Below are 144,179 nucleotides of genomic sequence, written 5' to 3'. Positions count from 1 at the left end.
CTGAAAAGATGGGAGGTCATGATGAAATTAAAGTGCAACTGTGAGTGGAGAAAGGGACATAGGAACTGGAAGCAAAGGAGCTATGGTCAGAGCCTGGGAAGTTGGTAGGCAGAAGCCCAAAAATGAAGTTCAAAAGTACTCAGTGAAAATGTGATGTAGGAGCAGACATGAGAGTGCGTTTCTGACTTGGAATGGAGAGAGTCGTAGAAATAAATAATTGTTGAGATTAGGCTTTCACTACTCCAAGATGAAGTCAAAGTCAGGAAACGGTAAAATGTCATTCTTTCTGTGACACTGCAGAGGTCTCCCTTCCTCTGGCTTCTGACATACCATTTTCTCTTTGGCAGCTTCTCTATTTTGGCTCAGCCTGTAAAGATTTCTGAAGGCAAAGTCTTGACCTTTTTTTTTTTTTCCACTAATCAAAGCTATTAACAAATTCCAGCTAAATGGAAGCTTGTGAGTGTGTTAATTGATGAAGAAGACCCCAAAGGTGTCACAGACTTGACTACCTGAAGAAAAGGATTATAGATGAAAGAGTCACCAAAAATCAAAGCCAACAACAACAAAATCACCAACAAAAGAGCAAGGATTAAACTATGGCAGACTTCTCATTAGTCACCGTTAAAATGTCAGAGAATACAGGTGAGGAAGACTTTTAAAGTTCGGGAGGAAAAGTCTACAACTATAGTCTCAGTCAAATTTTCAGTCAGTTTCATTTCTCCATATGCAATAACAGAAAACTTAACCTAGGCATACTTTATGACAAAGTTATTTAAGAGATTATTCCAGGAAAATAATGCTGAAAAATAAGAAACGAAAAGATAGAGAATACAAGAAGTGATAGGATTAATTCAGGCATGGAATAAAATAAATTCCAATATAACAGCTGTGTAGTAGACCTCTTTCTAAAAAGTTGGTGTAAATTAGGATGGTACAGTGGACTCTAAGAATAATGTCTTTAAGAATAATATGCATTTTTGAGAACTAGAAAGAACAAGTAGGAAGCTGTAGTCATTAGGGATATTATGAAGAGAATGTATGTTAATCCTCTCAAAAAGAAAGAAGCCTCAAAACTATATAAGAAAAGCAATTCAAATATGAGGTACATTAATATAAAGTATGATTTGAGCTGGAAGGATTTCCTTTTGATTTTGAGGCCAGGCACATACTTTTTTTGAGTGGCACAGGGGTACCATTAGAACAAAGGGGAAAAATTGTATCATCATTATATTTCTTGATAATGAACAATATCTTCATATTCATAATAATTTAAGCACCGCTGTATTGACTTCCAACTTTAATCAACCTACAGGTAATGTATGGCAACCTACAGGTAAGGTATGGAATGTACTTTGAATACTGAACAGAATGTGAATTTTATTAGCTTTGATAAGGTAGAAAATTAAACTTACAATAACAAGGTATGAGAGGGAGAGGCAGGGTACTAGTTCTACTACTACTGGGAAATGGTTTTGTAAGCAAAAACACTGCCCTGCCCTCCCGACCACAGCCTCCCGTGCCAACATAGGAGAAATAGAGAACACATTTATTAAGAAGTAAACATTAGACATTTATATGCATGTAAAGACTGTGGAAATATCTACAAAGTCTAGACAGAATTTCACACAAATTTATATGTAAAAGTAGAAGAAATAACAATTAAAACTTCTGTCTCCTTGAGAGACTAGAGAACTTGCTTTGTGTTGTTTTTCTGTATAATTAAGAAACTTCTCTTAAACTTGAAGGTATGTGTTTGTTTACAGTTCCAAATAGCAGAGGGCCCACACCTTGCCTTGTAACATTAAAAGATCTGACTCCTTATCAGACATGTTTTCAAGGAGACACCTGAAGGAGGAGAAGAATGGGAGACAGTCTCCTTCCTTCTAATTATTAAACAAAGCAAGCATGATCACCTTATCCTTACAATGTGAAAGCTTGACTATTTTGCCCTCATACAGCATCATGCTACAGAGTGAGGTGTCAAAGGATATAGCTCATAGTTGATGAAATAAGAAATTGAAATTGAATTATAGTATATATTATGAAGGCACAGGTACTAAAAATAATGTTATAACCAGAAAAATTGAGAAGAGGTGGTGAGAGTTGTGTGAAATAAATCTTCATCAATCATAGCAGGAACTAAAGTGGTAAATTAAGAAGCCACTGTATAAGCACTTATTTAGCAGTATTAGGTAACCTACAGAGGAACTTAACCCAGAAGTGCTAAAAGGTGATAGCTTTTAGAAGTATGATTGGGGTGGGGATAGATGGAGCTCTTTATTTTGATCACTCCTACTGATTTATAATATTTAATAAAGTAAATGTAAATAATTGGTCATTTTAAACAGAAACATTTGAAGATGTAGAAGCCAATGTTCCGTGGTGCCACAAGTAAACATAAATGTAATGTCACTTTGACATGATAGTCAAAGGGTACAGCTTTAGTTAGACAGGAGAAATAAGTTTTTTTTCTTTGAGATATATTGCACAGCATAGTAAAGATAATAAATAAAAATTGTACATTTCAAACTCACTGAATACATTTCAAATGTTCTCACCACAAAAAATATTTAAGGTGATGATTATGTTAATTAGCTGGATTTAATCATTTTACATTGTATTTATAAATCATAACATCCTCTCGAACCCATAAATATATACAACCATAATGTATCAATTTACAATTAAAAATAAAAACCGAAAAAAGTCAGAAAAATTCTCTCTCTCTCTCTTAAGGGAGATATTAGTGAGTCAAGTTCTATGTTATTTTGTTACGTACCTTAATAATTACTAAAGTACTCACTGATATTCTGAAATATGTTTCTCTTTGTGTTGCTATAAAAGTTTGGAAATTAAATTATTTGCTTTGTAGTATCTGTCAGGTGCATTATTTAGGAGAGAAGATCCAAATATATGTCTTCTAAATTCCTATATTCTGAATTGTGACAATGATAGTTTATATGGAGAAAGGATGAGATTTGACTTATCTCTATTCTTAAAAGTGAGGCAGATACTGAAAGAAAAAGAGGACAAATAAAGGAAAATTTTGTTGACATATTTTCTAGCCAATGAAAAATGAGAGGTTATTGCTTGTGCTTGAAGGAAATAAAAGTAAGTCATTCTGTCAGAGGTGACTATATAATCTCCATCTATCTTCTCTCTCTCTCTCTTTTCTCTCTCTCCTTCCATCTCTCTCACCATTCATTTACTATGGGTGCACAGGCCTTTATCTCCTTAGCTACCATAAAAAATATCTTCACACAATCGATGATGAGAAACATTTTTTATAAGCAATAGTAATGTATTCTGCTATTTCCTCCTCTTTTTAATGCAAAATTTCAAGCAGTTTATCAATGTCAGACAGACTTTCTCAGACACACTGTTTAACAAATGTATCACATAGAAAAGTTTTCTGGCTCAGTCTCCTAAGAAACCAAGGAGAAAAGAACTAATAGTTTTCTGGAAATTGTAGTTGGTTTCAGTAAGCAGCTGTATTTTTCTCTCCATCCCCAAATTCATCATATATGTATAGTCCTAGTGTTTTCTGTCATTTAATTGTCAGTAAGCTACATTTTTCAGAGGAGGTAACTTTGCACAAATTTAATTAATGCAACAGACATGAGAACCTACTACGGAATGACAGCACTTTTCTAATCACTGTGGTAAATAGAAGTATGTACATTTAATTTTCACTCTGAGTCATTTATATGACTCTAATGGAGTATAAGATGCCATGCATCTTACAAGAATAATGTACTATGGATGCAAAGAGGAGAAATAAGTGATTTAGAAAGAGAATCAGAAATCACATTTTATTGTAATGGCTCACAATTGCCGTAGTGACTAGTTGACTTTTGATTAAGTCTGTCGGTAATCTATTGCAAGAGTTTAGGATTCGCCTGAGATAGAGGTTTTAGGGAGGTTTCTTGAAAGGAGATTGCACTAGACATAACCTTTATGAGTACAGATGGGATTGACGAGGGACATTTCCCAGGTAAAAGAAATAGAGTGTGAATAAAGGTATAGAAATAGGGAAAAATGTGTTTGAGGAAGTGAGTACTCTAATTTGTCTAAAGTTTTAGGTGAAAACATGAGTTAATGAGAAGCAAGATTAGAACAGTAGGTAGAAGTGAACTTGTAGAGAGCCTTAACATCAAGCATTTGGACTTTATTAACCAGGCTCCTTCAGGGTTCTGAACAGGAAAGTTATATGAAAGAGAGAAGAATTTGGGAGGCCAAGGCGGGTGGATCACCTGAGATCGGAAGCTCGAGACCAGCCTGACCAACTTGGAGAAGCCTAGCTCTACTCAAACTACAAAATTAGCCAAGCATGGTGGCGCATGTCTGTAATCCCAACTACTTGGGAGGCTGAGGCAGGAGAATTGCTTAAACCCAGGAGGTAGAGACTGCAGTGAGCTGAGATCGTGCCATTGCACTTCAGCCTGAGCAATAAGAGCGAAACTCCATCCCAAAAAAAAAAAAAAAAAGAAAGAAAGAAAAAGGGAGAAGAACAGCAGTGGAGAAGAACTGGTGGAAGAATAGGCAGACTACATTAATAAATATTTCATACTTCCAATTTTCCTTTTTGCCCTTTTTCTCCTTGTGAATCCATACCGGGAAAACAGACCTAAAAGTTATGCCATGTTGGGTCCTAACCTGACCAGTGTAAATTTACTCTTTGAATCATTTAAATTGAGTTAATAGGAACCAGATAAAAGCATAACCAATTTTGCTCTCTGCACATGTCCTGTGCATTCTGATTTCCTGTTTTGAGCATCGTGCCTGGAGAGACCAGCCTGGCTAGTGCATAATGTTCCTCGTTGCCTATTTGCTCAGTTATTTCAGCAAACTCAAATCCTTTTTAGCTTTCTAGAATTTACAGCCCTATCATGTTCCTTGGTCAGGCCCTGAAAGAAAACATCATGAGTAAAACAACCTGATCCATAGTGAATGGAACAAATCATTGTTTCATTTATAGCTGGAAACACATGCAGCAAATTCAATTTCAGAAAAATACTGAAAGGGGGAATTGATAGGTTTTTATTTTCCTAATTCACATAGTATTCATTTAGGGGCAATTGGTATGATAATCCATTGTTTGCTATTTTTCTGCAGTAACAATGTTTCTTGCAAAGAAGATGAGAAAGAGAATCAGAAATTGCATTTTATTGTAACGACTCACAATTACTGTAGTGACTAGCTGACTTGATTAACAGTCTGTCAGTAATCTATTGTAAGGGTTTAGGATTGGCCTTTGATATAACACTAGATAACTGAAGAAATAAGGTTTTATATTGGTAATCCTTTTTGAAAAAAATCAGCTACTTTAAACTGATTATGTTGTTATAAATTTTCAAAGTGATGGCTCTAATAGGATTATTGAGCAGATAATTGAGTACTTTTTCATTTTTAAAAATGTGCCATTAAATGTTGTGGCTTTTCATGTGGCTTTTTATTTCCCTTTCATTTGAATTGATGCTTTCTGTGAAAATGCTTTGTGGTTTAGCATTTACTTAGTATATTATTAATAAGCTCTGAAATTTGGCATAAAAATAAAACTATATTTCCTTGAAAGATAGATTTGAATTTCTATTTTTTTAAGAAGAATGTTGAGATGGGGTAGGCATAGGATTAATCATAATGGCCTCATGGTACTAATGAAAATATCTCTGTTAAAGACAAATTGAGCACAGTAATTTAAAAGGCATTTCTGTCACATATTATCTTTTCTTGTCAATTTTAAAGGTGGTATTAGAGTTTACTTGGGCATATTTAATGTGTAATTTTGAGACATCTTACTCCAGTAAGATTTATTTACATTATTTTATTTAAAACACAGAAAGAAAGAAATCTTTTATGCTAATAAAATTTATGAAAGAATTTTTTACATGTTTATGTAAAAGTTAATATTTTTTCCTTTGCCCTGTTACTGAATGATAAACATGTTTTTGTCAGTTCAATTTTATTTTTAAATGGAAGGGCAAATATTGTTGTTATACTCCATAGATAAGGAGACTGAGACCAAAGAAAATTAGGTAATTTGTCAACATCATACAAAAAATAAAGGAGCCCACAAGTCAAATTGTTAGACCATAGTGAATACCGTTTTTATGAGAAATGATGCCTTTTGCCACTGAATCTAATTTACAGGGTATTTTGGCATAATGCTGTAGACACTGTTTTGGGAGGGAAAACAGAGTAACATTACAGCAAATTCTGAAATAAAACATGTTCTGATGACATAAACACTGAGAGATATTATAGCAACACTTCAGTGTATTGATGATAAGAACAAAGCATCTTGGTGAAATTAAATAGGCCAAATTATTGCAGTTCTGAGGTTTAATTGGAGCTATAATATGTGTGTGTGTATATATATATGTCTGTCTGTCTGTCTACCTACTTACCTACCTACCTACCTACCTACCTATCTGAAGTCATTTAATAACATATCATAGTTTTGTCAAATCTGTGTATCCAAGTGACATGGTCTGGATCTGTGTCCCCACCCAAATCTCATGTTCAATTGTAATCCACAGTGTTGGAGGTGGGGCCTGGTGGGAAGTAATTGGATCATGTGGGTGATTTCTCATGAATGGTTTAGCACCATCCCCCTTGGTTGTGATAGTAAGTGAGTTCTCATGAGATTTGGGCATTTAAAAGTATGTGATACCTTGTCTCTCTCTGCCTTCCTCCGATTCTGGGCATATGAGGTGCTGCCTTCCCCTTTGTCTTCTGCTGTGATTGTAAGTTTCTTGAGCCCTCTCAAGAGGCTGAGCAGATGCTGCCATGCTTCCTGTATAGCCTGCAGAATCATGAGCCAATTAATCCTCTTTTATTTATAAATTAACCAGTCTCTGGTACTTTTTTATAGCAATGTGAGAGTGAACTATACACCATGTTTCTATCTATCATTTAAGTATTTTTAATGTGTCTTGCCCTAGAAAAACAGCAAGCTTTTTGGTGGGGAAAGTGAATATTGAGTCTTCATGGCTTACCACTGGTGTTCGGTGCAGTGCGTCTATCAGTGACATTCAATAAATACTAGTTGAAATAACTGTATTCATATATCTTTATTAAAAGTGGAGAGAGCTTCTTAGTTTACTTTTCTCTCTTAAAACTTTTATGTACCTTCTTTCAGTATCTGCATATGATAATGTAACTGAGAGGGGACTTCTAGAGTGAATTATCTTATAAAGGCCTTTGAAATTATGTGCCTTAACATTTCCTAACAGGAAATCTAAAATTGGACAGGATTATTTTTTTCTACAGTCTAAGGCCTAAGCCAGATCTTCTCTGTCATTTCCCCGAATGCATGTTAAATAACCCAGAGATCCATTCTTACAATGGATTTAATATTTGACATTTTCCACCAGTTCATATGCATATTTTGAAAGAGTTCCAGTGCCACCCAGACATGCATATAAAACTGTTTTTATCCCATATGTTCATTCTTCACGGGGTGTGTATTCCATTACTTGCAATAAAAAAAGTAGAAAATGTGCAAATCCCTTATATAAGGTCCTTAGCCAGAAACAATTCTATCTCCATGGAATTTCATAAATCTTTTCCAATTTATAAGCAAGAACTATATGACACTCCAGTGCTATTTCCAAAGAAATCCCTCTCTTCTGAGATTTCTTTCTCAGTTCTTTTCAATATTTCCAGGAGGCTCAATGTTCTTCCCAATCAGTAGGCTTTAGAAAAATTATAATTGAATTTAAAAACATAATAAATGTCTATTATTTAAAGTATGAAAAGGTACTATTATTAACACAAAAGGAAAATAAAGGCACATGTAGCCTGATTTATCCCCCTTCAAGCTTGAAAAAGCTTTAAGCCTCTTTTGCAGGCAAGAGAAGAAATTCTGGTACAGGAGATACTGTAAATATCAAAGGATATCAAGAAGGGGTAAAGAAGACAATATGTATTTTGGCTTAGGGTCAGTCCTAACAAATATTCCCATAAAAGGTAAAGTTAGAAACACTAAACGGGATAGGTTATAGACCTGCAAAGGATCAAAAACATAATATTCAATAGACAAAAAGAAAGAAAAAGCAAATGAAAAGTACAAATGTGACATCTCACTTTGGCTCTCTCCTGTCTCATCTTTGCCACCTCCTCAAATATTGTCTCAATTTTATTGTAACTGATATTTTTTCAGGACAAATTAAATGTGTTTTTAAAAACCTCATTAGTCTTAAATGTTATTTAAGTTTCCATCATACATGTTTGACCTTTTAACTAAAGAAGCCTCTGTTTACTGTTGCTAGGTGCAACATCAGCTTTTAAGATAATTGTGAGTGCATGTCAAGTAACACCTCTAGAACAGTTAAATTCTAGAGCTTTCACTTATAAGGAAAATGTCTCTATTTTTAGAAAGAGTCACAATTCTTTTATGATCATAAAACAAATTATGGTGGCCATGATCTTAACATATGGATAGAAAAGTTAAATGGCATTTGCTTGCTTGTTTGTTTGGATTGCAAGTTAAAAGCAGGAACTAGATAGAAGGAAATAAATAAATGTCCTTTTTAAATATAATTTATTCTGTTAGCTGAGAGAGGGAGACATTCAATTCAGGGTTCTAATAAAATGTAAGTTGAAAAATAATGTTCATTGCAGTCATATTACCATTAACATGGAGTTAAGCTGTACCATTCAAGGGTCCTTTATCACTGAATAATTTGAATACCTTAAAGACAAATGTGCAATGCCAAACTTATGTAATATCTTTGAACTGGGAATAAACTCCAAAAGAGCTGTGACTGCAAAAATGATTTCAGCAAAAGTTATAAAAACATTAAATCAAGTCAGGGTTTAAAATTGATTGTTCTACTTTAAATATATTTAGAATAAAATATACTGTTTCAAACATATAATTATGTTTATAGTTATCAATCGATCATCTATCTATCTGTCTATTGTACTTGATTCTTATCAGTAATGGTGGTTATGTTCTATAAAGTCATTTGAATACTGAACCACTCCTCCTAAGGGAAATCTGAATTTCTGATCATATCATTTTTGTCCACTGATTAATACATAACCTTGTTTTATGTATGCTTCTGAATAAAGACACCTTATTTAATATATGTTGATGCACTAACATTGAACTTCTGTCCAAAAGCACTATAACTCATACCTCAACAATGCCTATCTAACACACACATATTTTCGTCAGAAGGCACATCACAGCCTTCTTACACGTGGGAACACTAGACAGAACTACAGTACTATGCTCTGGGGTCACTTGAAATAGCAAAATCACCCAATAAAAAACACACAGAAATCTGAAAAACATGGCACTAAGTTTATCCATCAAAAGGATATTCATTTATAGTATGAGAGCTGAAACGAAGGCAAAATGTTTTCTTGTTTGACTTCAGCTGGGAACATGAATGTCCCAGCTGAAGAGACTCTTAATTTTTCACCACCCTGTACATGAATGTGCCCAAGAATGACTATAAAAGTGCTGTAAGTCTTGATTTTGAGGGTACAAATAAATTTTGATTAGTAGGCAAGTTCATCAAAATAGAACTCATGAATAATGAAGATTGATTCTATGTATCTATAGCTGTGTGTGTGTGTGTGTGTGTGTGTGTGTGTGTGTGTATTTGCTAAAGAGGTTATTCACTCTCCAATGGTAAATGTTTCTGCAAAAAATCATTTTGTTAAAAAGAAAAAAACAGACTTTAAAATAGATTATTTTATGGTTTTGAAAAATTTTATACTGTCAGATGTTTACCACTACAGCTTTGTACAGAACAGTTTCACCATCCAAGAGTTTCCCTATGGTACACCTACATAGACAATCTCTCTTCCTGCCTCACAACCTCTAGCAACCACTGATCTGTTTTCTCTACTTGTAGTTTGGCTTTCCAGAATGTCATCTAAATGAAATCATATAGGATGTAGCCTTTTCAATCTGGCTTTTTTCACATAGTACAATGCATTTGAGATTCAGCCATATTTTATCATTTTTCTTCAATCATTTTTCCCTATATTATATGAATGTGCCACAATTAGTGTATGCATGCGTTTGTTAAAGAATATAATGAGTTCCTTTTAGTTTGGGGCCACTCTGAATAGAGCTGCTTTAAACAGTTATACACAGCTTTTTCTATAAACTAAAATGTATTTATATTATCTATGTCCCTAGGAGTGGGATTGTTGTTCCATTTTGCATTTCTCCCTAAGCAATGTAAGAGAATTCTCACTGGTGATTGGTATTGTCAGTTTCATTTTATTATTATTTTATCATTTTAGCCATTTAAATGGGTCTTTAGTGGTATCTCATGTCATTTTAATTTGCACTTTCCTAATAGTGTTGTTGAACATCTTTTCATAGAGTTACTTCCCATCGGTATGTGGCTTTGGTGAAATAATTGTTCAAAAATTTGCCCTTCAAAAAAATGTGGTGTTTGTCTCCTTATTGTTGAGTTTAAGAGTTCTTTACATTTCCTGGACATGATTCTTTTGTTAGACATGTGCCTTCTGTTTTATTCTCTTTCAAAGAAAGACAGTTTTTAAGTTCGAGGAAGTCCAGTTTGTCATTTTTTCTTTTATGGATTGTGCTTTTTGGTTTTATATCTCATAAAGTTTTGTCTAATTCAATATCACAAAAATATTCTCTCATATTTTCTTCCTGAAGTTTTATAGTTCTACATTTTACATTGAAGTGTATGATTTATTTTGAGTTAATTTTTGTATAAAGTCTGAGGTACAGGTCAAGTTTATTATTTATTTATTGCTATAAATGAAAGTCTGATTGTGCCAACACAACTTTTAAAAAGCCTAGTCTTTCTCTACTCAATTGCCTTTGTGTTTTTGTCAAAATTGAGTTATCCGTAAGTGTGTGTGGGTCTAATTCTGACCTTCTAGTCTGTGCCATTGAGATAATTACCTGTCTGACACTGATTCCATGCTGTCTTAATTACAATGGCTTTGTAAGTTACCTTGATGTGAGGTAGTATTCAGCACCCCCTCCTCAAGGGGAGGGATGGCACTTTTTCAAGTGAAGGGAATCAAATAATTTAATAATATACATTCATGCATCACTTAACAACAGGGATGTGTTCTGGCATATGCTTTCTTAGGCATTTTTGTCATTGTGTGAACATCATGGAGTGAACTTAACACAATACTACATGGTATAGCCTACTACATACATACCCAGGCTATATAGTATATTCTGTTCCTAGGCTAAAAACCCATGTAGTGGCAGGGCGCGGTGCCTCACACTTGTATTGCCAGCACTTTGGGAGGCTGAGGTGGGTGGATCACCTGAGCTCAGTAGTTCAAGACCAGCCTGACCAGCATGGTGAAAACCTGTCTCTACTAAAAATACAAAAATTAGTTGGGTGTGATGCCTGCGCCTGTAATCACAACTGAGGCTGAGGCAGGAGAATCGCTTGAACCTGGGAGGCAGAGGCTGCAGTGAGCCAAGATCACACCATTGCACTCCAGCCTGGGCAACAAAAGTGAAACTTCTCACAAACAAAAACAAAAACAAAAACAAAACAAAACCTATGTAGCATGTTGGTGTACTGCATACTGTAGGCAACTGCAATACAATGGTAAGAACTGTGTCTCTAAACATATCTAAATATAGAAAAGATACTGTAAAAATACAATAGAAAAGATACAAAGTGGTGTATCTGTATAGAGTACTTACCACGAATGGATCTTGCAGGACTGGAAGTTGCTCTGGGTGCGTCAGTGAATGAGAAACCAGTGAGTGTGATGGCCTAGGGCAATACTGTTCACTACTGTAGACTGTATGAACAATGTACACTGAGACTACACTAAATTTGTAAAAAATATTTTTCTTTCTTCAATAGTAACATAGCTTACTGTAATATTTTTGTACTTTATGAACTTCTTTAAAAAAACTTTTTTTTTTTCATAATACAGCTTAAAACCCAAATGTTGTATGGCTATACAAAAATATCTTCTTTATTATATCTTTATATTACAAGCCTTTTAATATTTTAAAAATTTTTCCTTTTTTTCCCCTTTTTAAACCTTTTGTTAACAATTAAGACACACACATTAGCTGAGGCCAACACAGTGTTAAGATCATTAATATCACTGTCCTTACCTGAACGAATATATCACTGGAAGGTCTTCAGGGGCAGTAACACACATGGACATGTCATCTCCCATGGTAACAATGCCTTTTCCTGTAATACTTCCTGAAGGACTTGCCTGAGGCTGCTTTACAGTTAACTTTTCTTCAAATAAGATAAGTAGGAGTACACACTAAAATAGCAATAACAAGTATAGTGTAGTCAATATGTAAACCAGTAACATAATTATGTATTATAATCATCTATTATCTATAGTATAGTAAATAATACTGTACTTCATAGCACATTAATCATCTATTATATATAGTATAGTAAATAATTACTACACAGTATATAACAGTGATGACTATACGTTCTATAAAGATATGTGCTACACTTTTATATGGCTAGCAGTGTAGTAGCAGGTTTATTTACATTAGCATTATTCCAAACACATGAATAATGCATGGTGCTATGACAATATGGCAGCATTATCAATACGGTGATAGGAATTTTTCAGCTCTATTATAATCTTATGGGACCACCATCATATATGGGGTCTGTTGTTGATAAAAGTGTTATGTGGTGCATGTCTGTTTTAAACTACCACAGACACTTCTCCCTTTTTCCCCCAGTATAAGCATTTTAATGCTGTAAACTTCCCCCAAGCACTGCTTTAACTTCACAAGAGTTTTGATATGTTATTTTTATTTCCATTAAGTTCAAAATATTTTCTAGTTCCCTTTGCGTCATCTTTTCTTTGCCATGAATTATTTAAATGTATATTGTTTAATTGCCAAATATTTGAAGATTTTCAAGTTATTTTTCTATTTGCTGACTTCTAATTTAACTCTGTTATGGTCTAAGAATATATTTCCTTTTACATTTCTATTGTTTTGTTTTGTGGCTAAGAATATTGTCTATGTTTGTGAATATTCCAGGTATACTTGAAAAGAATGTATATTCGACCATCATTGGGTCTATTCTATAAATTTTAATTTGGTCAATTTAGTTAATAGGGTTTTTATATTTTCAGTATTTCTGATTATTTTTCCTCTATTTGTTCTAGCAGAGATTGGAGGAGGAGAATTGAAGTCTTTGGATATGTGTCTATTTCTCTTTTCAGTTTTTATTAGATATTTTTATGTGTTTTAAAGCTTTATTACTAGGTGTGTACACATTTAGGATTTTTATTTCTTCATAATGAATTAAGCTGTAGTAAATATGTAATGACCTCTTTCTTCTCAGTAATTTTCTTTGTTGTCAGACATTTACTTTATCCAGACATTAATATAGCTACTCCGTCTTCCTTTGCTTTTAGTTTTAATGGATATTTAATAGTTATACATATTTTAGTGGTATATGTGATATTTTAATACAAACATATACTGTGCAATAATCAAATCAAGGTAAATAGAATATCCATCACCTCAAGTGTTTATCATTTATTTGTGTTAGAAACATTGCAATTCCATTCTTGTAGTTTTTTGAAATATATAATAAATCATTGTTAACTATAATTGCCCTATTGTGCTGTCAACACTAGATCCTATTCCTTCTATCTAACTGTTTTTGTACTAATTAACCAAACTTCCCTTTTCCTCCCTTTCCCACTACCCTTCCTAGTTTTTAGAACCATCATTCCACTCTGTCTCCATGAGTTCAACTGGTTTTTAGCTCTTGCATATGAGAGAGTTGTGAGAAAATAAATTTCTGTTCTTTATAAATTATCCAGTAGTGGATATTTCGTTATAGCAGCACAAATGGACTAAGATATCCTAACCGATAGTTATTTTACATTAATGATATTTGACATTTGCATACTAAAATTCCTAAATTTCTGATGTTTTATATGCCTTCGGTTCAGGCTCTTACAGAGAATATGACAAAAATTTAGGTTTAACCTAATGAGCTTTGGATGTTTGTCTCCAAATTTCATATTGAAATGTAGTCCCCAATATTGGAGGTGGGGCCTGATGGAAGGCGTTTGGATCATGGGTGAGATCACTCATGAATAGCTTGGTTCTGTCTTTGCAATAGTAAATGAGTTGTAGTGAGACCTGGCTATTTAAAAGTGTGGCACCTCCCCCTTCTCTCTTCTTCCTGCTCTCACCATGTGATATAAAAGCTCCCCCTTTGCCTTCTGCCACCATTGTAACCTTCGTGAGGCCCTCACCAGAGGCAGATGCCAGCACCAGGCTTCTTGTGCTCTCTGAAGAACTGTGAGCCAGTTAAAACTCTTTCTTAATAAATTTCTCATTCTTAGGTACTTCTTTATAGCAATGCAAAAATTGCTTAATAAACTATTCTTCTATATATCATGCAAAATATGTATTTTAATTATTTTCTGATAGACTACCATGTCAAGAAAATCAAGGTCACAAGCTCTGTCTGCTACTCTTGTACAATTCCCTATTTGGTAGATTGAACAGCAACTCCTGAAAGATGTTCTTCTCTCAGTCCCCAAAAACTGAACATGTTTCTTTAACTGACATTTACAGATGTGAGTAAGTTAAGGATCTTGAGATAGGGATATTATTCTTCATTCTCTAGGTGCGCCCAGTATAATAAAAAAGGACCTAGCCTGGGCACCGTGGTTCACACCTGTAATCCCAGCACTTTGGAAGGCCGAGGCCGGCGGATCACAAGGTCAAGAGATTGAGACCATCCTGGCTAACATGGTGAAACCCTGTCTCTACTAAAAAATACAAAAATTAGCTGGTGGTGGTGGTGGCGTGTGCCTGTAGTCCTAGCTACTTGGGAGGCTGAGGCAGGAGAATTGCTTGAACCCAGGAGGCAGAGATTGCAGTGAGCCGAGATCGCACCACTGCACTCCAGCCTGGCGCCTGGCGACAGAGCAAGACTCTATCTCTGTCTCAAAAAAAAAAAAAAAAAGTGGGGGGACCTAAAGAGGAAGACAAGTACATCAGAGTGAGAGACAAAGATGTGAACAGATGTTGGAGTGATAGAATTGCTGGAATGGAGCCATGAGCCAAGAAATGTGGGTAGCCTCTAGAAGCTGGAAAAGACAACAAACACACACACACACATATACACACAGAAACAAAATAAAATAAAAGAATTATTCCTGGAGCCTTCAGAAGGAATGCAGCATGGCCACCCCATTTTATATTATTTTCTGAGTCTTAGCAGAATATCCATATATTTAATTGATTGTATTAGTTTCCTTTAATGTTGTAACAAATTATCATAAACTTAATGCTGTAACCCACAAATGTATTATATTTTAGTTCTGGAGGTGAGAAGTCCAACATGGGTTGCAAATGCAACCACTAAGCCCTGGTTCAAAATATTTTAAGACAAGATTCAGTCTGTAAAACAGAAACTTGTGAGATAATCTAGCTAATCGGATTAATGGTTTACTGAACAACTGACATAAAGAAGGTCTTCAGGCAAATAGTTTGTGAAACAGGTTTACTGTGCACTTGTTACCAAGTGCACCTGTTATCTGAGTGGAATAAGAATGGGCATCCCCCCACCCCCAAACCACAAGGTATATGAAAAAGATTTGTTACTTACAAATGGGCAACAAGGAACAATAGAAGCCCTGGATTCAGGACAATCCAGTCCCCCAAGTCTCAGAAAGCTTTCCTGGTAGTCATAGTCTTAACTGTTTGTGTCCCACTTGTGCTGCAGATGAGAGACCTGGGAAAGCAGCTCATCCTGACTTTTGTATCCTAGGGCACGTGACTCATTGAGCTAAAGCATTAAAGGACATTCTGATTCTAGGAGGGACTGGAATAGAACCTAGGATGTTCTAGCCAGCTCATCTTTATCTCAGTACGTTTTAGAGTTACTTTGGGGAATTGTAAGTGAAAAAATGGTGAGAATTAGGTTATCTCAACCACCTGGGAAGTGTCCTGCATGATTACATAGCAGAACAAATTTTAATAAAAGTTAAAATTGCATGTTTTGAAAGCTATATCTTTTTAAAATTAAATTTGCTCTGATTTCATATATGTACACACACACATGATATATGTGTGTGTATGTGAGTGTATTATGTGTATACACCAATATTTCTACATATATACCTACCTACAGACACCACAAATATACATATAAACACATACACTTATTATCTGAGATCTCAAATTTGCCAGAGGTGTGCAAATTGTGATATTTTTCAGGAATATCATCTACAAAAATTGGCAGAGTTGCCTTAACTTTTGTATCAAGGTTTCTTTTCTATTTCTACCTCTTTAATGATTTATTCCTTTGTTTATTTACTCAACAAAAATTCATTGATCACCACTTTTGTACAAGTCGTGTATCAGATACCGTGAGCAGAAGAAACCAAGGCATGTAGCCCTCACTACAAAGTATTTTATAATTTAGTGGGAGAGACCCAGATTTAGCAAATAGCCTTAACAACAAAGCAGAATTGAATCAATATCACATACAAGTATGTGCAATGGACTTTGAGAGTATAAAGGGAGTAATTAATTATGCTTGGAAGGAGGAAGAAGGAGACACTTAAATTGGATCTTTAGAATGTAAAGCATTTAAACAAGTAGAGAATGGAGAAAGGAGAATTATTTAAATTTTACTACTTCTTATAGTCCTGGAGTTTATCCTATTTCTTTTATATCATTTTCCTATATTATTGCTATAATTCTCAAAAATGTAATATTTATAAAAAATTATCATAAACCATACTTTGCTATTTTGTGTATTGTTAGGGCCTAACTAGACATTTGTAATAGAATGGAAAAAATAATCAGGCAATAACTATATGTTTTTATACACACATGATGTACAAACCTTCACTTAGAGTTGGTCACCATCTGAGTCTGTTCATGCTCTTATATCGTCCACATACTGTGGACGATGTGGCTTAAGCAACTCAAATTTGTTTTCTGCCTCTATGGAGGCTGAAAATTCCAGGATGAGGGTTATAGCAGGGTTCTGTTTCTGGTGAGGGTTCTCCTCTTGGCTTGCAGATGTCTGCTTTGTCCTCACATGCTTTTCTTTGAGAGAGAGATGGGGGCAGGGGGTGGGGAGAGAGAGAGAGAAAGAGTAAGAGAATGAGAGACAGAAGGAGAGAGAGAGATCTCTTTCTCCTTGTATAAGACCACCAGCTCTACTGAGTTAGGATCTCACTCTTATGACCTCATTTAATCTTAATTACCTTCTAAAGATCCTACTCCAAATATAGTCACATTAAGCATTAGAGCTTCCGTATATGGATTTTGTGTGCACACAGTTTGGTTCATAGCAGTCACAAAAAGTCAAATGGAATGACAATATATATTTTAAAAGGCAGTGAGTACTTACCCTACTATGTGCCAAGCACCATTTTTTACACTGAAAATAACCGCAGGGACACCCCTAGTTATATGGATTATTATTTTGGCAACAAAGTTGCCAAAGATTAAATGATGACAACTAACTAAACACAATGTTTGTGGCTTCAAACAAATTCTATGAGGTAAATAAGGTGATAAGATAAACTAGGAAGAAAAAGTAATACTTATTTAAATAAGTTAAGATTTTATAGCTTCTCTGAAGCGGTAATGTTTGAACTAAGATGGAAAGAATGAAAGAGAACCAGTCAGATGAGGATAAGAGAAAATAATTTTCTAGTCAGAGGAAGTAAGTGTATAAACCTTGAAAAGGGTTCATGTTGTAGTTTGAAACAAAGAGTGGCCAGTCTGGCTGGACTATGATAAACCAGTAGAAGACAGTTGAGATGAGCTTGTTCAAATGGGCCAGGGTCAGGTTTTGTAAGGTCTGAGAAGCAAAGGGAATTAGGAATTTATTCAGGATGTGATTAGAATTCAACAAAAGATTTTAAGCAGAAGATTAACGAAACCCTCTATCAGTTTTAAAAAGAATACTTTGGGTTGCTGTGTGGAGCATGGATTACAAAGGGGACAAGAGAAGAAACAGAGATGCCACTAACCCATACCATGCTTTAGTGTAAATTAGAAAATGGTGTCCATTTCGTGAGGCACTTTACCTCCATCTGTCAGAAAACTGTACTATACAGATTTTACTGGAATAAGACACCCTACTTCCATGTTAGGAAAAGTGTCATAATAAAAAAAACCACGCCAATTATGGCAATGATGTCCTTTCGTGTGTGTATGAGCAATACACGTGGAGACACTGGTGGAAGCAAAGAGACCGACTGAGAGTCTGTTGCATTTATCCAGGGGAAGAGTGTGCATAAGATGCATTTCTATGTCCCAGTCTCTAGTGAAAATGGAAAGAAGCAGAGTGATTCAAAACACATTTGGAAATAAAATTGCAGGGCTAACAATGTTTGAAGTTAGATGAGGAAAGAGAGAATCCAAGATTACAATTAGGTATGGATTTGAGCTGTGACAGAAAAGAAATTAAGATTATTTTATTTGTATTGTTGCTGTTTGTGTTGGAGGAGGGGAAATCAGTAATTTTTCAAGTCCATGATTATTGGAGGTTTAGTATTTCAAGAGAGCCGTGTAATTTACCATATAAATCACTGCTATCAAATATTGACAGAAATACAATAATGTCACAGTAATCAAAACCGTCACATCAGCTAAGAGGAGGTGAGAATTGTTATGAATAATATAGCAAATTATTCATTACAAGCTGCAGGATATTTGCAAAAGGGAAATGTGAGCTAATCTTTGCATTCAAAGATTTAACAGTATGAATTTTACAATCTGTAAGCAGACAAACCATTTAAATTTGGTTGAAGAACAAGATGAAGAAGCACGTGCTATAGGGCTGTTACACAGATGCCCATCACACTGCCGAAGTGTATGTCTTGCTGGTGCTGAGAGTTCTGCTTTGTTCTTGTGCATCAAAACATGACCTAATGAAATTCTCATCATATTAATAATGGTGAAAAGTGTTATTACTTACATTTAACAGATAAGGAAATTGTATGTTATGATGTTAGTCACAAAATCAGGTCATAGAAGATCTTTGGGCAAATCTCTTGTTAATTACAAGGACCTACTAATCAAGGCCTTTTAGTGCCACCTGATAAATGAATAGAATTTGCACTTCTGAATCATTTGACAAGGCTCTGTCGCTGAAGTGGGGCTTTATGCAAAATTCTTGTTATCATGTATGGTTTGAGTACATTCTAGTTAAATAATACACTAGTCCAATGGGATTCCATCAGGGTCAGATTTCTTAAACAAAAAACACTGATGAAAACCCCAGATCTTTGCAAAATGTTTCCAGGTAATCTGAGGTCTGGTTTTGCTTAGGATACGAGAAACTTTAATACACAATTAAGAAATTTTTTTCACTGAAAGGAAGAGTTTAGATGATCAAACAAGAAGGGTATAAAATACAAATGTTTAGAAGTTTTCAAAACAAATTTTGTATTTACTAGGAATGAAGTCACTCTCACCTAGAATTTCCCTTAAGTGATTAGTGCAAACTTATATTAAGATACTATAGTTGCCTGCAAAACTGAAAAAAAATGAAAGACTTCTTTCGGAGGAAAAATAATTTGTTAAACTAAACATAAGATTTAAAAAGTTATCATCAGCATTAACTACCTTATAAAACTTTCTGGAAATATGTTTACAGCTTTACTGAAGGTTTTTAAAAAAGTACACACACAGAAAGTTCATACCATCTTTTTTCTCTTGCCATGAACTATGAAGACAGTCCCAAAGATATCAATAAAACAGTTTTTTATATGTTCTTATCAAAATGAGGATTTTAGTTTGGACTCTAATGTCTTTATGGGTATGGCTTTAAGGCATATGTCCATAAAAGAAAAAATTGTGCCCTTGTGAGGGTTATGTCAAGTCTTCAAGTCAAAACCTCTAATAAATTCTGAATATAAAAGTGGAAATGTAAATCCATTATGATTTTATAAGTAACTCCATAACCTCACTATCAAAAAAGAAGAAAAAAGAAAAGAAAATCCTTGACAATTAATATTTAGTTGCTGCTCAAAAAGTAACTTTAATTTTTTTCTGATCTTTTTTGCTTTATGACTTACTAAAATTGTGCTCCAAGTACTGCATAAGACCCAGTATTTGACTCAGCTAAATTATGAGGCTGCTGAAACCTAGAAATATAGAGCTTTATTATTATGTATATATTATATATATAATTTATTTTTTACGCATTCATCTGTTGATGGACACTTAGGTTGACTCAACCTAAGTTGGCTTGGGTCAGCTGTTGTGAATAATGCTGCATGTACATGGGCATATCGATATCTCTCTGATGTACTGATTTTATTTCCCTTGAGTTTATATCCCATTATGGGGTTGTGAATCATATGGTAGTACCATGTTTAATTTTTGAGAAAGCTTCATGATGATTTTCATAATAGCTGTACTAATTTACATTTCTACTAACTGTGTGTAAGGATTGCCTTTTCTGTACATCCTTGCCAACGCTTTATACCTTTAGTATTTTTGATAGTAGACATTTAAACAGGTGTGAGGTGATAGCTTATTGTGGTTTTAGTTTGCATTTCTTTGATGATTAGTGATGTTGAGCATGCTTTCAGAAACTTGTTGTTATTTTGTATGTCTTCATTTGAGAAGTATCTATTCAGGTCCTTTGTTCATTTTTTTTTTTTTTTTTCCAGATTATATGTTCTCTTGCTACTGAGTTTGTGTTGCTTACATAAAGAATAAACCCTTATCAGAAGTATAGTTTGCAAATATTTTCCCTCATTTCATAGGTTGTCTAATCACTCTGTTTATTGTCTCCTTGGCTGCTCTCTTTCCAATTTGGTTGCCTTTATTTCTTTTTCTTGTCTAATTTCTCTGACTAGGAATTTCAGTACCATGTTAAACAGAAGTGGCAAAAGTATAAATCTTTTTCTGTCTTATTTCTGATCTTAGAGAAAAAACTTTCAACTGTTTCCCATTAAGTATGATGTTAGCTGTGAGACTGTCGTATATGACCTTTGAGGTACATTCTTTCTATACCTAATTCATTAAACTTTTTATCGCGATAGTGTATTAAATTTTGTCAAATGCTTTCTCCATCTATTGAGACAATAATATAGTTTTATTTCCTTCATTTGGTGAATGTGGCATATCAGATTTATAGGTTTGTAAAAGTTGAGCCATCCTGACATCCCTAAGATAAATGTCAGTCGATCATGGTGAGTGATTATTTTACTAGTTTTTGAATTTGGTTTGCTGGTATTTTGTAGAAGATTTTTACGTCTATGTTCTTCAGAGATACTGGCCTGTAATTTTCTTTTCTTGTAGTGTCCTTGTCTGGCTTTGGTATCAGAGTAATAGTGTCCTTATTAAATGAGTTTGGAAGTGTTCCCTTTTATATTTTTTTTTGTAAGAATATGGGAAGAATTGGTATTAGTTCTTCTTTAAATGTTAGAGAGAATTCAGCAGTAAAGCCAGAAGGTCCTGGGCTTTTCTTTGATATGTAAGATTTATTACTAATCAAATTTCCTTACTCATTAGTGGTCTGTTCAGTTATTGTATTTCTTTATGATTCAGTCTTGGTAGGGTGTATGTTTCTAGAAATTTGTCTATTCTAGGTTGTCTAAGTTGTTGGTGTTTAACTGTTAATATTGTCTTATGATCTTTTGTTATTTTCATGGTTTGTATGTCTGTGATCTCCTCTTTCATTTACAATTTTATCTTTTGAGGTTACTCTCTTTTTTCTTACTCTAGGTAAAGGTTTGCCAATTTTGTTGTCTTTTCAAAACTCCAACTTTTACTTTTGTTTATCTTTTCTATTTCTTTTTTTTCAGTCTCAGTTTCATTTTCTACTACATTATTATTTCCTTCCTTCTACTATGGGCTTAATTTGATCTTCTGTTTCTAGCTCCTTGAGATGTAACATTAGGTCATTTATTCATTATTTGAGATCTTTATTCTTTTTTGATATACACATTTATTACTACAAATTTCCATTTTAGAACTGTCCTTGCTGCATCTGTATGTTTTCATATATTTTGCTTCCACTCTCCTTTGTCTCAGGTTTCAAAATACTTTTTAATTTATTCTGTTCCTTAGTTGTTCAGGAAACTTACAATCATGATGGAAGGGGAAGCAAATATGTTCTTCTTCACATAGTGGCAGGAATCAGAAGTATAATAGTCAAGCGAAGGGGGAAGACCCACATAAAACTATAAAATCTTGTCAGAACTTACTATCATGAGAATAGAATGGGGGAAACTTACCCTGTGATTCAATTACCTCCCACCAGGTCCCTTTCACCACACATAAGGATTATGAGAACTACAATTAGAGATGAGATTTTGGTGGGTTCATACCCAAAACATATCATTTTGCTTCTGGCTCCTTCCAAATCTCATGTCCTCAAATTTCAAAACAAAATAGTGCCTTTCCAACAGTCCCCCAAAGTCTTAGCTCATTTCAGCATTAACCGAAAAGTTCAAGTCCAAAGTCTCATGTGAAACAAGGTGAGTCCCTTCTGTCTCTGAGCCTTAAAATCAAAACAAAGTTAGTTACTTCCTAGATATAATGCGAGGACAGGCATTAGGTAAATACACCCATTCCAAATGAAAGAAATTGGCCAAAACTATAGGCCAATTTCTTGGGACCTATAGGTCCCATGCAAATCCAAAATCCAGTGGGGCAGTCAAACCTTAAAGTTCCAAAATAATCTTCTTTGACTCCATGTCTCACATCCAGGTCATGCTGATGATGCAAGATGTGGTTCCCATGGCCTCAGGCAGCTCTGCTCCTTTAGGTATTCAGTGTACAGCCCCCTTCCTGGCTACTTTCATGGGCTGGCATCGTGTGTCTGCAGCTCTTCCACGTTCACGGTGCAATTCCAGGATCTGGAGAATGATGGCCCTATTCTCACAGCTCCACTAGGCAGTACCCCAATGAGGACTCTATATGAGGGGCTCCAACCCCATGTTTCTCTCCCACATAGTCCCAGCAGAGGTTCCCCATGAGGGCCCCTCTCTGCAGCAAGCTTCTGCCTGGACATCCAGGTGTTTCCATATATTATCTGAAATCTAGGGAGAGGTTTCCAAACCTCAATTCTTGACTTCTATATACCTGCAGGATCAACATTACATAGAATCTTCCATGAATTGGGGCTTGCCACTACTGAAGCCACTGCCCAAACAGTACTGTGGCCCCTTTTAGCCATGGCTGGAGCTGTTGAGACACAGGGCACCAAGTCCCTACCCTGCACACATCAGGGAGGCCTTAGGTCTGACCCATGAAACCACTTTTTCCTCCTAGATCTCCAGTCCTGTGATGGAAGAGGCTGCCATGAAGTTCTTTGACATTCCCTGGAGACATTTTCCCCATTGTCTTGGTGATTAACATTTGGTTTCTTGTTAATTTTGCAAATTTCTGCAAGAGGCTTGAATTTCTCCTCAGAAAATGAGTTTTTCTTTTCTATTGCATTGTCAGGGGCAAAATGCTGCCAGTCTCTTTGCTAAAACAGCAAGAGTCACCTTTATTCTAGTTCTCAACAAGTTTCTCATCTCTATCTGAGACCATATCAGCCTGGAGTCTATTGTCCATATCACTATCAGCATTTTGGTCAAAGCCATTCAACAAGTCTCTAGAAAGTTGCACTCATTCCCACATCTTCCTGTCTTCTTCTGAGCCCTCTAAGCTGTTCCACCTTCTGCCTGTTACCCAGTTCCAAGTTTCTTGCACATTTTTGAGTATCCTTATACCATCACCCCACTCCCAATATCAATTTACCACATCAGTTTGTTCTTATGCTGCTATAAAGGACTGCCTGAGACTGAGTAATTTATGAAGGAAAGAAGTTTAATTGACTCACAGTTCTACATGTCTGGAGAGGCCTCAGGAAACTTACACTCATGGCAGAAGGTGAAACAAACATGTACTTCTTCACAAGGTGGCAGGAAGGAGAAGTATGAGAGCCGAGTGAAGGGAGAAGCCCTTATCAGCTCTCATGAGAGCTTACTATCAGGAGAATATCATGGAAAAACCACCCCCATGATTCTATTACCTCCCACCATGTCCCTTCTACTATATGTGGTGAACTCCAAGGTGAGATTTGGATGCAGACACAGCCTACTCATATTAAAGGTTATTTTTCAAAATGAACAAAATACTTAATAATCTCTGACATAAACGTCGATCTTTTATTTACTTCACATTTTTTTTGAAATGTTGGGTTATATTTGGCCAGATTCTTTTGCTTCCTATTTAAGGTGCCATACCCACCCAGTGCTTAGTAAGAGAGACTATTATAGCAGATGAATAAGATACTACTTTTACCATTGAGAAGAAGTGATAATGAGAGAAACAGGCAGATACATTCAGTGCTATATGGTAACTAGTAATAGGACTAGGAAAGGGGATCTAGCAAGGAAGCACTGATAGAAAAAGGCAAGCTATAAAATATTTAAAGATTATCTAGCCAAATATGAGTGACTATGGCTCAAGTCATAGTCTCAAGATAACTTAAGAACATGAGCCCAAAGTGATTGGGTTACAGCTTGGTTATATACATTTTAGAGAGACAGAAGTTACAGGCAACAACATAAATCAATACATGTAAGGTAATGTTGATTTGGTTTGGAAAGCTGAGATATCTTGAAGTGGGAGCTCACAGGTTATAGGTGGATTCAGAGATTTTCTGATAGGCAATTGACTGAAAATCTTAAGCTTTCCTAAAGAATTGAAATCAGCAGTAAGAAATTCTTTAGTTAAAAAAAAGGGAAGTTGTGGAAACCAATGTTCTTGTTATGTATATGAAGCCTCCAGGTAGCAAGCTTCAGAGAGAGTAGATGGTAAATATTACTTATTGAAGCCTCCAGGTAGCAAGCTTCAGAGAGTAGATGGTAAATATTACTTATTGAACTTTAAATCTCTCTTAGTTAAAATCTCTCAGCTAAATCTCTCCTAGATCAGAAAAAGACTTGGAAGGGGAAGGAGATTCTCTAAAGAATGCAAATTTCCCCAAGAGATGGCTTTTCAGGGCCATGTCAAAATACATCAAAGAAATATATTTTGGGGTATAATACTTGGATATCCTTCAGGATGTGATATCTGTCATGTGATGCTATATTGGGGTCAGGTTGGAGTTGGGTATATTATTGCTATAAAGAGTTTGTTTTGTCAGTCTTAAGATCTCTATTTTAATGTTAATGCTGGCCAGTGGAGCCTAATTTCCAAAGGGGAGAGGGTATAATGGGTATAATGGGGCATGCCTAACCTCCCTTCATGTCCTTGCCTGAACTATTTTTCAGTTTTTTTCTGGGATCCCCTTGGCCAAGAAGAAATTCCATTCAGTCTGTTAAGGGGCTTAGAATTTCAATTTTGGTTTACAGGAGCAAGCAATCATTAGTGAAATAATAAGGAAGGGAATGCCGTTTAATACAAATATTGAACAATGGCTAGGTTTTCTTCACAGAGAAGGTGAGGGGAAATGCAGCTCACTTACATAGTGTACCGTGAATAAAATTGTGGCTGCCTAGACAAACATTCTGAGCTCAGAATTAGAACAAAGTTTGTCTAAAGACCTAAGTAAAGTGTGGAGGAAGCAAATAGGCTTAGTACTGATGGAGGTTGCTAGCATGCCTTTTAAGAATTTGGATTTTTAAAATAGTTATTGGGAAGGCACTAGATGTTAATAGAAAGCAGTGACATAGATTTGCAGTTTAGAAAAGCAGGAGGATGTGGAGCAGGTGGAATGGAGAGAAGAATCTGTAGGTGGAGAGGTAAGTTAGATGAGAGGTAACAGCTTCTTCTCTAAGGCATTTGTAGCAGAAATGGAAAATAATGTGTTATTTTTATTTTTTATTGTTACTTTTTATAGAGATGAGGGTCTCACTATGTTGCCCAGTCTAGTCTCAAACTCCTTGGCTCAAGTAAGTCTCCTGCCTCAGTATCCCAAAGTGCAGGTATTAGAGGTATGAGCCACCATGCTTGGCCTGAAGACTGTGTTTTGATCTAAGCGGAATATATCATTTGCAGGCCTAGAGAGTAGATAGAATGTCTATATATGGAGATGGCATTTGTCTTAAATGAACTATTATTTTATGAATAGGGATTATGAAAGAGTGTTTTAGGAGATAGAGGAAAGGAAGAGAATAATATGATTGATTTAATGCAGGTAGAGTGTGAAGTACACTTAAGTCTTCCAGGGTTGTGGTTCAAGTAGGCAACTGGTGAAGTGGGTGTGGAGGATTCGCCTGGGGTGCTATTAGCATAGAGAGAGAAATTTGAAGTCATGTATGTGATTGGCATTGCCTGAGAGAAAGGGATTAGATCAATAAGAAACATGACCTATATATATATGATCTCAGGAAAATTCTTAGCATGTACGGGCCAGGCAGAGAAAGAAAAGTTATTAAAAGGCCAAGTAGAGTAGCAGAAAGAGTAACAGGGAAGAATGCAATTGTAAGAGCCAGATAGGCAACAACCATTGTATTGTTAACTTGTGTTTTTAAAAGGGCCATGCTTTTATGCAGTGAATATATCTAGAATAATGAATTCATTGACTCAGACAACCTGCATAACAAGTTCTCTTTAGAATTCAGTGATACGAATTTTGGGACATTTTAATTCTAGGCATGTTGATAAGATGACCATAATTTATCTTCTCAATTCCTTTCTCTTGCAGCAGTAGAATGTTTCATATCCTTTAATAATCATGCTTCATACTTTCATTCTTAACCCAAGTTACCAAGTAGCACATATTTTTTCTATTCAATTTTCATATTTGATAGAGTAACATAAGGGCTCTATAAATAATAAATATGTATATGTCTATATAATGTATCTACATCTAGTGTATGACATTACTATTGTCATTATGTTACCAGTAATTTATGCCTTCCTACAGATGAAAGAATTCTGGCACAGCATAGCTGAGCAACTTTCTATTGGTAGCAGGGGTGGGTGGTAGAGCCTTGTGGCTTCTTAATCCAACAGACCGTGCTGTCTCTATTGCTCTTTTCTTGGTCATTGGGTATGTAACACAGTCATTTCTAGTAGCTCGGTCTTTAAATATGCAATTAGAAGCACACTAATAGACACAAAAACCTTCATTACCCCAATGGGCTTAAATCATTTCCCTAATAGCTCCTCTGCAGTGCAGTAAGAAACGAGTCCTGGGCAATGACTAAACATCTTAAAGTTTCTGAAAATTTTCATTTAAAAAATTTGAACAATTTTATACCTCTCTAATGAATATGCTTTTCTGCAATGAATATGCTTTTCTGCATGTTCAGAATCACATTACCCTTTTTCTTCAGGCAAACTTTGTAAGCAAAGCCCTCACAGACAGACCTACTAAGAAACAAGCTCATAGCCTTTGGAGGTAAACAGCTCTTTTTCCATAGCCTGCTGGACTGTTAACTTGAGACATTCATTAAAGAAGATGCTTCGAGGCTACCAGTTTGGGTGGTTTTCAAGACAGTTGTAATTCTCTGTTATTTTATTTAAGAATAGTCTTGTTATTTCTCTCTCTGGTGGCAGTTGCTGATTAAATCAGCCTACACCAATATAGATAGTTGACCTGTTAAATCTCTTCCAGAACATTTCTGTGCTTTACGATTAGTTTTGATTTTCATGAAATTGTTCCAACTGTGGTCATAATAGTCCCATTTGGGCTAGTAACTTCTACTTAGTCATTTCAAAATGGTCCCATTTTCCCATCTTATGAAACTCCTGAAATTTAACACCCTGGGTTCTTAATATGAGAAGTGATTGGCTAGCTCTGGTTAAATCCAGGCATAGTAGAGAGAATGTCAGTGAGGGGCTTCTGTTGACCTCTTCCAGGCCATCTGTACTAGACAGCTGCTGCTCATGCCTGCCTAGAATTCATTCTCCCTTTCTCTGCTGTCAGCATCTAGATTTTTTTTCTTTCTTTTTGGGCAAACATCTCTCCTCATATCTTAGTGTATGTGATTTGTGTGAGACTAAATTTCCAGGGTGGACATGTGACCAGGCATTAGGCAGCATATAAGACATTGATTCCAGGATGGTAAACTTATAGATAAATCCAAATGTATGTAGCCCATACAAAAAAATCTAAGAAGAATGCCTAATTTGTCGGGTCAAAAAGTACTGGCAAAATAACAATGTAAGGAGAAAGTGTGAGAAATTATTTAGGTCAGATGTGGTGGCTCACGCCTGTAATCCCAGCACTTTGGGAGGCCGAGGTGGGTGAATCATTTTAAGTAAAGAGTTCGAGACCAGCCTGACCAACATATCAAAACCCCGTCTCTACTAAATATACAAAAATTAGCTGGGTGTGGTGGCATGTGCCTATAATCCCAGCTACTCAGGAGACTGAGGTAGGAGAATTGCTTGAACCTGGGAGGTGGATGTTGCAGTGAGCTGAGATTGTGCCACTGTACTCCAACCTGGGCCACAGAGCAAGACTCCATCTTGGAAAAAAAAAAAAAGAAAAGAAATTAAGGTATTTAAAATCCTCATTCAGAAGGGGAATAAACACATTCATTGACTGAATTCAAACTTTTTAAAAATTAAATGTACATATTAAATTTTTTGAGCAAACTTAAAAAATATAGAAACAGAGAGCAAAAGTTATAAATGAGTACAAAAAAATAAAATGAAGTGAAAAAAATACAAATTCCAAGGAAGTTCATAAGAAAGAAAAGAGCAAGAAAAATAGAACAAAAGTAAATGCTTGGTAGAATTAATATGTTTCAGTAATCACAATAAATTTAAATAGATTAAACTTGCTAGAGTTGCTATAATTCTAGAGGTATATTTGTTATATGCTGATAATTCTAATTAATCAGCATGATATAGGAATTTTCAATTTGATGTGCCTAGTAAAATATTTTATTGCCATATTTCCTTCGCTTTCTTTTTTGGGGAATTTATTCCTCTATTCTCACAGTTTGCAATATTAACTATTTAAATTTTGATCTTTGTAATTTCCTGTATTAGTCTATTTTAACACTGTTATAAAGATACTACCTGAAACTGGGTAATTTATAAAGGAAAGAGATTTAATTGACTCATAGTTCCATATGGCTGAAGCCTCAGGAAACTTACAGTCACGGTGGAAGGCAAAGGGGAAGTGAGTACCTTCTTCACAGGGTGGGCAGGAGAGAGAGAGAGAGAGAGAATGAAAAAGAAAAAAAGAAAAGAAGAAAGAAAAGAAGGAAGGAAGAAAGAAAGGAGAAGCACCAGACAATTATCAAACAACAAGATCTAATGAGAACTCACTGTCATGAGAACAGCATGGAGGAAACTGCCCCATGATCCAGTAACCTTCCAGCAGGGTGAGACCTGGTGGGAGGTTACTGGATCATAGGGCAATTGTATTGTAATCATGTGGGGATTACAATTCAAATTACAATTCACCGTGAGATTTGGGTGGGGACACAGCCAAGCCATATCATTTGTGAGCACTTAAGACTATAATTCTTTAAATCCCAGTTTAGCTGTGTATCATAAGTTTTGAGATGTAGCATTTTCATTATAATTTTTTCTACTTCTCGGCATAGTTTTACCTATAGAGAGGTAAAATCTTCCCAAAGGAGTGTAGGGCTTAGGATAAGAAAAGAGAGAACGAAAGAGGAATTGTAGTCATCTATAGTGTCTACATTTGACAGAATAAAGAAAAAAAACAGGAAAGTTCCTGAAAACACTAGCTAAAGACTGAGAAAACAACAAGAACAACAAAAACAAAAACTAACAAGAGAGTATTATAGAGGTCCCAGTCAGAGGAATTTGCCGTGTGTGTGGGGAGGTTGCTCAATGAGACTTCTGCTACTTATTCCAGGAGGCTCACTGGCTTGCCTCTATTGTCATTTCCATGCTCTTTTAATCTCCACTGCTATCTTAATGAGTATTGCACCTACTTTATGCAAGTACACATTTTCAAGGCCTTCCTATCTTTCATAAACTTTTTGTGGCTCTAACACCCTTCAAAATACTAATTTCATGAATCTTTTCATTCACTTTGAAGTCATTTATAATGGCAACTACACTTTCCTAAGGGAACATAGACTCAAATACTTGGGTAGCCAGGCATGTATGTGTGTATATATATATATATATATATATATATATATATATAAACTCTAACAAGTTTAATCCACTTAAATTTATTGTGATTACTAAAACATATTTTATATATATCTTTATAGATATAGATAAATTGAAAATAATTGTGAAATAAGAGAGATATGGTCACATAAACAAGTTACTATGTAGAATTATTTGAATGACACAAAAATATCCAAGCCAAGTACTTTTTTCAAATAAAGTCAGTTATGTTCAAACAAAGTCAATTATGTTCAAACAAAGTTAATTGTGTTCCAAACTTGAACTATTGCCTAGAGAGGAGGTTAGAAAGAGACACCATGGATGGGTAGTTAGTAGGGTAAATGGGGATTCTCAAAAGCTAAAGATAAGGAAAATCTTCCTACCTATATCTTTCTTTGCTTTCTTTGTAAGAGAAGCCAGTTGATGCAATATAAAGCATAATAAAAAAATAGAAAAATCAAATTTTTATCATTAATGAGCTAGCTATCTCAACCTAATTTACATATAGAAAGTGGATTAAAATAAATTAAATTTAGAAAAACAAAGCAAAGTGGTTGATACATTTCAATAGGTAGTCAGATTGCTTGAGTGGTCAGGAATGTATAAGAGCTAACATCTTCATCTGCATGAGAAAATCACAACATCACAACCAGATCAGCTTTATCTAAGATATTTAAATCCACATTTTAAAATCATTAATGTTTACCAAAGTTAGAAAACATTTCTCAAACTCCACGAACAGTTTTGTTCCTCAAGTACTAAATAAACACTTTCAGATAATGAATCAGACATGGGAAAACTGAGAAAAACCCAGTGCACAGTAGATACTCAATAGTAGGTACTCGGTAAGTTCATTTAAATGACTGGACTTCCATTCAGACATGGTTTCGTGGCCCAACTATTACTAAGTTCATAACTGTAGAAAGGCCCTGAACTGCCTTTAGTCTCAATTATTCAATCCAAAAATATATGAGATTTTCAATATTTTCAAGACCATAGAGACTCATGCAAGTAAAAGTGATTTGAAATCTATGCTAAATATATTACAATATTAATGTTATGTCAAAAATACCTTGTAGCCAACTGTTTTGAAATTCAAATACTTTTGAATTTTAGATAATATATTAATTATTATGTAGTCCCAACAACAAGGACTGATAGTATTGGATAGTCAAACACATTAATGAAGTATATCTGCAGGGAAATTTGTGAGCATTCATTCACAGTAAGTAGGATAAGTAAATATTATCAATAATTTTATGTCAGTATAAATCAGGTTAAATAAATTCAGATTGCATAGGTATTGACTCAGATAAGTTATAATTTATTGTCAACTTTTTTAGATTTTGGTATTAGAATTATAAATGAGATAGGTAACCTCAATTAATGTTAAAGAGGTGGACTCCAGGACAGTTTCAGTTAACCACTGGATCCCTCATAAAATATTATCACTAAACGTTGTATAAAGATGAATTTAGACATTTTTAACTCTCTCAAGTGTCAATGTGTGCATGGCTATCTTGGTTATATCAGAGAGTCATCTATATGCCCTTTTTCCTTCTTTTATAAAAGTCTATTTTTTCTTTCTGAAGGCCTTTTAAAAATTTGATACAGATAGTGAAAGTTATCGAATTATTGCCTCAAATATTTTTTAATAAGTGAAAAATGAAGTATGATTTTAGTTAGCTTGAGACTAAAATCTGGTCTGTATGATTCTTTACTAGAATATAGTAATGTTTCCCCTTGAGTTCCTTGGAATGCGGTTGTTGAACAATGGTTGTAGTTTATTATTGAACAAGGTCTTGCCTTGCTGGAGTTATGCAGCTATAGTAGAGAAACATAATCTCCAATTGCTTTTATAATTAATTTTGCATGCCTTTGTAAATATGAGTAGCAATGAAATCTTTTTGATAGAGGTGCCATGGACAAATATTTCATTTTCTGCACAAATCCACATCCACATCTAATTCAGGTGCAGAGAAGAAATAAAATTTTGAAGAACTAAGTGAAGAGAATGCAAATTAATAACAAGAAAAGGTAAGGAATAAAATGAAAATTATATGAAATTTAAGTCAGTAAAGTAATTTTTTTTAAGGAATTACAGTATAAGGCAAAGAGAAAAAGCAACATTCTTTAGGTAATGACATGGGAACATTATGGTCAGATGCAGCTAATTAAGCAATGTAATTATTTCCCCTCAGAGTTAACAGATTAGGAGATAAAAGGACAAATCTAAAATATCAATCTCCAAGGGTTGATATAGAGAAAATATGAAAGAAATGCAATCATATCAGGACTGAAAAACACAAAACCACTGGGCATCTATAAATTTGGTTCTTGAATGCTGATGAAATAATACCTGAGTATAGAAAAGGGACAATTGCAAGAAATTTGTATGTACCATACAATCATGAGAGTTCCTTTATTAATGCTTTTAAGATCTTGTACTACCTCTCTTTGCTTGATATAATAAAAAATGTTATTTAATATTCCATGACTCTTTGTATATCTTCTCTTCAGTTAGATTTGACTTTTTTAATGTAGCACTATTGATGGAATTATTTTATAAGAAAATTGTGAATATTATGGACTATTTACTCTGGCATAATAATTCTGAAAACAAAAATGCATCTCCTCAGTCTGAATTGCCACCCATTTGAAACCTTCATTCTGTGTCACAATGTCTTTTTGTCTTGTGCATCATTCTTAGGATGTGGACCTGCATAATTCTGAGTGTTTGAAAAACTTGAAACTGAGACATGTGGTCTGACAGGCAGTTAGTCTAAAGTCTGTTCTGGGGAAACTGATCTGGGCTACCTTTTATTGCTATTAGGGCAGGAGAAAAGGAAAAAATGCTGCTTTCACTGATATAATCTTTTCTCATCACTATGATTTAAGTCACATAAAACATAATTTAGGCTAGAAAATTCATTTGTTCATTGATCCATCCAGCAAAAACTGTGTGTATGTGTGTGCAAGGCATTTTATTAGGCAGGCACTTAGGGAATTCAAAGTTGCACTTACTATGATCCTGACTTCAAATAGCTTAAGGAGATTTGGTCTAGAAGAGGGACCTTCTAGTTTTCTATAAAAGTTTCCAGAAAAGAGGTTTCTGATGAACAGACATCATGTACATGTGGCCTTCCAAGTGGGTTTACAAAATGCTTCTGGCTTATTGTCTGATATGCAGACAGAACAAAGCATATGGGTATGCTTAGCACTTTTCCCATCTACTGTTGCAGATTTAATTTGAGTGGTAACGAGAGAAACTTTAAGCAGTTAATTTGGTCTCTAGTTGCAGTGATCACTTACATAGCATAATAAAATACACAGGACTTTTCAAATTCAAAGCATTTCACCAATGAAATCTAATTAACACATGTATATGATATGGCTATTTTCCCTCTGGACTGGTTTGCACCCTCCCCTTAGCATTATTCTTATTTTTGTGCATTAAAACTTTGGCCTTGTAAAGTAACTGTAGATTCTTTTAAATTTCAAGTCTGTTACTCTAAAATTTTCTACAGGTAGGAAACTCTTTTAAAATTGTTTTGATTTAGTGGAAATGGCAATGTATCTTGTGTTCTGTGGCCTTCAATACACAGTCAGAGTAATAGGAAAGCTTTTTTCTTATAATCTTCACTGAAAGCAAATATAATTTTCAAGGTTATGAGACTACTTTGTAAAGGTGTTACTTAGTAACACCAGTAGGGCATAGACATTCAATAACTGATAAAGCATACTCTACACTCATGAGAAACATACCACTAAAACAGCAGAGTGCAGGATGAGCAATCTGTAAGTCAAAATAATACAGCAACAGATAAGTCAGCCTCAGCATTTGGCCCATTATTTCCTGCTAAATGTGTGGTCCTCTTATCCTGACTTGTCTTATTCTCAATCTCCTACCGTTCTTCGCCTTTTTCTTTAGAATGCCACTTTATCCTTGACGCTTTCCTCAATCCTGTGGCAAGTAGGTTATGCCTCCACCGAATGTATAGCATTAAAGATCTTTGCATACCAAGTATCATAACAACAGAAAAGAAATGTCATCTTTCATATTTAACTTTGAATATTTCCATCTATCTGTCCTTTCTGATGATGTCTAGATATTTGGTTGTTCTCACTTGTGGGTGAGATCCATCAGAGGATACCTAGAATACTTGAGGATGCAGACCATAGGTCTTACTGGATGGTCTTCTGTGATTATTTCAAGCAGATGTGTTCATGTGTACAGTTTTTTTTTCTCTTTAAACAAATTCTTATAGGAATGTGAACTTTTGATTGACAATAAAAATAATGCTGGGAAATTATTTATCCACCAGGCTTTAAAAGTAATATAATATTGCCTCTTATGAAAGAATAGAACAAATATTTAAATGCTTTATTTCATTAAATTTGGTAAGGAGAGAAACTTTCAGCAAAGTTAATTTGTATTGTATTATAAACTACTTTGTTGATTTTAAGAGTACATTAAGCCAGTTGTTTCAGTTTTGAAATCCATTCAAGGTGTCTAATGTAATAAGAAAAAAAAGCAGCTTTAGTTAATTAACATTATTCATCTATTACTGGATTTCAATTGGCTGATAGCCCTTTAATAAACTTAATCACTTTTTGTCATTTTTCATAGGTGGAAGTAAAGTTAACAATTACAAACAGTGCCAAGTCCCAAGAATTCACTGGAGACTCATGTATTTAAAGAATGTTACCTAAATCTTCTCTATCTGGGGACATCACTAAATGTTGCCTAGCTGAGTAGCTTGTCAAGTATAATAAATAATACTGATTTATTTTTTATTGAAAAAATCACAGTCCATTTTTCAAAGATGAAAACCAATCTTGATATTAATTCATTGCTAAGTAAATGACAGGGTGATTCCAAAGTAGCATAAAAGCACATTGCTGAATCTGTAGTTAGCCCTCAAAAACAAAGAAAAATTCACATATGATAGGAGAAGAGGCATCATCAAAAGAGCAAGTTCCTTTTGTATAAACTTTTAATATGTAATATTTAGAATCAACTTATCTTTTAATGCATTGAAAACTTCAGAAATAAAAGTAAAAATATATGACAAAATTTTTTTTCCAGCAAAATCTAAATAACACTGACCTATTTCAAACTTAATGCTTTGTACAATCCCCTGACCCACACTTTATACTCTGAACCTAACAACTCATTTTGCTTATAAACATTAAGTAGAACAAAGTTAGGAATCTTCTGTAGGGAGAAAAGAGGTGCATTGGGAACAGCTCTGCAAATAAAATTTTTATGTAGGAAGTATGCTTTTTGTCTTCTTGCATTTATTTTTCTTTTATTAGATATATTTTCTTTACAGGTATCAAAAAGCTAATGGAGGCCATGTACTCTGACAAAGAGGACTCATTGACTTTGCATGGTGGCTATCTTGACATGTTTGTTTATACTTTTTTTGTGTGTGTGGCAAGCGTCTCTTTCACTCCAACCCTGGCCTTTCTAGCCAAGTCAACCGTTTGGCACTCCTCCTGGGATTCCCGTGGAGGTGGCACTGTGCTGTATTTGGTCTGGACTCTGGCCTAGGCTCTGTCCTTCCTCTTTCTCTGTCTGCCCTGTTTCTGAGAAGCCTAGAGGCTTCTTGGTCTGGCTCAGTGTCTTCAACAAAGAACACTTCTCAGTCTAGGAGGGGAAAATTTCGTGGGGATCCATTTCATTTTGTTTCCCCCTCCAAACCTGTTTTGGATGACTGGGGAGGTGCGATGATCGTGGAGCTCTGGGCTTCCATCTCTGTGGGACAGGGAGGCTCTCTTGGTCTCCATGTCCCACTGGATGGCTGCCTGGCTGGCCTTTGCCCTCCACAAGGCAGTGTTGCAATTCACCTGCATTTTCTCTCTTATTCTTAAGGGGCATCCGGTTTCTCTGCTCCTGGGGAAAGTGCCTTCAAGCACTGACTCTTTTGGCTGCCACAAATGCCAGGGAGCAAGCCAAAGGGACTGAGTTTTGCTGGGTGCAGGAGAGGTTGAGCTAGGGGTACCCTTCCGATGACGGGGTGGGGTGAGCTGTGTTTGGTGAAACCTCTCAGCTTTTCTGGCAGGCATCCCTGAATGTGGCTTGGTCTGCAGCAGAGGTTCTCTCACACAGGTTTTCAGGGGTGTTTGGCTTTTCCTCGGGTTTATGGGAAAGGTCTCCATTCGGGGCACCTATCTGGACCTCACTGTCAATCTCGTCATGCTACCATACGGCCTTTGAGAGTCATGCTCACTGCATCTGCTTTTCGGGGAAGCCAGTGCCACGTTGTATCTATCACATGAGCTTTACCTCGGACTCACCTCTGTCTCTATTTGCCGATGTCACGCAAAAGTAGTGCCAGGATGCAGCAGTCCCTGGGCTTTGGAGACCCTGGCAGAGCACTACTTCGCCCAGGGAGGAGGGAGGCGGTAGTCTCATGGCTCAGGGAATTTTCAGCGGACACCAGGCCTTGAGGCCCATTGGGTATTTTTGTTTCCTAGTGAGGCCCTTTCTGCCTCTCTCCAATGTAATTTATGTGATGGAATCCAAAATCAGATCTGAAAGAGTCCGGTGAACCCACTGGGAGCTGCAGAAGACAACTGCTTAAAGAGGTCCCGAGGACAGGATTTTCATGGGTTTTACACTGGGTCTCCCGCACACCCCTTTCCCAGGCATCTGCAAATACGCTGCTTTCACCGCTGCCATTTTTTTTTTTTTTTTTTTTTTGAGACAGAGTCGCGCTCTGTTGCCAGACTAGAGTTCAGTGGCGCCATCTCAGCTCACTGCAACCTCCACCTCCTGGGTTCAAGGAATTCTTCCGCCTCAGCCTCCTGAGTAGCTGGGACCACAGGCGCGTGCCACCACGCCCGGCTAATTTTTGTATTTTTAGTAGAGACGAGGTTTCACCATGTTGGCCAGGATGGTCTCGCTTGACCTCCTGATCCGCCCGCCTCAGCTTCCCACTGGGATTACAGGCGTGAGCCACCGCGCCCGGCCCACCACCGCCATTTTTTAAAGGGGTCATAGACTGGCTTCCCAGAGTGAGGCGCGATCGGCCTCGCCAGTTTACGTGCTGGAGGCACGATCCTCTCCTCAGTTCATAGTGACGGCCACCGTCGCCCGGGAATGGGTTCCTGAGACTTTGCAAATTAGGAGCACCCTGTGGCAGTGCGTCAGGGTCCGGGCTCAGGCCAGTCCTCACCACGACGTTCACAGGATAGTCTCTGGAGGCTGGGATTTGTGGAGGGTCGACCAGGTGGAGGGAGCACCTGGAAAGCAAGGCGGAATCCCAACCTCAGGCCTGCGCGGATAGGGTGCAGGTGAGTCTCCCCGAATGTCGTGCCCTGGTCATCTCGAGGATACGTCTGCCTGCGTGCCCGTGGGCTGCTCTCTCACTTGAGGGTCGTAGTGGAGAGCAGAAACCTGCAGCTTTAGGGTCTGCTTCGGCATTGGTGTTACTGTGTTGCTGCTCTCTGTGTGTGCGCGTGTCTCTCTCTTCTCTCTTCTTTCCGGCTCTTTCTCTCTGTGCGTCTGTGTGTGTGCGTGTGTGTTTGGACTCATGTGCGCTGTGTGCCCTGCAGTTTCTTGAATGTCGGCCTTTCTTTTGGTGAGCCTCTCCTGCGTCTTGGCCTGGATCGTTTAGCCAGTTGTCAGTCCTTTTTTCAGCAGTTCTATTTTGGGTTTGTGAATGTCTGGAGAAGGTGGGGAGCTTCGTCGACTCCGTAAGGATTTAAATCAGCTCACCATCCTAAGAGACCTCTTCTCTAGGATAAAGGCTACCACACCCTAGCCAAGGATAAAAGCCTCACACAGAGCTCATTGTACATCTGCGGGAGGGGTGCAGAGCAACCTCAATGAAGATGGTTTGCATTTCTGTCTCTTGCATCTCTTTGAGAAATCTAACCACAGGGCAACACAGGTTATGGAGAGGACGAGATCTGGACAATATAAGGATCTGAGTCAGTGTTTTGCAGATAGCTGGCATTTGTGTAACAGATCCCCAGCCTGGGTGGTGCAGGGTTCTGAAAGACATGCTTCTAGTAAGTGGGACTAGAAAACTCCCAGAGGGAGAAACAGGGGTTGGAAATTCCAGGAGGATCCAGAGGCTTGCTTTGTTTACTCTGGTCTTCAGGTCTCATCTCTGCTGTGTGATCCAGCTGCAGCTCTGTTAAGTCTCTATAGTGATTCGTTCAAAATCTGGACCATAATACAAATTCAGGGAGGGATGTCCATCATCAAATGTTCAAGCTTGCAGTGGGCAGGGGAGGGTAGCAGGTCCTGAGCTCAGTTTCCTTGGAGGTGGGAGGTGGGCAGTAGGCTTTGAGGAGATTTGTAGGCCCAAATTACATCTGTGCAAACTTCAAATGTATCCAAAAGAGAAGAATAGGAAAAGAAGCTCCCGATTGCTTTTCTAGGCTTCCAGGGTGTTCTGGTGTCTTAGCTGTGGATCTCTCAATACCTGCAGGTCACAAGGCCACAGAGACTTCTGTTTATAGTTTCACGAAAAAATAAAGAAGGGAATTTCTTTTAAAGTAAAAACACCTCATTGCATCCAATGCTTATTTATTTAGTAGAGATGTTTAGAGGAAGAAGAAAATCTAATGTATAACAAACATCCAAAGACCTTTGGGCTAGCTTGAGATTCACAAATAACCCACCATATTGGTTTCCATTTTTCTCTTTCTGGAAAGGAAAACATCTATGTTCATCTAAACTACAAAATAGTTAATTTTTAAAATTGTGAAAACAAAATAATTCAATAAAATTCGTTTCATAAATTGCAAAACTGTTCAAAATGGAGTAAGGTGGAGAAACTATTTAATTTTTAATAATATTTAAATAACTCCCTTTGTAATAAAAAATGTGTCTACTCATTTCCAAACTCAAAAGTTTTATTTTTCCATTTTGTGTAGCAAATATTAGAAACAATGAAGAAAAAAAAAAACAACAAACAAAACCCAAACTGTTGTATGCTTGAAGAACAAAGAGGATTGCTATAGAATTATATTTTAGTAATTTACCTTTAAAAGAAATATTCATAATAAATATTCATTGCTTTTTACTACAAGTGAATCTTTTTAGACATTTTTTCTTTTAAATTAGTTATAATGAATTTAAACCAATAGAGAAATTGGGGGAAAAACAGACCATACTTATAAACAACAATAGGAACTCTATACAATTTGAATGGCTAAAACTTACAGTGTTGTTAATTGATTGATTAGCCATCAATATGGGTGACTGAGGACCGTATTTTCCATATTTTTCCCTTCTCCATTTGGCTCAAGGTATTTGAAATACCAGCTAATAATGGCCATGACACCCAGAAAAAATGAGGAATCCAATACTTGTTGGCATTTAATGTTTAAAGATAGTAGGGAGTATCTGGTATTATCTTTATATCTCCAAAACATTTATTATATTATGGGATATAACAATGGGGGAAAGTTTGGCCAGGAAAATCTTAGTAACAGTTTTGTTTGCCAAAATCTCCTTAGCAGCCCCTCAGCCAAGACATAAAAGAACATTTCCCTCTACTGGATCCCATCTTACATGTCCTCTATCACATGACGTCTGGTAAGATGAGAAACCTCTCACATTTTACAGAAAAACGTTTAGGAATTCTTTCTGTGAAGCTTTTGATAGTCCATTTCACCAAATGTAAATCATAATTTTCCTGACTCATTCATTTTAGTCATCACACTTCTTATGTGATTGCAGTTTACCTGTGTGTCACTTAACACGGATCCTATCATCGAGAGTCTTTTGTAAGCCACTTCACTCTTTCTTTTCCTCTGTGTCTTTCATATACAGCTCATTACTCTTTCTTTCATAGACTGCTCCTTCAGGATGGTAGCAGTGTCTTGCCTTTGACCCAATTGCTCTTTGCATGTATATATTTTTATTGATTAACTTGGCTTCCTTCCCTCATTCATCTTTATCTTGTCTGTGGAAATTTACTGATCAATTTGTTCATTGATCAAGAGACAAATGTCTTAGTTGAAATTTTAAAAATGACTTAGACATTGTATACCCTCATATTTTTCCTAAAAAATTATTAGGAGGCTTTTAAATAGTATCATAATTAATTCTATGTTATACTCAACATACTGATATTATTTTTTTCCAATTAAGCACTCACTTTTCTCTACAAATGTGGAAAGCTTTCTATGTTGCTTATAAAAAGTTAATGTAATACACTCTCTAAGTGATTTATTTCTAATATAATTACATATTTTTATTTTTACCTTATAAAGACCTTTACTTTCATTAGTTTATCCCAAGTAGATTTTATATCCCTGTGTTTATATCATTGTGTTCACAATCATTTATGTGTGTAGTTCTTTAAAAAATTCCTTCTAATAAATGATGATTTTTCCACTCTTAATGAGACAGGAATGAAATAACTGAACTGTCACTCACTTATTTAGTACACATATATTCAGCACCTATTTGGTGCTAGCAGACTTCATGTTTTCATGGATATTGTGTATTTGTATTACAGAGGCAGATAGCCAAATTGCGAGTCAAATATTGGATAATTTGAAGCACATGATGTTTTGAGACTGTGTGTGTGGATCATTAATTCTAGTCTTGGGAGTCATGGAAGAAAATCTTGAAGTAATATATATTTTTAAATGAGTACCAAATAACACATACAGATTTATATTGTGTTTATTTAGCTGAACCTTAATTATCTTTCCAAGATCCCTTTCCCCAGCATTGTTCTGGATTATGGATGGATACAAGATACATATACATGTGATTTGGCAGGAAGAAGTGAAAGAGGGGTGATAGCATTTTATTTTTTGAAGGTTATTGAACCGTGTCCAGCACTGTGTCATTGTTGGCTTATCTTGTTGGCATGGGTAAACCTGCAACCTGCAGTTCCTCTCTCTCCTCCTGGGTTTTCACTTAAAGGTTCTCCAGATTCTAGGCCTGGTGTATGAGCAGATATAGTAAAGGGAGACAGCTTCTACTGTGGGTCAGTCCTGGCATTAAAGCTGATAGTAGAACCTAGAGATTGATGAAGGTTCCAGCTCATACTCATGGTTCTAGTTTCTTATTGCTCTCCTTTATATTCAGCTTTCCTTTCTGTCTGATGGCCAGGATCATCCATACCTCTTCAGTTATGGAGACAGTAGCCTGCATTGACTTCTTGACCACCTTCTATACTTACTAAGAGTTGAATTCCCTGTAGTAAGTACCTTATTCCATATTATTTGTAGTAGGTTTGCTTCTCTCATTGAACCCTTAGTGATGTAGAGAGGTTTTTTTTTTTTTTTTGATGGATGTCTTGAGATTACAGATAGTTTTAAATGAGGATGACAGAAATTGAGACTGAAGAGGTAAATATGATACAGGTAATCAAACACCTCATATTTCATGATAAATTTGTACAAATTTTGTACAAGAAGAAAGTGATTATTTCCATTGTAATACTCAGGAGAAGGAAGTTAGAAATGGGTAAATTTGCAGGTAATTTCATCCATTTGGAAGAGTGCATATCTATTTTCCCAATGAGGTAGAAGGTAATAATTAGTGGCAAATTTTTTCAGAGAAACAACATAGAAGTGGAACTGTATAATTTTGTTTTAGATAGAACTATGTTTAAAGTATTTTCTAGTATGAAGTAGGAAATGATTAAATTAGATTTAAGGTAACATAATAAGGACTATGCTGTGACTGACTTAGGTTTATAATAACTATGAAATTAATTATCACAGTGTCTGGTACATAGTAAGTTCTCAAAAAATGTTAACATTATTAATATATTGGCAACCCATCTGTGTTAACATATTGTTACAGTGATAAAATAATAATCACATTAAGCAGTTCCCACTGAGAAGTAGAGAAATTCTAAACACTAGGCCAATCCACGTTTACAAATCCTGTCTATATATTTACCATTCTTTGATTTTCCTTTTTTCCTTAATGTCTACTGAATCAATCAAGATTCAGGTAACAGAAAGTACTCTAGGGATGCTAAGTAGAAAATATTTTAAAGGGGCTTAATTGATTTCAAAATCATCAGAATTCTTAAAGTAAAAGTCAGCACTCCAATTCTGATTTCAGTTTTAGTATGTGCTGCCGAAGCAAGCACTCTGCTTCTGATTTAAAGTGCAAATGCTACTATAACTGTAACCCAGAGATCAGAAACTGGTTATTGTCCTGACCATCACCCCATTTGATGTTACAACTTCCCCATACCCATGAATCTGGTCAGATGGAGAAGAACATGGAATCCAGCTGCTGCCTAAGCCTATTTGACTAACTGTACCGTCTCAGAAAAGAATAGTGTCTACTTCCTTGACACTTCAAATATTATAGGCATTTATGTTATTGAAATTATCTAAACTGCATTGAGAAGCCTAGGTATAATGAAGTTTGGGAAAAGCAGATTTAGATTTTCAATTTCTATGACATTCAAGGGTTGGGGAAACAGAAGAATATAGAAGTGGATGCCAACTGCAGATTGACAATAATTAGCATGTGAAGCATTCCTATTACACCTATTAGAATGCCTGCATTAAAAAGCTGACAATACAAATTTTAGAGAGGATATCAAATAAGTGAAACTCACATACATGTATGTTATCAAATATTAAATGATACAATCAGTTTGGAAAATAGTTTCATATATTGTATAAAGTTAATAATACTCTTAAAATGCAACCTAGTCACTCTACTTTTGTGTATTTACCCAAGAGAAATACATTTGTTTATACACGAAGACGTCCAAATTAATGACGTTGGTAGCTTTATTATAGTATCTCAAAACTGGAAAACCTCCTAGGTGTCTTTCAATAGCAAAGTACATAAACACATGGTAGAATATTAATATGCTGGAATGCTAATCAGCAATTAAGAAGAATTCATTACTATAACAAAGAAATGACATGGTTGGATCTCGAAAATACTATGACGAATGAGTTGCATGATTCTATTTATATGAAACTTTAGAAAATATAAATACAACCCATAGTTACAATATATCAGTGGTTGCTTCTATCTGAGGGTCTAGAGGAGATTCACTGGGAATGAGCAAAAGAGAGCTTTTTTTGGGGTGACAGAAATATTCCATATCGTGATTGTGTTGTTGGTTACACATGTGTATGTGTCAGTGCTCATAAATACAACATTTAAAATTATATTTTTTGATATAATTTATATCTTAGTAAAGTTGTCAGAAACTGTGAATGGACTGAGATTTTATCTTGCTTGCAAGGTAAAACTTTTTAACTACACACACACAGTTGGTTACTACTGTTGCCTCCCCGCCGTGCCTGAGTATTACAGAAATTAGAAAATGAAAGCTGCTTTTCTCAAACTTACTTTTCTCCCTTCCTTCCTTCTTCCTTCCCTTTCCCTTTCCATTTTCCTTTTTCTTTCCTTTCCTTTCTTCTCTTTTCTTTTTTCTTTTATTTCTGTTTCGACAGGGTCTCACTTTGTTGCCCAGACTGGAGTGCAGTGGCGTGATCTAGGCTTACTTCAACCTCCACCACCCAGGCTCAAATGATTCTCCTGCCTCAACTTCCCAAATAACTGAGATTACAGGCTTGCACCACTATCACCCAGCTAATTTTTGTATTTTTAGTAAAAATGAGGTTTTACCATGTTGCCCAGGCTGGTCTTGAACTCCTGACCTCAAATCATCCACCCACCTCAGCCTCCCAAAGTGCTGGGATTACAGGCATGAGTCACCATTTCCGACCTCCCAAACTTTCTTATAGGTAGTATACTTATAGTTACTTAGTTATATATGTAGTTGCTGAGTTACACACACACACACACACACACACACACAAATTTATATATATAATATACATATATATAATATAAATATTAAATTATGTATATATTATGTATAATGTATATAATTATGTATATATAGTATACATAAAATTATGTATATAAAATATATGTACATTATATATTATATACATATAAAATTAGGTAATCAAAAGATATCAGTCAGAGACATAGCTTATTACTCACAGAAAATGCATCATCTGGAGTAATGTTATTGTACCAATTCCTTGAGTCCTAGTCCCCTCAGGGTGGTGTGCTGAAGTTCACATCATACTTGCACATGCAGTAAGGTAAATTAAAGGAGAGAAAGCCCAGAAGTAGGAACTTCCAATTGTATATACAGCTACTGGGTAAGTGAGCATCTATTCCAGAGAGAGACATCTCCTCTGAACATCTCAAGGGAGGGAGACATCTCTAAACTTTACTATCTTGCAGTGTCCCCTTATATTAAAAACATTCTTAAATTGAGTGTAAACACCTTTCTCAGAATATCCATATCATGCAAAAATGTGAGATATTTATGGATAATTATTTCCCAACATAATGTTGACAGAAAAGCTGACCATAATAATTAACCTGAAACATTATGTTCTCTTAGTTCAATAAATGTTTTTTAAAGAATATCTACAGTTTAAATATATCAAGTTGATTTTGTGCCAGTTGTTTGTGCTTTATATTCAGGAAGTTCACATTACCTAATTGCATTTCCAAATGCTACGAAAAGAAGTCTAGATTATTAGAACTTGGGCAATTCCTTGGATCAGCCACTAATTTCCCCAGAAATCCTCTATTCAATTTACTGTATAAATGAGATTTCACCATGTTTAATTGTTTTCAGAATTAAAAAAAAAAATCATCATACATTTAAAATGAGAGAATTTCTCCTTCCTTTGTGCTTATTACTTTTTGTGGATAAAAATTTTGATTTGTAAAGCAGCATGATTAAACACCTGAAAATATTGCAATATTGTTTCTCATATGAAAATGCTTGAATAGCTGATTTTGTGTGTTTTGTAGTCATTCAACACTGTTTATTTAACTGAATATATAGTATGCATCTGGGCTAAAGCTTGCTTCTAAGGGCATTTCCCTTTAGAGCAGTAAAGGGTAGTCAGGTCACTGGGGGCTCTTTAATTTGGAGGAGTGGTTCCTTTGGCAGCCTGAAGTAGTACAGCTTGGATAAAAGAAAATGTGGCTGGATAACCAGAATTTTTTCAAGTAAACCAAAATTCAGAGCTCATAAGGAAAATCACAAATGAGTAAAGAAAGATTCAAAACTTTCGAGTAACTTAACAAGTTAGTGACTGGTACCTATGGGAGTTGGAGGAAATAAGTTTTGACAACTGGTTCAGGCAAAATGTGAGTAAGGGATTTGTGATTAAATTGTGTGTCTGGGTACCCCCTAAGGAGGTTGCTATCTAGGGTTGAGGAGTCAGGTATGACAGATGAATTTTAAGATTTTTTGTTCCTAATCATGTGAAAAATGATTTTGGTATTTTGATAATAATTGCACTGAATCTATAGATTGCCTTGGGCAGTATGGTCATGTTCATGATACTGATTCTTCTAATTCATGGGCATGGAATGTATTTGCATTAGTTCCAGTTTTATAATTTCTGTAAACTGTGGCTCTTAAAAGGCCACTAGACCCTTATCAACATAGGTATATTATTGATTATCTCTTTATTTGCCAGTGTTTGGAGAATCTCTTTATTGGATGGGACATCCTTGGTCAAAACCATATCCAGATGAGGGTAGAGGATAGGCATGCATGAAGGCAACTCTCTAGTCACTAGACAAGGGAAATGATTGCATGACAGACAGCACTGTCTTCCCTGGTCTGAAAGCAGGGGAAACATGCATGATCAAATTCAAGGGCAAGAGTACCCATGCCCTCACAAGTGTTGAACCCACAGATAAGACACTTCTTCGAATAGTTCTATATCCAATTATTTATGGCATTCCTGAAGAAGAACATTTAGGAATTGCCCGGACATACCAGAATTGTTTAGTAGGTGTTGCTAGGAAAGTGAAAGTTAACTCTTGGAAAAGTCTAGTGCTAAAAAAGTCAAAGTTAGAAGCACCCGTTTTGCATGCAGTACCTGTTACTCCCAGAACAGGGAGGATACCAAAATGAATGAAATGACCATAATGACAGAAATACTAAACTAATGAGAGGGTCTCTGACCTAATGCACTTAATAAACTAACTTTAGGATTTCCAAATCTGTGCAGATAGGCTCTCTTCTGGGTAGATGGAAATGTTATTGGTTTATTTGGTTTCAATTCCAGGGAAAACAGGCCCTAAAGCTGCCTATCTCAAAGTAATTAAGAAAGCTTTACCCTTTTCCTTAGCTAAGTGAAGATTTTACTAAACACTGAAAAATATGCCCCAGAAGAACAATAATGTATCAGATATCAGGTGATATAACTGAATTAGAGCATTTATATCAGCATAGAAGAGTGAAACAAAGGCAAAGTCAGGGTCAGAGACTAATGTAGTAAATTAGCCTCCAAGAGTGACTGTGTTATTAATAAGAGGACTATAATAAATGAAGGATAGTGGGATGAGAAAAAATAATCTATATTTTTCCAAATGAAACCAAGACTTTATCTATTTGGGAAATTATCTAGTGAATAAACACTGTCTAACTGAGGAGTTTACTTTTTTAAAAAGGAATACCAAGTATTAATACCCAAATAAATTGTTTAATTTTACTTGATTCACACATAAATTGAAAAACTGTTACTATGGCACTTTATTACCTTTTACTTTGACACAGCTAAATAACAAAGACACAGTCAGTCATAGTGTTTGCAATCATCTAGGTATCTTCTGCATCCTATCCTAGACTCTGGAGGACAGACAGGGTTAAGTTCTGGGAACACTTGCTCTTTCATGCCCAATATAGCAAAATTCTTGGATCACTAATTTATAATGATTTTATGGTGTAACTGAGTACAAGCAATTGACTGAAGACAGTATTAGCTATGGGTTTCTTTACTGCTTCCTTTAAAAATATTTTCTTAAGGGATGGAGGAAGACTTTCCAAACAAATGGAGAGCAAAAAGCAAAAAAATATATATATTTTCTTAAAATAGAATTAAATTGCTTCTGTGTATAGAGAATCTTACATACCAAGTGAGCAAATCAGTTGTACAAGTGAAAGAAGGTATTTCAGGATTTCAATATATCAAAGTTTCTGAGTCATAATTAGGAGTGACGGGTAATTATATTTGTTGTTAGAGATGCAGTGCTTTTTGGGTTAGATTTGACTTAATCTTGGTACTGTATATAGCTAATCGATTTATCTTTTAAGTTGGTAATTAAGTCAATTAACCTGAGTCTCAATTACTGAACATTCCATCAGCCATAAACATGGATAAAGAATGCCAACGCTCACAATCAAAGATCTACTTTTGTGCCATCAACCAACTGGCTAGGCTTTTGAGCACTTAAAATATTCAAGCAACTTAGAAGTAAGAAACGCTCAATATATTGTTTAGCCTGGAGACATACTGCCCTCTAGCTAAATGGGTTAGTTCTTGGAAAACATCTCTGTTGGAAGATATAAATAAATATTCTGTCTGTTTCTGTAACACACCATTGCTCTTGTACATAATGAATTACAAAATTCTGGCTTACCAGCTTATCTCTTTGTCCATATCTAGCAAAGGTTATGAATATACTCTTTCTTTTCATTTTTTCTTCTCTACTTTCTTCTCCATTTTCCATTGTTTCTGATTCTTTTAGTTTGCCATTTATCTTCAGTACGGGAATTTCAATAAATAAGATGTTTTTGGTTTTTAAATTTGTTTAAGGCACTTTATATAGCAGAAGAACTTAATAAAAAAAAAAGGTACCTGTGGCAGACTACCATTTTCAGTAAAACTACATCTAGTGGCAGCCATTTGAGGGAAGGTAATTTTAAAGAGTGAAAATTATATCTGACACACACACACACACACACACAGACATACAGACACACACAGTGGTATATATTTCAAAAATAAATGCAATGATATCCTTTTGAAGCATACTGTATAAATAGAACCGAGATGGAAGAAATAAAAATATGTAATATAAGAGGGTGTTTAGTTGTTCCAATTAGATCCAAAGGTAGTATTTGATTTTGGCAACTCTTTTTGAAGGCATGACTCTGAAATTTGAAAATCCAAAATTTGACTAAGTCATATTCCAGAACAACATAATATTTCCAATTAGGAGCAAACCTTTATGCTGATCATAGTAATGCTTTCTCTTATGAAGACCTCCCTGGACCTATAATATTTTAGAACTTAGGAAACCGTATTTGCAACCACATGAAGAGCAAGTGTGCTTATAATAGAATTAGTCAGGTTATGACAAAGCCTACTTAAACAATGCTGCCTTCTCAATGGAGAATACTTCTCTGAATACTTGTGTTCCCACAATACAGTGGGTCTCATTATTATTCATGGATGGGATCAATGAGTGAACAAATGATAACTCTGAAAGAACAAAATAGAAATTCGAAAAGCAAAATTCCCATTATCCAACTTGTGTTCTCCATGAATGCTGTAAGATGTTTATTCCATTATTATATTAGATACATTCCTATATAATTGATAAGATATCAGCTTTCTTTAGTTAAATAATTCTGTTCGTTTTGATTTTACTAAAGTGATTCAAAAGTTCTTACAGATCCTTATACATAAGTCTTCTGTGTGTTTTAATATTTCAGAAGATGACTTAATTATGATTTCTAAGGTCATGGAATTCCTTTACTAAATACAATGGTTAGAAGTTTGTAATTAAGATATCAAAGCATCGGTTTAACTTGGGCTGGATTGTAATTATAATAAAAATATGTAGAATTTGTTTTTTTAATTGATAAACATTGTCATTATGAAATGCTTTTAGAAATCTTTTACTCAAGTCTTCTCATATAATGCAAGTGTAACCTTCAACTCGATACTTTATACTCAGTACTTTACACAATTCTCACAAATTCTAAACTAAGGAAGTGTTCATAAGTAAGATTTAAATATATCATTTTCATTTTTCCTAACAAATATTACTGTATTTGAATTTTAATCATTTGGCTATTCTCATCCTGGCTAAACAGCTTGAAAGAAGAATAAAGGCTGAAAAACTATTAGATAATGTATCAGTAAGGGTACAAAATGCTAGTTCTTTGCAACAGATCAGTGGAATCTGGTAAAAAAAGAAAAGCAGCAATTCATTTTGTATTTGCTGTGTAAGCTAAAATAAGGAAAGATGGGGCTAAAATACAGGTTGGGCTCAGAATCAGCTATAGAAAAGAAATTACATAATGATTTACTAAATATGAAATGTAAAGAAAGGTGGAAATTTGGTAGGATCACTGCTTATCTATTTTTTTTTATGAAATGTAATTGGCAAATCAAATAATATGCCTATAAATATTTGAAGTTAAAAATGGCAGCATCTTTAAAAAATGAAGAAAATTTGTGAGAGCAGTTAAATATGTTCAAGTACTGTTGAATTAAGAATAATAGAACAGGGAGGGGAGCACTACACACTGGGGTCTGTTGGGGGGAAATAGGGGAGGGTCAGCGGTGGGTGGGGAGTTGGGGAGAGATAGCATGGGGAGAAATGCCAGATATAGGTGAAGGGGAGGAAGGCAGCAAATCACACTGCCACGTGTGTACCTATGCAACAATCTTGCATGTTCTTCACATGTACCCCATAACCTAAAATGCAATAAAAAAAAATAAATAAAATGTAAAAATAAAAACAAAATTTTTAAACCATAGAATAAAAAAAAAGAATAATAGAACATAATTCAAAAAATGAAATCATTGTTGATTATAGGAAGATACTTTGAAGAGTTTATGAATGCAAATTAGATAGCTACAAATTAAATAAGCCCTAATTGTTTCAATTGCTACTATTTTGGAGCTACCACTATGTTCTGGCCAAGGTCAACTTCACTTTGACTGCTCCTTGCCAATGACTGAAAACAGGAAGGTACTAGAGCCATTTCATTCCAGCATTTCAAGGAATTCCTCACACAGCATCTTTTTCTTGGGTTTGCCCATTCTGCCTGGATGAGACTTTCTTAAAGCCACCAATTCAGTTAGGATTGCTTCTATTGGCCTGCCATTAAACAAATGTGTCATCTTTTTTTTCATTATTGTCTAATCTGCTATTAAGCTTATCCAACAAAGTATTCATATCAGGTACTGAAAGTTTTATTTTTATTTCTTTTTTTTCTATAGAAATCTTTCATTAAATATACAAGAAACTTGAAGAATTTAGATAGTATAATTCCTTACTTCCTTACTATGACAGTAGATAGTGAAACTGCTGTGTGTATGTTTGTGTGTGTGTATCAGCAGCTTGTTTCTTTTTATTGTTGAAGAGCATTCCATTATATGAGTGCCTTATAGTTTTTTATAATTTCAACTTTTATTTTAGAATCATGGGTATATGTTCAGGTTTGTTGCAAAGATAATAGTGCGAGATGCTGAGGTTTGAGGCATGAATGAGGTAGTGAACATAATATCCAATAGGTAGTTTTTCAGCCTCTGCCCTTCTCCCTCTCTCTCACCTCTAGTAATCCCCAGTGTCTATTGTTTCTGTATCTATGTCCATGAGTATCCAATGTTTAGCTCATACTTATAAATGAAAACATGCAGTATTTTTTTTTCTATTCCTGCACTAATTCACTTAGAATAATGGCCTCTAGCTGTATTCATGTTGCTCCAAAGGACATTATTTGATTCTTTTTTATGGCTGTGTAGTATTCCATGGTGTATATGTACCACATTGTCTTTATCTAATTCACTGCTGATGGACACATAGGTTGATTGATTCTGTGACTTTGTTATTGTGAATGGTGCTGTGATGAACATACGACTACAAGTATCTTCTTGGTAGAACAATTTGTTTTCCTAGTAATGGGAATGCTGGGTTTAGAATTTTCACATTTAGAATTTTCCACTTAGTTCTTTCTGGAGTTGCCATTTTGTTTTTTGAGATTCACTATTCACTCACTAGTCTCATCTATTCCTTTAATTGAACATATTTACATTCAATTATTTGTATCTTCATCAGCTAAATTGCAACAATAATCATTTCAGAATCTGTTTTATTGACAGTTTTTTTAGATCAATATTTCCTGTTTCTTTTCATGACTGAGTTACTTTCAGATTGTATTCTTAACATTGGAAATGCAGCATTGTTGACAGTCTGTAATTTGTTTTCCTTGTATTGGAGTAGCAGATTTGTTAGTTATTACCTTTTGGTTTTTTTTTTTTTTTTTTTTTTTTTTTTATTATAAAATCATTTTTATTTTTATTTTTATTTATTTATTTATTTTTTTTTTATTGCATTTTAGGTTTTGGGGTACATGTGATAAACATGCAAGGTTGTTGCTTAGGTGCATACGTGGCAGTGTGATTTGCTGCCTTCCTCCCCTTCACCCATATCTGGCATTTCTCCCCATGCTATCCCTCCCCAATTCCCCACCCCCCCGCTGTCCCCCCCACTCCCCCACAACAGACCCCCCTGTATAGTGCTCCCCTCCCTGTGTCCATGTGTTCTCTTTGTTCAACACCCGCCTATGAGTGAGAACATGTGGTGTTTGATTTTGTGTTCTTGTGTAAGTTTGCTGAGAATGATGGTTTCCAGGTTCTGGTTTTATGCATTCATCATGTTTCAACTTCACAAAGATAATCTTCATATTTTCTTTAAAAACTTTTAAAGCTTTCTTCCTCCACATTTCACCTGAATTTGTTAAGTGTATATTGTGAAATAAGAATCTAAATTTATTTTAAAAGTAAAATTATTTGCCTTAGCAAAATTTATTCTATAAAAACAAAGTTAAAAATTAAGCCAAAGACTGTGAGAAGATACTTGTAGTGTATATAAGCACAGGCTTTACTATATTTAACTTAAAAACCCTAAATAATTGAGGACTTCAGAACTCAACTTTCAGCATTGGACAGATCATCTAGAATAGGGGTGCCAAGCCCCAGGCTGCAGACCCCAACCAGTTATGGTCCATGGCCTATTTGTAATCCAGCTGCACAGCAGGAGGAGAGCAGCAGGGCTAGCAAGCATTACAGCCTGAGCTCCGCCTCCTATCAGATCAGCAGTAGCATTAGATTCTCATAGGAGCACGAACCCTACTGTGAACTGCACATGTGAGGGACCTAGGTTGTGTTCTCTTTATGAGAATCTAACTAATATAGTTAGGCTTTGTGTCACCACCCAAATCTCATTTTGAAGTATCATACCCATTAATCACAACATGTCAAGGGAGAGACCAGCTGGAGGTGATTGAATCATGGGCGCAGTTTCCTGCATGCATTTCTGATAGTGAGTAAGTTCTCATGAGATCTGATGGTTATGTGTTTGATAGCTCTTCCTGTGTTCATTCTCCTTCTTGCTGCCTTATAAAGAAGGTGCCTTGCTTCCCCTTCAGGAGGCCTCCCCAGGCATCCTGAACTGTGAGTAAACTAAACCTCTTTCCTTTACAAATTACCCAGTCTTGGGCAGTTCTTTATAGCAGTGTGAAAATGGACTAATACACTAACTAATGCCTGATGATCTGTGGTGGAACACTTTCATCCCAGAATCATCCCTTCCTGATTCCTGGTCCTTGGAAAAACTGTCTTCCATGAAACCAGTCCCTGGTGTCAAAAAGGTTGAGGACCACTGATCTGGACAGAAAATCAACCAAGAAACACTGAAGTTAAATTGCACTGTAGACCAAATGAATCTTACAGACATTTACAGAACATTTTATTCAACGGCTACAGAATATACATTCTTCTCATGATCACATGAAACATTATTTAGGATAGACCACATGTTATACCACACAACAGGTCTCCACAAATATATAAAAAAATCTAATTATATCAAATGCGTTATCTGGCCACAATGGAATAAAACTAAATATTAACAACAAAATGATCATTCAAAAATATGCACGCGTATGAAAATTAAACAACATGCAACTGAATGATCAGTGAGTAAAGAAATAAATTAAAACTGAAATTTTAAAAATAGAAACATAACATAGAAACATGAAAATAGAAACATAGCATACAAAAATTTGGGGGACACAGCAAAAGCAGTATTAAGAGGCGAGCTTAAAGCAGTAAATGCCTATATCCAAAAAGGAGAAAGATTTTCACTAAGTAACTTAAAGAAGAATCTCAGAACACTAGAGGCGTAAGAACAAACCACACCTAAAATTAGTAGAGGAAAGGAATTAATAAAGGTGGCCAACTAAATGCAGCCAGGAAGCACTGCCTCCCACCAGAGAGTCCAAAAATTTGAGTAAACAACATAATTTGAAAAGATCTGCAAAGAGAAAATGTTGAGAATGGACACATGATGAAGACACTGAGGCGGAAGAGGGAGGAAACTGGCAACCATTCATGGGGTACCTAAATGCTAGAGGTGGTTCCTGGCCCCAGACAGCTACCGGGGAAGTGGTGAGTCAAGGGACTGCCCACTTTTGACATGGATCTCAGAAAGATTGGCTGCGGACGACCCTATGTCCCTTAATGATGCTTGAGCTGGCAGGAGGCTCTGCCTGGAGAGTAGACAGAAACAGAGTTTCACCCAGCATGAAACTGAGGTCCTTTGTGCCAACAGGCGCCCATCTCCCAAAGCTCCATATCTCCCTCTGAGAAGCTCAAGCTCTAGCTCTAGCTAACTACTGGTCCAGGAGAACGCAGTGCACCTCCCCTGTAGGACTGGGGTATGACTGTTCTGCAGGCCCTCCTGTCTGTCACTCCTTTCCAGGGCCCCTGCCTGGCCACTCCACAGGAATATGTGCACAATGCAGCTTCTGCTGGCCAGCCGCGGTGCTTTCCTTCACCTGGGTATGTTCCTGGTGGCCTGACAGCACATCAGATCCCTGAGTACACCTGGAACCTGATCTTGAAGGTCTGGAAGATGGAGCCATAAGCTGGTCCTGGTACCTTAGGACTGTGACACATGGCTTAGGAGTGCCGAGCTGAGATCTGTGGCTGGTACACAAGCTGGGGAGGACCCTATGCTCTCAGACACTGACAGGGTGAGACATGTGAGTTCATGGTGTGGCATGGAAGCAGGACATGCCTCCCTCTACAGGGCCAGTCCGGGAAGGGTGTCCTCTTTGCTTGCCATGGCCCCTGCTCAAGGTCACCCTGTGGCCCAGAACACTTAACAAAAGAAATACCAGCTCAGTGCCAGTTATCAAACGCGACTCTGCCAAGGCCCAGGAGCAGACTTAGTGAAGGAGTCACCTCTCTCCTTCCTACACTGAAAAGCTTGGCTAAAAATCCAAGGAACTACAAAGGAGCTGCAAGGCTAAGAGCCTGTCTACTGCCCATGACTCTTATGCTCCATCTACTGGATAGTAGTACAAACTACAACACCAAAATATTTTGTTAACCCTCCCCTATGAAACGAAGGACAATAATTCAGCCACAAATTAAAGACCATGTACATACAGAGCCTTGGCCCTCTTAAAACATTCCAGTAATGAAGCCAACCGACTATCCTCAACTTACAGCTGAGTTAAAGGAACACAAACCCACTGAGATGAGAATCAATACAAGAACTCTGGCAATTCAAAAAGCCAATGTCCCCTTAGCTCCAAATGACTCTACTAGCTCCCAGCAATGATTTCTTAACCAGTCTCAAATTTCGGAAATGACAGGCATAGAATTCAGAATCTGGATGGCAAAGAAGCTCATCAGTACTCAGCAGAACTTTAAGTCAAAGGATTTAAAGAAATCTAGTAAAATAATTCAAGAGCTGAAAGACAAAACAGTCATTTTAAGAAAGAACCAAATTAAACTTCTAGAGCGGAAAAATTTACTATAAGAATTTCATAATGCAATCAGCAGTATTAACAGCAGAATAGACCAAGCTGAGGAAAGAGTCTCAGTGCTTGAAGGCTACTTCTTTGAATCAACTCAGACAAAAATAAGGTAGAAAAAAGAATTTAAAAAATGAACAAATCCTCTTATAACTATAGGATTATGTAAAAAAAACTCATTGGAATTACTGGGAGAGGGGAGAGAATAAACAATTTAGAAAATATATTTGTGAGCATATCCGTGAAAATTTCTCTAATATCACTAGGGAAGTTGACATGCAAATTTAAGAAATATAGAGAACCCTTGCTAGATAGTATACAATAATGACAACACCATGGCACATAGTCATCAGCTTCACCAAGGTCAATGCAAAATAAAAAATCTTAAAGGCAATTAAAGAGAAAGGTCAGGTTACCTACAGGGAAATCCCATCAGCCTAGCAGTGAACTTCCCAGTAGAAACCTTATAAGCCAGAAGAAAGTGGGGGCCTACTTGCAGCATCCTTAAGAAAAAGAAAGTTCAATCCGTAATTTCATGTGCCCCCAGACAAAGCTGTATAGTGAAGGAGAAATAAAATCTTTTTCAGACAATCAAACACCGAGGAAATGTGTTTCAATTAGATCAGCCTTATAAGAGGGCTTTAATAGCGTGCTAAATGTGGAATTGGAAGAATGACACCTGCTACCATGAAAACATACTTAAGCACATAGCCCACAGACACTATAAAGCAACTACACAATGAAGTCTACATAACAACCAGCTAACAGCACAATGACAGATTCAAAATCTCACATGTCAATACTAACCCCGAATGTAAATAGGCTAAACACCCCAGTTAAAATACATACAATGGCAAGCTGGATAGAGACAATACTCAATTATTTGCTGTCTTCAGGAGACCCACCTCACTTGTAATAACACCCACAGGCTGAAAGAATGGAAGAGAGAAAGGGCTATCATGGAAAAAAAGAGATCAGAAGTCACCATTCTTATATAAAATCATTGACAAAGAATACCATTTAAACCAATAACAAAGATGAGCATTGCATAATGAAGAGTAAAATCCAACAGGAAGACTTAAATATCCTAACTATATACATAGGCAATATTGGAGCATATGGATTCATATAACAAGCTTTTCTTGACCTACAAAAAGATTTAAACAGACACATAACAATAGTGGGAAAACTATGAACAACTCTCCCCACACAAGTTACAAAATCTAGAGAAAATAAATAAATTCATGGAAATACTAAATCTCCCAATATTGAACTGGGAAAAAAGTGAAAACCTAAACAGACCAATAATGAGTTCCAAAATTGAATCAATAGTAAAATACCTACCAACCTCAAAAAAACCTTTGGGTCAGTGAATTCATAGTCAAATTCTACGAGTTGCACAAAGAAGAACTGGTACCAATCCTAGTGAAATTGTTCCAAAATATAAAAAAGAAGGGGCTCCTCCCTAATTCATTTCATAAAACCAGCATCAGCTTGTTACCCAAATCTGCCAAATATACAATGAAAAAAGAAAAAATTTAGTACAAATACACCTAATAAACATAGATACAAAAATATTAAATAAAAAGTTAGAAACCAAATTCAGGAGCACATCAAAAAGTTAATATGCTACAATCAAATAGGCACTATTTCTGGGCTGCAAGCCTGGTTTAACATAGGCAAATTAATAACTTGATTCACCACATAAAGATAATTAAAAGCAAAAGCCATCTGATTATCTCAATAGACACAAAAGGAATTTGAATAAAATCCAATAAATGTTCAATAAAAGCTCTCAACAGACTAGGCATCAAAGAAAAATACTTCAAAATAGTGAGACATCCATGACAAACCCACAGCCAACATCATATTGAATGGGCAAATGCTGGAAATATTTCCCTTTGAAAACTTGAACAAGATAAGGATGCCTCCTCTCACCACTCCTGTTTAAAATCTTACTAGAAGTCCTAGCCAGAGTAATCAGGCAAGACAAAGAAATAAAAGGCAACTAAATAGGAAAATAAGAAGTCAAACTATTTGTCTTCACTGATGATATGATTGTATATCTAGAAAACCCTAAGTACGCAGCCAAAATTCTACAACTGATAAATGACTTTAGTAAAGTTTCAGGATATAAAATCAATGTATAATAATTAGTAGCATTTTTATACACCAATAATGTCTTGGGTGAAAGTCAAAATTAAGAACACAATTTCATTTGCAATACTCATAGAGATAATGAAATACCTGGGAATACAGCTAACCAAAAAGGAGAAAGATATCTGCAAGGATAACTATAAAACCTTGCTGAAAAAAATCAGAGATAACACAAAGAAATGAAGAAAGAAATTCATGCTTGTGCATTGGAAGAAGTATTATTGTTAAAATGACCATCCAGCCCAAAGCCATTTATATATTCAACATTATTCCTATTGAACTACCAATGTCATTCTTCACATAATTAGAATAAACTATCCTAAAATTCATATGAAACCAAAAAAGAGCCTCAATAACCAGAATAATCTTAAGTGAAAAGAACAAAGCTGAAGGCATCACACAACTGAACTTCAGCTATACTATAGGGCTACTGTAACCAAAACAGCATGGTACTGGTACAAAAATAGTCACAGAAACCAGTGGAACAGAATAGAAATCTCCAAAATAAAGCCATACACCAGCAACCATATGATATTTGACAAGGCCAACGAAAATAAGAAATGAGGAAAGGACTCTTTATTCAATAAATTGTGCTGAGATAACTGGCTAGCCATCAGCAGAAGAATAAACCTGGAACCCTATCTTTCACCACATGCAAAAAGGAACTCAAGATGGATTAAAGGATTACAGATTAAATGTTTTACATTACAATTTAAATGTCAAGCCATAAAAATCTTAGAAGAAAATCTGGGAAATATCTTTCTTAACACTGACCCTTCCATATAATTTTTGGTTATGTTAGCAAAAACAATTGTAACAAAAATGAAAAATTTATGAGTGGGACCTAAATAATTATAGAGTTTCTGAACAGCAAATGAAATTATTAACAGATTAAACAGACAATCTACAGAATGGCAAAATATATTCACAAACTATGCACCTGACAAAAGTCTAATATCAAAAATATATAGGGACCTTAAACAGTTAAACATGTAAAAACCCCATTAAAATGCTCAAAGGACATGAATGGACATTTCTCAAAACAAGACATACAAGTGGCCAACAAAAATATGAAAAATACTCATCATCACTAATTGTCAGAGAAATGCAAATCAGAACCACAATGACATAACACCTCATGCTAATCAGAATGGCTATGTTTTAAAACTTGAAAATTAACAGGTGCTGACAGGGCTGTGAAGAAAAGAGAATGCTTATACAATCTTGATAGGAATGCACATTAGTCCAGACACCGTGGAAATCAGTCTGGATATTTCTTGACTAACTTATAACAGAGTTACCATTTGACCCAGCAATCCCATTATTGCGTAGATACTCAAAGGAAAAGATATTATTCTACCAAAAAGATGCATGCACTCGTTTATTGCCACATCATTCACAATAGCAAAGACATGGAATCAACTTAGGTGACCATAAATGATGGACTGGATAAAGAAAATGTGGCATATAAATGCCATGAAATAAAATGCAGCCATAAGAAGAACAAAACCACGTCTCCTTACAGCAACATGCGTAGAACTGGAGGTCATTATCCAAAGAGAATTAATGCAGAAATGGAAAACCAAATACTGCATGTTCTCACTTACAAATGAGCACTAAACACTGAGCACACATGGATGTGAGCATGAGAACAATAGACACTGAAGACTGATAAAGTGGAAGAAAGACAGGGGGACACAGTTTGAAAAACTACGTATTGGGCACTGTGCTGATTACCTGGGTGACAGGATCCATAGTCCAAACCTCAATATCATGCAGTATACCCATGTAACAAACTTGCACGTATACCCCTTGTATCTAAAGTAAAAGTTGACAATTGAAAGAAAAGAAATAATAAAGATAAAATAAATAAGTAGAAGTAAAAAAAATTAGAAAAGTTGAACAAAACAAAAAGTTGTTTTATTGGAGAGATAAGCAAAATTGAAAAACTATCAGCTAGATGAACTAAGAAGAAAAGACTGAAATAAACAAAATCGGATAAAGGAGACATTACAATGATACCATAGAAATACAAAGGATAATTAGAGACTATTATGAGGAATTATATACCAACAAATTGGAAAACCTGGAGGAAATGAATAAATTCTTGGGCCCATAAAATCTACCAAGATTGAACTAGGAAGAAATAGGAAATTTGAACAAGCAATGACAAGTAATGAGATTGAATCAGTAATAGCCACTCAACAAAGAAAAGCCCAGGACTGATGGCTTTACTGCTGAATTTTACAAATCTTTTAAAAAAATAACTAACAAAAATTATTCTCAAGCAATTCCCAAAAATTGAAGGAAGAATTATTCCTAACTCATTTCATGAGACTAGCATTACCCTGATACCTAAATCAGATAAGAAAAGGACAAAAAAAGAAGAAACTATAAGACAGTATCCATGATGAATATAGATGCAAATATCTATGCTACAAAATAATAACAAACCAAACATACCAAAAAGATAATGCACCATCATCAAATAGGATTTATCTCAGAGATGCAAGGATGGTTCAACATAAGATCAATAATGTGATATGTTGCATCAATAGAATGAACAACAAAAACTGTATGATCATCTCAATAGAGACAAAAAGTATTAAATAAAATCCAACATCACTTTATGATAAAAACTCTCAACAAATTAATTATTAAAGAAATATACCTCAACACAATAAAAACCATATATGAGAAACTGACAGCTAAGTCATACTGAATGGAGAAAAGCTGAAAGTCTTTTCTGTAATGACTGAAACAAGACAAGGATTCTCACTTTCACCACTCTTATTCAACATAGTATTGAGAAATCTTAGCCAGAACAATTAGACCAGAAAAAGGAATAAAGGGCATAATATTTGGAAAGGATGAACTCAAATTGTCCCTCTTTGTAAACTACGTAATCTTATAAATAGAAAAACCGAAAGGCTCCACTAAAATACTCATAGAATGATAAATTCAGTAAAGTTGCAGAATACAAAATCAACATACAAAAATTAGTGGCATTTCTGTACGTTGGTATTAACCAGCTAAAAAAATCAAGAAAGCAATCTCACTCACAATAACTACCAAAAACAAAAAACAAAAAACCCTAGAAATAGATCTAAGGAGATAAAAGAACTCTACAAGATAAACTACAAAACACTCATAAAAGAAGTTGAAGAGGACACAACATGAAAATATATCTTATGCTTATGGATTGGAAGAATTAAGATGGTTAAAGTCACTATACTCCCCAAGCAATTTATAAATTCTATGCAATTCCTGTTAAAATAGCATTGATATTCTTCATAGAAATAGAAAAAACTTTTTAAAATTCATATAGAACCACAAAAGATCCCAAATAGCCAAAGCAGTCCTGAGCAAAAAGAACAAAACTAGAGGCATCACACTACCAGACTTCCAAATATGCTACAAAGCTCTCATAACCAAAGAACATGGTGTTTGTATGAAAACAGACACATAGACAAATGTAATAGAATGACGAACCTGGAAATAAATTCTTGTATTTGAACCTGGAAATAAATTCTTGTATTTACAGCCAACTGACTTTTGATAATGGGGCCAAGAACATTAACTGGGAAAATTAACATTAATATTATCTCTTCAATAAATGGTGATTTATAACTGGATACCCATATGCAGAAGAATAAAATGATAACCGTTACCTCCTACCATATGCAAAATTAACTCAAAATTGGCTAAATACTTAAATGTAAAATCCAAAAATATAAAGCTATTAGGAAAAAGCATAGGATAAATGCTTCAGGGTGTTGGTCTAAGCAAAGGTTTTATAATGAAGACTTCAAAAGCACGATCAACAAAAACAAATTAGAGAAATGGGACCATATCAAGGTAAAAAGCTTCCTGACCCAAAGGAAACAATCAATATAGTGAAGAGACAACCTCTAGAATGGAAGAAAATATTTACAAACTAATTATCCAACAAGGGACTAACATCTGGAATATTCAAGGAACTGAAAAAACCCACCCACAAGGGAAGAATTGGATATAAAACTAGCTAAACAAAACACAAAAACTACATATAAACAGTCAAGTATATATTTGAAATAAAGCTAAACATCACTAGTAATCAGGGAAATGCAAATCAAAAGTACAATGAAATTATCTCACTTGAATTAGAATAGCTATTATTAAAAAGACAAAAATATTCTTGTCAAAAAAGAAAAATACTAACAAATGCTGGTTAGGATGTGGAGAAAAGGGTATTCTTATAAACTGTTAGTGGAAATGCACATTAGTATACCATTATGGGAAACACTATAAACGTTTCTCAGAAAACAACAATTGAACTACCACATGAACCAGTAATCCTACTGCTGGATATTTATCCAAAGGAAGGGAAATTAGTATATCAAGGAGATAGCTGCATCTCCATATTTATTGCAACTCTAATCACAACTGCCAAGACATAGAATGAAACCTAATGTTCATCAACAGATGAATGGCTAAAGAAATTGTTGTGTATATACAGAGGGGATATTATTTAGCCAGAAAAAAGTCATAAAATATCATTATTTGCAGCAACTTGGGTAAGTCTGGAGGACAATATGTTAAGTGAAATGAGTCAGGTGCAGAAAGAGAACTATTACATGTTCTCTCATATATGTGGGAGCATAAAGAGAGAGAGAGAATGAGAGAAAAAAGAAAGAGAAAGAAAAAGGAAGGAAAAGAAAGAAAAAAAGGTACCCATAGAAACAGAGAGTAGAATAGTGGTTACTAGAGGCTGCAAAGGGTAGGGAAGAGAAGACAATGGAAAGAGGTTGGTTAATAAATATAAAATTACAGCTAGACAAGAGAAAAGAGTTCGAGTATTTTGTAGCACTATAGGGTAATTATGGTTAGTCACTCTTTAGTGTACATTTTCAAAAAGCCAGAAGAATGTTCATAACAAAAAATGATAAATATTCAAGGTGATGGATATGCTAACTACCATAATTTTATCATTACACATTGTATATACATGTATTAAAACATCACCCTGGGCTGGGTGCAGTGGCTCATGGCTGTAATCCCAGCACTTTGAGAGGCCAAGGCTGGTGGATCACTTGAGGTTAGGGACTAGCCTGGCTAACATGGCAAAACCCAATTTCTACTAAAAATACAAAAATTAGTCAGGCATGGTGGCACACACCTGTAATCCCAACTTCCGGTGGAACTGAGGCAGGAGAATCTCTTGAACTCGGGAGGCACAGGTTGCAGTGAGTGGAGATCACATCACTGCACTCCAGTCTGGGTGACAGAGTAAGATTCTGTCTCAAAATGTAATAAATAAGTAAAATAAAATAAAATATTACTCTGTATCTCATAAATTAGTACAATTATTATGTATCCATTAAAAATAAAAGGAATAAAAAAGTCTCAAAACAAAAAATCTGCGATAGAACAATGTAGAAAAGCTATAAAAGGTGGGCTATATAAGAAGATGACTCAGTGCCAGAAGTCATAAAAATATTCTCAACCTCACTAGTAATCAGGGAAGTACAAATTAAAGCAATAATAAGCTATTGTTATACATCTGGTTGACTGGCATTAATTACAAGTCTGACAATCCTAAATGTTGGTAAGAATACAGATCAATTGCTGCTAAGAGGACACAGTATATAAACAATTTGAAAATTAATATTTCACAGTGTAATGAACTTGGAAATGAGGAGCCTCTATAACTGACCAATTTCTTTTCTAGAATCTACTCTAGAAAATTTCTCCACATGTGTACAAGGAAGCACATATAAGAATGTTCTTTGTTTAGAATAACAAAATATTGGATGCAACCTAAAGACCAGAGAATGGTGAAAAATTTAAGTTGTATTCTCGTTAGCAATATAATATGAGACAGTAGTTAAAATACATTACCTGGAGCTACATGTATTGTCGTAATTTTGAGCAATAAAGGAAGTACTGGATTCTGTGTATTATTTGGCATTCTATATATGCATGTATGAGTGTTTAAATGTGCTGAGCATCTGGTTTTCTAAGTATATATGTAGTAAAGTTACAAAAATATACTAAGGGATGATAAAACTCAAAATGAGAATAGTGGTTATTTCTAGAGAGGTGGAAGGAAAGGAAATATGCGCTAGTCATGGTACACCTGGAAAAGAAAGACAAAAAATTTCCATCATTATGGGGAAATTGTTTTTGGTGATGAGTCTTATGTCACTGGGGGTTATGGTATATTATAACTCTGTGTGAAACTAATCTTAATTAAAATAGTTTTAAAATAGTTTTTCAAGTGATATTTGAGTGATACTTGAAAGATATGTCTATTCCCAAACATCCTCCCATTGCCACACTGTCTAGAATGCCCCGTCCACTTTCTTTTTTCTTAAAGGCATCCTGAGGAATATATAGACTTTATATTTGAAATATGAATATTTCAAGAGAAAACTCAGCTTATAAAAGGAAAATCCTATTTCCCAATCATTTACCTCAGGTCAGTCTCTGAGATGGGCGTGAATTCATAACAAGCCCAGGCTGTGTTATTTAGTTCCTATTTGAAACACAAGGCCAATGACTTCCCCCATGGTTCATCTGCTCCCATGGGATAAAGAATTGGTCCCAATATGTAGTTACAGAAGGTTAAGAGTTTTGTCATCTCCCACTTCTATGATTACTCATTCAACCTGTATTTTGAAGACAAATATGATTCCATTTTTGTCTTCAAAATACAGGTTGAATGAGTAATCATTCAGGCAATAATACAGGTTGCAGTGAGCCGAGATTGTGCCCTTGCACTCCAGCCTGGGACGCAGAGTGAGACTCTTTCTCCAAAAATAGTAATAATAATAATTTATATCTCCACTTAAATTTACAAATCTTTCCTTGAATGATTCAAGGTAAAACATATTCTTTCTTTTTCCTTTTAGTTCCTGGAAATTCTTCAGATAGATAGGCCTTATGTATTAAAATTAAAATCAATTTCTTAATGGAATTGTAAAGGAGACCTTAGAGAATTTGAGTTTCAGACCATTCAAAATTACAGCCTCTGAGATGCATGGTTGCATACAAAAGGGTGCTGGGAAGTGCTCTTAGGCAATACATATTTAAGAAATTGAGGAAGACAGGACATGGCAGAGAAGCTGGCCAGTCACTCATCTGCTCTGAGGCTTCAACCAATTTTATAGGTTTGCTCTGGGGCTGGTATGGTCTTTCAAAAACGTCTCAAATATGTATTTCCTCATTATCCAGTAGAAAATTGACAATAGCTACCTCCTCTGAGGAATCATAGTCTTGGGCAAGGTGCTTCCCTTTGGCCCATGGCAAATTCAGTGAGGCTGTTGAGCCATCGGTAGGAATACTCCCACCAGCTGGTGTTGCGTATGTTAGTTCTGAACTGCGGGTCTTGGTGGAACACTATTTTTTTTACTTTAATTACATCCATGCTCACACACACATCCTATGTTTGTCCTATCTCCCTTCAATAAGTAGGAATCTGGTTGAGTGAGAGATTTAGCAATGAAGCAAGGTAAGAAGAGATAAAGTAAGAATATCCATTTTGTACAGTACATGGAAATAAGACAGCTGAGAGTTTAAAGATTTGTTTTTAAGACCTCAGAATATATACTCACCAACATGGCTGCATCAAAGAAACTGCTTGGGCTGTGTAGTAGTCTGTTCTCATGCTGCTGATATAGACATACCCGAGACTGGGGGTAATTTATAAAGAAAAAGAAGTTAAATGGATTCCCAGTTCCACAGGGCTGAAGAGGCCTCACAATCATGGGAGAAAGTAAAGGAGGGGCAAAGGCACATGTTACATGGTGGCAGGCAAGAGAGGATGTGCAGGGCAACTGCCCGTTATAAAACCATCAGATCTCATGAAACTTATTCACTATTACTGGAACAGCATGGGAAAGACCTGCCCTATGATTCAGTTACCTCCTACCAGGTCCCTACAATGACATGTGGAAATTATGAAAGCTACAATTCAATGAAATTTGGTTGGGACCACAGCAAAACTATATCAGGCATCCACTTTGAGATGTCACATATCCACACAAGGACATTTCACAAGAGATGCAGGTCCCAGTGCCAAGCACAGAGGTGGGCAGAACAAGGATGCATAATTGAATGTAGATGTTCAAGTTAAGTAAGTTGTCTTCCTTGATATGAATGGCTCTATCTTGAGCTACCTGAACTTTTTGGTAGGATTCTTCTAGCCTTGATTATCAGAGGAAACTTTTTAAAACAGGCTTTTGAAAATTTTTTCATTATTTGGATTTATTTTTGAAATGAATTAAACATTTATGGAATGGATAAATGAGTCTTCATGCATGATAAGACCAAGTGTCCAGATTTATTTGAACTTGCAAATTTTTAAATGCAAGTCATACACTAACATTTTGACTATGAAAGCTTTACTAGAATCAATATCTACTCAAATGAAATACATATAGGCACTTAACATTTGCTGAATCGGTGTAAATTCCTAAAAAGTAATCTTACTTTAAGTTAGCTTGTTCAAGTTAATGATTCTGTGATTCTAAGGCTAGAATATGGTCTAATGGAAAAAGTGTTCATATTGAAGACAGACAGGCCTGGGTTAGATTTTGAGTATATTGCTTATTAGCTTTGTGATATTTACCAAGGCATTTAATCTCCTTAAGCCACAATTTCCTCATCTGTAAAATTTGAATATAATAGAGCCTACATTAGAGTTTTTAATTATACATAGTACCTGGAAAAGGAAAATCTTCAATCAATGCCAGTTGTTTTCCTTCTTTTAGAAAACATTTAGTTAAAAATCATTTGGGATTTCACCATTGACATCTGATAATACTAAGTGACACTTTGCTATTTAATATTTCACACATTGATCATCTCTTTAATAATCTAATGAGTTACCAGTTGATAAATGATTATTTCATGTACAATATTCATTTAATTTAGTTAGAGCAATACAATTCCTCAACTATAAATCTTTGGTAAAGTGGTGGTTATTTATGTAGTTTTAAATTATACAAATGAATGTAAATATCATTAAAACAAAAATTTCACTGGATAAAGTTAAAAAGGCAAGGAAGATTTTATTCAAGAATATTGTAATAGTGAAGAAAGACTTGAACAAAATCTGAACTCAACTTCACTAGAAAAAAAGATGGTAAACTTTTGAAGCACTAGGGTTAGCGGTAGAACACAAACTGTTTGTGTTGCTAATAGACTTTACCCCTGTCAACCCCAACCCCATAAAAATATTTCTAGTATTTTTTGACAGAGCACCCACCGGTTAGGTTCAAACACTACCAGGTAGACTGGAACTGGGGTATTGGTATGCCATCTTCCTTGTTTACATTTCAAGGTAATGGCTCCCAGATCCTTGAGAAAGACATTCTTGGGTTGGTTACTAGCAAGAGGCTTTTAAAAAGTTTTTTTACCTCCAAGAGGCAGAGAAAAAAATTACAAGGTATCTAAATAAATGCTCAAAGCAAAGAGAAGTCAAGAGCCAGAATCAGGAAGAAGTCAGCCTAAGTTCAATTAACCTTAGGGAAACATTAAGGCTATTTTGGTTAGCATATAGGTAGCTATTTTTGAGAAACATGCACACAAGTTTTTAAAAAATCCAATTTTTTAACAGATTTAAAGGAGTAGATTAAAGGATCTAAAGGCTTTCAAAACTCACTCATTGAACTTTTGTGATTCTGTTTTTAAATTGCATATATTAAAAGAGAATGGGAATCACACTATATTGTTTTATACATATTTCTAATTCTTACATTTGGCTATGGTATTGAAACTGCCTTTGCAAAAATCATAACTGAGAAAATTATGACAGTGAAAGATATCAGACCTAACTGACCCCATCTTGCTTCTAACCTCTAAACTGTTCTTGTTCATTCCTGGGCATAGGTCAAACCAGCCTTGGGAAGAAATTTAGTTTATAGTTTAAATAATAGTGCTTCCTAAAATCTAAACATTGTTTTGTGAAGCAAATGAAAGGCCACCAGTCACCAAGTTAGGATGAGAGGGGCTGGAATTCTAAATATTACCAGCCGTTATTCTTGATGTCATAAAATTTACAATTTCCCAATTACTCATGAGGGTAATATCACTATTGTGAACCTAAGATCAGGATTTTGAGATGTCTTTTCGGGTTTTTGCATTTCTGACAACCAGATGACCCCACCTGGACCTACTAATTAGTTCTGTGGCCCCCACCTAGAAGGTGACTCAGCATAAGAGGACAGCTTTAACTCCCTTTGATTTTGTCCCTGAGCCAAGCAATCAGCACTCTCAATTCCATGCCCACCAAATTAACCTTAAGAACTCTGATCCCTGAGTTTTCAGGGAGACTGATATGAGTGATAATAAAACTCCTGTCCCTGCACAGCCACTCTACATGAGTTACTCTTTCTCTATTGCAATTCCCCTGTCTTGATAAATTGGCTTTGTCAAGGCAGCGGGCAAGGTGAACCCATTGGGTGGTTATAGCATCATATTCTATTAGGGATGGCTCTGTTAAATCTTTTGAATAAGAAAAGAAGGTGGATCAGAGATAATTAAAGCAAAAAAATTTTTTTTTCAAAATAAGTTAAAAGACATTTAAATTTTGGCCTTTTATCTCTAGACAGAGATTAAATATACAAAAGACAGAAAAAAATGAAATGATTATGGTAAATTTATATATCAGTTTTCTAGGAAACTTAGTTTGTTAAAACAAATTAAACAAATTATTTTCATGGTATCTAAATTACTTAATTTGGTGTGCTCTTGACAAATGATAACAATAAACAGTTAACTCAAACCCAGAGATGAAATATGTTAAAGTTGTGTATTTTCTTAGGTTACAATAATTTGTAAGAAGCTAGTGTTATAATTGTCATAAGTAATGTAAATTTTTATCTTGGAAAAAGATAAAAAATATATATATGCTATAAAGCATGGGAAGGTATATAGAAAATGAATAATATACAATGAAGACATACAGGATTGGAAACAGAACAATTTATTTAAAATATATTTAGATGATCTAAACACTGTCACATTAATAGAACTTTTTTAACATTGTAAACCAAAAATGAAATTGAAAGCCCCTAACTCACTGAATAGACCCACCTCTTAGCCAAGGGGAGGAGTGTATAATGAGGAATATCCAATTACCTTGCTCTCCTGTTCCTATCATGACCTGAAAAACTAGTTTGGGTCATGACAGAATAGGGGTGAATAGACATGCCTCATTATACTCTCTTCCCTTTTAATTCAGGCACATAACTGATCAGTATTAACATTAAAATAGAGGTCCTATAAAACTGACAGAACAGACTCTTTGTAGCAGTAAGATATCAACTCCAACCTAACACTGGTATAAGATCACATGACAGGTAGCAGGCCCTAAAAGGAAATCAAAAAGTTTTACCCTAAAATATATTTCTTTGACATATTTAGAACTAGCCCTGCAAAGCTGTCTCTTGTGGGGGAAATTGGCATTCTGTAAAGAATCTCTTTCCTATATTGGGTAACTCAGGAAAATCTGACACCTTTGATGAGGCATTCATATCTATTCTCTCTGAAGCCTGTTCCCTAAAGGCTTTATCTACATGAGAAGACTCTTGACTTCCATGACCCACCCTTTTACCTTAACTCAACCTAATTTCCACTGTTCAGGCAGAGCTTAAACCTTTCAACCAGTTGCCAATAAGGGAATTTTTAAATCCACCTGTGACATAGAAGACCTCTCAATATGTCTCCCTTTCTGGGCTAAACCAAGGTATACCTCACATGTACTGATTTATGTCTTTTCCTGTAACTTCTGTCCCCCAGAATGTAAAAAACCAAGCTGTAAACCAACCATCTTGGGCACATGTTCTCAGGAACTCCTGATGCTGTGTCACATGTCATGATACTTTGGCAAAATAAGCTTCTAAATTGATTGAAACATGTCTTGGATACTTACTTGTTTATAACATCAATAATATGATAAGCTATGAATTGTAATAACAAATTAGAAAACTTAGAACTTTGAGACCTTTGATACATCAAAAATAAATGAATTTTATGGTGCTAAATGTGCTGTTATAAAAAGTTCTTATCCTTTTGTATTCTTAGAAAAGTCAAGAATCACTTCAAAATAGTTTAATTATTGTTTTTAAAATTACAGGACTTGTCCTTTTCAGGCTAAAATACTGATTAATTGAAAATTCTTCACAAATAATTTAAGATCAAGTAGTGATATAGTTAAAAATAGAACTTGGAAACTATGGAATTTCAGCAGGCAGAAAGGAATCGGGACCAGGAGAGGAGCTAATGTCTACTCTATACTCTGGGTGATAAAATGCAAAGCTGAAAACTTACTAGAGGGCCATGGATCCTTCACTATTAACATTTTTCTGAGATTTATTTGCCTTTTCTTTCTTTTGCTCCTGACTCCTCACCTATCTCATTAAACCTTTGTTGACTGCTTCCTAACTTACTCTTCTCCCTAAAGCACATGCTGGATTCTTGCCATCGGTTGACTGTTCTTTTGACAGTCGTAGGCATTTCTTTATATAGGAAAGAAATTTGGAGAAGAAAAAGAGATTTAAGTAAATCTACCATTATAAAATTAGAAAAATACGGATGTATTTAGAGAACATCACCAATTAAAGACGTTGAACATTCTGACAAATTTCTTTCTGATACAAAAAAATTGTATTGAAATGTGGTAACATGCATCTTTTATTTACAATGTGAACATACCCATATAGACAGTATTCAAATAAACAAACACACAAAAAAACCCAGGTCCCAGGAAGTCTTCCTATATGAACCATATGTTATCTCCTGAATTTCTAATAGGATATATTCTTTTTACTTGTTTTTGTATTTTATATAAATGGAATGCAGTTTTTATTTATCCCTGCCTGACTTACTTTACTCAATGTACTACTGCGGAGTTCATCAACATTGTAAAATGTAGTTGTGCATAATTCATTCCCTGTTTTGTATACTGTCCAATTCAGTGAACCCCAAAACGTATTTATTCATTTATTGATGAACATCTAGGTGTTGCTAGTACAGATTATTACAAAAGTATTGGTATGAACATTTTTGTACATGTCTTTTGGTTTATGTATTCTTTTGGTCTGAATGTTCATGTCTCCCAAAAATTTACATGTTGAAATCCTAATACCCAAGATGGTGATATTGGGAAATGGGCATTTAGAAGGTGATTGAGTCATGGGGATGGAGCCCTCCTAGGTGAGATTGTTACCCTAACAAGAGAGGCCCCAGAGAGATCCTTCCTGCCATGTGAAGGCACAATGAGAAGGTGCGCCATCTGTGAACCAGAAAGCAGGCCGTCACTAGATACCAAAGTTGCTGGTGACTTGATCTTGGGCTTCTCAGATTCCAGAACTGCGAGAAATAAATTTCTGTTCTTTATAAGCCACTCAGTTTATGTCATTTTGTTATAGCTACTGAAATGACCAAAATACATGTGTACTAATTTCTGTTATACACTACATTGGGTCATAGCATAAGCTTATCTTCAGCAATAGTAGACAAAAGGTTTTCCAAAGTCATTTTGCTGGTTTATATTTATACCAGAATCCATGAGGATTTCAGTATTCCAAATTTTGTAAGACTTACATTTTCTTTGTAATAAAATTTTAGCCCCTACGGAAATGTGTAGTGATATGTCATTCTGATTTTCAAATTCATTTCCATAATTACTACATTTTCACATGTATACTAGCCATTAGAATATATTCTTTTGTAAAATATCTTTCAAGTCTTTTGTCCAATTTTCTACTGGGTTGTCCATTTATTAATTTATAGATATTTGTTAGGTATTCTGGATATGAGTTATCAGTTGAATATATAAATTATAAGCATCTTTTGTCATTTCCTAGTCTTTGGGTTGACTTTTCATTCTCTTAATCGTGTCATTTATGTACAGTTTATTAATATTTTAAATTCCATTTTGGTATTTTTTTGCATCATTTTGATGAAATCTTTACCTACTCTGAAGTCACAAAGTAGTTTTCCTCTATTATTTTCTAGAAACTTTATTGTTTAATTTTCACATTTGTACATACAATCCATCTGGGCCAGTAGTGGTTTAGATGATTTTTCCCAATGTACATTGAAATAATTTAGGACCTTTTTTTTTAAAAAAAAAAGTATAGTTTTCCCTCCACTGTACTGTAAGTTTGCCTTTATCATAAAATCAGGTGTTAAGGATGAAATGTTTGCTTCCCCCTGAAATTTATATGTTAAGTTCCATTACTTTTAACTTAATTATTGTATTTGGGTTTATATCACTATCAGTATTCTGCATTTGGCCCATTTCTTTTATGTTCCTTTCCCATTTCTTCTTTCTTTTAGATTAACAAGATATATATATATTTTAAATATTGCCTCATTTTTATTTAGTTAACCTGTTACACATTCTGTCACTGTTCTTTTATGCCAGCTCTAGAAATTATAACATTATCCTTGTCTCTTTATAACCTAATACAGAATATGCTTTAATAATTTTCCCAATAATGCTAGAATTTTAGAACTGTTAGGCTTCATTTATTCCTTTCCAGTTCTTTGTGGCTGCTTAACGCATTTTTGGTGTCCCTTTTCTCTATTGAGAACTTTCCGTTTGGGACATCCAGAAGCTTAGACTGAAGCACAATCATCCTACACACAAGATTGCCCATTTCCCTGCAGAGAAATAAACAGCTGGCAATCCTCAGCTTATTTTGAAAAGTTATACTCTTCCTAGAGTTTAGTTAACATAATAATCTTCCTTGCTTTTAGAAATCCCTGAAGCCTTTTAAAATATGAATTTTTAATTTATATAGGTTTCTTTAGTTATGGCAGTAAGAGTTGACCTTACTCTGATCTATTGCATCTGATTGGGAGGTGAAGGTCTTTTTTTATGTTGTTTTAACACCATAAAACAAGTAAGTCAATATCTATTATCAGTGTCTCCAATTTTAGTCTCTATTATTTATATTCTAGGCCAATGAAGATTACTATAGACATACACAAAGGTTATATAAGCTGGGATTTGATTATTAATATCTTTAGGGTGAATATTGTAAAGAACAATAGTTGCTTTAAAATTCCCACACTATCTATATAACTGCTTTTTTTTTTTTTTTTTTTTTTTAATTGCATTTTAGGTTTTGGGGTACATGTGAAAAACATGCAAGGTTGTTGCTTAGGTGCATACGTGGCAGTGTGATTTGCTGCCTTCCTCCCCTTCACCCATATCTGGCATTTCTCCCCATGCTATCCCTCCCCAATTCCCCACCCCCCCGCTGTCCCCCCCCACTCCCCCACAACAGACCCCCATGTATAGTGCTCCCCTCCCTGTGTCCATGTGTTCTCCTTGTTCAACACCCGCCTATGAGTGAGAACATGTGGTGTTTGATTTTGTGTTCTTGTGTCAGTTTGCTGAGAATGATGGTTTCCAGGTTCATCCATGTCCCTACAAAGGACGCGAACTCCTCGTTTTTAATGGCTGCATAATATTCCATGGTGTATATGTGCCACATTTTTCCTGTCCAGTCTATCATCGATGGGCATTTGGGTTGGTTCCAGGTCTTTGCTATTGTAAACTGTGCTGCAATGAACATTCGTGTGCATGTGTCCTTATAGTAGAACGATTTATAATCCTTTGGATATATGCCCAGTAATGGGATTGCTGGGTCAAATGGAATTTCTATTTCTAGGTCCTTGAGGAATCGCCACACTGTCTTCCACAATGGTTGAACTAATTTACACTCCCACCAACAGTGTAAAAGTGTTCCTATTTCTCCACATCCTCTCCAGCATCTGTTGTCTCCAGATTTTTTAATGATTGCCATTCTAACTGGTGTGAGATGGTATCTCAATGTAGTTTTGATTTGCATTTCTCTAATGGCCAGTGATGATGAGCATTTTTTCATATGCTTGTTGGCCTCATGTATGTCTTCTTTTGTAAAGTATCTGTTCATGTCCTTCGCCCACTTTTGAATGGGCTTGTTTGTTTTTTTCTTGTAAATCTTTTTTAGCTCGTTGTAAATTCTGGATATCAGCCCTTTGTCAGATGGGTAGGCTGCAAAAATTTTTTCCCATTCTGTTGGTTGCCGATTCACTCTATTGACTGTTTCTTTTGCCGTGCAGAAGCTGTGGAGTTTGATTAGGTCCCATTTGTCTATTTTGGCTTTTGTTGCCAATGCTTTTGGTGTTTTGGTCATGAAGTCCTTGCCTACGCCTATGTCCTGAATGGTTTTGCCTAGGTTTCCTTCTAGTGTTTTTATGGTGTTAGGTCTTATGTTTAAGTCTTTAATCCATCTGGAGTCAATTTTAGTGTAAGGTGTCAGGAAGGGGTCCATTTTCTGCTTTCTGCATATGGCTAGCCAGTTTTCCCAACACCACTTATTGAACAGGGAATCCTTTCCCCATTGCTTGTTTTTATCAGGTTTGTCAAAGATCAGGTGGTTGTAGATATGTTGTGTTGCCTCCGATGCCTCTGTTCTGTTCCATTGGTCTATATCTCTGTTTTGGTACCAGTACCATGCTGTTTTGATTACTGTAGCCTTGTAGTAGAGTTTGATGTCTGGTAGTGTGATGCCTCCTGCTTTGTTCTTTTTGCTTAGAATTGACTTGGCTATGCGGGCTCTCTTTTGGTTCCATATGAAGTTTAAGGTGGTTTTTTCCAGTTCTGTGAAGAAGGTCATTGGTAGCTTGATGGGGATAGCATTGAATCTGTATATTACTTTGGGCAGTATGGCCATTTTCACGATATTAATTCTTCCTAACCATGAACATGGAATGTTTCTCCATCTGTTTGTGTCCTCTCTTATTTCGTTGAGCAGTGATTTGTAGTTCTCCTTGAAGAGGTCCTTTACATTCCTTGTTAGTTGTATTCCTAGGTATTTTATTCTCTTTGTAGCGATTGTGAATGGCAGTTCGTTAAACTAGGTATCGATGGAACGTATCTCAAAATAATAAAAGCTATTTACGACAAACCGACAGCCAATATCATACTGAACGGGCAAAAACTGGAAGCATTCCCTTTGAAATCTGGCACTAGACAAGGATGCCCTCTCTCACCACTCCTATTCAATATAGTACTGGAAGTTCTAGCCAGAGCAATCAGGCAAGAAAAAGAAATAAAGGGTATTCAATTAGGAAAGGAGGAAGTCAAATTGTCTCTATTTGCAGACGACATGATTGTATATCTAGAAGACCCCCTCATCTCAGCCCAAAATCTCCTGAAACTGATAAGCAACTTCAGCAAAGTCTCAGGATACAAAATCAATGTGCAAAAATCACAAGCGTTCCTATACACCTATAACTGCTTTTAAAGCAAATTACTTTTCCCATTACTTAACAAATCTACTTCAGTAACTGTAAGAGTGCACAATGCATTTAATTTTACACATTAGAAAATTGCATTTGAGAAATCAATTCAAAATGGCTAAAGCATAGCAGTGCTATTTGACCTGAAAATTGTTAAACAGACTCCAATAATGAGTAATGAAAACTATAAACTATCAAACAAAGTGAATGGGAAAACTAGTTTATTTTTGTTGTCATTCTATTTCAGAGTTTAAAACAAGGATTAATCATAATCAAATTTCATTTTTAGAGACATTATTTTAGATTACTTTGGGTACTTGTGTTCCAGACACGTCAAGCATCCCTGCATATGGCTCTATTGGGGAAAAACTTGGAATTAGTAGAAAATGAAGCTTTGAGGAGTATAAACAATGTGATATGTATAATATGTGGGGATGTGACTTTCTTTCTTTTCTTGCCACAACAGGGACTATAGTCTTCCAGTCTATTAGGAAAAGGTTTATATTGCTTTTTTCCCTGTTGCAAAAGTAAAAGTTAATTTAAAAGTAATAACAGAAAATAATGGTGTTAAACGAACTAAATTAAAGGAAACAAGGAATTATTATTGCTCAATATGACTCCTTCCTCAGATTCCAGTGTCTGTTGGAAAGGTATATTGTGGGATAAAATTAAACTTCAGGTCCCAAGCTTTTCTCAACTAGGTATATATTTTTAAAATTTTAAGATATTAGGATCCTAGGATTAAATCAGAAAATCTGTGTGTGTCTGCATGGGTTGTGACTGTGTGTTGAGGAGATTTTGCCAAGTTTGACTTCTCCCTTTGTGGAAAAATTTGGGAATTTGCCCTAGGCAAGGCATCTTTACTTGTAAGTAGATGTAGAAGTCCTGTGAGATGCTGCATTCTGGCACAGAGAGACACACTTCATCCTGCACTTCTGAAATAGTCTCCCAAGATGTACTGAGAAGCACTGACAGCTCTAGTAGGAGGGCTTCCTTGTACCCCGCATTCTTGCTAAAACTCAAACTGCCAAATATTACTTTCAGAATCTACTTTTCTCACAGTTAATTTTTCTTTTTTTTTTTTTTCTGTGGAATTTCATTGGTTATTTGCTAGCCATTTTCTCAATATTGATCTGATGTCCTCAAGCCTTTGGGGAATTTTTTTTTTTTAAAAAAGAAAGAAAAAGAATGAAGAAGAGGAGGAAAAAGGAAGAGAAAGAGAGAGAGAGAGTGGGAGTATTGCTTTCTTGCCCAGGCTAGAATGCAGTTTAGTAATGGGTATTGAAAACCTCTTTTATACCAATAATTATACTTGATGTAAACAGGAAGGAATAAGGGAAGAAAATAACAAACAAACAGCCAACCAATATTTCATTTAAACCTATGAAATGCTATGCGATTACTGAGGAGTGATTTACTTCCAATTATGTAGTCACTTTTGGAATAGGTGTGAGGTGGTAATGCATGTTTTGTGTATTTGACGTGGAGAGTTCTATAAATGTTTATTAAGTTTACTTGTTCCGGGTCTGAGTTCAAGTCCTGAATGTCCTTGTTAATTTTCTGTCTCTTTGATCTATAAAATCATTAGCTCTTCTTGTTACATTGATCCTTTTGCCATTATGTAATGTCCTTCTTTGCCTCTTTTGCTCTTTGTTACTTTAAAGTCTACCTTATCAGAGGCGAGAATTGCATCTCCTGCTTTTTATTTGTTTATTTTTACTCTCTGATTGGTTGATAAATCTTCCTCCTTCTCTTTGTTTTGAGTCTGTGTATCGTTGCATGTGAGATGGGTCTGGATGCAGCGTAGCAATGGGTTTTGGCTTTTTATCCAATTAGAATATATATATAGGTTTAATACTGGCATTTGATGCTAGCTGGCTGTTTTGCCCATTAGTTAGTGTAAATTTTTCATTGTGTTAATGCTCTTTTCTTTTTGATATATTTTTGGAAAGGCTGATATTGGTTGTTCCTTTATATGTATAGTGCTTCTTTCAGAAGCTCTTGTAAAGCAGGCCTGGTGGTGGTGAAGTCTCTAAGTACTTGTTTGTTCGCAAAAGATTTAATTTTTCCTTCGATTATAAAGCTTAGTTTGGCTGGATAGGAAATTCTGGGTTGAAAGTTCTTTTCTTTAAGGATGTTAAATATTGGTCCCCACTCTTTTCTAGCTTGTAGGGTTTCTGCTGAGAGATCCGCTGTTAAGTCTGATAGGTTTCCCTTTATAGGTAACCTGACCTTTCTCTCTGGCTGCCCTTAGTATTTTCTCCTTCATTTCAACCCTAATAAATCTGGCGATTATATGTCTTGGGGTTGGTCTTCTTGAAGAATATCTTTGTGGTGTTCTCTGTATTACCTGGAGTTGAATATTACCCTGCCTTGCCAGGTTGGGAAAGTTTTCCTGAATGATATCCTGAAGAGTATTTTCCAACTTGGATTCATTCTCTTCATTACATTCAGGTACACCTATCAGACGTAAATTAGGTCTTTTCACATAGTCCCATATTTCCTGGAGGCTTTGCTCATTCCTTTTTATCCTTTTTTCTCCATTCTTGTCTTCTCGTTTCATTTCACTGAGCTGGTCCTCGACTTCTGATATCCTTCCTTCTGCTTGATCAATTCGACTGTTTAAACTTGTGCATACTTCGTGAAGTTCTCGTGTTGTATTTTTCAGCTCCATCAATTCACTTATATTCCTCTCTAAATTGTCCATTCTCATTAGCATTTCGTCAAACCTTTTCTCAAGGTTCTTAGTTTCTTTGCGTTGGGTTAGAACAAGTTCTTTTAATTCACAGAAGTTTCTTATCACCCACATTTTGAAACCTGCTTCTGTTACTGGAACACACTCGTTCTCCATTAAGCCTTGTTCCGTTACTGATGAGGAATTGCGATCCCCTGTAGAGGGAGAGGCACTCTGATTTTGAGTATTCTCTGCCTTTTTAGGCTGCTTTCTTCCCTTCATTATATATTTATCCTTCTGTCATCTTTGTAATTACTGACTTTCTAACTAGGTCTCTGAGCGGACATCCAACTTTTTGATTCCCAGCGCCGAAATCTGAGCAATCCACTGTGCTGGCCAAAACAGCGGTGTTAAGATTGATGGTGCTTTTCTGCCCGGGAATCTCCGGACTCTGCACCAAGAACTGCCGCTCTAAGGTGCCAGCTAAACCGCCGCACCGGCCACAAGAGTCGCCCTGGAGACCCGTGGGGCTCCTCCACTGGGAATCTTTTGGTCCGTGAGCAACAAATATTCGTCTGAAAGTGTGGCGTCCTCTCGTTCTCTGCGCTTTCACTGGGAGCTAAGTGCCCGAGCTGCTAGTGATCAGCCATCTTGGATCTCTCTCTAATTTTTCTACAATGGTTTTTGACTTAGGGAATTTCAAATGCCTGAAATAGAATTGGAATTCACTACTCAAAGCTTAAACGTTTATCCTTGAGTACTGCAATGCTCTAATATTATGAAAATGGTGATGTTGCTTTTACCCAGTGCTTATCATGTACCAAGATATGTATCATGTACTTTATTTATTCCATCCCATTAACTCTTTATTATCAGCCCTATCTGTAGGATTTTAATTAAGATTAGGTTCAACTACAAGAAGTACAAAACACAGGGCAACAATGACTTAAACAAGTAGAATTTTTTCGCTCACTTATGTTTCCTATGGTAGACAGTTGTGGTCATCATTTGTGGTCCTCCTTGATGTTTCTGATTTCTCTGATTCCAGGTACAGTGTAGGATTATACTTCTCCATATTCTTGATGATAGACATGGCCATATGATTTGTCTGAGCCAATAAAATAATGAGTGGAAATAATGTATCACCTTTGGGAAGAAGCTTTGATGAACTAATGCACAGTACACTCTCTTCCCCTTCTCTCACCTCTGATGATGCTGCTCTAATGTGGTAAAGGCTTGATCAGCCTTGACTCCTGATGAAAGCTTTCTTAAATCCCATGTGGTTCCTGACTCAGATCAACGTGGAGCAGAGCCTCATCCTTTCTTAAAATGGAAAGTAGCACAAGCAGAAAATAAATCTTTTTTATTTAAAGCCACTGGGCTTGCCTCTCTGATAGAGACGCCGGGGGCTGGGATGATGTTTCATAATGTCAGGCACCTAGGATCAATGTATCTCATTGCTTTAGTGGGTGTGACTTCTAGTCCTAGGAACACCTCATGGTCTAAGTGGGCGCTTTAGTGGAAACCGTAAGTTCTGCCTTCCACCCAGTAGAAGTAGGGAAGAGATTAAGAAGAGTATTCTCTTTGCTCTTCAGGGATGCTTCTGGAAAATTTCATGCATCATTTGCACTTACATCTCATTTGCTATAACTTTCTGACTTGACCACATCTAGAGAGAGAAGAGTCTGAGAGATTCTTTTCCACCAGAACTGACCACACATTCAGCTAAATATTAGGTTTGTTACTTTAAGAGAGTGAGACAACTTACACTGAGAGAAAACTAGCTGTCTCTACAAAGGCATTTCATACAATTATCCTCATTTTGTAAATGAGAAATGGAGGCATTAATTTGGTTAAGATTATACAGCTAATAATTGGTGGTGTATAATTAAAGACACAAGCAATGTCACTCTAAAGTTTTTTGTTAACTATAATTTTACACATCTTCTATTCACCTGTAGAAAATAATTTTTTAATTTAATATTGCAAGAAAAAAGTTCTACAGCATCAAATTTTTGACATTTCTTTTCTCTCCCCTTACCTTCAGACTGGTAGTTAAGATGTGTCTGTAGCTGCCGGTCCTGATACTAACCAGGCACATTTTTGAAATTCACACGTTAGGAGCAGAACCTCTGTCAGGTCAATCTATCTTCCTTCTTGGTTACATCAATTTTGAAACGCTAGTTCCAGTGCCAGCCTGTAAACGATGGATAGGCTTCATGGTTAAGGAAGAATATAAGCATAAAACACAGTTTTGAGTCTTAGAGATATTTTAAAAACCATTTAAAAAAAACTCCATTTCAGAAATATATTTTAAATGAAAATTTAACTTGACTAACTAGACTTTAATATCTTTTAACCAGTTTTAATAGAGTGTGGCTCATACTCATAAATTTTTATAGCTATCTCCTAATATTTCTTCCATTAATTCAATTCCTTTCCTATTTATATGCTATATTTATCAGCGTTTTCCAAATGTAGCAAAAAAAAAAAAAAAACTTTTTTCTCACTATTCAGCAAATAATTAGGAAAACTTTAGTGAAAGATTTTATTAGTCACATTAAAATGTACTAAATGATTTTTCTAATTGGCATTTAAATTATTCTGGCTATAGTTCATTTCCTGAACTGAGAATTCTATTGTTGGGTTTAAACTTTGACTATGTTTTATATATTTAAATATAAAATTTTAAAAATCAGTGTCACCATGTAAATACAGCTCATTTCTTACTGAAGAGCTTGTCTTTATTATATTGTAGTATATAAAAATACAGGTAGATTATGGAACGAAGACAGGAAATATATGCAGAGAGAAACATTGCTATTTTTCTTAGCTTCTGAAAAGTGTCTGAGGCTATGTCAAGTAATTATTTTCACTAATATGAGAATAGTTTGATTCTAAGAGTCATATGGAGGTTGGTAGAAATTTTGCACCTTTTATATCGTGTCCTTGGTGACCATCTCTCCACTAGCAGAACATGAAACTGTTAATTAAATAGTCATGACTATACAGTGTAAGTTGATTTATGACATTAGAAGGCACACAAATTCCTCAGCTCAGCCAATTGCAAAGCAGCTTTCTTTAATCTTCATTTACAGAAATTTTGCTGCAGCTTGGGCTAATATTTATGGCATACTGCCTGAGGCAGCAGCCATTGCAGGCCCTTTGGTGGCAGGAGTATTGAGCTGGCAGTCTAGAATTCCAAAGCAGATATAAATGGGAAAGGCATTTAGGAAGTGGCAATGAACCAAAGAGCTGTCACACTGAGATTTCTTCTCTGAGTACAGTTCAGTGATTGCTCTGATACTGGGAAGTAGAAAGTGTTTCAAGAAACATAAGGAGTTTGTGACTCATTTTAATGTTTGTTGAATAGTTCTAATGAATATCCCCAGAGTCATATTATTGATGTATGGTGTGTAAATCAAAATTCTCTTTTTAAAATAATTTAAACATTTATTTTAGATTTGGAGTACATATGAAAATTTATGACATAGATATATTGCTGATGCTGAGGTTTGGGGTAAAAATGATCCAGTCACCTTAGTAGTGAACATAGTACCCAATAAATAGTTGGGTACTACTTAAGATTAGGTTCAACTACAAGGTTCAGCTACTTATTGGGTATTATGTTCACTACAAGGACCCAACTTGTAGTGAACACAGAGGGGAACAAGTCAGCCCTTGATACCCTGTCTTTCTCACTCCTCTAGTAGTCCCAAGTGTTTATTGTTTAATCTTTATCTCCACATGTACTCAACGCTTAGCTCCCACTTATACATGAGAACATGAGTAAACCAAAATTCTAATCTTTGAATTCAAGCTAACTTGCTAATTTGCATCAAGCATCAGTATAATTTGATAAAGGGCAATACATCTTTGAAATAATCACATAAAAAAAATGAACCAATTTTTCATTTGATAATTTGGAGCGAGGTACCCAAACTAGAAGAAACAAAGCTCTGTTTAACCTTTCTTTTTTCTACTATGTCATCTTATTTTATGCAATCATCACAAAGCACTGTTTGGAAAGTAGGTTTACAAGAGACAATATTCTTTCTTTCCACCAATATGGAAACTACATCTTAGAGAGATTATGTGGCAACACGAGAGTTCAAATACACGACCTCAAGTTTCTAAATTGATAAGAGCATGATCTCCAAAATGTGTGATGGTAGTGCAAGGGTGTGCAAACAACATTATGAAAGCAAGAAAACCATGAACATGTTTTTACGTTTCCTCCTTTCTGATCTGTGTCCCTCTCCTTTCTTTTGCTGCTTTCATTCACTCTTTTCCTCCTTGTAATTTAAGCTCATGCCCTATAAAAAAATTTAGATTCTGAGGAGTTAAATAATCTGAACAATTATTGTTTGTGTTAAATTTGTATTGGATTGTATGTTCAACTTCTATAATTATCTTTATTTTAAGAGCGTCTGAGACTTCACGTTGTATTAATTGAAATGTATGAATGATAAATGTAAGAATTGCATATTTTGTAGCTAATATGCTTTGCATCATTTTGTTTTGTTTCGTTTCAAGATACTTCCACTAGCATACATACTTGCTCTAGCATCTCGTTTCTTAAGTAAATGATCCTGCTTTCATATCCAGTCTTTCTCTACAGCCATCATTCCTTCAGAATAAAACTTCTTAAAAGAATTTTTATAGTAACTGTGTCTACTTAATCTCCTCCTGGTCTCTCCTTAGCCCACTGCACTCTGGTTTCTGCCCTGTCATACCACTGAGACTCTTCTTGTCAAGGTCAACAGGGACATTCTTGCTGCTAAATCCAGGATCACTTATGTATCTGACCTCCGCCCCATCAGCATTTGACTTAATTAACCAGCTCCTCCTTGAAATAATTTCTTCTCATCTTGTCTTTCATGATCTAGCCTTTTTTCCCAGGCTCTGATTTGTCTTGCCTGTTTAACCTTTATTCTGTGATCTCGTCTCCTTTTCATATACATTATATGAAAATCTTAAGAGATTTAGTATATATAATCCATCAAGTTTGACAATCTCTCATTAGGTAGACAAATTTATTTCTGTATCTTTCTATGTACTTATAATTCCCAAATATGTATTTCCATTTATAATCTTTTCATGATCATTATATTCATATCCAACTCCCTACTGGATATTTCCACATGAAGGTCTTATAGGAATCTGAGAATAACCACAGCCAAACAAAACTCTTAATGCCTACATCCCTATGCTAATCTGCTACCTTTATTCTTTCCTATACCAAAAAATGGCCCCTTAATTTGTCTATTAGCTCTAGCAAATAATTTAAATGTTTATCTCAATTTCTCTTTTCAGCCTGTTCTCCATATCAAAACAAGTAAGTTTGACTCTATCTTCAAAACATACTCTCCTGCTTTTTCCGTTCATGTTTTTACTTTGATCTGTTATTTCAAGCCATAATTCTATTTTATGTCAACTAAAATAATAGTTCTCTTTGGTCTTCTTGCTTCTACACTTTAACTCATATAATCCATTCTTCACACACCACTCTTCACACAGTAACCTGAGTGACTTTTTTTTTTTTTTTAACAGAATGTCACTCTGTCTCCCAGGCTGGAGTGCAATGGTATGATTTTGGCTCACCACAACCTCCGCCTCCCAGGTTCAAGCTATTCTCCTGCCTCAGCCTCTTGAGTAGCTAGGATTACATGTTCCTGCCACCACACCTGGCTAATTTTTGTATTTTTAGTAGAGATGGGGTTTTATCATGTTGATCAGGCTGCTCTCGAACTCCTGACCTTGTGATCCACCTACCTCAGCCTCCCAAAGTGCTGGGATTACAGGCTTGAGCCACTGTGCCTGGCCCAACTTTTTAATAATTAATCTACTTTTCCAAAGCTGACTAAAGAGAATACCGGAGAGAAAATATAAATTTACTTAACTTTCTGGAAAATCAAGTCATTTAGGCATCTCTCCCCACCCTCTTCTACAGTCAAATCCCATGGTTTTTCCCTAGACATTGCTAATTTGCCAGAGCAATGACATTTGACATCCTTAATCATTCCCTCTTAAATTCCCTGGCACTTCCTGCCTGCCACAATTGTAGGCAATCCAATTACCAGAGAAACCCCTGAAGCTAAGTCACAGGTACTGACAGTTGGAAGTTGGATAAATCCAAGTGAAATGGTAGGTGCTGAGCGGGTGTGGTTGGGCATCAACAATGTCTGCCACAACTGCTGTATCTTCAGGTTGGTCCTTTTCAATGAACTCAACCAACTGTCCAACATCTTACATATCTAACAGGTACATTAAACTAGCACCCTAATAACAAACCAGCTGATTTCTATTTCTCCAAACCTGTTCGCCCCTAAAATTCCCCCATTTCTATAATTTGAAATTCCATTCTTCATGTACTTCTAGATTGTCAGCTCACCAAGACTTTCTCAACACTTCCACTGTCACCATGCTTTCTCACATGGATTATCACATTTGCCTTCTAGCAGGTCTTCTTCTGTTTCCATCCTTGCAGTTGCCCTTCCAATCTTTTATGTATATACCAACCAAAGTGATATTTTACGTTTAAACCTTACTATACCAAATTTTCTAATTATGACCTGTAAGGTTCCAAATAATTTTACCCCCAGTCACCAGTCTGACCTCTTATTTGACCACACTTCTTTTTGCTCACTTGACTCCAGCCACACTGGCCTCCTAGCATTTCCTTCAGTATATCAACTGTGTTCTCAGTGTTAACATTGTTGTTTATTCCTTTTGTATTACTTTACACCAGGTGAACTGTACAACCAGCTTGGTCAATTTCATATTATCAGAGAGTCTTACTGATGTTGCACCCCGTTCATTATCATTTTTTCCCTTCTTGACCTGATACCCTCTTCAGTGCTTTTATCACCACTTGATATGTTTAATATATATATGAAAAAAAATTTATGAAATATATATATATAATTTAGGTCTATTTATATCTGCCTATGTCTATATCTCTAACCCTATATCTATGTGTACATCTATATTTATGTCTCTACCTGTGTCTATGACTATCTCTATATCTATGAGAACAAGAGAGGCTTTGTCTGTTTTGTTCATTGCTGTCTCCCTAGACCTAGAAAAATTCCTGGCACTGGTGAATTCTGAAACAGGAACAAAACCATGTTAGGACACAAGGAACTATTTTCTTTTGTTTGTTTGTTTGTTTGTTTTAATTGTATTTTAGGTTTTAGGGTACATGTGGAGAACATGCAAAATTGTTGCATAGGTACACACGTGGCAGTGTGATTTGCTGCCTTCCTCCCTTTCACCTATATCTGGCATTTCTCCCCATGCTATCTCTCCCCACCTCCCCATCTCCCCACTCCCTGCTGTCCCTCCCCTATTTCCCCCCAACAGACCCCAGTGTGTAGTGCTCCCCTCCCTGTGTCCATGTGTTCTCATTGTTCAACACCCACCTATGAGTGAGAACATGCAGTGTTTGATTTTCTGTTCTTGTGTCAGTTTGCTGAGAATGATGGTTTCCAGTTTCATCCATGTCCCTACAAAGGACACGAACTCATCGTTTTTGATGGCTGCATAATATTCCATGGTGTATATGTGCCACATTTTCCCTGTCCAGTCCATCATCGATGGGCATTTGGGTTGGTTCCAGGTCTTTGCTATTGTAAACAGTGCTGCAATGAACATTTGTGTGCATGTGTCCTTATAGTAGAATGATTTATAATCCCAAAAGGAACTATTTTCTAATACTGCAAATAATGTATTTGCCATTTGTGGCTTTTCTAGAGAATTTATTCTGACCTTAAATTAGAATGCGTGAGTGGAAGCTATATAAAGAAAATATATAAGTAATTCACACATAAAATTATGTCTTCTATGGTGTATCTCTATAGCTTAGGTATCCAAAGAAGAAAATTACTAAATAGGTTGATATGGTTTGGCTCTGGGCCCCCACCCAGATCTCATCTTGAATTGTACTCCCATAATTCCCGCAGGTTGTGGGAAGGACCCAGTGGAAGATCATTTGAATCATGGGGGCAGTTTCCCCCATACTGTTCTCCTGGTGGTGAATAAGTCTCATAATAGCTGATGGTTTTATCAGGGGTTTCCGCTTTTGCATCTTCCTCATGTTCTCTTGCTGCCACCCTGTAAGAAGTGTCTTTTGCCTCCCACTATGATTCTGAGGCCTCCCCAGCCATGTGGAACTATAAGTTCAATTAAACCTCATTTTCTTCCCAATCTCAGATATGTCTTTATCTGCAGTGTGAAAACAGACTAATACAAAGGTTTTAAAATTTGGCCTTTTATTTTATAATTTATAAATAAGAAAAAATATTCATTTGAAAGAAAAGGAGAGTAGAATATTTTTATTTTTTAAATAAAATACTGTAACATATATAGCATTACATTGGAATATACTGGAAATATTGGAAAATGTGTGGAAGATCCTACCACAATAATTAATTCTTAATACCTGCTTAGAAAAATAATAGTAAATTTATTAAAAGAAGAAAGGATGCTGCTTGGTCAGCTTTCACAAAAATATAGCAGAAGTTATGTATAGTAATTTCATAATTTTCTGGAATGTAAGAGAATAGAAAACCAGAAAGAAAAAATACAAGAAAAATTCAATGGCCAGAATCACTGTAATTTGTCCTATTTCATCATATTTCTCTTTGCATTTTAGCCTAGTAAGTCTTGATAGAAGAAGGAGTTCTAGAAGAGTTTTCCTGGGTATTTGAATGAGGTCAGATTATCATTCTTTAAAACATTAATTACTGGCAATTAATTACTGGTATTTTATTAGGTACTAGTGACATAAAGAACAGTGTGAGAAATTACTTGTCTTACCATCTATTGAAGACTGCAAAAAGTAATGGTAATAGTACAGTACAATAAACACTATAGAGTTGAGAATTGAGTGTTCCTAAAGAGGGGAGGATACCATACCTGTTGGTATGTTGGAAAAGGCCTTCCAGAAGATGCGACCTTTGAACTGAGTGTTGGAAGACAAATATCAGTCAGCTCTGTGAAGAGGAGGGCAGGGTCAGAGTTTCTGGAAGATACAAAAGGTTTTGTAAAGTTACAAACACATTAACCTGAAAGGCTCATTCAGGAAATTGCACATTTTAGTTATACTGAAGCCAAAAATAAATATGGTGTGGGGAGCAAGAAAATCACTGATATGGTCATGAATGGCTTTTTTTTTAATCTGAGTAGGTGTTTAAATTTATGCTAAAATTTATGAGATTTAAGAAGAAGAGTGATATATCTGCTCTTGCAGGAGCAGTTTGGAGGCTAGATTAGAAGAGATGGCATACTAGAGGAAAGTCAGGAAAAAGTGTGTGATTGATGGTGGTACTAATGAATATCAAAGCTATGGCATTGTTACTGAAATGTTGAGGTGGGTAGTTTACACATATTTCAGAAAGATGGAATATTCGAGATGTACACTGGTTGGATGTGAGAGTTGGTAATAAAAAGGCATCTAGGATAAAAATGGAGAGACTGGGGAGTGAGAGAGGGAAGGGAATGATAAAATGATAAGCTCAATGGTGGAAATGTTCAGTTAAATGCACCACAGAACATTTAAGTGGAAATTCAATGAGCAGTTAGTTATCTATTTCTGGAGCTCTTTGGAAATGAAGGTGCTGGGTAAATGTAAATTTGCATGTCATCAGAAAGTTATTGAATGTGTAGGCCTGGATTTAAAGAAGTTTCTGTGATAAGTCATGTACCCCTAACATTTAATGATGATTACAGGAAGATTAACTCACAAAGAAGACTGATAATTAGCAGAAGTCAGATAAAGTACTACCAGGAGGGAATGCAGAGAAAGTTAAATGTGCATGCATATAAATGCATTTAAGTTTTTTGGCCTGTGATTTTATATTAGTCAGAATTCTCCAGAGAAGCAGACTAATAGATTATACATTATATGTATAATAGAAATTATCAAAGGTGGTTGTAGAGGCCAAGAACTATCACTGTCTACCATCTGCATCTTGGAGAAACATGAAGACTTGGTGTAATTCAGTGGGTATCTGAAAACCTGAGAATAGGGCCTGTTGGTGGTATCAGTCCTGGTCTGAGTCCTGGAATACTTATGTCTGGGGAGAGAAGAAAATATGGATAGTCTCAGATCAAGCAGAGAGAGTGAATTCACCCTTCCTCTGCCTTTTCATTCTATTTGGACCTTCAATGGATTGGCCCACCCACATTGGTGAAGCCTGAAAATGGTTCTTCTTTACTTAGTCTACTGATTCAAATGCTAATCTCTTTCAAAAACATTCTCATAGACATATCTAAAAATAATATTTTGCCAGCTGGACATCCCTTAGCCTAATCAAGCTGACATATAAAGTTGATCATTATAGATTTACTTTAGCTAATGCTTTTTATAATGTCAAAAAGATTTTGAGGTTTTAATAAAATGATGATTATGGCAATATAAGAGTTATTTTCTTAGAATAGTGATTTTTAACAGTTGAGGTGTTTGATAATCTGGTAATAGATGTGAAGTTTCTACCCACAAAAATATCTACATATTGAATTGTATCTGTCAGAGTTATTGGTTCATTGATTTGGAGAATACATTCATTTTCATCTTTAGTCCAGAAAATAATCTATATTCTTGTGGGATAGGCAGCAGTATATATTTATGGTCTTGTTTAACGGCTATGTTAACTTTTTTGTTCTCTGTCATAATTCAGTCCAAAAAAAAAAAAAAAACTGGGCTGTCTGGACATTCCTCAGAATATCATGTTGGGACCAGATGAAAAGAAGTGACAAGAATATTGGAGCATATGTGCTTCAGCAGGTGTGAGATAAAGCCTATGAAAATTCATGGGCCTGACACTTCAGTGAAATTTTTAGGGATCCAGTGATCTGAAGCATGCTGAGACATCCCTTCCAATGTAAAGCCTAAAGGATTGCATCTCACACCTCCCACTATGAAGAAGGAAGTACAATGACTGGTAGGTCATTTTGGGCTCTGGAGGCAGCATAATCTTATATTTGGAAATTCTTTGGCCAATTTACTGAGTGGCAAGAAAAGCCACAGACTTTGAGTGAGGCTAATAGAATAAAGGAGTCTGAAGTTGGTCTAAGTTGTGATGCAAACAGCCCTGACACTGTGCTATACTCTCCAGCAGACCTTGTGCTATTAGTAGTAACTGTGATGGGAAAAAATGCCACATGAAGTTTATGTCAAACCCCGCTTGGAGAATTACAACAAGGACCTTTAGACTTCTGGAGCACTGCTGTGCCATCTACAGAAGTATGTTCTACACTAGTCAAACAGTGCCAAGCATCCTACTGGGCTTAGGTAGATGTGGCACACTTTGATATCAAATGACAAAGTTGCCAGAACTTTTCATCATGAACTGGGTTATCTCAGATTAATCAGTTCACAAAGTTAAAAGCTGAGGGACAGGTATGCAGCACAAATTGATAAGATGGAAGTGGTATTTCTGTGATGGGGCATGAGGAGGGTTAGGGGGCACAGGTAAATTATGTGAAAAAGTGACTCAACCCCTCATGTCATTCACCAGTATTAAGTACACCACTCTTTCACTGCATACTCAGGTTCTTAAGACCAGGTGATGGAGAAAGAAAAAGTCCAAGCTTAACTGAAATACAAGTTGGCTTGATATATGAATGTGAACTGAAAATGGACTACTGCTAAGTTACAGCCTCACTCAGGTATAGTGCTGAAAGACAGTGATGAGGAAACTGAAGAACATACTAAACTAAGTAAGTAAGAATAAATTCTGGAGACCTAACATAAATCATGGTGATTGTAGCCAATAATAATGTATTTTCTACTTGAATTTCACTAAGAGAATAGATCTTAAATGTTCTTATGGCACGCACACACACAGACACAAAATGGTAATTACGTGAAGTGATAGATATGTTAATTAACTTGATTGTGGTATTTTGAAATATATATATATATATATATATATATATATATATATATATATATCTCAAAACATCACATTGTGCACCTCAAACATTTAAAATTTTTATTTGTTAATTATACATTGATAAGGCTGGAGAATAGAGACCTGGAAGAAGAAAGATGAAAAGAAGTCTGAGGAAGAGGCATGCAGATGGGCTGTGGGGATGGGCACAAAGTGTCCATATAAGCAGAAACCATCCATCACAAAATAGTCCTGAGAAACCTAATAAGGCGTATGACTAGGCTAGCTGATATTAGTTAGACTCTTATGCAGTCACCCTTGGTGCTAGAATAATGGGCTTATGGTCAGAAAAACCATGGTGGTAGAGATGGAGTCTGTGTGGAACCAAGGTCATGGGCTCCCACTCACTAAGTCTGATCAAGTCACTGCAGCTATTGTACAACCTGACGAATATACTATAGAATCCCAAGCTTTTTCCCTCATAAGAACCATCCTTCAAAGAGGTCAACTAGCCAGCTTGCAAACTAGTAATAAGTTGATTCCCTTGTCACCAATGATTTCTGAGACTCATGGAGTCTCAGAAAGCACCCTTCACTAAGGGCTTTCAGAATATTTGTTCTACAGTTACAGCGGCCGACCTGATGGAATGATTGAATGTTTTTTTAAAAGCAGAACTAATGAGCTATTTGGAGAAGATACCCTACAGGAATGAAACATCATCCTGTAGAGTATAGAATACTCCTTAAATAAATATTCATATAATGCTCTGTCACTAGTAGGTAGATTACACTGGCCCATGAACCGAGGGGTTGAATTATGAATGGCTATACTATTCATGATCCACTTGGGGAGATTTGTGCATTATGGCCTCACAACTCCAGGATTTAAAGTTGATTCTCAGAAGAGGTACCCTGTAATAGAGGTCACAAGTGGATTCCCATTAAGTTTTATGCTATAGATGCCTCTCAGTTATTCCAAGTTTCTTATGGCAGACTAGCGAGAAGTTAAGGAATCACTCTCATAGGACAGGTAATTGATCCTATAATCAGAAGTTGATAGGCTACTGGGACATGATGGGAAAATAAAACATTTGAAGCGTTTTTGAGGTTCAGAATAATCCTAATAGGTAGTAGTAGAAAATGAGGAGAGAGATGATGAATATAGGTTGGTGGATGTTACGATGTATTATCCAAATTCAGGCATTCATTCCAGGCTGCTGAAAATATTTCACTCTCAGAGGATTGCCATTGGCTGAGGGAAACTGCTTCATGAAAGTTCTGCCCTTTTCCTAGAGACAGCTGACATCCAATGGCTGGTTGAAGCAGAGGTGCAAAGAGTCAGATCTCTCCCATCAATTTGGGACAACTCTAAAACTTCCTACTTCTCTACTTTCTCACTCCTTCTTATGTGTTTTTCTCCGGTAAATTCCCCAATACATTTCTGCACTCAAATCCTCTTTCAGAATGTTTCTTGAGGAATCTTATGTAAGATATAACAGAAAGACTAAATGGCTTTATTAGGTTTCATTTACATACAATAAATTGCACATATTTCAACTACAAAATTTAAGTTCTGACATAGGTATACATCCGTGGAACTATTATTACAACAACATATTGTACCTATCCATTCACCCCCGAAAGATTGTTCATGCCTCTTTGTAGTTCCTCCCTGATGCTCCACTCACCAAATTGATCTGCATTCTCTCACAGCATTAGTTTGTGTTTCCCAAAATTTTGTGTACATTGAATTACACAGTATGCGATCTTTTTTGGTCTGGCTTCTTTCACTTAGCATACTTATTTTGAGATTCATCCTACAATGTTGCACATTTCAATAAATGCATTTCTTTTATTACTGAGCATCAGTAATCAGTGGAATAAAGAAGATCCACTCTCACCAATGTATGATTAGATGACGGGTATCATCTAATTCTTTAAGGGCCTGGATAGAACAAAAAGCAGAGAAAGGGCAAATTCACTCCTTCTTCTGGAACTGAGACATCCATCCTCTACTGTCCTTCAACAAGAGAAATCCAGGTTCTCAGGTCTTTGATGTTTGGAACTTACACCAGCAATCCCCTATGTTCTCAGGCTTTGGACCTAGACTGAATTACACCATGGGCATGTCTGATTCTCCAGCTTGCAGGTGACAGATTGTGGGACATTTTGGTCTTCATGATGGCATGAGCCAATTCCTATAACACGTCCCCTCTTATATATTTATGTATATGCTATTGGTTCTGTTTTTCTGGAGAATTCTGAATAATACCAAGAGCATATGAATAGCCTTTTACACAGAGGTGACCAAAAGATGAAGACAGTCAGGGCGAGTGCAGTGTAGTGCAAGAAGAACTCAGAGTTTGTTGCAATGGTGTTTATTCCAATTCTGGCACTTGTTAATGGGTAGGCTCAGGCAATCATTTTGGGACATAATGGGAGAAGAAAACATTTGAAGCATTTTTGAGGCTCAGAGGAATCCTAATAGGTAGTAGTAGAAAATGAGGAGAGAGATGGTGAATATGGTTTGGTGGATGTTACGACGTATTATCCAGATTCAGGCATTCATTCCCAGACTGCTGAAAATATTGTATACAGATATTTCACAGATAATTCATTTTACACTGTTGAACCTTATTTTCTCCTCTGTAAAAAATAATTGACCAGGATAAGTCATTTTTAGGATTTAAGATTATAATCTATGTTAGATATGTCTATATCTTTCTCTATACATATCTATCTATCTGTCTGTCTGTCTGTGTGTCTGTCTTTCTGTCATGTACATGTTTCCCCTAGTAGCAATGGGTCAGTGCTCCCTAAGTCAGTGCTCATTGACAGTTTACAGAATATAACTGTAGTCATTAATGAGAATTGACTGTTATTTTTTGGTAAAGTGTCTGTTCAAATATTTTTCCCATTTAAAAAAGTTTTTAAATGTTTTAAGAGTTATTTATGTTTTCTAAATGCATGTCCTTTGTCAGATATATTCTTTGCAAATGCTTTCCCCTAGATTGTAGCTTATTTTTTTATTCTCTTAACAGTTTTTTTTAAAAGAACAGAACATTTTAATTTTAATGAAGTCCAATTTATTTTTTTAATTGATTGGGCTTTTGGTGTTGTATCTTATAAATTATTGCCAAAAGAAAGTTGCAAAGATTTTTTTTCCCTAGGTTTCCTTGCAGAAATTTTATAGTGTATGTTTTCTGTTTAGATCTATTACATATTTTGAATTAATTTTTATCTGTCATGCTGAGTATGGGTTTAAGTTTATTTGTTGCATGTGAATATCCAATTGTTCTAGCACTGTAGTTGAAAGATTATTCTTTATCTACTTCATAGCTTTTGCACCTTTGTCAAAATAAGTTGTCCATGTGTATATAGGTTATTTATTGATTTTCCATTGATCTATTTATCCCTCTGGAGGGCAATGCCGTACTTTATGGATTAAGATAGATTTACAGTAATTCTTGGAATCAGCTAGTGTTAGCCCTTTATCTTTGTTCTTTTTCAAAGTTGATTTGGCTCTCCTAAGTCCTTTTCATTCCTATATAAATTTTAGAATGACTTTAATTAAAAAAAAAAGCTTGCTGGACTTTTGATTGGGAATGCGTTGAACCCATAGGTGAATTTAGAGAGAATTTACATTCTAACAATATTGAGTTTTTCACTGCGTGAACACCATATATAACGCTATATATCTGTCTCTATTTAATTAAGTCTTCTCTAATTTACCTTAGGAATATTTTGCCATTTTCATATAAATTTATAATTTTTAAACATATCTTTTAAGATTTATCCTCAGTTTTTTATATTTTTGATTCTATGGCATTAAAATGGCATGCTCTTTAAAGTAGCATCTAATCACAAAGTTAATATATTGAGTATTATTTTTTCTTCTCTGGCATGTTTAGGATGTAAATTGGTTATAGGTTTTAGTTGACTTAATAAGTAAATATAAATAAGAATGTCAACAAATTCTTGTGAGTTTAGAATGATAGAACAAATGATATGGTTTGGCTTTGTGCCCCCATCCAAATCTCATCTTGTAGCTCCCATAATTCCCTTGTGTTGTGAAAGGGACCTGGTGGGAGATGATTGAATCATGGGGGTGGGTAGTTCTGGTGCTGTTCTTGTGATAGTGAATGGGTCTCACTAGATTTGATGGTTTCAACAATAGGAGTTTCTCTGCACAAGCTCTCTCTTTGCCTGCTGCCATCCACATAAGTTGTGACTTGCTCCTCCTTGCCTTCTGACATAATTGTGAGGCTTCCTCAGCTACATGAAACTGTAAGTCCAATTAAACCTCTATCTTTTGTGAATTGTTCAGCCTCAGTTATGTCTTTATTAGCAGCATTTTTTGATTTTATACAGTGATAATTCCTGGACACTTAAAGTGCTTTTAGCCACTTTATTTCCTTCTCTTGAAATACTTATCATTTTAATCCAATCATTTTATTATGATAAGATGTCAGAATTGGCTCTAAATATGGTAACAAGTGGACATTCGAATTTTTGTTCCTTTTAAATACTTAAATTTACATGAATTATCAATTTAAGTGTTGGTTTTCCTTAGTATTAAGAAAGTATATAGGTGTATATACTGGTAAAATTATATACTTTTCTTTCACTCTATGTATTTGTAAAAAATATTGGGATTCAGGACAGATAAGTCTCTAAGTGTTCACACATAGAAATAATTGATGAATCTTATGTTTCCTCCCATCTGCAAATTTGAGGTACTTGGCTATCTTATTTTCTGAATCATTTCAGAATGGTGGTAACTTAGACACACACTTTCTAATGATATAGAAAATGGAGGCACTTATCTATCTAATCCATCTAAAATTCCATAAGACAATGAAAATGAGTATTCTGTGACCTGAAGTATATCAATGATGGATACAATTCTCTCTCTGCCAAGGGTACTGTGAATAGTCAATAGACACATGAAGACCATGGCTATGTGTTCTGAATGTCCTATTTATTCTTAGGGTTGAGCTATTATTTTTTAATATCTAACATGGTAACCACAGGCTAATGCAACTGAAAAACACTAAGTGGACCAGTTTCAGTATGTTTCATTCAGTATGGTCATGTAGATAAATGATACTGATATTTGTTAGTCCAGTTAATATAATTATCTAACTGATCAAATTAGCAAGACAGCAATTATGTACCACACTTGAGCCACATAAATTTGACCCTAGTCTAGCATATGTTGGGAGCTACCAGTAATGTGCTCATATTATAGTAATGTGGATATTCACTCTGGGCTGGAAATTCCAAATAAATTGCAATCTTTAGCAGCCAAGGAAAAGCATATTTGCACTTTTGCATGAGGGTCTATTTGGTCATATGATTCAATAGATTATTTTCTTTGTTTGTTTACTTTTCAATTACATTGAGAGTTTAGTAATTTAGGGTAACTGATGCATTAGGTGTACCTTATTTGAAGGGATGATTATATCAAGGTCAATAATAATTACAGTGACAGTTGTTTCTGAATAAGCACTGAGACAATTAAAAAGGAAGTATGTGCATCTAATTAGGATAGTAGTTGATAGCATAATAGCTTATTTCTGTCACAGTAATGATTCTTTTCTTTGGTCATGTTAAATGCATGGGATTGGTTCATGCAATTGTGTAATGTATAATTTTTAAAAAAAATTATCAGAAATGAATTCTACAGTAAAGCAGAAGATGTATTACTGTATCATGCTGATAAAGGGCCATTAGAGTTTATTTATTCGTTAACTTAAATTTATTTGGTGTTGTCTTATACACTTGAGGCACTGGAGAGTTGGAGGTAGATAAAAGGGAAATCTTATTCTTTAGTTGTTTACACAATAAATATCACAAAGGTAGGAACCTTGTCCTTTTCGTTATCTACTGTATCTGCAGCGTCTAGCATGATGTCTGGCATATAGCAGTTGTTTGTTTAATTTTAAATGAATGTAAGGTACAGGTGAGTATAGTTTTACATATATTATCTTCCAATTATTTGGTTTTCTCATTTCATTTCTCTCCTTGTAGTGTGGGAAGAGGGAAGAATTGAGATGAAATAGAGAAACATCAAGATGAAATGCGGAGTATTTAGACAAGATAATCCAAATTTGTTGAAATAAAGGTTGAGATTCCTTGGGGTACCTCTGGTTTTAGCATGTCAAACTAGTGCTGATATTTAGGCAATGATTATAGTTTTCAGTGACTAACTGGCATATACACCATGATCCAAGTCACACATGGAATGTTGGGCAACTTTGTCTTTCTGGTCTATGTAACTTTCATTTCTGAACAATAATCACCACCTCCTTCTCTTTCACCCAAGACATATAGTTTGTTTTTCTCTCTGACGGGTCAAAGTCACCACCCTGTCACTCTAACCAGATCTTTCTTGTACCCCAAATATATTCTTTTCTCTGTAACTTGAGAATTTAGGCAGATAATATTATTTAATAAAGCTGCAGCATTTCACAGAAGCATGGAAAGAAATTTAACCTTTGTGGTTATATTTTGGGGCTTGGTTGGGATGCTGTATGACATTACAATTAGAACTTGATATATTCTTGGAATTTTAAGTAGCTCTATATTACTAATGAGCAGGAGTGAGCAGTATAATATGAACAAGTTGAAATATTTTTAATAATCCAGATTAAGATACCTGCTGGTACTCCTAAATTTCTAACTTGAAAAAAAAAGAATAACCATAATACCATTAACCAAAACTAGGAAAAAAATGAAAAATCTTTGTGGTAGGGTATCTTGAGTTCTCCAAAGCAGATTCTGAGTAAAACATTTAAGTGAAAGTGGTTTGTTGAGGAAGTATTGTCATAGGAGACTTACAAGGAAGTAGAGGAAGTAAATAAGGAAGGTGAAAAAGAAAGCTCAGTGAGCATGCAGTCTCAGGTAAAGTTCCTAAATGAGATTTCTGGAATATGAAGCCTTAGAGATATCCTACCTCAAGGCAAGGCAACTAGGCTTCTCTACGCCCTTGCCCACAGTCATTGGTAAAAAGCTGTGCAGGTGATTGAGGTGTTAATCTCCGAGGAAGGTCTTATCCTTTCACCTCTGGGTAGAGTGGCTCAAGGATCTGCAAGTTCTGGCCATTGAAAGCCCACCTTTGTGTGAGTGCTACACAGAAACTGTAAAGGAGAATTGGTAAGAAATATTGAAAGGAGATCTGGTGTAGTACTGAGATGGTTTGAAGTAGTGAATGACAGTTTATTTTGAGAATACCATGAGAAATCCAAGTTAACATGTTCAATAGATATTTGTAGCTTTGAAGGTCAGGAGGGTGCAAAGGCACAGATATTTAGAACTATGAGTCATCATGGATTTGATGCCATGAACAAGGAAGGTGTTAAGACTGAAAAAAAAAGTTGAAAGTAATAGTTGTGGAACAGGTGATATTCAAGGCATGAACAGAAAATATTGAACCTATTAAGGAGAAGATACAGAAACCGAAGAAGAAAAGCCAGGAGAAGACACTTTTTCTACAGCCAAGAATGGAAGAGGTGCAGGGGAGGTAGTGGTCAAAAATGGCAATTGCTTCTGAGAATTTAGGCAAGACAAATGAATATTGCCTGTTTGATTTAGCAATCAAGGTGGATTCTTGAAGTGAGGGTAGATTTGTGGGTATGGTGGGAACAAAAACCTAAACACTGTTCATTTTAGAGTGAATAAGTGATGATATGCAATTCTTTTAAGAAGCTTGGCTATGATGGGAAGGTAAAAAATTGGGCTGTGACTGGGGGAATAGAAGCTATTGTTTAAATGGGAAAGACTCTCAAATATATTTACTAGAAGGAGCCATTGTGGAAAGAAATATTAAAGATACAAGATGAAGGGCTGAGGACTGATAAAGCCAGATGAGTGAACAATTAGGAGGGTGTATGATACACAGCCCTGGTCTGTCCAGTGCACACAAAGCATGGAACATAGAGCACTCCGAGTCAAAGGAAGGAAGGAAAAAAGAATGAAGAAAGGAAGAAAGGGGGACACAGGAAGGAAGGACAGGAATGGGAGCAGATTTGTCTGCAGCTGTGCAATAGGAAATTGAGAGAGTTATTGTCTGATGTTCGCTATTTTCCTTGTGAGGCAAGAGGTAAAGATTACTACTGAGAGCACAAACTGATTTACATATTTAACCAAATATAATCAGCTTTCTTCTGAGAGGTTGAAACTTAGACATTTTATTATAATCAACATTATATTTTAAGGAAGCTTAATTAAAATTAAATTTAATTAAAATTTTTGAAATTAAAGTTATTTAGTAGAATATCAATATTTTCTCAAAATAGGCTGTACTCCTAAGACTACCGTGCATTTTGTAAGAATTGTGGTGTAGAACTTCATCCACTGTCTTGGCACCTGTCTTTAAACCCAGTGAATTACATAAGAAGCATTTGATTTGTGGAGTTTCTGTTAGTTGCTTTTTCTTTATCACTTGAGTTTGGAGGCAGTAATACTCATTTTTAGCTGTGCTTTATATTTTCTAATTACTTTTGAACGTACCATTTCCTTTTGGTCTTGCAATGATGGGCCCGGTGAGCTTGGCCTGGTGGGAATTTGAATGAGAATACAGTAGTAAACCCTAAGCAATGAAAGAGAAGGAAGTGGAAACTAGCCTCTGAATATTAAGGAAGAAATAGAATGCATTTGGAGAAATGATCAGTCATCATTCTGATGACTTCTTAAGGGTGAACCTTAAATTTGTAGTTTAGGAAAATGGAATATAACCAGAAACAGAAGGGAATAACATTGTATTCATGAACTGGAAAGTACCTTGGAATATACAGCATTGTGTAGTCAAATATAGTTTTGCTGATGAAGACACATTGCCTAGTATGTAGTAGGTACTCAATAAGTATTTGTTAAAGGGATAAGTATGTGTTTAAAAAATGAAACTTAGTTCTAGATAGTGAAATTATTTTCCTGAATTACAGAACTCTTTGGTAGAAGGATTAGAAACTTTATTTTTCCAATGCTAGACCAATCCTCTTTCCATTAAATTAAGAATTATTTCAAGGGGTTATTATGGAGGCAAATAAAAACTACAAATTGAAAATGTGCCAGTGCAATAAACTGCAAAAATAATAAACTGCATTATCAGGAGTTTATAATGCAGTACTAATGAATTAGCCAGAAACATACTGGGCTGAATCCAAAGAATCTGGAATGTTTTCACCCCTGATATTTCACTTTTGCCAATTTCACTGGTCACAATGAGAAGCCGAGTGTACTTTTTAGAGCAAGGTAGAATTTACCTTCATTGTGCTCTGTGATTTTTGTGGTTGTAGAATCTGAGTGCAATGAAGTTTGAGTGTTTTCCCCAAGGCAGCTGAAGTAATTAGTGTTAAAAGTTGGATTTAAACCTTACTCTCCTGATGACTGTTTCTTGAAAATACTTCCAAGATTTCACTTTCAATATAAAAAATACATATATATTTTTTCTTCTCTACCTTCTCCTTTATCTCATCTTAACCCATTTTGAATAAAATGAAGCAAAATAGGGAATAAATAAAGACTTTGTCTTACTTTGTCTATTATATGATTACTGGGATAGATTCTTTAATAATAAATGAGTAATACTTGGAATAAGTTTCAATTTACTATAAAAATAAGTAAAACAAAAAGTTTTATATTATGGAACATAAAAAAGCCCTACAATTGCCAAAAAGAATATGTGTGTGCTCTCTCTCTCTTCCCCGCCCCCTCCCTTTACCTCTGCTTTCTGTTTCTCTTTTATTCCCTCTTGAGATGCCAACTTTCTTGTACCATCTGCTATTTATTTATCATTCTATTTCTCAGTTCAAACAATGTTTTATATATTCTGTTCTCAACAATACTTCACCCAAACTTACATATCAAACCACTCCTGGGTTCCTCTATAAATGAACATACCATTAATTTTTTCCATTTATTTGTCATTTCTTCACAAATTTTTTTTAAAACTTGTAGGCCAATAACTGTACTAATGCTGTGACACACAGATGAAAAAAAGGAGACAATCTTCCTATTCTTAAAATGTGCATATTATGTCTTGAATTAAATAATAATGCTAGAAATGTAAAATCATTGCTGTGATGAAATACTATGAACAAAATTATCTTATTTGTGAGAAGATGCATAAAATAGATCATTTTCAGAAAGATATAAGGCCAGTACAATTGTCCATCAGGCTGCTCATCTGGAAGTCCTCAGAGATGCAGCTCAACCACTTGGGGACAAAGGGAACCTTCTGTTTTGCTCCATGGTTATTCTTGTGGCAGAAGGAAGGACCCTTCAGGAAGATGTATCAATCTGTCATGAAGAATAAGAGGACAAGGAGTAAAAGGTTTGGTGACTTCCAGTTTCAGGATTAAAAGTAGGGTCTCTAGTTATCATTCAGGACAGGAGACAGGTACTTGGGACTATGAATCTTTATCATTTTCCCATGAAAATTAAATTTCACAAATCTGTTTATCGATTAGAGTTAAGGCCTGAAAAAGGAAAGGCCTGAAAGTGTAAAGGAAGGAAGCAGTAGGGAAGATTATGTCCTATACCCAACTCAGTCATGAACAAGATGTCCAAGAGATAGACTATATGGCAGCAGATTTAGCCATTGAAACCAGAGAGGAACAGCAAAAGAAAGTTCCAGGTGTCTAGACCTAAAAAATGACTCTAAGCTAGAGCATGACATAAGAAAGACTCTTGAAGGTTCTTTACACCAAAACTTCTCTTAGACCCATGGGTTCAGCTCAACTGCTATGAATGTTGCAACTTCAAGCATGTCAGTGTGAAGGAGGATGTATAAAAAGACAGCATGCGTTGATACATAAATGAACTCAATTGTGGACTGGGTGCTTAAATCACAATTTCAAAAAGTACTTTGTAAACTTACATATAATCTAAGTTCATTCTGGTGGGAGAAGTATGATAGTTGATAATTACAAGCACTTGTGATACTTACTTGAAGACAGCATTAGAAAAAGGGAAAGGAGATTCCTTTAGTTTGAGTCATGACATCAGCCAAAGACAAAGACGGGGTCCAAAGAAAAGGCAGTGGTGATTGCTGGCAGATTCTCTTCCCAGTGGTAAATTGTAGTGCACATTAAAATAGAATGGGGATGGTCTTGTGAACCGTGGTGAAGCTCGCATGGGACTTAACTCAGTGGACACAGGGTATTCAGGGTTCACACATCATGAACATTCAAGAAAGGAAAGCTAACCCCAATCATTGGAGGAAATGGATCCTTAATATATTTTCAAATTTAGTGCATATTGACTCTGTAATTGGTTGAGGCTCTGCCAGCACTTTGAATATATTCTATAGCTGTTGCTCATCAGAGCTATCTTCCCTTCTGCTCAGGTTAAGAAAAAAATTGACAATTTAAAAATGTTCACAATGGCCTCATGAGATAATTATTATATTATAGTTGCTCAGATTTAAAAAAAATTCAAGGCCAAAGAGATGGTAACTTGACTAGTTTATACAAGATTCAAACTCATGTCTTTATAGCTGTAAAGCCCCCTTCTCTTTCCCTGATAGCTCACTTCATTTGCTTATAAGACCACTACCACCTTTTCGGGAAGTTTTCTTTATGAAAAAGCCATTAATGTAGTTTTGCCTCAAAAAATTGTCTATCATGCCCCTTCTTTGTCCCTTGAATGATTTTTTATTCTCATTGACTGTCATCTGTGGAATCCATACTTTTTTACCATGAAAGAGGGCAGTTGACTATCTCTCCCATGCCTGGGACACTGTTGCACAATCAAAACTCCACTTGTTGTTCACTTCCCATCCTTTTAAATCTGCCTATCCTTCTAAATCATTCTGTTTGAATAATTGCCACTGTTACTAGCACCTTTATCTATTTTTTAAATAGCTTTATTGAAGTATAATGAATTTGACAAATGGCATATACTTAAAATATACAATAGGCTGTTTTGACATATGTATGCACCATGAAACCATCACTACAATCAAGATGATGAAACTGTCACTCCCAAAAAATTTTCTTGTAGCTTTTTAATAATCACTGTCTCCCACACCCCCTGCATTATAATATCCCTACATTCATCCATAGGAGACCACTGAACTGCTTTCTCTCACTATATATTATTTTGTATTCTTAAGAATTTTATGTAAATGGTGTCATTCAACATGTACTCTTGTTTGCCTGGTTTTTAAAATTCTGTGTAGTTACTTTGAGATTTATCTACATCTTTGCTTGTGTCAATAGCACTTTCCTTTTTATTGCTGAATGCTATTTCATTGTATGAACATACCACAATTAGATTATCTATTTACCTGTTTAGGCACATTTTGGTTATTTCCATCTTCTGAATATTACAAGAGCTGCTACAGATATCCTTATACAAATCTTTATATAGATATATGTTCCTTTATATAGATATGTGTGTGTATGAAGGTAAATATCTAGGCCTAGAATTGCTGCATCATATGTTACATGCATGTTTTATTTATTTTTATAAACCTGCCAGTTTGTTTTGCAAAGTTGTACCATTTTACATTTCATCAGCAGTGAATGAAGTTTATTTCTCCAAATACTTGACAACACTTGATATAGTCAGACTAATTTAGCCATTCTAAAAGATTTATAGTGGTATCTCATTGTCGTTTCTGTTTGCATATCCTTGACGACTAATGATTTCAGCATGTTTTAATGTGTTCATTTGGAATCTCTATGTTTCCTTTGGTGAAGTGTCCATTCAAATCTTTTACCCATTTTTTAACTGAATTATTTATTTTCTTAATGTTGACTTTTAGGAGTCCATTATATAGTCTGAGTGCAACTCTTTTCTACAGACACATGCACATACACACACACACACATACACACACGATGAAAAATAAGCCAGATAGAAGGAATATACACATACATATACACACATATGTATATGTATGTGCATATATGTATGTATATGTATATAATTTGCATATATATTTCCTCATCTGGCTTTTCATTTTCATAATAATATATTTTAAAAAGTAGATATTTTAAATATTGATGAAGTTAAATTTATGAACTTTTAATTTTATGGATCATGTTTTGATATTGTAAGTCCAAGGTCATGAAAGTTTTCCTTTTAGTTATCATCTAGGAGTTTTATACTTTCATATTTTTCACTTAAGTCTGTAACTCACCTTTAGTTAATTTTTGGGTACCAGTAGACTGTGTATTTATTCATAAGTATCCAATTGTTTTCTTGAAAAGACTATTCTTTCTCTACTGGTTTGCCATTGTCCCTTTGTCAAAGACCAATTGTCTGTATATGGGTGGGTCTTTTTCTGGACCCAATCTTTTGTGCCACTGGTATATTGGTTTGTTTTGAAGTAAATACTGCACTGCATTCGTTAATATAGCTGTATAATAAAATTTGAAATTGGATAGCATTAGTCCTCCAACCTTATGCTTCTTTTGTAAAGTGGTTTTGACTATTTTATTTACTTTGCTTTTCTATATAAATTTTAGAATCAGTTTGTCAATATGTATTAAAAATCCTGTTGGAATTTTGATTGAGATTATTTTGAAGTTATACAGCAAATTGGGAGAATTGACATCTTGATAATATTGTGTCTTCTGAACCACAAATAAAATATATGTTTCCATTTATTTGGGTCTTCTTTTAATTTTTCCCAGGAAGATTTTTAGTTTTCAATGTACATCCAGAATGTAACCTATGAGTTTTGGTCTGATTTCTTTCTTAGCATTTTCCAGGTTTTACTGCTATTGTAAGTGGTATTACATTTTTAGTCTTCAAACTTTAATTGATCATTGATAATATTTAAAAACACAATTTTTAACATTTTGCATCTGCATACTTGCTATGCTTAGTTTTTAGTTCTAGTATTTTTGTAGATTCCATTTGATTTTTTACATAGATTATCATCTTGTGTGACAATGTAGTTTTATTTCTTTCTTTCCAATCTGGATCATTTATTCCTTTTTCTTCTCTTATTCAGTGTTCAGAAATTTTAGTATCATGTTGAATACATGTGGTGATAGTGGCATTCTACATTATTTTTGAACTTAGAGGAGAAAGCATTTAGTCTTTCACCACTAAGTATGACATTAAGTTTAGGTTTTTCATAGACATCTTTATCAGATTGAATAAGTTTCTCTTTCTAGATTGTTGGCACATTTTATCATTAATGGATATTAAATATTTTTCAAATCCCTTTTGTTCACCTAACCAGATGATCGTATGGCTCATCTCTTTTTGTCTGTTAATACAGTGAATTACATTTGACTAGTTAAAAATTTTAAACCATACTTAAATTCCTGAGATAAAACCAACCTGATCATGAGTATGTGTGTGTGATTTTATATATATATAGGAGAGAGAGTTGGTAGCAATTTAATTTTGGTAATAACTTTTATATCTATATGCATGAGAATTATTTATATGTAGTTTGTTTGTAATAGGTCTGGTTTTGGAATCAGGGTTGTATTAGTATATTCTCACACTGCTATAAAGAACTACCTGAGACTGGGCAGGTAAGTTATAAAGGAAAGAGATTTAACTCACTCACAGTTCCACAGTCTGTACAGCAGAAATGGCTGGGGAAGCCTCAGGAAACTTACAATGATGACAGTAGGGTAAAGGGGAAGCAAGCATGTTTTCATAATGTGGCAGGAGGGAGAGAGAGAGAGCGAAGCGAGGATTTCCACACACTTTTAAACCATCATATCTCCTGAGTGCTCACTCACTCTCATGAGAAAAGGGAAAATCCATCCCCATGATCTAACTACCTCCCACCAGCTCCCTCCCCCAGCTTTGGGAATTATAATTCAACATGAGATTTGGGTGGGGACACACAGCAAAACCATATCAAAGGTGATACTTTAGAAATACTTGGAAAGTACCTTCTCCTGTTCAATTGCCTAGAAGATTTATGTTGAATCTGCAACATATCCTCCTTAGATGATTAGTAGAATTCAAAGTGAATTACTTGGAGTTTTGTACATGAGAAAGTTTTTCAACTAGATGATCAATTTCTTTAGAGATACAAGGCTACTCAGATTATCTATTTCTTTTTGAATAAACTTTGGTAGTTTTGTCTGTCTACACAAAAAACCATTTGTCAACTCTTTGAATTTATTTTGGCAAAGTGTGAAAAGCCATTTCCAGACATGAGTGTTTTTTTTTCTTCCAACTTTTAGATTCAAGGAATACATGTTCAAATTTATAAACAAGGTGATGAAGAGTTTTAGCAAAGCTCTAAAGTGGAATTATCTTGCGTCCTTTCATCAAATATCAGCCCCCAAACACTGACTTTCAGTTCCTTAAGTCAAATGACTTTTATTATCTATCATATGGAGGAAAGATGGGAAGAAATTTGAAAAAATTATACAATTATATCTGATTAATTCTGGGGGGTTATTTCACAGAGATGTGGGATTAAAAGGCTAGACATCAAGATTTTAAAATATAAATGGTCAGGGCTTTATTTAGTACTTTTTTTTTTGCAAGTGTAGCACACAAGTCAGTGTTAGGTTAATTAATTTAGAGAGTTCTGTAATCTATAAATTGCAGGCATCTTTATTGGATTATAACCAGTAGTGAGTTACAGCCAGCTCACACTGGTTTAGGAGAGCCAATGAAACATCTCTTCTGAATTTCCTGTTCAGCAACACCAGTTTAGACACTTAAAATTGGCCAATTTGGGCATATTTTCACCATGGAAATTGACAAAGTGAGACTTTTAAAAAAAGTCTTGAGAAGTGGTTGATAAACTTTTACTAGCATGCCACTAATTATAAACCCTGAGAAAATAAGCAGTCTGAATCTATTCTCATATTTCTTTGGGGAAAGATATGACACATAGCATTTTGAAGTAAAAACAAAAGTTTACCATGTGGACAGAAGGACATACTAGATAAAGGAAACAGCGTAAACAAAGTCATTTAAGAAGACAAACAGTGTATTTTCTTATGGAACTTTGAGTTTTATGACCAAGTGTTGTTGGACATTAAATATAGGATTGAAAAATGGCAATAGTGAGGTTGCCAACAGCCAGATTGTGGAGTGCTTTGTATGCTGTCCCAAGAAGGTGGATTGTATTCTCTTATAGTGCCAGGGAATTATGCTTTTAATCTAGAACAGTCGCATATAATCTGTATTTTTGGAATGCTCCTCTATAAACGGTACAAAGAATTGGACTAAACTGATAGAAGAAAGACTAATCTGGAGATCACTGACAAAGTATAGAGAACTTATGATGAGGGTATAAATGTATATATGACAATATGTTTTAAGTTGCTTTAAAATTTTAAATATGTGGTGATTCCCTTTCAAGTCCATGGTAAACTCTTCAAAGATAAGATCTATGCAATATATTTTTATACCTTACAGTTTTTAACAAAGCACTTAATACCATATATGCTCAATAAATGTTCTTGTTATCTTTACATATATCATTATTTATATACAAACTCAATCTCCTCTATCTACACAAAAACGTTTGTCCACTCTTTGAATTCATTTTGGTCAAGTGTATAAAGCCATTTTCAGACATGAGTTTTCTGTTTTATCCCCAAATTTTAGATTCAAAGGATATATGTGGAGGTTTGTTACAAAGGTATACTGCCTGATGCTGAGGTTTGGAGTATAACTGAACCCATCATCCAGGTAGTGAACATAGTACCCAATAGGTAGTTTTTCAACCATAGACCCCTTCTCCTCCTCCCTCCTCTTGTATTCTCCAGTGGTTATTGTTCCCATCTCTATGTCCATGTGTATCAAAGTTGCTTTAACTTATCTCAAATGAACTAGAAAAGAGTTATTTTAATTTCCAGCTAGAGAATAGGAACCCACAAAATTGTTAATTAGCCAAATTACTCTTCATCTAAAAACAGCGAAAGACTTACAGGCCAATTAAAAAAGAATCACTGAGCTGCAGTCTGGGAGATTGTGGCAGTTGAGACCTTTGTCTGGGTTGACAGGAGATATGTTTTGCAGTTCTGTCATGGCATTTTAACAGCATGCAACCCCCTGTTAAGAATACACCAGTAGATAATTGTATCCACGCCTATGGAACTAGTCATGCCATAATGTCATCTTAAAATAAAGAAAATGCCTACTTCCTACTATACCATGAAGGTTTCTTCCAAAGGGAATTTTATGCATTTCTGTTGCTAAAGTTCTCCACACAGTCATGACACTAAAAGTGTGGTTTAGACAAGTAGATAAGTAAGATAAGTAAAGTTAATAAAATGTACTTTCAGAACAAAGATTACTTATATTTTATTAATTTTATATTGCATATTTCTCCATGGTGACAAGCTTGCTTTTGTCTGAATGCATTATCTGTGTTTAAACTTATTATTTTGGCATTTATTCAGTGTTTCCTATGTGATTTGTACTGTGCTAGGTACAAGGAATATAACAGTATTGTTTCATTCTGAAAGCATTGATATATAAATGCATTTGTATTTAGTATTAATTGCAATATAATGTAACTGATGCTGTGGTATGGGTACACATAAACTGCATACACGTTTTTGTTTAGAACATAGGAAAGTTGATGAGCTTCACCAACATGAATGGTTAGTTTTCTGAAAACATGCTGAAATTATACATTTATACAGATAGCATACTTTAAGCACTTGAATTCTCTGTTTTGCTCTCACCATGATATAGCTCACGGGATAATAGTAAGTGAACTTCTTAATGACAAACTTACTTATATTAATTATAATCTTTTTTGGCTTTGGATACTGTTGAACATCACCTCCTCCTTGTCACTCTCTGGCTTCCCTTACCGGTTCTTTGATCCTTTGCCTGTTTAAACATTCATAATGTAAACTGTAATGATAAAACTAGCTGATGGTTATTATGTGTCAGGCATTGTTCAAAGAATTTTATTTGCTTTAACTCATTTAACATTTTTGAAAGCCACACAAATTTGTTATTATTATTATTTATATTTTATAGATGAGGAAATCAAGGGCTTAAGCTTAAGGTTCAAACAGAACCTAATATGGTTCAGAGTATTAATTAAATTGAAACATGTAAAGCCATGGCAAAAATATTAGACTTTATGCCTTAATGTTGCTACATTTAAACTGTAGGATCCTAAATTTACTCCTACTGATCTGACACTCTGTATGCTTAATTACTAGTTTTACTTCCTCTTTCTGTCCCTTAAATAAATATACATATAACTCAATTTCCTTTTGTGTACCTCATTCAACATCATACCTCTTCTCTTTATAAATGTGTCTACTTTCACAGCTCAATTGTCTCTATGGTGATGTATTCCCAAATTCTCAACTCAACCCTGCACTCTTTCCCAGCCCCAAACCTATTTGAATCTTTGAATAGAACACATCTACTTTTCCAAGTTCTCCATCTCTATTGTCAAAAATTTATCTTTGCTCACCAAGCTAACTCATCTAATTGACTTTTACATAATTTTTGGTTAAAGACTCCAACATTATTTTAATTGCCCCAGCTTCAAATATTACAGGTATCTTTATTTATACATTCAGATTTAATGATCATATCCATTTAGTTGCCAGAATTAAGATTTTCTCCTCTCAAGTTTAGTTAGTCCCCATGGATTGCTTGTATAGACTGTCATGACAACTTACTGGTTTTATTTTTGTTATTCTTTTTGTTTTGAGTGGAGTATAGCTCTGTAGCCAGGCCAGAGTGCAGTGACTGCAGTGTCGGCTCACAGCAACCTCTGCCTCCTGGGTTCAAGCGATTCTCCTGCCTCAGCCTTTCGAGTAGCTGGGACTGCAGGCATGTGCTACCATGCCCAGCTAATTTTTGTAGTTTTAGTAAAGACAGGGTTTCACCATGTTGACCAGGATGGTCTTGATCTCTTGACCTCATGATTCACTGACCTCAGCCTCCTAAAGTGCTGAGATTACAGGAGTGAGCCACTGCACCCGGCCAACTTATTGTTTTCATCTTTCCAATTTGTTGCTCTAGCACTGCTGTCAAATAAATATTTGTAATGTATAGTTCTCATCATATCTCTCTGATGAAAACAGACCTTCAGTGACTTATAACACCAGCCCAACAGGCTCTGCATTGCTACTTCCAACTCTTTTTTGTTGACTCACCGTTTTTTTTGCCTGGATGCCTCCAACCTCTCCTCAAACTTATCATTAGAGGATAAAATCAACTTATTCTTTAATATTCCTTTGAAATTACATTTCCTTATGGATTTATTGTTTTTTCTGTTATAATGGTTTGTACTATTATCTCTTCTATTTCTATGCTTTGGAAACTCTTTGAGGGAATAAGCTCTTACTAATCTACCTTTGACCCTCTGCAATACATAGCCTAGGACTGGGAATGTATTTTGTAGCTGCTGCTCAAACTTTGTCGTATTACTGAAATACTGAATCAGAAGACCAGTGATACTGTTCTAGTGTAATTTTCAAGGTATATGACAAAGACTCCATGAATGACTCCCCTGTTCTGTTGAAAAATACCCTCTTGTTTTAATCATTAGTGTGGCTGTTTAAAAGTAGAATAAAGTGCTCACTGGAACTGAGTCTTATTTCAGGGCTAGATTTGTGTAGTCATTGGTTGTTAGCTTTAGATTTGGTGTGTTTATATCAGGACTGCTTTTGTCTCCATTTCTAGGCTTTTTTTCAAATTGAGTGCTCTCTCCAGGAGCTCACACTTAAAATTTCATTAAAAATAACCATTAATTTGTCTTAGTCTCTTTTTGTTGCTACAACAACAAAATTAATATTAAATTTTAAATTAAAATTTCATTAAAATATCCATTAATTTGTCTTAGTCTCTTTTTGTTGCCAAAATATCTGACTGGGTAATTTATAAAGAACAGAGATTTACTGTACAATTCTGGAGCCTGGGAAATCCAAGATTAAGGTGCCAGCTTTTGGTGTCTGGTAAGGGACTTCTTGCTTGTCCTTATGTGATAAAAGACAGAAAAACAGAAAAGGATGAATACCGTGTCTTCACCTTGTGGAAAAGTGGAAAAGTAAAAGTGCCTTAGCTAGTTCTCTCAAGCCTTTTCATAATGCACTAATCCATTCTTGAGGCAGAGCCTTGATGATATATTCATTTCCCAAAAGGCCCCAGCTCTTAATACTACCACAATGCGTAATATGTTTCAACATGAATTTTGGAAGGGAAACCTTCAAACCATAGCAGTCATATAAAAAGTTGCTTTTATGATTTACTAAGGGTTCAGAGTTTGCTGTGTTTCTTTAGCTTTCATTTGAAACACCTGTTTCTAAATCTATCAAGCTTCTCTATTTTCCCACATGTATTCATAACACTTACTGCTCAGCTGGATGAAGAAATAAGAAATGAAACTCTGAAAGCTCTGCTTATTTTAGAACTCTGACAGCTGCATTATGGAAGGGTAATAACTAGTAATATTATGGAGCATAGTTATCCAAGGAGTTTTCAGTGCATGCCATGTCATCAGCAATACATATGTATGCATGTTGCTTAAGTTTCAAAAATACTGACTATACCTGCAGTTGACATGGTTCATATTTGGTGTTTGAACATTGGTACTGTGTGTGAGTTTCTAGTAATATAACCTTTTAGTATTATTTCTTAATATATCAACTATATCATGTGATTATTGTAGAATCAAACTTAAGCAACGGAAACAATATGGTATAACAAGTGAACCTAAGATTCAGTTCGTCCCTGGTTAAAATCTTGGCTCTTCCACTTATTAGCTAAGCAACCTCATTCAAGTAACCTATGCCTCAGTTTCCTCTTCTGCTAAATGAGGAAAATGGTTTTCTCTTCATAGAGTTCTCATAAAGAGGAAAAAGCATTTGGAAAGTAGTTAAACGAAACCTGATACAGTTTGTCAAATAAATGGTGATTTATTTGCTTTTATTGCTGTTTTTAATGCTTTTGTTATAATATACTTTAATTGTAATTACTAATTTAAATTCCAGAATCACTTGCCAGTATGTGCTAATATTTCAAGTCTTTATTTTTTTTAATTCTATCACAACACCTACAGCATTTGCTTTTTAAGAAATCTTCTTACCTGTTCCTTGTCTTTCCCACTACCTCATAGAAATGGTTCAATATTAATAATTTTTAGAATTCCATAATCTAGCATCATACATAGGTGCTCCATAATGTGTGGTAAATAAGTTAAAAATAGACGCAGACTTCTAGCCAATTAGTGGTTGCAACTGGAAAGTGGTTAATCTCAGATATTTTAATAATTTAAGGATCATACCTGATGTATTAGTCAGGGTTCTCAGAGAAATAGAACTGTTGGAAAAATATATGTAAGAAATTGGCTTACTGGCTCACATGATGATGGAAATTGAGAATACCCACAATCTCTTGACTGCAAGATGAAGATAAGGCAAGAGAGCCAAGAGTAGCTGGTGTAGCTTCATTCCACGTCTGATGACCTGAGATCTAAGAGAGCTGTTGATATATGTTACAGGATTATTGCAAGAGAAGACTCATGTCCCAGTTTGAAAACAGGCAGGCAGAGTGAGCAAATTCTCACTCCAACCTTCTTTCTTTTTTCTATTTAGGCCTGCAATGGACTAGGTAAGGATCACGCAGACTGGAAAGGGCCATATGCTTTACTCAATCCATTGATTCATATGCTAATCTCCTTCAGAAACGCCCCCACAGACATACCTAGAATAATGTTTAATCAAATATTTGGACACCCCGTGGCCTAATCAAATAAAATCAGCCATCTCATCTGGTTAGGTCCATTTTTTGCTATTATTATTTGCTGATGTTCCTTTTTGTTGTTGTTGCTTGTTTAAAGTCTCCTGTGAATTATATGTACAGGCTTGGTCAGCTGTATTTGGGATAACTGGAATATTTGGGTTATGTCTGTATCTGTATTTGCAGAGTCTCTGATCTTGTAACTATTTTTAACCTTGAAACACCTGATTCACTTCTTTATGGCTGAGTTTTACATATTTTAGAATCGAGTTTCATTTTACAATTCTTGGATGAGAGATACAGTGTTAAAATCAATGAACTATATTTCAAATTGAATTCTATCTCATGTTTTATCTCCAGCAAAAATAGATTTTATTGGTGTTTCAGCTATGGGTTCAATATTATTATTTAAAAAACCAGCCATATTTTCAATTCAGAATGAGACATTTTCTCTATCTCAGATAAACTGTGATCTCTTTAAAATAACTCAAAAGATTACTAGGAATTTTTCTAGTTCTTTAAATCTTTGCAGCAACAATGTGTGTAGAATTGGGGCTATCACACTTATATCCACCTTCACACACATACACACACTAAGCACAACAGTAGCAAAACAAAACCTACTAAAACAAAAGAGAGGACTTTGGATATTGGATCTTGATTCATTTATTTGGACCTGGGGGTTGGGGACTCCTGGTTCTATGTTTAGAGTTTAATCCCATTGGTATATTTGATCTTTCCTTTATGTCTACAATGCAAACATTTTATTTTTTTCTGAATGATTGAATCACAGTAAAAAATATTTAAGTCATGGATACTTAATAATGACAGTTAAAGGCAAACAATGCTTCAATTAATGGTATTTGGGTTAGGATCATGTATATTCATACATGGAACTGAGATGACTTCTACAGAGGACTGGAAAGTTTTGGACTAGTTTAGTTCACAATTAGTGTTTACACTTTTTAAGTCCTACCTTTATTTTTTTTCTTGCTGCTTTTTGTAATATATAGACAGTCTTACACACACATACACAAATTTGACATGCTTGTTCCTTAAAAAACTATCTTTATGTTCTCTATTTCAAAGCGAAAATATTTTTTTCCTTTCTTTAGTGCCGTGTATTTAAAAGAGTAAATCTGTAAAATTCTACATAAAGTGAATAAAAACTTGAAAAATAACAGTTTTTATTAAACAAGCTTCATGTAAGCAGTTTTCTGGGACTGGCCTATGCTATTAAACTTCAACACTAATGTTCTGACATGCCTAGCTTTTAGATTATAATAGATTCATCAAATGTTTGGCATGCTGAAGAAAATACATAATTCAATTTCCCTTTCAAAACAGACTTTTTGAGCCATCACAAGACACAGCTATATTGTGACTATATTAAAAGCTCTGTGGTGGTGGTAAATTACTTTGAAGTACTGATTGTGTTGCGATGCCAATTTCATTTTCCAAATCTGCCTGATGTATATGAGAGAAGATCATTATATTTCTGCTCCATGGCCCATGGAAATCCTGCAGTGCTTTCTGAATATGTAGTCTATTTCACAAACACTCATCTCCAGACCCCCGTCCCACTCCATTAATGGCCTACTGGGATATTCAGCCAAGACTGTGGTGCACAGTAGAGGCATAAGCTATTAATCAAACTTATATTACAAGAAACACAGATATATCTAAAGCTCTAGTATTTCTTACAAACTTTAGATTTTTTTTTTAAACTTTATTAGAAGAAAAAGCTCAACACAGTAGCTACAGAAAGTAATACATGTGGTTTATATGAAGAATTGTGAACTTGATAAATGAACACCCAATTGTGTAGGCATCCTACTTGTTGGATAATTCATGGCTTGACAGCAGAAATATTCTTGGAGATAAATTCACATCACATGTGCATCTTATTATGTCTCACTTCACAATAGAGGTGATGTGCTGTAATGTCTCAAATAAGTGGCTGGTGGAAAAGAATATGCCAAAATTGGTCAAATTTTTAGCTTTAGCAATTTTTCCACTTGTTATAATTTACTTTCTGCTTTGAATCTCTATCTCTGCACCTATACATCCTCACTGTTGCCTTATCATGGATCTTAATGAAGAGAAGAGAGCCTTGTGTTATCAGTGAATAAGATAAATTTTTAGAAAACCATCAGGTTCAGTAAATAAGAATGTTAAATGTTCCAGACCTTAAGAGAATTTAGTATTTTATTGATGTTTCTGCTTACTGTTTTTTAAAGATGAAATATTTCTCTACCACCTTATTTCTATGTGACATTTTGCTTGTTCAAGTAATAAGTAAGAGGCCACTAAATTTATGAAATAATAGTTTTTAAATTTTAGAAAAAATAATTCAGCCCAGTTGCATTTATATTTTCTATCACTAGAAAACAACAAAAAATCTATGGAGAGGTAAGTCATCTTTAGAAAATAGTTAATTTTTGTATAGTCTACCACTCTTTGCTATTAAACTCTTCTGTAAACACTAATTCCAAAATGTGGGAAATTTTTTGTTGTGTAATTAGTTAAAAACAATTTCAAACTTATATAGGAATGTATATTATTTATCTGCTGTTTCATAACAAATTACAACAAAGGATAAAAAACACTTATTATTTCACATGGTTTCTGAAAATAGGTGGTTTTGCTGGGTGGTTCTGGTTCATCTCTTAAGAGATTGCAGTCAAGCTATTGGGCAAGGGTGTAGTCACCTAATAACTTATCATGGGCTACAGAGTGTGCTTCCAAGAAAACCCACTCACATGACTCTTGGCTGAAGTCTTTGTTTGTTTTCACTTGGTCCTCTCCGTAGAGTTGTGCATGATCTGGTGACTATATTCTGCCAGAGTGATCCAAGAAAGACAGTGAGAAAAAAAAAAGAAAAGCAAAGTACAATGTCTTTCATGACCTATTCTTAGAAGTGACATAAAATCAGTTGTGCCATATGCTGTTGGTCACACAGACCAATCTTGTTATAATGTGGGAGGGGCTTCATGAGAGTAAATATATCAGAAGATTGGAATCATTGGAGACTATCTTAGAAGCTGGTAGTTCTAATTAGGGAAAATTTGATACCATAAAATAACATTTAAAGCAACTTTAATCATATTTGGTGTGCAAGCTAACCTTTAAGAAATATTATTCTTTTAAATGATGTTTTAGGACCTGATGTGATGATTCTACCATTTAGAGTCTGATCTCAGACTGTAGTTCTTAGCACTTGCCTCTTTTGAAAGATTCATTTGTGGTCATACATTGGGTAGTTTAGTGGTATTGCAGACACTGTCAGCAGTGTACTGTAAAAAACAGGGAAGAAAAATTTCACCAGTGCTATTATACAGAAGGTGAAAGTGCAGCAAAAGAAATATAATTCTCTATCCCAACATCACAAAGCAACTGAAAATTCTTTCAAATCCTGGTGAGACCCTTCTAATATATAATAGTCAATAAAAATTTCAAGTTTCCGTGCTGCCAGGTCACTGATTCGCCATTACTTACTTCCATAGTCACTGAAAAAGAGTTCAGGCTCCTGGGCATTTGCTTTTATTTTATATTTCACTCTCTAGTAACACTTGGGGAAAATGGTTTGCTTTTTTTTTTTTTTTTCTGGTTGACAAGAAAAGAGTTCCCTTAGATAAATTGATGATTCTTAGTCATGTCTTGATTTTTCTTCCTTAAATTTATCATATAAAGCTTTCTTAATCAGTGAAAAGAGCAGTGATATTGTCAGTTGTTTGCTAATTGGTTTGTGGTTCAAGATTCCATTTTTAAAAGCAGAAATAGTGTTAAAAACAAATTTAGGAATTTTTAATTGAACAAGTAATACAAAATGATTAGATAAAAATTTAAAACTTATATAGGTAAGTAAACATTTTAAAATAGGTGACACTCCAATTCTACTATGGAGATAACTATAGAACACTGATTTAAGACTTTTGAGTATACTCATTTATGTGGATAAAACTCTAAAATTATATTCAAAAAAGTCTAAATATAGTTATTTTATAAATATGCCAAAATTAAATCCAAAATTGTTAGACATTTAGACATGTTAGACATAAAAATATGTTCACTTCTAAAAGTAGAAATAAATATTCTACAATATAAATATATTCCTTATAAATGTCTTAAATATTTTCTTCTAGTAAGTTCTTAGAAATGTAATTGCTAAATTAAAGGTTATTTGTCAAATTAGTTTCCAGAATCTCTACAATTTTCATTCCTACCAACTCTGCTTCTTATCAACATTTAATTTTTTATCCAAAGACAAATTTGATTTTCAGTCCTTTCATAAGGACACTTTTGATTTCCAGTTCTTTCATAAATAGTAAAATTAATATTAAAATGTTTTATGTTTGTATTTTGTAATTTTAATTTTATAAATTATTTGATCATAACTTTTCCTTTCTTTTTATTTATTGTTCTTAGTAACAAATAACTTGATTAATCAAGTTCATTAATCACAATGCATGCTCTCATCGTTGGTTCATTTGTGTTTCTGTTATTTTATGTATGTATGCATGTGTGTTATATTTTTAATAATATAATCAACCCCCAGGTACCCACCACACAACTAAATAACTGAAGTGAATCCAGAACCTCCACTTTATTTTTCTTTCTTTTGAGAAACATTGTTTTTTCTTTTGAGACAGGTCACCCAGGCTAGAGTGCAGTGGGGTATTCCTGGCTCACTGCAGCCTCAACCTCCTGGGCTAAGACAGTATTCCCACCTTAGCCTCCCAAGTAGCTGGGAATACAGGCATGTGCCAGAACTGGCTAATTTCTTTTTTAACTTTTTTTTTTTTTTTTTTTTTTTTGCGAAGACTGGGTCCCACTATGTTGCCTAGGCTGGTCTCAAACGCTTGGGCAATCCTTTCTCTTTGGCCTTTCAAAGTGCTGGGATTATAGGCATGAGCCACCATACCTGATTTCATTTTCTTATACATATTTCTTTCATCCTAGGAGTTAAACACTATCTTCATTTTAAATTTATCGTCTTATTGCCTTTTAAAAAATATATGTAGATTTGGATTGCATATAAATTTATGCCTGAACAACATGGCATTGACTTGTCTACGTTGCTAGAACTTTAGAAAAACAGTATCACCCTGTATGGTCTTCCACGAATTCCTTTTTTTCAAGCAACATGGTAGTTAATCAGTGTTCAATACTGTATAACATTTTATTGTGTAAATATACCACACTATTAATCATGTCGCTTGTCTATGAGCATTTAGGTGATTTCCAGTTTGGGACTATTGTAATGAGTTCTTATATGAATACTTTTATGTATGTAATTGTGCAGAGATATTCTGGAATATATATCTAAGAGTAATATATCTGTCCAACTTTCTAAGAAAGTGCTAAATTGTTTTCTAAAAGTGGTGCAGCAATTTACACTGCTAGCTGTATAAAAGGTTCAATCTTCTTCAATTTCATATTGCCACATTCTTTGTTATTTGCCAATCAGTGGCTGTAGAAAAGTGTCTATCATTGTCCTCATTGGTTTTTTATTTGTGTTATTGGCCATATATATTTTCTCTTCTATGAAATGCCTGTTGATATCTTTAACCAGTTTCCTTTGGGTTGTTTATCTTATCCTTTATTATATAAAAATAATTCTATATTTGTGGTTTATGTATACAGCAACTATTTTCTCCCAGTTTAGGAATTATCTTTTCTTTTTTTTTTATTGTATGTTAGGTTCTGGGGTACATGTGCAGATCATGCCAGATTTTTGCATAGGTACACACATGGCAATGTGGTTTGCTGCCTCCATCCCCGTGTCAGCTACATCTGGCATTTCTCCCCATGTTATCCTTCCCTGACCTCCCTACCCCCACCCCCACTGTCCCTCCCTTGGCACCCCCCCAACAGACCCCAGTGTGTGACGCTTCCCTCCCTGTGTCCATGTGTTCTCATTGTTCATCACCTGCCTATGAGTGAGAACATGGGGTGTTTGATTTTCTGTTCTTGTGTCAGTTTGCTGAGAATGATCGTTTTCAGATTCATCCATGTCCATACAAAGGACACAAACTTATCATTTTTTATGGCTGCATAGTATTCCATGATGTATATGTGCCACATTTTCCTTGTCCAGTCTATTGTCGATGGGCATTTGGGTGGGTTCCAGGTCTTTGCTATTGTAAACAGTGCCACTAGGAACATACGTGTGCATGTGTCTTTATAATAGAATGATTTATAATCCTTTGGATATGTACCCAGTAATGGGATTGCTGGGTCAAATGGAATTTCTGTTTCTATGTCCTTGAGGAAGTGCCACACTGTCTTCCACAATGGTTGAACTAGTTTACCCTCCCACCAACAGCTTAAAAGTGTTCCTGTTTCTCCACATCCTCTCCAGCATCTGTTGTCTCCAGATTTTTTAATGATCACCATTCTAACTGGCATGAGGTGATATCTCAATGTGGTTTTGATTTGCATTTCTCTAATAATCAGTGATGAGCATTTTTTCATATGTTTGTTGCCCTCATATATGTCTTCTTTTGAAAAGTGTCTGTTCATATCCTTTGCCCACTTTTGGATGGGTTTGTTTGTTTTTTTTTCTTGTAAATCTGTTTTAGTTCTTTGTAGATTCTGGATATTAGCCCTTTGTCAGATGGGTAGATTGCAAAAGTTTTTTCCCATTCTGTTGGTTGCCAGTTCACTCTAATGATTGTTTCTTTTGCTGTGCAGAAGCTGTGGAGTTTAATTAGATTCCATTTGTCTATTTGGCTTTTGTTGCCAATGCTTTTGGTGTTTTAGTCATGAAGTCCTTGCCTATTCCTGTGTCCTGAATGGTTTTGCCTAGGCTTTCTTCTAGGGCTTTTATGGTGTTAGGTCTTATGTTTAAGTGTTTAATCCATCTGGAGTTAATTTTAGTGTAAGGTGTAAGGAAGGGGTCCAGTTTCTGCTTTTTGCAACTGCTAGGCAGTTTTCCCAACACCATTTATTAAACAGGGAATCCTTTCCCCATTGCTTGTTTTTGTGAGATTTGCCAAATATCAGATGGTGTGGATGTGTGACATTACCTCAAGGGCCTCTGTTCTGTTCCATTGTTCTATATCTCTGTTTTGGTACTAGTACCATGCTGTTTTGATTACTGTAGCCTTGTAGTATAGTTTGGAATCAGATAGCATGATGCCTCCAGCCTTGTTCTTTTTTCTTAGGATTGACTTGGCTATGCGGGCTCTCTTTTGGTTCCATATGAAGTTTAAGGTGGTTTTTTCCAGTTCTGTGATGAAGGTCATTGGTAGCTTGATGCAGATAGCATTCAATCTATAAATTACTTTGGGTAGTATGGCCATTTTCATGATATTGATTCTTCCTAACCATGAGCATGGAGTGTCATCTGTTTGTGTCCTCTCTTATTTCCTTGAGCAGTGCTTTGTAGTTCTCCCTGAAGGGGTCCTTTACATCCTTTGTTAGTTGTATTCCTAGGTATTTTATTCTCTTTGTAGCAGTTGTGAATGGGAGTTTGCTTATGATTTGACTCTCTGTTAGTCTGTTATAGGTGTATGAAAATGCTTGTGATTTCTGCAAATTGATTTTGTATCCTGAGACTTTGCTGAAGTCGTGTATCAGTTTAAGGAGATTTTGGACTGAGATGATAGGATCTTCTAAATATACAATCATGTCTGCAAATAGAGACAATTTGACTTTCTCTTTTCCTAATTGAATACCCTTTATTTTTTTTTCTTGACTAATTGCTCTGGCTAGAACTTCCAATACTATATTTAATAGGAGTGGGGAGAGAGGGCATCCTTGTCTAGTGCGGGATTTCAATGGGAATGCTTCTAGTTTTTGCCCATTCCGTATGATATTGGCTGTAGGTTTGTCATAAATAGCTTTTATTGTTTTGAGATATGTTCCTTGGATACCTAGTTTATTGAGTTTTTGGCATAAAGGGCTGTTGAATTTTGTTGAAGACCTTCTCTGCATCTATTTATATAATCATGTGGTTTTTGTCTTTGGTTCTGTTTATGTGGTGAATTAACGTTTATAGACTTGTGTATGTTGAACCAGCCTTGCATCCCTGGAAAGAAGCCTACTTGATTGTGATGGATAAGCTTTTTGACGTGTTGTAGTAATTGGTTTGCCCATATTTTATTGAAGATTTTTGCATCTATGTTCATCATGGATATTGGCCTGAAGTTTTCTTTTTTTGTTGAGTCTCTGCTGGGTTTTGGTATCAGGATGATGTTGGTCTCATAAAATGATTTGGGAGGGATTCCTTCTTTTTGTATTGTTTGGAATAGTTTCAGAATAATGGTACCAGCTCCTCTTTGTACACCTGGTAGAATTCAGCTGTGAACTGTCTGGATCTGGACTTCTTTTGGTTGGCAGGCTATTAATTGCTGCCTCAACTTCAGCCCTTGTTATTGGTCTATTAAAGGTTTCAACTTCGTCCTAGTTTAGGCTTGGGAGTGTGCAAGTGTCCAGGAATTTATCCATTTATTCCAGGTTTACTGGTTCATGTGCATAGAGTTGTTTGTAGTAATCTCTGTTTATAGTTTGTTTTTCTGTGGAATCAGTAGTGATATCTCCTTTATCGTTTTTTATTGCATCTATTTGATTCTTCTTCCTTTTCTTTTTTGTTAATCTGGCTAGCGGTCTGTCTAGTTTGTTGATCTTTTCAAAAAACCAGCTCCTGGATTTATTGATTTTTTGAAGGGTTTTTTGTGCCTCTATCTTCTTCAGTTCTGCTTTGATCGTAGTTATTTCTTGAATTCTCTTTTCAATTAAGAAAAAATGTCTGTTTTTAATTGACAAATAAAAGTGGTATATACTTGTGGTGTACAACATAATGCCTTCATATATGTATATATTTTGGATTGGCTAATTCAAGTTAATTAACATATCCATACTCTATTTACTTAACATTTCCTTAGTAGTGAGAACACTTAAAATCTGCTCTCTGAGCAATTTTCAGTTATATACTGCACACATTTCTGATATATGGATACATCATAATTTATTAAACTACTCATATTTAGTACCACATGGATTTTTTTTTTAAATTTTCAAACAACAGCAAAATAAACAACTAAATACAAGTAAATTTGTGCTCATCTGCGACTGTTTTCTTTTTGTTTTTATTGTTGTTTTTTAATAGAGACAGGGTCTTACTCTGTTACCCAGGCTGGAGTGCAGTGGCCCAATTGTAGTTCACTGAGGCCTCAAACTACTGGGCTCAAGAGATCCTCCTGTCTCAGCTTCCAGAATAGCTTGGATTAAGAGTCTGAGCAACTGCACACAGCTTGCAAATTTTTTTCTGAATTAAACTCTAACAAAAATAATTATTGGGTCAAAAGATATAGTACTAAATTGATAGTTATAGCTAAGAATGATTACTATTTTGTAATCTCACTAGCACTATTTTGGTACCATTGCTGACACTAGACAGAACAAACATGATAATTTATTATTTCCTATTTACTGGTTATTAATGAGGTTAAGCATTTTTCATATATTTTTGGCTATGCACATATTTTCTGCTTGCAGTCTTTTTATATGCATTACCATTCTTTACTAATAAATTGTTTTATTTCTTGTTTACTTTTAGAAACTCTTTACATTTTACACATATATTGTCTTCGAATTATATGGAAAATAAATATTTTGTTCTGTACTTATTCCTATGTTTATGGTAACTTCTGTTTCACAGAAGCTTCCAAATATTATATTGCCAAATATATGTTCATAAGAGAGAGTGGTACATAGTTTATTTTAATGTGTTCCTATAGTGTTCAGTTTTTGTGGTAGAAATTTTAGTGCCTCATCACTTTAACTTTCTGTCTTTTTTTTTTTTTATTGCATTTTAGGTTTTGGGGTACATGTGAAAAACCTGCAAGGTTGTTGCATAGGTGCATACATGGCAGTGTGACTTGCTGCCTCCCTCCCCTTCACCTATATCTGGCATTTCTCCCCATGCTATCCCTCCCCAACTCCCCAACCCCCCACTGTCCCCCCCACTCCCCCCCAACAGACCCCCGTGTATAGTGCTCCCCTCCCTGTGTCCATGTGTTCTCCTTGTTCAACACCCACCCATGAGTGAGAACACGTGGTGTTTGATTTTGTGTTCTTGTGTCAGTTTGCTGAGAATGATGGTTTCCAGGTTCATCCATGTCCCTACATAGGACGCGAACTCCTCGTTTTTTATGGCTGCATAATATTCCATGGTGTGTATGTGCCACATTTTTCCTGTCCAGTCTATCATTCATGGGCATTTGGGTTGGTTCCAGGACTTTGCTATTGTAAACTGTGCTGCAATGAACATTTGTGTGCATGTGTCCTTGTAGTAGAACGATTTATAATCCTTTGGATATATACCCAGTAATGGGATTGCTGGGTCAAGTGGAATTTCTATTTCTAGGTCCTTGAGGAATCGCCACACTGTTTTCCACAGTGGTTGAACTAATTTACACTCCCACCAACAGTGTAAAAGTGTTCCTATTTCTCCACATCCTCTCCAGCATCTGTTGTCTCCAGTTTTTTTAATGATCACCATTCTAACTGGCGTGAGATGGCATCTCAATGTAGTTTTGATTTGCATTTCTCTAATGACCAGTGATGATGAGCATTTTTTCATATGTTTGTTGGCCTCATGTATGTCTTCTTTTGTAAAGTACCTGTTCATATCCTTCGCCCATTTTTGAATGGGCTTGTTTGTTTTATTCTTGTATATCTTTTTTAGCTCGTTGTAAATTCTGGATATCAGTCCTTTGTCAGATGGGTAGGCTGCAAAAATTTTTTCCCATTCTGTTGGTTGCCGATTCACTCTATTGACTGTTTCTTTTGCCGTGCAGAAGTTATGGAGTTTGATTAGGTCCCATTTGTCTATTTTGGCTTTTGTTGCCATTGCTTTTGGTGTTTTGGTCATAAAGTCCTTGCCTACGCCTATGTCCTGAATGGTTTTGCCTAGGTTTCCTTCTAGTATTTTTATGGTGTTAGGTCTTATGTTTAAGTCTTTAATCCATCTGGAGTCAATTTTAGTGTAAGGTGTCAGGAAGGGGTCCAGTTTCTGCTTTCTGCATATGGCTAGCCAGTTTTCCCAATACCACTTATTGAACAGGGAATCCTTTCCCCATTGCTTGTTTTTATCAGGTTTGTCAAAGATCGGGTGGTTGTAGATATGTTGTGTCACCTCTGACGCCTCTGTTCTGTTCCATTGGTCTATATCTCTGTTTTGGTTCCAGTACCATGCTGTTTTGATTACTGTAGCCTTGTAGTAGAATTTGATGTCCGGTAGTGTGATGCCTCCCGCTTTGTTCTTTTTGCTTAGAATTGACTTGGCTATGCGGGCTCTCTTTTGGTTCCATATGAAGTTTAAGGTGGTTTTTTCCAGTTCTGTGAAGAAGGTCATTGGTAGCTTGATGGGGATAGCATTGAATCTGTAAATTACTTTGGGCAGTATGGCCATTTTCACGATATTAATTCTTCCTAACCATGAACATGGAATGTTTCTCCATCTGTTTGTGTCCTCTCTTATTTCGTTGAGCAGTGGTTTGTAGTTCTCCTTGAAGAGGTCCTTTACGTTAGTTGTATTCCTAGGTATTTTATTCTCTTTGTAGCAATTGTGAATGGCAGTTCGTTCTTGATTTGGCTCTCTTTAAGTCTGTTATTGGCGTATAGGAATGCTTGTGATTTTTGCACATTGATTTTGTATCCTGAGACTTTGCTGAAGTTGCTTATCAGTTTCAGGAGATTTTGGGCTGAGATGATAGGGTCTTCTAGATATACAATCATGTCGTCTGCAAATAGAGACAATTTGATGTCCTCCTTTCCTAATTGAATATCCTTGATTTCTTTTTCTTGCCTGATTGCTCTGGCTAGAACTTCCAGTACTATATTGAATAGGAGTGGTGAGAGAGGGCATCCTTGTCTAGTGCCAGATTTCAAAGGGAATGCTTCCAGTTTTTGCCCATTCAGTATGATATTGGCTGTCGGTTTGTCATAAATAGCTTTTATTATTTTGAGGTACATTCCGTCGATACCTAGTTTATTGAGAGTTTTTAGCATAAAGGGCTGTTGAATTTTGTCAAAGGCCTTCTCTGCATCAATTGAGATAATCATGTGGTTTTTGTCTTTGGTTCTGTTTATGTGGTGAATTACATTTATAGACTTGTGTATATTGAACCAGCCTTGCATCCCCGGGATGAATCCTACTTGATCATGGTGGATAAGCTTTTTGATGTGCTGTTGCAATCGGCTTGCCAGTATTTCATTGAAGATTTTTGCATCTATGTTCATCATGGATATTGGCCTGTAGTTTTCTTTTCTTGTTGAGTCTGTGCCGGGTTTTGGTATTAGGATGATGTTGGTCTCATAAAATGATTTGGGAAGGATTCCCTCTTTTTGAATTATTTGGAATAGTTTCAGAAGGAATGGTACCAGTTCCTCTTTGTATGTCTGGTAGAATTCGGCTGTGAAACTATCTGGGCCTGGGCTTTTTTTGGGTGGTAGGCTCTTAATTGCTGCCTCGACTTCAGACCTTGTTATTGGTCTATTCAGGGTTTCGACTTCTTCGTGGTTTAGGCTTCAGAGGAGGCAACTGTCCAGGAATTTATCCATTTCTTCCAGGTTTTCTAGTTTATGTGCATAGAGTTGTTTGTAATAGTCTCTGATGATGGTTTGAATATCTGTGCAATCTGTGGTGATATCCCCTTTATCATTTTTTATTGCATGTATTTGGTTGTTCTCTCTTTTCTTTTTTATTAGTCTGGCTAGTGGTCTATTTTGTTGATCTTTTCAAAAAACCAGCTCCTGGATTTATTGATTTTTTGAAGGGTTTTTCGTGTCTCTGTCTCTTTCAATTCTGCTTTGATCTTAGTTATTTCTTGTCTTCTGCTAGGTTTTGAGTTTTTTTGATCTTGCTCCTCTAGCTCTTTCAGTTTTGACGATAGGGTGTCAATTTTAGATCTCACCTTTTTTCTCATGTGGGCACTTATTGCTATATATTTTCCTCTAGAAACTGCTTTAAATGTGTCCCAGAGATTCTGGTATGTGGTGTCTTCGTTCTCGTTGGTTTCGAAGAATGTCTTTATTTCTGCCTTCATTTCAGTGTTTATCCAGTCTACATTCAGGAGAAAGTTGTTCATTTTCCATGAGGCTGTGCGGTTCTGGGTTGGCTTCAGAATTCTGAGTTCTAACTTGATTGCACTGTGGTCTGAGAGACTGTTTGTTATGGTTTCCGTTCTTTTGCATTTGCTGAGGAGTGATTTACTTCCAATTATGTGGTCAGTTTTAGAGTAGGTGTGATGTGGTGATGAGAAGAATGTATATTCTGTGGATTTGGGCTGGAGAGTTCTGTAAATGTCTATTAGGTTTGCTTGTTCCAGTTCTGAGTTCAAGTCCTGGATATCCTTGTTAATTTTCTGTCTCGTTGATCTGTCTAATATTGATAATGGTGTGTTGAAGTCTCCCACTATTATTGTGTGGGAGTCTAGGTCTCTTTGTAAGTCTTTAAGAACTTGCCTTATGTATCTGGGTGCTCCTGTATTAGGTGCATATATATTTAGGATCGTTAGCTCTTCTTGTTGCATTGATCCTTTTACCATTATGTAATGTCCTTCTTTGTCTCTTTTGATCTTTGTTGCTTTGAAGTCTATTTTATCAGAGATGAGAATTGCAACACCTGCTTTTTTTTGCTCTCCATTTGCTTGGTAAATCTTCCTCCATCCCTTTATTTTGAGCCTTTGTGTATCCGTGCATGTGAGGTGGGTTTCCTGGATACAGCACACTGATGGGTTTTGGCTTTTTATCCAATTTGCCAATCTGTGTCTTTTGATTGGGGCATTTAGTCCGTTTACATTTAGGGTTAATATTGTTTTGTGTGAATTTGATCCTGTCATTTTGATGCTAGCTGGCTGTTTTTCCCATTGGTTGATGCCTATTCTTCATTGTGTTGATGCTCTTTACCATTTCGTGCGTTTTTGGAGTGGCTGGTACTGGTTGTTCTTTTCTATGTGTATTGCCTCCTTCAGGAGCTCTTGTAAAGCCGGTCTGGTGGTGATGAAATCTCGGAGTACTTGCTTGTTCACAAAGGATTTTATTTTTCCTTCACTTATGAAGCTTAGTTTGGCTGGATATGAAATTCTGGGTTGAAAGTTCTTTTCTTTAAGGATGTTGAATATCGGCCCCCACTCTCTTCTGGCCTGTAGGGTTTCTGCTGAGAGATCTGCTGTGAGTCTGATGGGCTTCCCTTTGTGGGTAACCCGACCTTTCTCTCTGGCTGCCCTTAGTATTTTCTCCTTCATTTCAACCCTGGTGAATCTGATGATTATGTGCCTTGGTGTTGCTCTTCTAGAGGAATATCTTTGTGGTGTTCTCTGCATTTCCTGGACTTGAATATTGGCCTGCCTTGCTAGGTTGGGGAAGTTTTCCTTGATAATATCCTTAAGAGTATTTTCCAGCTTGGATGTATTCTCTTCATCACATTCAGGTACACCTATCAAACGTAGATTAGGTCTTTTCACATAGTCCCATATTTCTTGTTGACGCTGTTCATTTCCTTTTACCCTGTTTTTTCTAATCTTGCCTTCTTGTTTTATTTCATTGAGTTGATCTTCGACCTCTGATATCCTTTCTTCTGCTTGGTCAATTCAGCTGTTGAAACTTGTGTATGCTTCATGAAGTTCTCCTGTTTTTCAGCTCCATCAATTCACTCATATTCCTCTCTAAGTTGTCCATTCTCGTTAACATTTCGTCAAGTCTTTTTTCAAGTTTCTTAGTTTCTTTGCATTGGGTTAGAACATGTTCTTTTAGCTCACGGAAGTTTCTTATTATCCACTTTCTGAAAGCTGATTCTGTCATTTCCTCACACTCATTCTCCATCCAGTCTTGTTCCCTTGCTCGTGAGAAGTTGTGCTCCCTTGTTGGAGGAGAGGTGTTCTGGTTTTGGGTGTTTTCATCCTTTTTGCGCTGATTTCTTCCCATCTTTGTGGATTTATCCACCTATCGACTTTGTAGTTGCTGTCTTTCTGATTTTGGTAATTTTAAGTCTGCAGTAGCTGAACTCATAAATCCCCTTTTCTTCCCCCCAGGTGTTCTGTCCCGAGGAGTTAGGGCTTTATGATTTTCCGCTGGCTTGCAATTGTTTTCCCTGCCCACAAGGTGGCAGCCTAGTCACACTCAGCCTGCAGAGGCTTCGCTGAGCTGCTGTGGGCTCCGCCCAGCTTCCGTGTGAGCTTCCCTGCAGTCCTGTTTATATGGGTGTAGTTAGAACTGCTTCCGCTATGCTGGCCCGCCCCTGTAGTGACGGAGTCTCTGTAGTGGCGGGTTGTCTTGGTTACGGCAAATTGCCCTTGGAACTGCAGGGTGTTTCCCGGTGGGGGACGCCCCTCCCCCACAGAGCTGGAGGGTCCCAGGTTCAGCTGTGCTTCCCGTGGCGCCCTCTTTGCCTGGGAATCTCTTGGCTTGACTCCCTGCCTCAGCTCCCCTTGCTGGCCCAGAGGGGGTACAGTCTCGCTCACTCTGCACAAGGAACTGCTCCTCCCTGCCCCAGGTGCAGGCCGAGCGGCCTCACCAGTCTAACCAGCGGCACTGGCAACTCGTGGTGCTCCTCCACCTGTGAGTCTCCTGGTCTGTGGGCAGTAAATGTCCGCTGCCCTGTGAGCCACTGCATCAGTCAAAGCAGCGGCTCTGAGATTCGTGGCACCCCCTTGCCCGAGAGTCTCCTGGCTTGAATCCCTGCTTCAGCTCCCCTTGCTGGCTCAGAGGGGACTCAGTCACTCTTGCTCTGTACAACGAGCCACTGCTCCCCGCCCCAGGGCGTAGGCCGAGCGGCCTTGCTGCTCAAACCAGCGGCACTGGCAACCCATGGGGCTCCTCCTCCTGTGAATCTCCTGGTCTGTGGGCAGTAAAAAATCGTCTGGAAATGCAGCGTCCACTCACCCTCTGCGCCTTCTCTCGGAGCTGCAATCCTAACTTCCTCTTAATCGGCCATCTTGGATCCGAGCCACTTTAACTTTCATTTTGCACGTCATTTTTTTCTTCCATTTATGTTGTAGAATATTCATATTCCATGCATGAAGTGGGGAGAAAGGGCAGGATTTTCCTTTTCTCATATTTCAGGGACTTATTTTATCACTTGCAGCCTTTCAGAAAACGTTGAGAAGGAGGCTTCCACTTTGTCTTTCCAACACAGGCACTACAGTGAAGATGATTGTGTGCTTTGCTGGAAAGCTTTTACCTATTCAATCAATAGATTTTGCTATAGTTCAGTAACTGTTTTTTTTAAATGCTGGAATAGGCCACATTCCTTTTGAAAAGCTTGATTAGAATTAAAAGAAATCATTACCTTAAAATTTCAGTTTATTTTTACCTATGCTTGTGCTTCTACCTCTATTATTAAACCCCTCCTGGTTTGTGCTTGTCTTCTCTCTCATTCCTGCAGTTGAGGTTTTTGTGGTGCTTTGCTAGGATGCCCTTTATTTGCTCCACTCAGCTTACACTGCTTTCTTCAGAAAAGAAAGTTGTTGTTGTTGTTGTTTGTTTTTAATGTTATCTTCCTTTGGTCTTATGTTATTTGCATTATTTGAAATTTGTGGTTATACTAAGTAGCTTACCTCTATTTTGCCTCTGATGATTTTATGATTTTTACCTCTATTTTATTGTTTACTTTTTTATCGTTTTCTCTGAAGAGTTTGGAAGATCACTTTATCAGTTGAATTTTTCTTAATGTAATTAAATTTGCTTTCTTTATTTGGTGACTTTCCATACATAGTTGTTGTTCCACAAGCTAATATTGCCAGGTAGTTGATCACTGCATCATTCAAGGTACTAAATAAACCAGAGACTAGGGCAAATAGAAAAACATTTGTTTCTAGTAAAGAAGATATTTGTAACAGCATGTAGATGAGAATAATAACCATAAAAAATCTTTAAGATAGTTGAAATTAGAAAAAGTAAAGTTCTACAAAAATTTGCTATTACCTGGGAAACTTTTATTCTGATTTTTAGTTCATTGAACTGCAAGGAATTTTTTTTCTCCAAACGTTACCCTTTGTTGTTGAAACACAGCCATATATTGTTACTGTCATCAGCAAGTTGGTAAGTCAAGGACTTGCACTTCACAAAAAGGACTTTTTGTCGTTTGAGTTTTCTTGTTTTTAAATAATCTTACTTATTGTAATATATACCTATACACATATTTGAAGTTTTAATTGTATATGATGTGGCAACTTGGCTTGGTTTAGACTGTCTTAATGCAAGCTAACTAAATAGATACCAATTCAATCTCTCAATCTAAGAAAAATGTTATTTCACATTGACCGGTATTTATTGAAACAAATCTATCAGAATTGGTACAGGAGATCCAAAAGGCATGGATCTTATTCAAGGTAGCTTATAGTCAGGCTAGCAAGAAATGTGTACAACAGTGTTTAAATAACAAACATATATAACAACATGTATAGCAATGATGGCTCAATGCTGGCTTTTGTAAGGAACCTCCAGTTTTGAATCCAGATGTTTCTTCTTTCGAGATTAATATAAACAATATCTTTATAGAATGGAGTATACAGTAGACCTTGGCTCAGTGTTTAAAAAGAAAACTTCTTTATACCATGGCTAAGGCAATCAAATTTCATATCTTGGGAAATGGCTTCTGTTTAAAATTTTTCCTTTTCTGATACTTTTTCTGTTTTCACTGTTGACAAAAATAAGTACTTTAACATTTTGTGACCTCTCACAATAGTGATTATTAAGCTTTTTGAAGTTTTAGACCTCTTTGAAAACCTCATGCACACTTTTACACTTTTCCTCAGAAAAATGCCTATGTGCATACACATTTTCAACACATCCTGTTTGCATACAATTTTAAGATATTCATGGAAATCTAGCTATAGTGACTCGGGTTTCCACAGGTCACATGTTAAGAGCCACTGCCTTAGAAGTACTTTTGCATAATATTTATATTCAGATGTCAATATATGTGTGTGTATCTAGTGTGCATGCACATGTGTACACATACTTATATGTGTATCTGTGTGTGGTATACCTAGTTTATTCCAAAGTATCCTTGTCATTTATCTGATTAGCATTTATTCCAAATATTTTCTTTCTTAAAAAAATGAAGGTATTATTAATAGTTGCAATGACATTTTTATCAGTAGTTAAATAAAATAAAATAGCATTGTTGTTAATAGTTGCAATAAAATATGCCAAGTTGAGTTGGTGCACCTCCACTTTGTCCTTTTAGCTTCTGGCACAGTCTCCCCTAGTAGTGTATGGACACATGCAGTTAAACTATTTTCACCTTGATATGTGCTTATATTTGAAAAATGACCAAAACCAATCTGTCTCTCTTTTCCCTAACTGGTTCCAGGCATTAAGAGTTTAGCCCTAGTTTTCAGTAAGAGCTTAGAATTTGTCTCTAATGAAAACAAAGGGCAATAAAGCCTGAATAAGAAAACAGTCAAAGGCATTTTCCAGAAAGGCCACTTGATGGAACAGTTAGTTGGGTCATGACTCACAGCTTGAGTTGCAAAAACAAAAAAGGCACCTAGTCAGTGAGGTCCATTGGAAACAGGACATTATAGATTAGTTTGTGCAGGAAATAGTTCACTGCAGATTTATAGAAGATAGTATTTATGGCCTTACTATTCACTTATTACATGGCGTAAATTCATAACTATTTTATTTTTAATGAGTATTTTGTTTCATTTTGCCATAAAATTTTTGACACTAATAAGTTCGAAGAGAAAGTTCATGTTAAATGAAAAATCACTACTAAATTTTGCTTTCTCAAGAGATTTCATGTTGAATGTGCCACTTGCACGTAATCTTTGACATTTACCATCTGCATCATCAGGGAAGCATTGAAGACCGCATAAAAATGAGAGACACAAATCTGCTGATGAATCATCAATATCTATGTCAAAAGTTGTTACCTAATTTAACAAGACTGTGCCTAAAGATGATGAATACACGGAACTGCTGAAGGTTCATTTACATATCATTGTGTGAAGCATAACTTTTCATTTAGATCAATGATTAGATTGGTCTAAATTAAGTTCACTGATCTTACCCCACAAAATTAGTCTCTTTCAGTGATCTCTATCTTAGTGACTGGCAAGACCATCCATCATGTTTTATAAGTTTCCTGACATACCCTTACTAATATTAAATAGCATGAGTTCCAATATCCTCTATTTGTGAATTGAAAAACAATTTCTAGTTCATAAGTTTTTTGAGAAGATTACCTAACACTGAGTTTATAAAACCCTATATTTGTCCCACAGTAGGGACTCAGTAAATAGATCTTTCAACTGTGGATTTTAATTCAGAGTGTTAGTATTATTTTGTGTTATGTCTTACTGATGTCCTAAACTTGGAATTTGCTAAAATGATAATTTTAGTGTAACGCTGAGGATAACAAATTGTTGCTCTGTACCAATTAATTCACTCTGGAATATAGGAATCAGACTTGTTCTTTCTTTTCGGTTGTATTAAGCATAACTATATTTGCATTTGCATTTTTATCATGATGATTTGTACTTTGATTAATGATGCCATTTTCTCTTCCACAGCTTGAACTTTGATATATCCTAGTTCATTTACTATTTTTGTTCCTGTCTTCAAGAGGTGAAACTTGTTCATTAGATAAATTTATCTGGAGAACTTATGCTTCTTATGCCTCAGCTTTAGATTATTTATTTATATTTTTATTCCAAGTTTCTGACTTGGTTTTCTCAGGCTTCCTTTTCTTTCTGTATTTATTTTGCCTTCATATTCTTGTCACATGAATGGAGTTTGGAGGAACATTAGAAAGAGACTGATATGATCAGGTGGAAGATAAAGAAAAAAACTAAATTTTCTTTATGACTGAGAAACTGTCCAAGGACATAAATTACATTAATACAGAGCCAGTCATATTTTGTTGATGCAATAGTAATTTATAAGGTAGTGACAAAAAGAATTGAATAGACTTAGCTTTTAGTAATATAAGCTAGCTTTCTATGGTAGGTTTACTAGCAAAAAATTATTTACTTTAATTCACCCAAAAAGTTGTTTTATGAAATATTATCTGAAAAAAATTTTGCCTAGTTGTGAGCTGTAATTGCAGCTTCTTTCAATTTCAAAACATATCTATTCTTCAAATTCTGTTTCTCAAGATTTAGTGATAACAAAACCTTATTTTTGATGGACCACTTCACACTATATACTAATAACAAAGAGCTTAGTAGTTTTAAGTTTTCTGTGTTTATACTGCTTTTTCTGTTGCTTATGTCAAATTTCTTTATCAGATAATGGTCTTTTATTAACCACTTATTTCTAAGCCAAAGACTGACAAATGTTAGTCTTTGTTTGTTTTAATCTGTGGCAGCTTGAACATGATTAGAAAGTCTGTTTTAAGTTGGGCCTTCACTCTGATATGTCAGATTTTGCATATAAGTTCTGCAAGGCCTGGGGTCACACAGAAAAAGATTAAAGAAACTGAGTACGGTAATAAAATCAATAGTAATCTTGATTTCTAGTTCATATGTATCCTCAGAAAGTATATTTGGAGAGGATGGTAATTCCTATCATTAAATAAATAACTAATTTTAAATTTAAAAATAATAACAGCAGAAGTGGTAAACTTAAGTAAATTTAGAAATCTAATCAATATAAACAAGAAAATTATTATACTGAATTTTAGCCAGAACAGCTTTCCAAGGATATAACCAGATAAGAGATATATTAACCAATCCCAGCCTTTTGTTAACTGATATATTTCATGCAAATATGGCACTTACACACTTACATAAAGATTCTTTGGAAGTTTGATTATTAAAAGAAGAATCATTTCCAAAATTATTTATTTCATGCTTCATGATTATTTAGAAAACCATATTAGCACCTGATATTTCACTATAGGTCATTCCTTAAATACTCTACTCTTTGGGATTTGAATCAGTGAGAAAACTTTCCAATTAATTGCTGTGATTCCTCAATTCTGATTTTCTGTAATTACTACATATCTAACCTTTGATATCCCAGCAACAAAAGCACCAATATCAGATATTCACTTGTTCATTCATTCACAAATAGAGATTAGTTGAACACCGAGCACTTCACCCCAGGTGCCTTACTAGACCTCACGGGATGCAAAATGAGCTAGCTGTTCCAGGTTTCAGTCCTTACCTCTCAGAGCTGTGTTTTAGATGATCTCATGAGTTAAATAATCAAATTATTTGCCATGTAGCAGTCTCCCGTTAAAGAGTCATTCTATGTATGGATCAGTTGTTCAACTCTCATTTGGTGGACACTCTTAATTATTCACAATTTAACTACTAACTGATTTGAAAATTCAGTTCCCCCACTTGCTAAGTTAACCCACATAAAGTGTTTAAAATTGTGCATTGTACCATTTAAGTGTTTAATAAATGCTTATTAATGCAATCAATACTATACTTTCATTTTCAATAGCTTAAAAATGCTTATTTTATCTTTATAACTGGAAATTGAACATTTCTCTTACAAATGATGGGTATATAAAACCTTCCACTGTCTAATTGGTCCCTATTAATCACCCATTATTCCAAATCTCTATTTTTCTCAGCCAGGGGCATAATTTGACTTAATAAATCGAATTCCTTATTCCTTACTATGGAATAAGTCCTTCTCTAGTTCTTTCCTGAACCCTTTCTCAGGTGTATGTAAATATCATGAAACACCTCCTTTTGAAAGGTGATATTTTCAGCTGTATAGCCATATTAAATAGTATCCTGGGTTGCATTAATAGTATGTGACCTCCTTAGATATCAGTCAAGAAAGAAGGCCAATGAAGTAACACCATGGTAGAACTGAATTCAAGACTTGGTATCTGAAAGTCAAAGTGTAAGAAGACAGGGTGAGTCAAACAGCAAACATTTTGACATCAAAGTAGTCTGAAATTACTACTTATTTATTTTTCATACTGTAGACATTTAGTATACATTCTTTTATTCATTCAACAATTGTTATTGGAGAACCTACTACAAGAAAGGCTTGTAATGTAGAGGAAGAATGGGTGTGTATAATGTAACAGACTGTTCTCAAAGACCATGTGAGATTTTTATAAAGAATAATTCAGTGAGAATACATGGACATAGGGAGGGGAGCACTACACACTACACACTGGGGTCTGTTGGGTGGGTGAGGAGTTGGGGAGAGATAGCATGGGGAGAAATCCCAGATATAGGTGAAGGAGAGGAAGGCAGCAAATCACACTGCCATGTGTGTACCTATGCAACAGTCTTGCATGTTCTTCACATGTACCCCAAAACCTAAAATGCAATAAAAAAAAAAAGAATAGCTGATGTGAAGGAGATATATCATCAACCAATTCAGGATTTCTCTTTAGGATTGAAACAAGTCTGTTAAAGTCTTTAGGACTAGCAGTGGGAAAAGCAGGTGAAAAATCAGGTATTAGAACTGGGGTTTGAGGGTGAAGTACAGGACTATAACCATGTGAAGAGAAGATCAAATTCTGATTGATTCAAGAGTGAAAGTTGAGCCCACTCACCTGAAGTTGTAATTATGTCCAGTATTTACTGTCTCAGGTTAAGATTGGTTTGCAAGCCAGAAAACAAGATAAGCCGGAGGATACGATTAAATAATTTCTGCTCTAGAGCAAGGGATGCAGAGACAGGGAATCTGGAAGAATTCAATACTAATATCTTGGATTGTGTTTCTTTTCAACTGAAAATATTCGTGAAAATGAAGAGGCAGTGAAGTTCTAGCCTCATTATTGTAATGCCATTTTTTCACAACATACTATTAAAAACTTAATACAGGCCAGGTGCGGTGGCTCATGCCTATAATCCCAGCACTTTGATAGGCTGAGGCAGGCAGATCACTTGAGGTCAGGAGTTCGAGACCATCGTGGACAACATGGTGAAACCTTGTCTTCACTAAAAATATAAAAATTAGCTGGGCATGGTGGCACACTCCTGTCATCTCAGCTACTCGGGAGACTGAGGCAGGAGAATTGCTTGAGCCCGGGAAGTGGAGAGGCTGTAGTGAACTGATATTGTGCCATTGCACTCCAGCGTGGGTGACAGAGCAAGAATCTGTCTCAAAATATACAAACAACAACAAAAACAGTTTATTGCATTATCTGTCAGATTGAAAAATTATTATCCAGCTATTTACTTGCTATATAGTTTTACTATTATTTCGGGTAACAAAGGAAATTGAAATGCTGTTGGATGAAGGAAAAGGGGTTAATAGCCACTCACACCTAGTAATTACTGCTAATTTTTAATTCCCCCAAACTTGTCTAAATTTAAAGAAATATATTTATAATATATAATTTCATATTTACATATAATGTATACTTATATAATTTATATATTATATATTATTTTGTGTGCATATGCTTGTACACATTTTATATATATCAACCTGAAATATACTCTCTCCATTTCCCACAAAAAACTACAAAATATGTTTTTTCTTTGTATAACTGTCACATATTTAATTGGGGCTAATTATGACTTGACAATTTCAAAATTCACCTCTTGCACAATAACTTCAGTACTTCACATTTCTATCTGTAATAATTAAACATAAAACTTTTCATAGGAGTTTGAAGTTTTAACTTTGAAAAGGAAAGACTTTTATGATTTCAAGTTATAATTAACCTATGTGTTCTTTATTTGTAAAAATCAGTTAAGTTTGCAATCATGCAGTTTTTTGAACTTCATGTTTCAGTTCTGATAGACTTCTACTTTAGAAAATATAAATATGATTTTGTGTAACTTATATTTCAAATGATAAAAAAAGATGATCCTTCTTTGGTCAGGTTTGTTCTAAAACCAAATATATATTATGAGAGAGTATCATTAATTGATCTCTATTTTTTAATTTTTATTTTCTATATTTAGTTTTTATTTCCTAAAATTTTTTCAAAATATAGAATTTATATATTGAATACCTTTAGCTCATGAAGAGTTTTAGGTCAGAGTATGTCGGCATGTCTGTGAACAAGTGTGTGTGTGTGTGTGCGTGCACAAATATTTGTGCTTGTACACATTTGTGGCAGCAAAATATATACTGATTGCAAAACCAAATTTATTCCACCATTTAATTATATTATCTTCTAGCTTCTGTTTTATTTTTGAGAAGTTTCTTCTTGTTGACTTGCAGTTCCTCTGTTTATGATTTTCTTGTCTTTGTCATTCTGCTATTATTTCCTTACAAGATGTCCAGTTGTTTATTTTTCAGATATAGCTTGGGATTTAGGCTGAATCTGAAGATTTAAGTCTTTTATCAATTCTGAATAATTCTCACCTATTAAAATAATATCTCTTTCCCATTCTCTACCATCTCCTTTGAGAATGTCTAAATATATAGGTTGATTCTGTCACTCTGTCTAGGAAGCTCCTGATTCTCTTTCCTATCTCTTTCTCTCTTTGTGTTTCATTTTTGATAATTTCCTCATATCTATTTCTGATCTACCATTTTTCTTTATATGTGTCCAATCCTTCTTTAACTCACTGAGTTTTACCTAGGTGTAATTCTTATAGTTTTCGTTTCTAGACATATTATTGTCTTTTTTCTTTTCATCTAATAAATGCTTTTTTATGACATTAATTGTTGGAAATACCTCTAATTCATAGGTCTACTTTAATAAATTCTTAGGATGTGTCTGCTGACTTTCACTAATAGTTGTTTACTCATGTATTTGTAACTTGTACTTGACCACATCTTCAATATTTTGCTTTTAAGACATTTTTGTGCAAACTGATTTGAGGAGAGTCTCTCCAGAAGGGTTTGGATACTAGAAAATGTTGATGCTCCACCTAGATATCTCCAGGTCCCTTGTACAGATTGTGTGTATTCATTTCCATCTTCTGTGTGCTATTCATCTCCCATCTTCAGTGTGCTTTGCTTCTATGGTACACACCTGTGTTCTCCTTGAGATGATGCTCTTTGACCCATTTTTGAAATTTTGTTTTGCAGGCTCAGACAGTCAAACTGTCTGAAAATTTATGTCCTCACCTGAATGGATTGTAGCCTATGACTCACTGGTGCGACATTAGAAAAGCTCAATTCACTTGCCTTAAGGTAGGATGAACTCAGAAGTACAATTTGCACTCCAGAGGATACACATACAGGAGCAGCTGAAGCTAGGTCTTTGCCTGACATTAAAGGCATAGACAGCTTTTACTCTTTTTTGTCCTACTTTCCTTAGTTGTTAGAATTTCCTTAATAAATCATTTGCAGATAAATCATCATCTTCACATCTTCTACTAAGGAGCGTGATAATAAGCCAGATTTTGTGTGGGTTCTCCTAAGTGCCACAGTAGTATGAGTTATGTAAGGTAATATAAATTAAAATGCCAAACTTATCCGTGGTTGGAATAAGCTTGGGCTTATCCAGGAGGTCTGTTCTTTACTTCAACCTAAACTAAAGCTGAGGGAGGTATGCTTTTTATTATCTTCTTTGTTAACTGATAGATTATTACTAGCTTACACTTTTATTAAGGATATAGGTCTTCTAGGATCTTACATTCATGTAAGAACCTTGCTTTTAACCCCCACCTTACTCTGACCCAGCCCAAACTCTCTTATCTTTTCTCCACACAGGCAGTGTACCCAAGCTCTGATTTTTGAAATTGACAAGTTCTCCCTAATTGTCATAGCTGGTATTCATATGATACACACACATGTATATACATACACACACACACACACGTGTGTGTTGTGTGTAGTGACTGGATCTTCGGATTGTCTTGACTGACATGTTGAGAGAAGTAGAAATGACTCATAATAATTTTATGGTTGTAATTACTGAATAGTACATTGATTAGAAATACAGTACGAGCATATTGTGGGAGAGGCTGAAAAATGTGCTACAAAAAAGTGTAATATGCTCAAATAAGTTTGGCAAACTCAGCTTCTTTATTACAGGATTTTATCTCCTGTCATCCTTACATTTATATCTTTAATTTACTAGTTTGGGGTAGTAAAATGTAATTATTAAAATGACTACATCTACCTCTAAGTTTCTGTCCTATTATTGAGTCCTATTTCTATTTTCCTGACAAAGACAACTTTTCTACTAGTGTGCTGAAACTCCTTTCGGTTTCCTATTTTAGGAATTCTCCCTTATCTTTCCTGAATTATCAGTTATCCTCTTTCTATTGGATTATTCATATCAACATAACATATTTTTATTTCTCCCTCTTTAAGAGAACAAAAAAGTCCCTCTCTCTTTCCAACCTAATTCTATGGCTACTGACCCTTTCTCTCTCTTTGTTTTGTATGAAAAATTCATCTATGCTTTATTCATGTCTCTGCTCTCATTCTCTCTTGAATCAAGTCCAGACAGGCTTTTTTCTCTACTTCAAGAGAGGCTGTTTTTACCACTCTTAACAAATGTTTCACATTGCCAAATCCAATAGTCAGTTTTCAGACCTCATTGTACTTGACATACTTGACTATGTTCTCTTTTTTCAATCATTGTCTTCCTGTTGGTTTTAGAATACCAGTCCTTTTATTCTCTTCCTCTGTCTCTCTAGTTGGTCTACTTTGGCCACCTTTGCTTGTTCAGGTTCATCACTATCTCATGTCTTCTGAACAGTAGAGTACCTGGGTCTCAGTTCTTAGATCTCGTATTTTTCTGTTTACAGGTTGTCTTTGATGATCTCATCTGACTCTTGAATTTAATATACCATAAATACACTAAAGATTTCCGGGTTTACATCTATCTCTCTTGTACTCCAGATCTGTATATACACCTGCCTACAAATCCCCACTTAGATGTTTACTATGAATCTCAAACTTATGTTCAAAACAAGAATCTAATATCACTCCAAACATCTTTTCCTGCAGTTCACTCCATTTCAGTAAGTGGTAACTCCATCCTTCCAGTTACTCAAAATCAATATACTAGAGTTTTCCTCTACTCCTTTTTTTTTTATATCCTCTTTGAACAAATGACCAAATTTTGTTGGCTTAGCTTTTTAAAATATAACCACTTCTTTCTACTTGCAAAGATACTACATGGTCAAACCCACCATAATCTTTTGCCTAAATTATTTCAGCTGCCTCCTAACTTGTTTTTCCTCTTCTGTCTTCTGCTTCTCTCCAGCTTATTCTCAAGCTATAATAATTCTTTCAAAATGAAATTGCGATCATGGCACTCCTTTGCTCAAAACTAGTTAAGGGCTTTCTATATGGACTTTGATTAAAATCCATAGTTGTTGCCATAACCCAGCAAGCTTTTCAGGGCCTGGCTCCTCTTTACCTATCTGATTGTATCTCATAATTCTCCTTCTCAACCATTCTATTTCACTCACATCCTCTCTGTTCCTTGAAAATATGAGGTATGCTTCTACCGTGGGGCTCTTGCATTGGCTCCTCTGGTGGAATGCTCTTCCCTTAGATACATTCATGGCATATTCCCTCACCTCCTCAGAGCATCACAAAAAAGTCACTATGTCCAAGGCCTTCCTTGGTCACTTTCTGTAAAATATAGGTTTCTTTTCCTTCACTTTCTATGTTCCTTTCCTGTTCCTTTCTTTTTTTTCTTTTAGCTCTTACCACTCTCTAATATACTATGTCATATTTACTTTATTTTCTGGTCTCCTCGTTTAAGCTCCATAACAGCAGAATTTTGGTCTACTTTGTTTCTTCCTTGATTCATAATACCTATAAAAATGCTTTAATAAAGTAGATGCTCAATGAATTTTTGTTGAGTTACTGAATGAATGAACAAAAACAATGAAATATCTTTTGTATCAAAGTTATCTGTAGATGCCAAACACTATACAATTATGCAGCGAATGCCTGCTCTTCTTTTGTATTGAATATTTTACATTGTTATTTATTACTTTGTATCATTTATTGTAAGAAGTCTGAGTTAAAAGGGCAGCATTGACCAGTGAGAGCACTCATTCAAGACTTGACTCCATACGATGACAAAATACAATGCTAGCTTCACCATTTGCTTACTATATTGTATAGTAAGTAAGTAAGCCTCACCATTTGCTTACTTTTGTCTAGTCACTAATTCATTTAAGCATTAGTTTTTAATCTACAAAATAGAAATTAAATAATTAGGCATTAAATTGTTGTGAAGATTAAATTAGATAATCTCCACAAGAATAATGAAATGAAATAGGCAGTAACTGAAAATAGTTGTTATTGCTATTTTTTTCAAGCTTTATTCAGGTATAATGAGAACTACAAATTCCATGCATTTAAGATCTACAATGTGATGTTTTGATGTACCTGTACACTGTAGAATGATTACCACAATCTAGCTAATTAAAACATCTATCTCCTAACACTGACACACAGAGTTTGTAGAAAATAAGAAGTCTATAGGTTTTAAAAGTTTTGGCCTCCTAGTTAAAACCTGAACACTATTAAAAGTGAGAGTGACCATTTATGCAATATATATATATTAGCTTTCCTTTTGTGGCTGTAACTAATCTTAAGAGTAAGACATATGGCAACCATCTCTTGACTTTCATGCCATTGCTTTCTTCTACTTCTAGAAAGAACAAAACAAAATGCTATCAATTGCATCCTCTTATGTTCCACTTCCTTGCATAGTTCAAGGGTGGTGGCAGCTGGAAAAGATGTTCAAGATCATCAGTGACCCCTTTTAGGAACAGGTATCACTAGTATTAGGAGGTTCCAGATTCTGAAACTCAGTGATGCTTATTGTTATATCCATCTAAGCACACCACGGGTAAACACAAGGCTGAAGCCAAAAATGTAGGGAAAAGGCAGTCCAAATATAGTTTCTGTACTCCAGGTAGATAATCATAGATCCTGAGATGGGCTCTATTTGCATAAATGAGATATGAAAAAATACTTTAATATGTGAAGCAAATATGGATGTAAGGACTTATCCTGAGCATGAATAGAAGTGTGATGCCACACAGCACAATGTGAGCACTGAGAAAACCAGACCAGGTTTTATCGAACAAGCTCTTTTTATTGTTACTGCTTCTCCTCAGTGCCTGCTGACCATGTTATAGTGAACCTTAATGATATTATACTCATGTTTTGTTATGTCAGTTTCTATTCTTCCTTCCTTCAACATCTCAGACCTAAAATTATATAACAGCCTCTTAACAGCACTGGATCATTCTCACATGACTTCATTAAATTTCAAACAAATGTATTGAAATCCTACAATGTAAATTATGAGTTTGGAACTAGACATAAATCATTGTCTTTTAGAAGTATAAACTATAATGGTGATATTATATCAAAAAATGAATGCTTATTTAAGATAAAATATATAGAAAAAAAGAAAAACAGCTATTGTATCATGGGAATACTAACAATTTTCAAGCGTCTATGGTGACTTTTAATAGTGACACCATTTATGTTGTGAAATGGGTATAAGAATAAGAGCCCAAACAAAGGGAGAGTTGTAAGGATTCAATGAAATGATCCATGTCAAGTGCTTAGCAATGTTCCTAGACCGTAGTAAACAGTCACTCGATATTAGCTTTGATAATTATTATTTTTAAAATTTTTATTTGGAAGCCTTTTTAGTGGAATCTCTTCTTTTGCTTTCTGAAAAATGAGCAGAACTGGGTCTTACTCCTCTGTTTTTCTGTGACTCCTTGCATATGATTTTATTATAGCACTTCCCACACTATTATAATTGTTTATTTAATTATCTGTCTCCAACAGACAACAAAATCTGAGCTCCTGAAGAGAAGGATAGTGTTCTATTTGTTTTTAGTTCTCAAGGTTTAGCACAGACCTTGGTACACAATAAGAGATTAATAAATGTTAAATAAATGTTACTTAGTTTTTGTACCTGTGTTTTATTTTCGTGTAGAATGGACCACAGTGGCATAGATTGCAATATGTCCTCAAATCCTATTGGAATAGTTATTTTGCTGTCATCTGTGGCAGTGTTTCAAAGATTCAGATGTATTTTCACACTTCATTTCACCCTGTGAACAATCTATCCTTTATTAGCTCACCATAAAGAAATAAGTTTGGAATGCAGCTGTTCTCCATTAGTCCCTCATACCATACTCACTGAAGCTGAATCTCTGTGACTGTTGTCCTTCCTCCAAAGGCATGAAAATATCTGGATTTTGGTTACTAGCAGGGATAGAGGGTGGGCAGTTGTGTCATTGAGTGGGACAGGTGAAGCAGGAGAATCTAGTTCTGATCTGGATCTGATTCTGGAGAAATGCTCTGAAGTCACATAATTCTTAGCTTAACTCAAAAAGTTAGGCAATTTCATTATGTTCATGTCACACTTTTTACTGAATCTTTACTGAATTAATGTACTTCACTTGGAACTCATTGGTAAAACTGGAAAAAGGTGTGAATGTTCATTTTTCTAAATTATTTTAATAAAAGAATACATATAAAGATGTCCTGTGAAATATAAAGCAGTAGATCACACAATGTAGTGACAGTGATAGTGTAGCCAGTCTAACTGCATTGTGAATACAGTTTGCTTCTGAAGGAAGTGTTGCCCTTGCAACATTTTAAAACTTATCTCTCAGTATTTTTGAGTTCCTCAGGGGTTGTACTGCCTGTCCACAGATCCAACATCTGTGCATTTCTGTGGGGTAGAGTGATTGGCCTGCTTACCTTGTCCCTTCCCAGCCTCTCTCCATGCTGCTCTAAGTGCTGTGAACTCACCTCCTGCTCAGAAGACTAGCTGGTGACTAGTAACTGAGCTCTCTGTATGCCATACTGCACAGTGGTGTGTGTATGGAGGTACTGGAGAGATGGCTACTTCATTACAAGTTTTCTCTTGTTAAAGGAATCGAGGAGCCTTAATGCATTGAACAGTTTCCTGAAGCAAAATGGAGAGCAAAGTTCTGGAGTCCTATTCCAGTGAAAAGGATTATATTAGTCCATTCTCACACTGCTATAAATAAGTAAGACTGGGTAATTTATGAAGAAAATAGATTTAATTGACTCACAGTTCCAAAGGCTGTACAAAAAAATGGCTGGGAGGCCTCAGGAAACTTACAATCATGGCGGTAGTCAAAGGGATGGGATCTTGACTCAAAAGTCACCAAATATTTACAACCCAAAAAAGTCCTCTTTAAGACCTATTATAGTCAAAATGTCAAAAGTCTAAGACAAAGAGAATTATAAAAACAGGAGAAGAAAATCAACTCACATACAAGAAAATTAGAACAAGACAAGGATGCCTACTCCTGTTGAACATAACACTGGAAGTCCTAGCCACAGTGATCAGGCAAGAGAAAAAATAAAAGGCATCCAAACAGGAAGAAAGGAAGTCAAGCTATCTCTCTTCACTGTTGATATAATTCTACACCAAGAAAAATCTATAGTCTCTGCCTAAAGGCTCCTAGAATTGGTAAACCACTTTAGTAAATTTTCAGACTACAAAATCAGTGTACAAAAATTAGTAGCACTTTTATTCACTATTAATGTTCAAGCTGAGAGCCAAATCCAGAATGCAATCTCATTCTCAAGAGCTACAAAAACAGTAAAATACCTAGAAACAGAACAAACCAGGGAAGTGAAATATCTCTACAATAAAAATTATGAAATACTCCCAAAAGAAATGAGAGATGACACAAGCAAATAGATAAACATTTTATTCTTATGGATAGGAAGAATCAATATTGTTAAAATGCATACTGTCAAAAGCAGTGTGCAAACTGAATGCTATTCTCATCAAACTACTAATGCCAGTTTTTACAGAATTAGGAAAACCTATTCTAAAACACATGTATAACTAAGAAAGAGTGTGAATAGCCAAAGCAATCCTAAACAAAAGGAAAAAATTTGGAGGCATCACACTAGCAGCTGTACAATTCAAACTATACTTCAAGGCTACAGTAACCAAAACAGCATGGTACTGAATGGAAAAAAAGACCCAAGTATATGCTGTCTAAAAAAAAAATCACTTTACTTGTAAAGACACACACAGACTGAAAGTGAAATGGAAAAATGTATTCCATGCAAATGGAAATTATAAGTGAACAAAAGTAGCTCTACTTAGATAAAATAAACTTCAAAAACCTAAAGACAGACAAAAAAGGTCTCTATATAATGACAAAGGCATTAATTCATGTTGGGGAATAACAATTGTGTATATATATACACACACACACACACACACACACACACACACAAACACATATGCACCTAATACTAGAGCACCCAGTAGATTTTGAATGTTACTAACAGAAAGAAATGACAAAGATTTGAGGTAATTGATAATTACACAGTGTATATATATACATCAAAATATCACACTCTACCCCATAAATATGTAGAATTATGTGTCAATTAATAAAAATATATTTAATTAAATAACTTATAAAAAGAAATCACAATTACATAATATATACATATACATAAAAATGTCTTTACATTTTCTCAGATAGGCATGGCCATGTTGTCCAGGCTGACCTTGAAATTTTGGAGTTCAGCAGTCCTTCCACATCAGCCTCCTGAATAGCTAGAACTACAGATGTGTGAAATGATATCTAACTTAAATTTTCTTTGGTGTGTGTTTATAGTGTTCCAAATTAGCTTACCCTGCTGATTGACTAGTACCAAATTTCTGTAAATTACTGTATGTGTTTTTCTTGTAGAATAAAATAAAATCAAGCAGTATACATTAAAAAAATTTATTAAACGAGAACAAAAGAATGGGGTATTGCTTGATTCTAGAATCACAAAAGCCAATTAGGTCTTTAAAAAAACCTTCACCATTGGTCTTAGAATGTTATGACTGACAGATATACCCTAGCACCTCTAAAATATTTGGGAAAATTTATAATATATTAAAAAATGATAGTATACCTAATATTCGATTACATCAAGGAACAGGAGGAAATATTAGAGGACCATTTGTATACTGAAGGTGTTGATCAGCACTGCACTTTAGAGAATTTTCCATGCTTCTTGCCTGAATTTGCATATGTATATGAAGAAGATCAAGCAGTGGTTGGGTATGGGCAATCATCTTTTTTAAAGGCAGCTAGTCCTAAGGCAAATCACAGGACTTAGTAAAGTTAGTGATGAAGATAATCTCTCTTCTGTGAGCTCCTAAAGCACTAAGAACTTAATGATATCATTTTACTTAGTAACATTACATATCTAACTTTTGATACGTATGTATTGATCTTGTATCCTTGCCTTGACTATAAAGTAAAAAGAATAATTCTGTTTCCTGCTTCAGTGTTTCCTAAATACATAGTGAATTATTCATAGTCTTTCACTTACTAGAGCCTAAAAAGCTTAATAAGGTGTTTGAAGAAACTCTAAAAATTACCTATTGACATTTTGCTATTAACAGTATCTCAAATAAACTGAATATTTTTAAAAGTACCTAAGCCTTTAGATCATGTTCATGTTGGGAAAAAGTGTTTCTTGGGATTATGTCATCTCGTTCAGGATGTTTAGAAGACATTAGAATTTCAAGTCATCTGTTGCTATGTAGCACAGCTGCACCTAGTAAATTTGCTGTTTTGGTGACATTGGACAATTTGATGAGCCTTCAAACAAAATTTTGCCAAATAGAATGCAAACTCTTCTGAATAATGCACTTCATGATTATCAGTTTGACTTTGCGTCAGTTTGCTTATAGAGTAAAAACAATGAAAATCCAAAATAAATAAGGTGTATATACTAAAAAAAAATTTGTGTTTTAATTATGTCTGTTAGTCCACTGTAAAACTTGCATAATACATAACTAAATGGAGAATTCATGGTAAGATTATTTAAGTCCAAAGGAAAAAAAATCTTTTTTTTTATTACTATCCAACGTAGAATCTCTTGGGAACTGATTACCTCTTTCAAATAGTCTTTTATATTTGGCAGATTGTCTCTTCCTTCTGAGCTGCTAATTAGCTGCTCCTG

This window comes from Aotus nancymaae, unplaced genomic scaffold, assembly GCF_030222135.1.
Source record: "Aotus nancymaae isolate 86718 unplaced genomic scaffold, 86718_ANA_hifiasm-v0.15.2.pri h1tg000036l, whole genome shotgun sequence".
Classification (NCBI taxonomy): domain Eukaryota; kingdom Metazoa; phylum Chordata; class Mammalia; order Primates; family Aotidae; genus Aotus; species Aotus nancymaae.
The sequence above is the reverse complement of the archived record's forward strand: the minus strand, read 5'-3'. Positions refer to the sequence as shown.